This window comes from Lygodium microphyllum, chromosome 19 (genome assembly GCF_053477565.2).
Source record: "Lygodium microphyllum isolate KBCC chromosome 19, Lygodium_microphyllum_v1.1.10, whole genome shotgun sequence".
NCBI lineage: Eukaryota > Viridiplantae > Streptophyta > Polypodiopsida > Schizaeales > Lygodiaceae > Lygodium > Lygodium microphyllum.
In genome coordinates, this window is record NC_141153.1 from 4,851,928 (window position 1) to 4,966,087 (window position 114,160).

General features: G+C 39.9%; 1 protein-coding gene across 1 annotated transcript; it reads right to left on the reverse strand.

Annotated features, from left to right (window-relative positions):
• Positions 1-7,901: 7,901 nt before the first annotated feature.
• ATSTE24 (Peptidase family M48 family protein) lies at positions 7,902-71,057 on the reverse strand. Its single transcript, XM_087701002.1, has 14 exons — positions 70,823-71,057; positions 54,526-54,673; positions 54,120-54,204; positions 53,887-53,982; positions 53,690-53,755; positions 53,457-53,555; positions 44,597-44,710; positions 44,385-44,495; positions 38,866-38,928; positions 34,648-34,740; positions 34,453-34,566; positions 9,097-9,168; positions 8,825-8,890; positions 7,902-8,716 (listed from the first exon to the last, which is right to left on the reverse strand). The coding sequence occupies exons 1-14, from the start codon at positions 70,851-70,853 to the stop codon at positions 8,600-8,602; spliced, it is 1,275 nt and encodes a 424-aa protein (XP_087557128.1). The 5' UTR covers positions 70,854-71,057; the 3' UTR covers positions 7,902-8,599.
• Between the last annotated feature and the right edge of the window lie 43,103 nt (positions 71,058-114,160).

The following is a 114,160-nucleotide window of genomic DNA, read 5'->3' on the forward strand; positions in this document are numbered from 1 at the left end:
TGTCATGGCACGCTTTCAACATGATTCCAATCTCTTCTCCTGCAACACATCTTTGCCTTTCTTGTACAAAGCACCACCTAACAAGGTGTATGGGGATGATTTTAACAAAAGCTTCTTCTTCTCACGGCTGGAGATACCAAGGGGATATTGTTGGTGGGTTGCCAGGAGGTTGGGTATATCTGTGTACCAAGGAGTAATAGTTTCAATTAGAAACAAGGAAGCATCAGAAAGGTCTAGATCATCCTGCTCTTCTTCATCGCTTTGAGGTATTTGTGACAGATGATCAGCCAGGACATGGGAGCGACTAGGTTTGGTGACTGCTTCAAAGTTGAACTCCTGAAACAAAAGAAGCCATCATATCATTCTTCCCTTCACATTAGCCTTGTTCATCACGAAGGACAGGGCTTCATGGTCCAAGTAAAATTTGAAGTGAGTCAACAGCAAGTAGTGTCGAAACTTCTCCAAGGCAAACACCATTGCTAGGCACTCAAGCTCCATCATTGTGTAGTTTCATTCTCTATCTGTTACTATTCGGCTTGCATAATAGATAGGTTGATCTAACTTCGAGGAACCCTTTTTGCATAAGACTGCACCTAGGCCTTCGACTGATGCAACAGTGTGCACATGAAACTCCTTCATCCGATCAGGAGGTTGCAGGATGGGTGCTTCAATCAAACACTACTTCAAAGTATTGAATGCCTTGTCACAATCAGTGGTCCACGTGAACTCTACGTCTTTTCTTAGGAGTTCATAAAAAGAGGCTACCTTTGTCACAAAGTTTGCAATGAACCTTTTGTAATAGTCCACATGTTCAAGGAATCCCCTCAATTGTTTAAGGTTGGTTGGCACTGTTTAGGCAGCAATCTTCTCAATCTTTGCAAGATATGCTACTATCCCTTGTGTAGAGAATATATGGCCGAGAAGAACTCCTGATGAAACGCCAAAGATGCATTTGTCGGGGTTGAGAGAAATCCCATACCCTCCATGTCTATCAAAGCATTGGTCTAGGTGTCCCCAATGCTCATGGATTAGAGGCTATAAACATAGAAGTCATCTAGGTATACCTCAGTGAAGTTACGCAGATGGTTTTCGAATGCGGCCATCATCACTCGTTGAAAGGTAGCAGAGGCATTACACAGAGCCCAAATGGCATCACTCTGTAAGCATAGGTTCTCCATTCAATTGTGAAGGTCATTTTAGATTGATCTTTTTTTGCGATTTGGAGTTGATTGTATCCACTGAATCCATCCAAGAGAGAATAGAGCTCATGGCATACCATTGTGTCCAGCATTTGGTGGTCTGTGAGAGGGATAGGGAAATATTCCTTCTTGGTCTTGGAATTCAACTTTCGAAATTCCACACATATTTGCAGCTTTCCATTCTTCTTGGGTACTACCACAATGGGAAAAACCAATTCACTATTAGCCACTGGAGATAGATAAACTCAGCTTCTAAGAGCTTAAGTAATTCGACTTTCACTAGGGCAAAGTAATTTGGATTCATACAACTCTGTCTTTGCCTCACCAACTTAGCATCACGCTCTAGATCAATGTGATGTTGGCATACTGTGGGATCAATTCCTTTCATATCTTTGCACGATCATGCAAAAACATCGATGTTCTCCTTCAGTAGGTCATCTATTAGGACCAATAGTTCTTCCTCTAGAAGATTGATATCCACCTTCACCTGACATTCAGTACCTTCTCCATCCACGAATGCTAATTGCTTTTCTCCTTCCACTTCACATATGAATGTCCCACGGACTACCTCTGGGTATAGATCCAACTCCTTCAAGGGAGTGGTCTCCTCTTCTGACAATTCACTAGAACCAACTTCCTTTTTTAGTGGAGGCTTAGCTCGCTCTTTAGAAAGCTCTAAGGGTATCATTGTGGTTTCGGATTTGGTTTGGGGATGAGTTACTTCTTGGCTCAAAGTCTCATCTTTTGAGGATGCATCCAAAAATGTCACATGACATTAATCTTTTGAGTTCTATTTAAGCTATAGGGCTAGGGGTTGTTGACAAGGTGCATCGTCATCATCTTCTCGTGAGAGGGGTGGATTAGGGCCGCAAGAGCCACTACTAAAAGAAGGCTTATTCTACTTAATCATTTCTTATAAAGGTTTTGCTTATGACGTGACTTATTAATCAATCCAAAGGGTACCATAGTCATTCTATCGAACAATAATGGATCTTCTGCTTCTGAGGCTTTAGGAACTTCAGGAACTTCTTCCTCATCTTTGCCCTCTACGAGTAGGATAAACTCTTCTAGCTTGCTTTCATAGTCTTCTTCTGCATTATCATCTTCGTCCTCTTTAGATTCTGTTTCTACCTCTATGGGGGCTCTCTAAGAGAATAACAAACTCTCTATTATGTCCTCTGCTTCTTCTTCTGTCTCTGTCTCTAACTCTGTATCTATCTCTGTCTTTGTTTCTACTACAACCATGTAACAAGGAGAACATTACATCCATGCTTCTATCTCACTATCAAAGGCGACTTCAAAAGTTGATTCGGGTTCGGGCATGAGGTATTCACCCATTGAAAAAGACTTTGCTTCCTTCGGCAGTTGGCTTACAATGCCTACTGTCATGGACTGTACCTCTATTTTCTTGGGAAAGGTTTGTTTGATGACTTCTTTGTCTCCAGATGTACCATCTGTTACTTCATTGGAAGAGTTTGTTACAACTTCGATGGAAGCGGATCCATTTCCTTTTTGTGATCCATACAACTTTAACACCACTTTATTGAGTCCTCTGCCTAGGGTAAGCATTCCTTTGAACCAATCTGTCCTTACTCTTACTTCAAAAAGCCAAAGTCTTCCCACTAGCAGAGGGTATGAGGTCCTGTAGGAATTTGGTTTGACCACCATATATGTCAATCAATAATCTCTTTCTGCGAGGGTTGTCTTCGCGTATGGGAGAATGCCCAAAGGCTAGATTTTGCTCTCCTTGTTTGTCAATCAGATAAGCCACTGCGTAGGCTGCATTCATTGCAAGCCTAGATTCTTCATTGTCACATCCATCATTATGTTCACTAATGAGCCTCCATCAATCAATGCATCTGCTATAAAGCATCCTTCAATCCATACCCCAATCTTTGGGTTTTCAGGATCTAGAAAGGCGTTAGCTACATCCACATCCTTCACAGTCTCTAAAGCTTTGTTGGACTTGGTTGCTACAGAGGGAGCAATCCATAAGCCTTGTCTTCTTGTCAATATGCTTTTGAATTTCTTTCAACAACTAGGAGACAACATCAGCAAAACAGTCGGAATGTTAGATTGGGTTTAAAAGTGTCAAGGTCTTTGACCAAGTCATATCCTTTGATAGGATCCAAAGGCTTCTCCAATCGGCTAGGGAATGAGACAACATCCACTTTTATCTTCTCTTTTTCTTCCAGGAGCAGCAACATTTGCGCTTCTTCTCCTTGAGGAGGTACTTCAGCATCCTCTATCTCTTGAACCACTAGTCCTGTCTCTAGAATTGTCTCTCTAGCTCTCTATGGCTCTATAGTGCACTATACTACATTGTTCTATGCTGCACTATTATGTTTCTCCCTAAGAAGGTTGAGCTTCATAGTCTTAGAAGAGAGAATGTTCTCTTTTGGAACTGCGGATTCTCCTTTCTTTGCATGCATTATTGTGGCAACCTCCAATTCAACCAAATTAGAAGCAGGTTCTTGGGTCTTTTGTTGGGTATTAGGAGTAGCTTTCACAGGAGCTGGACTTGGACAGTCTTTTGCAATATGGCCTTCTCCTTTGCATCGACTACATAAGAGCTTATAGTCCATAGACCTTCTCAGGTTAGGACAATTTAGTGAGATATGATTGTTTTCTCCACATCTGTAACACTCCACCTCTAATCTATGGCCACCACCAAAATGTCGCCCTCTGTAAATTTCATAGGGAAACCCTCCTTGGGCCGAAATTAGGACCAAACTCCCTAGGCTTTGATCCGATATCCTGCATGGCCATCTTGGATTCCAACAAGTTGAACCTTGCTTCTTCAACTTTCTTTCTTCTTTCGTACATCTCCTTTAGAGAGTAAATATACTCTGTATGAAAAGAAGGCTCCAAGAATGGTTGGTTTTTGGGTACATTCAGTGGCTAAATGTCTCACTTGATGGCACTTTTCACACTATGTATTAGAATGCATCACATCTCTCCCACCTCCCACAGGAATGGATATGTTGGCGGTATTCACCTTCAGCGTTTGTAGTTATTCTATAATCACATCCATAAGCTCCTTTTTTATGCTTATGATTGAATTGGACAAGTAGTCCTTCAAATTTTCACTTCCTAGAGTACTTGCAGTAAGGTTTTGGAAAGCTTCTATGATCACTGCATATACTGGTTGGATTGATCTAGAGGATCCTCTATTCTGGTTTTGATTCAAAACTCCTGTTGAGACTGGGGATTGTTGATTCCAGTTGGTAGAATTTCACTATTGTTGAGTCGCAATTGGGGGAACTGTCTGAGGCCACTACTATTGTGGTTGAACCATCATTTGAGGCATTGTCATCTGCGGATAGGGAACTGTCTCGGGGACTGCATTTTGGTGGGTATACCATTCCTAGCATAAGAGGAGATAGGACCCCTCTTCTTGAGGTCATCAACAACCTTGCTTCAACTTCATCATGCAGTCTTGCATCTTTCACTCCAACTTGCAAATTGATTGGTCTTCTCAATTCCAAGAACTTGCGAACTTCTGGCTATAGGTCTCTAAGGAAAACTCCCTTCTAGATGCCTTCATCCAAACGATGGTTGGTCCATCTCTTCAGTATGGATTCCATTCGCGAGACATAGGCTTCTACTCGTTCACCAAAGGAGTGACTTAGGTTCATGAACTCCTCTCACATCCGCTCTTCAAGACCTTCACGCCTGAATTTAGTGAGGAAGGCTAACTTCATACCATCCCATGTGCCAAAAGTTTCTATTGCTTATCTCTCATACCACTGAAATGCCGCACCTTTGAAAGTAGCAAGGAATATTACCAACAAATGCTTAAGGGTTTTTGTATTGTTAGCCACGCATGCTACCATAAACTTTGCTACATGAAGATCAAGGTCTTTATTGGACTCTTCCTTAAAGATGGACAACAGGACTACATTCGTTGGTCTATCATTATTAATATTTTCAAGGCGAATCTGAGTAGAAAGGGGACCTTGAGTCACCATGAGGACTTCTGTAAAGAGTGCTGCTAGGGCATCAAAGGAGGATTCTGCTGCTAGCTCGTTCTCAGCTTTGATTTTTGCCTTCTCTTTTCTCACGTACCTCTAGACTTGTTCTAGTACTTGTCTCTTGATTGCATCATTCATCAGGCAGTTAGCTCCACCTAGTTGGCATCTACTCAACAAAACAAAATCAGAGGGGGCTTGAGTCTCTGGAGGACTCCCTTGCCAACATTTCTTCTACTTCCTGCCTTTCAATGTCTTTGAATTTAGCTTTTGAACCACTACATAGGGGAAGATATTATGTTCTGAAAGTATCAAAACTCATTCTTCTGAGCGTTGTTGTGGTGCCATCATCATAGCAATGCCACTTCTTATGGTCTCAATAGTGTATGTTGTAAAGAACACAATGTCTACTAGCTTCCAGTGGGTTCCTAATTGGACACCATGCGTCCCACATATCTTGTTGTTGAGCATCCACAAACAAATTCCAACAAATTCGAAAAAGACCTTAGATTATTACTTAAGTATTTGAGCTAGTCATCATAGCAAAAAGATACCACCAAACCATTGTTACCTCCAAACATAGATTCATCTTGGACTAATCATCTCAAAAATAAATAAACAAATTTATACATACGAAGAGAAAATCCATGGCTTCCAAGAAGGATAGGAGGCTAATAAAGCAACCTAAAAAGGCTGAGCCTTATCGAGAAAATAGAGTTTGGATTGCTACAAGGCAAGCCACCAATCCTAAATTGGCTCAATGTGTCAAATGTTGAGGTAAAGCCCAATAGCCACTAGCTACTAGCCGCGTGGGCACCCCTTGTATATGTACACATTTTACAATCATATACAAGTGAAAATAACAAAGAATAAGGATACCACTCATTTTGTACACACATAACTCTAGTATTCTTCTCTCTTAAACCCTCTTGTACTCCATAGCTTCTACCTCGCATCTCATCATTGCTTACCTCTCAATTGTTATATCAAAGCTACATTCAATGTTCATGGGAGCTTGTTCTTGGAGTAAGGAGCATGAGTGAAACTATCACAAAGATCGAAGATTTATCATTCTTCTTCTTTGTCATTGATGCTTGCAACCTGTACATTGATAAATGTATTATTCTCATTGGCCAATATCTAGATTTGAGTCAAGCAAGTGCTTAAGCCATTTAGGCTCAATTCGAAGCTATAGTAGCCCACTTTGGTAGTGATGTAGCGACCATTTGTTATGGTTGGGTCTAGAGCAAGATAGTTTGGGTTTGGATGCTTGGGAAGAGATCTTGATATGTAAATTTTAATGTATGCAACCACAAGGGTACTTAAGCATAGGGATAGCTTGTTTTTTGGAAACAAGGGGTCTACTTGGACCTAGCAAGGGGCTTGTTTTGCTTTTTTTGAAGGCGTCTACTTGTGTCTCGAATAGAGACATAGAAAGAGACTTGATGATTTGCCGAGCTAGTGATGTCTATGGGCTATGATACGAACACAAAGGCTCCAAGAAGTTATTTACGTTAAAATGACATGTCGTGATACATCTTCTTTAGTCAAGATGATCCCTAAATTTTTCCATTATCAAGAAGCTATGAAGCATCAATTTTATCATAGGAACCTTCAACCTCAAGGAGAGCATTAATCTCACTGAGAGCATTGACATCCATATTGACTCTTTAGGGCACCCATACATCTTGCTACTTCTTAATCCATTTTCTATTGGAAAGATGTATTGAATTCTTAGAGGCAAGACTTGGTCTAAAGACCCTATGGAGTAAGGCACCTTTGACATTCGCTTTCTAATAGTTCATTCAGCCTCACCAAGAAGCTTTTGAACTTTCTCTACCCTTTACTAGTGAGCCCTTGTTATCACATCAAACTTGTTTTTGTTTTGTCATGAAGGCACTACACTTCTTGTGACATGTCGACAGCTAAAAAGCTGTACTTTCAAAATAGCATTCCAGTTGACATCTAGTCATGTACTTAACAATCACACTTGCAATAATGTGGGCTTCTAAACATGATTTCCCGCATTGTGACAAGGTTTTTAACGGCTCACATTCCATTTCAAAGATTGTGAGAAGAATCTTAAGATATAATCTAAATATCAAAAAAATATGGAACCAAACTCGCCTTTGATATATTTACTAGCCTTCTCCTTAAAATCAGGTTTGTAGGCTTGACATTATGCCAACTCACTTTTGAATCAGATATCAATAGTAGTCATGTTCCACACCTACGATTGTCATATTTTCAATAGTGGGCTCTTCTCAAAGGAAAGCATTAAGACTCGTGAAATAGTACACTTAAATGACTTTCAAACTGATCGGCTGACTAAAGTGCCAAAGACAAGAAGCCATGCAAACTACCTGACCATGGTATGATTGCCCGTATACATGTAGACTACACAAACCTGACATCAGAGGGTGCCAGGGTGCCTAGAACTACTCTTGCTGAATGCTTTCTGCAAAAGCATAGTTGATTGTTGCTTGCCTTTCGGGTCAAAAACATGCCTCTATTTGGCACGTAAATCCGGATGTGGAAGTTGTAGGTTTCCTGATGAGCCACCTTGACCTTTCTTCTCCTTTATTGTTTTTTGTTGATTAAAAGAGATCTTTGAGTGCTTTATGTGCAAGGATCAAAGCAAAACCAGGGTTGTAGAAAGCAATAAAAGCCACAATGAGAACTGATGAAAGCTCCAATTATAATTTCACTAATTAACAACAAAGCCAATAGATTGCCTGGCCTTGCTAGTTTGTTAAAAGGATTAAATTTTCTAGACTAAAGCATCCCAGAAAGTTTGTGAATGTACCCAAATGACTTCAAATTTTGGCATCCTGCATAGAAAACGTTCTGCGACAAATTCATGGTTGAATTTATACCTTTTACTCGGTTGAATTTATGAAACCTCTATGCTTAGATTTTAATCGATGTCAGCACTATTTGATTTTGACAGTACATGTACCAAAATTACAACGTCATCTGCTTCAAATCTTCCCCAACAACTGTACAGCTAGAAAGACGAATGAAGCAGTATGTGTTGATTGTGGAGTGTCCTTTCTTGAAATGATGCTCCACCAAGCACATTATGCTCCTTTGCCCTCTTGAAGATGAGCTTTGATTCACAGACTCATTTAATTTCACAAAAAACTCAGCCATGACTTGGAATGGATGTCTAGCTGTTCTTTGTTGTGATCTGTCTGCAGCTAAGTTTATACTTCACTGTAACAAAAGGAAAACTAATACTGCCATGACCTCCAACCTCTGTTTGCTTTCTTTTCCTCTCTCAAGAAGGAACACAAGATGACCACTCACTCTTTTCTACTGCCACTCCCAAACACAGTAAAAAGGCTTGGATATGACACCAGCCAGCAATCTTTACTCTGATTCTGGACAAGAAACGTCAGTTGAGAACCTCACAAACTGCTGACAGGTTCAACTCTCTTTCTTCTCACCATCCTCCAATGCTGCTAAGCGCTCTACAAGAGGAGGGTGTGAGTAATGGTACGCAGAATACCATGGATCCGTATTCATTGCTGAAAGATTTTCCTCCTGTAAAGATCAGACAAGTTGAACCTTAAAATTAACTCCCGAGCCCTTCTTCTTGCATAATTATGAGGGCATGAAAAATATTATATTGTAATTAAGAGAGTGAAAGACCTGAAGCTTGATTAGCCCAGCACGGAGTAGAGCTGCATAGCCAAGCTTACTTGCAAAGGCATCTGCCTGCAGTAATCAAAATTCAAGGCCATGAGCAGAGAGCTCCATAGGAGCAGGCCAAGACTGTTTTGCTAGCAATTTTCAAGAATCCACTGTGGTTCATGCATTTCTAGCCCATATATACACTAATCACAAATACAGAACTGCACTGCTTAAATGATTGTAAATCAACTCAATCATTCTGCATACCCAATTTGTAGATTAGAGGTTACCTGAAATTCAAATGCTCGGCTAACTAGGTTTAGACCGAAGCTCACAAGATGATGAAGAGGCATTATGGTGTGCTGCAACAAGAAGGATGGTCAGTTACTAGATCTACGAAGAAGAGCACAAAAACCATACTAAGATGTCAGAAACTATGTTAACACTATTGATGCACATGCACTTTAAATCAGCTCAGAGAACCGCATTCAAATGCAACATCATCTTCACTCATGCAGCATTGCAAATTCTAACTGAAAAGGTCCTGGGTGTGTCCGCCTAGACTGTTCATATGTCACATGATGGTTCATCTGGTTGGTTCGAAACAGGAGGCCTCAAATTTGTAATTAACTTTAACAGAGTGCAAACATATGTCCTCTCAAATAACAGCTGACTGATTGCGTTAACAACGTCCAAAACAACATGCAGGAATAAACTCTCCAACTCCAAATGATTTTACTGCTCAGGTGCAAACCCAATAGTAAACAATCTAGATTCGCACAGCCCACTTGTTTATGCTATCGTCTAAGCATGCCTTGCACTAATTCCAGCAACTTCATAACTCTACAAGTAGCATATATATAGAAATTCAAACATCTTGTACTTTATACATTCAGCTCATACATTCCTTCCGACCTAATTAAAACTCGCCATAGCAAGACTGCTAACCATTTTCTGCCTATGACAAGTTTATACAGCATTAGGAGGCCAACAAAGAAAGGTCCAAAAGAGGTTCCAACCAGAGGCCAGTACTCCTCAACATCTGTTTTTTATGAGAAAAGACAATACATTCCAATCCCTTAGCCATGATATTTACTAAAGTAATACAACCCGTATACTTGACAAATCCATAAGCATAGAGAAGTTGGTCACTCAGGGACAGTCTACTTCATGCACTCAAAACTCCCACTAATCTCTTCCAACATTCTCTTCAAAGCATGATTATCTCTATCTAGATACTTGTAACTCGGAGGGTCAAGACTCTAGTATCTTGCTGCTCTGTAGCTTCATTGTATCTTGCAATCCATAAATACCAGCTAAAATTGAGCTCCCACTTGCAAGTGTGTCCTGCACTGAACTCCCTCGTCTGTCTGTAGCCACAAGTCACTTTCGTTGAGTGCCTTGGAAGACCAGCTGGAGATTTCCTCCATACCCCTTGGGCTTTCAAACAAATATTAATACAACACCTTTGAATCCCCTCTTATCACCTACACATCTAAGGATGCAAAGATTACTTTGCCTAAGCCACGTAAAAGAAAAAGTACTCTCTTCCTGAACTTGAAATCCCCCTGTGGCCTCCTCTGAAGGTATATCAGAAAAGACTTGCAAATGTGGTGTCCTCCTCCCAAAGGATACAGGTGCTGGACGTTCCCCTGTAGCCTCCTCCAAAAGTATATCAGAAAAGACTGGGAGTTGTGATATCTGTCCCATGTCATGTTGGTGTTTGGAGTTTCCTTAAACTTGCTCATCTGGAACATCTTTCTGCTTAATTTGTTTGTCCACAGAAAAAAGGAAAAGTCTGGAACCTGTCCTGAAAGGGGTCCCTTCACATCTGAACCCCAATCAAGTAAGAGTCTCCTCTATCAAACCCAGAAGTCCCCATCACATGTATGCATATTTAGTTGAATCTTGATCACTGTGCAACTTCCAATCAAAATGGATAACAGCCCTGATTCTTTGGCAAGGGCAGCATACATGCTCTGTGAAACCAGCCTCCTGACATAGATTTGTCATTCTTCAGCTGAAAAATAAAAGAACCCCTGACAGCTCTTGACCATCCCCAAGAAAAGGAAAATCTCCTCTGGAAACAAGTCTACTCAAGCCTATAATGGTATCGATGCCTGTTCTTCAATCCTCTGGAAAACCCTCATAAACACACTGCATAATCAACTACCAATATCTCTCTGAAATAGTTTTTGGTATGGAAATCCCTTTCAGGGCTGCTTAGTACAATAGATTTTTTCTCTCCTCTGAAAAATAGAGACAATATTTCTCTAAAGGGTCTTGTACTGATATTATTGTATCCAGATATATTGTTCTCATTTCCGATTCACCAGAAGGATTACAGTGCCACCAAGATGCTCTGCATGCCTTTTGTAGAAATAGACCTCGCAGTGAACCTTGCGAAGACCAAAACCATGTTCTCCAACACTTCAACAACATAGTTGACTATATCCATGTACCAATTCACATTTGGAGGAGACATAGTAGAGCACGTGAGGGAGTATGTTTGTCTAAGAATCACCTTCTCTGGCCCATGATTTTCATTGAGGGGGGCACTAGATGCCCATTTGGCATAAGACTATGCAGCACTAGGGACATTGAGTCAATGTGCTCGACACTCGAGAGTCAATGTGCTCATATACAGTTCTAGAAGTCTTGAACCAAACAACGGTCATTTGAACCCTAGTCACACCTATACTACTACATGGAGCAAAGATATGGGGATGCAACTTGTACCACACACACCTAAGCCCACTTACTGATCAAACTGGAATAGATAGAGATTATTATGATGGTTGGGATAGCATGGAGAGGCCATTAATAATGATGATAGCACATATGATTTGCAAGGTAAGCCCTCCACTCCACATCCCATCATCAAAGCAAAGTTTATGCATTGATAAAAGGCCATGTCACAATTGACTGAAATCACAGCACGGCACAATTGACTGAAAATGCAGCTATAGCTTATGTAGTGATGAAAGGCCATAGGCCATGTCATACGATTTAGGGGTAGCAAATATGCTTCACAAGACAATGCTGAAAATAAGGGCAGCGAGACCAAATTTTTGGGCAACAAGTTTAAATTCTCAAAAAAGGGTAAACAAGCTGAAAATCGATCTAAGTCATTATTTCAAAAAGGCAGAGAAGGCAAAAGGTCATTTGCTAGTGCTAAGAAATCTACTAAAAAGAAGGCATTGTATGATGCAAAGAAATGCTTTGTTTGTGAACAAGAGGGGCATATAGCACATGAATGCCCAAATCATAAGTCTAAAAACCATGCATATGACAATAAGGATAAAAAAGGCAAGAAACATAAGACTTCAAGCCATGATCTTGTTGGTGAGCAACAAAACACAAATGCTTCAGTGCTATTTTGTGCATGGGGCAAAGTGAGGGATCAGCATGCTTTAGTTTTCTTCAATGCAAGTGAACATGCAACTTCATTTCTCTAGAATTAGCCACCAAATTTCGAAAGCTCCGTAATCATTTGCAATCATATGTGGACAAGGACGATTTCCACATTACGCCATTGAAGGGCTATGATGTATTATTGGGTATTTCGTGGTGTCGTAGAGTGCATGCTATGATGTATATAATAGGAAAATCACTCTCACTTACAAAGGACACATGTTCTTATGTAAAGTTAAAAGGGAGAGTCAATTGCTCGTGTTTCTCCTTCAACAATTCCTTTGGTAATGAAAAATCATTTTTCTGCGTACTTGGTTTTTGCAAAAGAGGTTAGTAAAGATCATGCTAACTCTAATGTTTCAATGCTGAATAATGAGTGGACAAGATTCTAAACTGGATTCCAAGATTGTTTTTTAACTCCTTACCTAGAGAATTACTACTTGAAAAGTCAAAGAATCATTCTATTGACCTAGTGTCTAGTAGTATGCCTCCAAAATAAGCCACTCTATGGAGTGAATACTGCCCAAAAATAGAAAATAATGAGTCAAGTTAATAAGCTTTTGGAGATGGATTGATTCTACCCAGTTCATCACTTGCTCACCTATACTCTTTGTGCACAAAAAGGATTGTTCATAGTGAATGTGTATTAATTATCACACCTTAAACAAAAACACCATCAAAAATAGATTCCTTATACCAAGGATTGATGATATCCTTGAAAAATTAAAGAGGGAAGTGCAATCTTTAGCAAGACAGACCTTAAAATGGGTATCATCAAATACATGTAAAGCTAGAAGATGTGCAAAGACAACTTTTAGGACCACTTTTGGATTATATGAGTACTTGGTTATATCATTTGGGCTTACAAATGCAACTATGATATTTAATCGAATGATGGGTTGAATTTTTTGACCCTACAGGTCTTTCATTGGCACATTCTTTGATGGCATCATAGTCTACTCAAAGAATGAGGCAGAACATCAGTTGCCTTTGATTGCTTTGTTTGAGAAACTCAAAAAACACAAGCTAGTTATTAATGCAAACAACAGTGAATTCTTTATGTTAGAGCTTCACTTATTAGGGCATATTGTCTCAAAAGATGGTGTTAGAATGGAACCTTCAAAAGTGGGAGCCATATGCAACTAGCCTCATTTGAGAACCTTGCATGATGTACACAGCTTTTTGGGGCTGTGTTCATACCATAGAAGGTTCATATACCACTTTGCTGAATTTGCTTCAGCCCTTCATGCATTATGGAAGAAGGGAGTTCCATTCACATGGGCCGATAAGCAAATTGCAGCATTCACATGGGCTGATAAGCAAATTGCAGCATTCAATAAGCTGAAAGAAAAGCTTACTTCAGATCTAATGTTGATCTTGCTAGATCTCTGAAAAGCTTTCATCGTTTACTGTGATGCACATGGAAACAGCATTGGTGCAGCTCTAATGCAAGAAGGCCATGTTGTGACATATGAGAATAGAACAAGGTGCTAAGAAAAATTTGCAGATTTATGAGAAATAGTTGCTTGTTGTAATTCATGCTCTTTCTACATGGAAACATTGATGCTAGTGGTTGATTTTGTTGTACAAACAAATCATCAAACTCTACGATATTTTCTTACTCAGACTAAGTTGTCTAAGAACATATGGGATGAGCCAACTTTTTATCCATGTTTCAGTTTCATATAGTGCACATGGAGGGTAAAAAGAATGTTGCGGCCGGTGCATCATCTAGGAAACCATTGGATTCGGCAACGTTTGTAGCATGTCATTATGAATTAAATGAGATGAAGACAATATGCAGAGGAAGAGAACTTTGCAAGAGTTTATTATCTTTTATCAGATGGTTAGCACCACGAGCATTATGCTCCTAGACAGGGCTTTCTTATGATGCATGGACGATTTTGTGTTACAAAACAATTAAGAACCAAGGTTATGGTTGAAATTCATGCACCTCCATATACACGGCATCATGGCATCAATGCTACAGTGAAAGCAATTGAGACTTCCTTATATTGGCCAGCTTTGAGACATGATGTGGATCACTTTATATGCACATACATTGTATATCAAAAGATCTAGTTTCACTAACAAAAGGCATCAAGTTAATTACAAACCTTGACTATTCTTGATAGACCGTGGGACGACATAGCCACAGATTTTATTTATAATCTTCTTAGGACACCTGCAAGGAATGATGGTATATGGACCATTATTTGCAGGTTTAGCAAACAAGCTCATTTCATTCCAATAAGGAAAAAGATAACTAAAGATCACATAGTAAAACTGTTCACGTAGAACATCTTTAAATATCATGGTATGTCAAAGTCTATTGTGAGAGAATAATCCTTGCACGACCCCTCTCTTTTGGAGAGGCATTTTTGAGAATATGGATATGACCCTAAAGTTTTCGTCTTCTTTTCATCCATGGACGAATAGGCTATTTGAATAGCAAAATGATCCTGTCTTAGATCTTTTGAAATGCTATGTGTCTAAGCATCAAACCAAATGGGAACAGTTTTTGCCTCTTGTGGAATATACTTATAACAATACAGTGCACAATTCCAACGGTAAGGCACTGTTTGAGATTGTGGAAAGGGGGAAGAAAGTCCCACTCATTTTGCATACAAAGGATAAGATTTTTAAGACGATAAGTATGTTGAGAGTATGAATGAAGCTTATGCTAAAGTAAAGATAGTTCTCCAAAAGACTCAAGAAAAGCAAAAAAAAGCAATAGACCATCACCACAAAGCTTTGGTATTTGTAGAGGGTGATTGGTTCTTATTACACTTTGGAAATGCCAAGTCAAACAAAATGAAAGGTAAAGAGCACATTTTCCCTAAACTCGACCTGAACTATTATGGGCCTTTCCAAGTATTGCAAAGGATCAATGAGGTAGCTTACAAGTTGAAGCTATCTGACATAGTACGGGGGAGTTTCGGAAACGGGGAAATCAGAAACGGAAAAAACCGGAGTTTCAAAGTTTCGGTCAAATTTTAAAAACGGGGAAACGGCGTTTTGAATTATACACTAAAAAAGATACAATATTATGTGGATATGTAAATATATCAATGCCTACAACAATATGTACCCAAATTTGATACAAAACTTTGAGTCTTTATGTCATATGATTGAAATCATGACTCATTACACATTTCACGAGTCATGACTCACGACTCACGAGTGAAGATTGAGGAGTCAAGACTGAGGACTCAATGGTTGAAACTTAAGACAGCTTAACACAATCAAGACTCAATTTTCAAAACTTAAGGCAACAAAATAAATTAGAATTTATGACTCATGTGATATGAATAATCTATAATCTAAAGAGCAGTGAAGACTGACATCAAGAACAATGGAATAGGAATCAAGATGCATAATAAGTGGGATCAAGATACAACGATAATGACTATCTTATGTGAATAATCTGTCAAAACTCCAAAGTCCAGCGAGACTATAAGTATCAACATCAATGAACAACTGGCAACTCTAGTCTAAACTCTGCAATGCTAAACTAGCTCCTGTATATCACGAGTCATGACTCATGACTCATCCAGACTCTGAGGATCTATGCACCATCTCCTCGTCCGACTCCGAGGACCCTGATCGAGAAGTTGATGAAGCAGCCTCAACCTCATTCTCAAACTCTGGCTCTGACTCTGTCTGTGATGCATGACTACATGTGGCCCTCACTCTAACTCTCCTCTGTGCACGAGTCTCATCCACCAGTGTCGATAGCTCCTCATAGAGCATGGAGTAGATATCTCGCTCCTCCTGTGCTATGTGCGGAATGTCACGCACCTTCTCTATATCAATCTTGTCAACATTCATCTGTAAAGGTGAACGAGACAAAGATATATCATATGAGAGGAGATTCAATATGTTTCATGTTCGTACATATCAGAATTTACAATCCAACTTCCACGCAAATTAGTAATGTCAAGTGTCAAGGACTCAAGGTTAAAAAGTTAATTATACATAATACTAATCATTACCAATTTACCTGTGAAGGCTCAGGGGACAGAGCGGTCCTCTCAAGAAGCTAGAGATTGCAATGGCAAAACACTAAATGCTCTAGCTAGGCAGTTGTGAGCTTGTTTCTCTTTTTGGTGTGGAAGAGAGCCTATGTGCTCCAGTTCCTCTCAGCAAGCCCGCAACTATAATCTTGCGAGAGGACCCGAATGGCAATGGGTTTCTATTTAAATTTAAAAGATTGAGGTTAAGTAATTGCCAATTGCTAATATGCATGCCGCAAAATCAACATTTGAGTGGGGAATAGATTATAGAACTTGCTACCTAGGTTGCATAATACATTAGATAATCAAGATTCAAAATATAAAAGTCACCAGTCACATACCAAAGTAGAAGCACAATTGCTATATTTCTCCTACCAAGAGACAGGCTAAAGCTGTGTCTCTCGAAGCTTAGCTGTGGGTCGGCCAAAATAAAAAAAATGATTGCAGAATGTCAACAAATCATCCTCTACTATTCTAATCATATTTAAATTATCCCTTATGAGGTGTCTCATATACTCTATGAAGCCCTCTAACTCCTCGCTAGTATAATGCTCCTCGCTATGCCAAAGGGGATGCAAGATATGTGCGACAGCATGGATTAGTTTATGGAACCAATCCCATTGTGCATTTCACACTGCACGAATCTCATTAACCCTATAGATAAAATAAATTAAAAACTTAGAAGTAAGAATAATGATCAACCATCAAGAAGTTGTTAATACCAAATAATTATATGTGTAAAAGTTAATCAAAAACTTATTTGTCTTGGAGCAAAAAGCTGTTGCAAAGCAAGGCCTCGCCAATTTTATCCATATACTCATATAGAAACCCCAAAGTACTTCCCTCCATATTAGTGATGCGCAATACAATGTAAATAAAAGTGAGACTTTTCACCAATGCCTCTACCTCAATCCACCAACTCTCATTTAAAATATTGTGCCTAAAAACAAGAGGCTTTTAAGAGACTCTCTCACTCCATGTGAGCTATTTCTGCAATGCAACGATCCGTATCAAATTTGGATGGACCTGTATCAATCTCTCCAATACAATAAACATATAAGCAAATCTAGTGGTGGAGGGCTTGAATAGCTCAAGTGTGCTATTGGCTCGAAACATACTTGTGACGGATGGCCTCTTCTTCACAAATCTTACCATGCTTGTTGCCATCTTGAAAATGTCATTCACCCAAGATATTTCCCTTACATCTTCAATAAGCAAGTCAAGGCAATGGGATACACATGGAGTCCATACTCTGCTAGGAAACTCCTCCTCAAGCATACGTCCCATAGACACACAATTGCTTCCATTATCTGTCACTACTTGCACCACCTATTCCGTGGGACCTATGCTAGGAAACTCCTCCTCAAGCATACGTCCCATAGACACACAATTGCTTCCATTATTTGTCACCACCTACACCACATTTTGGACTTGTACGTCCATGATGACATGTCGCATGTGCTCCCAAATGAAAGCTCCTGTGATAGTAAAACCTGAAGCAGAGGCATTAATGGGCTTAATAAACATGGTGCCTTTACATGAAGACACCAAAACATTGTGAACACTCCTTCGACATATATCTAACTATCCATCGCATAATATTGTGCATCCATATTTTATCCATGTCTCCTTCAAGGACTCCAATTGAGTCTCTATGGATGCTTTCTCCTTTTAAAGCTCTCGTGTGCATAATGCATCTGCAGATGGGCCTTCCCACTCACACCCTATACGGCTTACTGTCATAATTGTCTTCTTCCATTGATGTGTAGTGGCCACATTAAAAGGGATAACACACCAAATAAATAAGCGTATGAGTTTCCTAGTTGCCTCTGCATTTGCTTACCTTTGAAGTCCTGCATGGACGCTTTTACCATCCAAGGAGCCCTTTTGCCCATCACCACTAGAAAATAGCAATGGGGTCCTTTTTGCACTTAGATCCAATACAAATATGAATGTACTTCTTTTTTATGGGCCACTAGCACCTCCAATTTGACTAGCGCCACTAGACCCACTAGCCTCTCTTTGCCCCACTTATCCTTCATTAGCCCAATGTGGTGTTGGATGAGAGGATTCATCCTCTTCTAGCTCAATACCCATATGCTTTTGACGCCAAAGATGGAGACTTACTATTGCTTCTGTCAATACATTGCGCAAGGACTGATGTCTTTGTTGGAAACGCATGTCAAGTGGTCTTTCACGTGCGTTACAGTCCCCCATTTCTCCAATTCACAATAGCTGCACCGCAACTTCTTTGATCCGCCGGAGCCCTCGTATCCCTAGATTGGAGTGACATGCCTCTAATATGGGTTTGGTGCCATGATATGATTAGCCTTTAAGACCTAGATAATGGATTAAAGGAGAAAGAGAAAAAGAAGAAGAAGGAGGAGAAGAAGAATGAAGAATGAAGAAAAAAGAAGAAGAAGAAAAGGAAGAAAAAGAAGAAGAAAAAATGAGAAAAAAGGAGAAGAAAAAGGAGAAGAAGAAAGAAGAAATAAGGAGGAGGAGGAGGAGAAGGAGAAGAAGAGAAAGAGGAGGAGGAAAAGAAAGAGGAGACGGGAGCTGGAGGTCCGAGAAGGAGGAGGCGAGACCTGCTGGAGTGTGCCACGCACGCGAGTCGGGAAGGAGAACACCTAGAATCGCAATCTGGCGCAGGATAACCAGCTCCGAAACGGACCGCAACAGCGTTTCGGGATACTAAGCTACATGATCATTTGTAGATTCATCATGCTTTTCATGTGAGTCCTGTAAGGCATTTCCATGGTGATGTGTCTGAGGATATCAATGATGAGATGTAGCTAGAGATTAAGAAAACTTGATAAGATCTTGGATCCTGAGTAGACATCGGCACATGAGAAAAACAAGGTCAAGGATAAAGCCTCCCATCACTATTTCATGAACTTTGAAAACTATGCATCACTTGAAGCAAAATGGATAGTGAAGCATAACTTGATAGAATTAACTCATGTGTTACAACTTTACCTTGATGCTTTTCCAACATTAGTTTGAGCTCAATCAAGCTCAACAAAGTGCAAAATTACAGCATTTGCACGATGCTTGAGAGGAGTAGTGTTGCTTCTATTTCCTTGATACAAATATGTTCACATATCTAGAGACTATTTGGAGATCTTTCAAATACCATACTAATACTTTTATGATATGTTAGGTTAGGGTCCAGCAAACCGCACACACATGCACTCACAGTAAAAAAGTGAACAACAAGAGAGAAGAGTCATGGAATGTCACGTCCATGTGCGAGTATGATTTGAAAGTATAATCCCTAAGGTACTAAGTGCCACACCCACTAATGGGTATCCACATAGGGAAAAAACCCTTCTCCAGCTAGAAGGTAAAAGCACCCATGGATACAGGAGCATTCATACGAGAACTTGGAAGAGATGCAATTAAGTGTAACAAACCCCCCTCAAGCGAATGATATGAATGTATACAAGGAATAGGCAAATCAATCTCCAAATGGTATCAAGCCTAGAGCGTTACGAAAGGCTTCAATCTTCTCTCTAGAGAGAGCTTTCATAAACACATTTGCCAAGTTGTCCTGTGTAGGGATATAAACCAAGTCAATCTCCCCCAAACGGAACCTCTCTTTGACATAATGATAATGCACCTCGATGTGCTTAGTCCAAGTATGAAAAATTTCATTCCTCACAACTGCCATGGCACTTTGACTATCAGTATATATAGGAGTGGGTGACTATAATCCCACATGAAGATCGACCAAAAGGTGTCTAAGCCATATACATTTCAATGTAGCTATAAATGCCGCCCTACACCTAGATGTGGGCACTATAGATTGCCTCTTGCTCAACCAAGAAATACAAGTATCACCAAGCATGAAACAATTACCAGTAGTGGACACTTGTATAAAAACAACCAGCCCAATCATTGTATATGAATACATCCAAGTAAAGAGAAGTACCTTTAGGATAAAAAAGATCCAATGTCTAAGTGCCTTTGAGATAACGAAAGACACATTTAACTGCTTGCCAATGTGTAGCACCAAGGCTGTGCAGAAAGCATGCCAATTGAGAGATCCCAAATTGAATATCCAACCGTGTATTACACAAATATATTGAACAACCAGAACAACCCACTAATAAAGAAAAGCATCAAATGAATCTCCTACATCCTCAAGTGTAAACCTATTTGTTTGTCTCAACTAGAATAGAGATAGGCTTGTAATCTTACATCTGAAAACGCTCAAGAAGCTGCCCAATGTACTTAATTGTTCAAAAATAATGCTCCCCTCAACTACAGTAAACTGTATGCCAAGATAGTAGTGCAAGCGGCCAAGATCTGTCACATCAAAAGCATGCTACAATTCAACTGATAAGACTGAAATATGTGCTTCATGAGGTTCAATCAACAACATGTAATCCACATAAAAAGAGAATCAAGAGACTATCCCCATCTTTGTGGACTTTAGTGTGCTTGCAATGTGTGAGTTACTCAAGCCAAGAGCAATCAAGTACGCATGTATCTTTTCATATCATGCCCTAGGTGCTTGCTTTAAACCATAGAGGGCCTTATGCAAGTAGTACACTTTGTTGCTTTTATGGCTCTTTCTGAACAAATCCAAGAGGTTGTATAACATAAACCTCCTCGTGAAGATTACCATTCAGAAAAGCAGTCTTCATATCCAACTAATACACATACCAGTCATAATGAGCAACCAAAGTGATGAAACCGCGAATGGTGCTCATATGTGAAGTGGAGGCAAGCATCTCCTCATAGTCAATCCCATGCTGTTAGACATATCCTAAGGCGTGCCTTGTAACGATCAATGCTACCATCATATCTACATTTTAATTTGTAAACCCACTTTGTGACCATAGCACACTTGTCAACAAGCAAATTACAGAACTCCCATGTGCCATTTTTATGAATAGAGTCTATTTTTTATTACATAGCTTCAATCCAATGTTCATTCTACAAAGCATCATGTAAAGAGAGAGGTTTCTCATTGCATGCAATAGCTACGAGTGTGTGCACAACCAAGTTACCCTGTGCATGGTGAGTAGTTGCTCTAGTTCTAGCGGGAAATGAAACAAGCTATTTGTTGTCTCGTAATGTATCTAACTACCATCTAGGGACTATTTTAACTTCTCGAATAGCAGCCCTCTCATTGGCCACTTCATCATCAGCAATGCCTTGATCAATGGCTGAAAATCAAGTTGTTGTTCAACATGTGTTTGCTACAGATTTTGCTGCTGTAAACCTTCAATAGATTGCTGAAATTGACCAAAATCGAGTGCATTTTGCTGAAACAATAGCAACAAATTGTCGAACATGTCCATAGACCCCACATTGGACCGATTTTTGCAATCCATGAAGGGCTCACCAGCATGTTTAGCGAATATCACATCTCTACTAACAAAAATCTTGTTCATGGAGGGCTGGTACAAGCGGTACCATTTAATTTTTGCACCGTAACCAATAAAAATGAATTTGACAGCCTTATCTTGCAATTTCTCTTCGTGCTTCTCGCACCAAAGCATATGCCAAACAACCAAAGATACAAATTTGTGACACCACTCATTTCCAGCCATTCCAAGTCTCGTAAGATGTACATTCAGCCACTGCTTTGGTAGGGCTGCCATTCAGTATATATGCTGCGCGCATTATAGCATCAAGCCAAAACTTTGGGGGCAGCTTATTATGTAACAACATACAACGTGTCATTTCCATCAAAGTGAGATTTTTTCTTCCAACCACACCGTTTTGTTGAGATGTCTAAGGCGTAGTACAGTAATATATAATGCCCCTTTCAATTAAAAACAAGTTGAACTCTCATAACATGAATTCTTCCCCTCAATCGATATGTAGTGTAATCATCTTGCATCCACTACCATTTTCACAAGGCCAAGCAGGCTTTTAAGCATGCAAACACTTGCGATTAATGCCTAAAAGCATATGCCCAACAATGACAAGTCATATCATCAATGACGGTAACAAACTACAAGTATCCTCCAACGGATTTGATACACATGGGTCCACAAACATCACATGCACAAGCTGTAATTTCTGATCAGCATGCATAGATCCACCTTTGGAAACCGAAGCACAATACATTTTAGCAAGTACGCAAGTTTCACATACATTGTGAGTACATGCTTTTAAAGAAGGGAGATCAAGCACCATATTTTTGCTTTTTAGGCGAAGCAAACTGCCATAATTAAGATGACTAAATCGAGCATGCCATAACTCCATGTCATCCAAAGTTGTCGCATCAACCTATAATACATCCTCAGATACTCTCCTCTCACATAAGTCAAGCTAATAGAGTCGATTGTACAATGTACCAATGACAATGAGGGCATCCCCATCACTACACTCATAGACACTATATCGATCCATGTGGAATTTAATCAAAAAACTAAAACATGCAATGTGCTGAAACTGAAAACACATTTTTCTTTATACCTGATACGTATAAGACCTTTTCAAGCACGATAGTTTCCCCATCTTTTGCAATAATGGAAATTTGACCAATAACTTGAATTGCATGTGAAGCATTATTTGGACACAGAACGGATCCCCGCCCTTTTGTACATTTGCATATTATACGCAAATGGACATTTTGTACTTGGAAGCCCCTCTTAAAATACAATGTGCTGCAATTTTTAGCCACTGAAAGACCATGTTCATATAAAGAAGGATGGTACAAACAGTGCATGATAAAAGCATAAGTCTGACCAACGTCCAAGCTTCCTAAATGTACGGTTGCATCCTTCATACTTGTTGAGATTTTAGTAACACTCATGCCCAATTATTTCCTCTTTTCACTTGCCATCCACTTTCTACATTCTTCAATAACATGCCCTCTTTTTCTTAACACCGTCATCCTTGGTGCTTGAGAAGTCCATGGAAAAAGGAGATTTGCCTTTACACACTGAGTTTGAGGGGTGCCATGACTTCCCTTTGCTTCAATGGCTAGCTACAAATGGTGGATTGTCCATACTAATATTACAACAATTCACCTTGATTGCTCTGCTTGCAATAGCAATGACACCAATGCATCAAATGTGTATATCTCGGCATCTCCTTTTCCAAGTAAGCAAAGTGTAGTAGTAAAACTCTAATAAGCATCAAGTAGATTAGTCAATACTATAAATACAAGAGAGGCATTGGAAATTATTTCATCAATATCTACAAGTTGCTCTATGATGTATTTGATACATGTAATGTATACATCCACAGAATCGCCCTCTATCATGTGCTACACCTCACGCTACTCACACAAATAGGCCACACAAGCCTCATTGCGCACCTAATACAACAAAGCAAGCTTATCCCAAGCATCCTTGGCCATTGTGCAAGACAAAATATGCGGGATAACCTGTCTCTTGCACGAGAGTGCAATCAAAGCATGATTGTCTAGGCATCAAGCCCATCTCATCTCAATCGATCTACAATGGGATATGCAGGAGTTGAAGTGGAAGATCCACTAGTGACAAAGGATGAGCTAGAAGAACCTATAGCATTTTGTGTAGCCATGCTTACATGCCTAACCTCTGAACCACATACATAACCCCAAAGCTGCTTGGCAACAAGAACCTGCTTTATCATGTATGCCCATATGGGATAATTAGTGCCGTCCAATTTGTCAATGTACCCAAACATATTGAGCAAATCATTTTGCCTTGCCTTTACATGCTGCAAGTTTCTGATTTTTGTAACCAACTACCATCCAAAGTGCAAATGCAGAGGCAACACAATTAAAACAAAGAAAATGTAAAAAGCTTACAATTTCTAGCAAAATTGATGATGGCGATGAAGAATTTGTAGCTAAAACAACTCCAATGTGCATGAATTTAATGTAAAAGATATAATTGGCCTAAATGTCAATGAATTAAGTAAAATTTTGCAAAAGCCCCAAATTTAATTGCTGGAATTTTGTGAAATATGAGCTTGAATGTGAAAAGCCCCAAATTTTTGGTGCGTAATCAAGCAATTTCTTAGCATCAAATGCAACATCCCCAAAATTTTGGTGAAATTTGGGGTTTTTAGACAAAACCCCCAAAATTTTTAAACAAATTAGGACGAAATTGATGCCTCCTGCAAAAAGCCCAAAATTTTGTGCCTAGATGGGAGCTGCACATGAACAATCATCAATGGAGATGAAGTAATTGATGATAAGGTGTGAAATTGACAAAAAATTATGTCGAGTAGTATCATTGATTAAAACAACACGTGCAAATTAAATCAGCCCTTGGCAGGGGATAGCATGACGAGAAACATGTATCGATGTGGAGATAAGAAAGCTTGCGTTACCACAAAGCTATCAAGTATGTCGGGGGCAATGTGAGTCGTATCGTATGGTGCACCGTTTGTCTGACAAGACTCTCAAGTAGCGTGATTGGGCAAGGGCTAGAGGGACTAGTTGGAATGAGCCACTCTTGGCATGGAGATTCCATATATAGCAAGGTATACTGTTGTTTTTTAACCAAATATCAAAAAAGCAAGTTATGACAACACTACAAGCTAAGATCTTGTCACGAGAACATGAAATTTTAAGATGCTTTAATATTTCTAATAACATTTCATTAAGTTACTAATCAAATGTGCAATGTTTTTTAGCACATATAATGCACATGGCAATTATTTCATGGTAACAAGCCAAGGACCTTGAGGGTGTTGAAGGCAAAAGTTGTGATAAGTTATGCCAGCTAGGCTTTGGTGGTCAATTGGTATCAGTTTTGACCTTATGACAATTGTTTGGCTAAGAAGTCTAAGGGGTCAATAAAGGTTAAGGATCACTCCATGTTATAAATGGCCTAGCCAATTTAATTATTAATGGGCACATTAATTTTGGGCAGGGCAAAAGGCTTAAAATAAAATTTTAGAAATATTTAATTCTGAGTATTTATTATGGCTGGATAATGCTGAAAAATGGGTTTAGAAAATTGACACAAATACCAATGCAAACTAAGAAAACGTTTTTGGGCCTGGTTTCAACCAATCAAATCAATTTACAGTCGAGGGGGGTGGGGGGGGGGAGAGAGAGAGAGAGAGAGAGAGAGTCTACAGCCAGGAGGTTTCAACCAATCAAATCAATTTACAGTCGAGGGGGGTGGGGGAGAGAGAGAGAGAGAGAGAGAGTCTACAGCCAGGAGGCTAGGAGCAACAAGTTACAGTAATTATGGGATCAAAAGCTACTAGCAACAGCAAATTAGAGGGCTCCAAGCGACATGCGATAGCATTAAATGTTGATTGGTGCAAGCTGCAAGCAAATTCTACAGGTTCTTCCTAGTCTGGGACCTTGGATATTTCAGTCATGACTTGGTGGCTAAGGCCTTCATATTCCTTTCAGCATGGAGCCATGGAGGTTGTGGTTTCTCTCCCGAGGTTGAGTTTCGGATACTACTAGTTCACCATGTCTATTGTTTTTCACTATAGGTCACCTTAAAGGTGGCATGTTGGGATCTCGGGGTGTATCTTTCCCCCCCCCCCCTCTCTCTCTCTCTCTCTCTCTCTCTCTCTCTCTCTCTCTCCGCCTTATGGCTCCCTTTTGGGCTTGAGAGGGGGTGTTGAGAAACCATTCATTAACTACATTTCTTTTTGTTAATTCATTCCAATTTTGCACTTACAAATTCAAAAAGAATTGGGCACCCACATTTTGAGGTGCCAATCAAGATTGCCTATGCCTATAAATAGGGCATTGACTCCCCTCATTCAAGGAGTTGTCAGCACCATTAGCTGGCCATCTCCATAGTTGCACTAGTACCATGTACAAAAGGGTTCATACTATATCATACTTTAGGTACCGTATGTTATGTATTAGTACCATAAGGTACCAACTTAATGGATACTTCTTTTCTTATTTGAACTACACTTTGGAATGAGCACCTTATACTAATGTGATTCTCCCATGGGATTAGGTTATTTCAGATTTAAATAATTTCTCTACCTTATTTTGTCAAAAAGAATTAGATTTGAAGTTGCTTTTAGGATAGAGTAATGTGCTTTTATCATACTGTGCCTTCAAAAATCTCAAGATATCACTTAGTACTGTATTTTATCGTACCATATCGTATCGTACTTTTGTACCTGATAACCATGGCGGTTGCCCATCTTGTCACACTACTCGTGATTACTGTCCATCGGTATCCACGTCATCCGCATCTATGTTTGCATCTTTCGATGCAACCCACTGTTGCCTTTGCTGTATGGATATGCCGCTCTACTCCTGAAGCTGCCATTTACCATATCAACATCTGCTGCCCAATCTCTTTCTAACATTCTTCCCAGCTTCAACAAGCAGTCTGTTGCCTCTCCATGCTGCATTTTTCAGCTGGGAGGCCCTCTAGTGCTGCAGTTTGCCCTGAGGCAAGCCACCTTCTTGATACTTTGACTCTAGAGCTCATGGTTGTTGGTCATCATCTTCTTCTCATTCCAATGGCATCCGAGGACTGCATTTTGCTCTCTGTATAGCTGTCCTTCCACCATTCAGCATTTACATTCAATACTCTACTTCTTGGAGAATTGCATTTGGCTAGCTTCACTGTGTAGATTCCCCACAGATGTTGTTGCCTGATCAGTCAGGATAGTGCAATCATCTTCGAGCTTTGGTCCATTGTATCAACATGATTCAATGTTCATCATTCTTCACTCTTCTTCTCACTTTTCTCTTAGTGTTTGTCATGCACTTCATGTTTCTCCGTGCAAACCCTATTGTCTCTTTAATATGGTATGAGTGCATACTATCCCATCACTTTTCTTTGAGGGTTTGTTGCGTATCACACAAGACAATAAGATAATCTAGGGCTTGTTTATTTGAGGGTTAGGCTTGGGATCGAGACCGCTACTGAGTATATAAGAGTTACATAGAGAGAAAATTTGCCCATCTCATATGCTTCTTTGACAACTTTGTCTGTGTTTGAAAGTACCTCAAAGTCTGATGGTCTGTCTGTATTGTAAAATCAACCCCCAACAAATAGTGTTTCCACATAGATAGTGCATGAATTAGAACTAAGAGTTCTTTCTCATATACCTGCAAATTCTTCTCTACACTGTGGAGAATTCGGTTCTCATTAGCATAACTCAACCATCTTGCATAAGAACAATCCCAATGCTATTACCACATGCATCACACTGAACCACAAACGACTTTCTAAGATCGAGCAATACAAGCACATAATCTAAAGTCATTTCATCCTTCAAATTTTCAAATGCTGAAATTTTCACTACTGTCCATCAAAACGGCACATTTTTCTTTTGCAAAGCATGCAATGGAGATGCAATTTCAACAAGCCCACGTATATACTTATTATAGTAAGAAGACAAACCCAAGAAGCTATGGATCTCATGAACATTTTTTAAATGTGGCCATGAGCGTATTGCCTCAACCTTTGCAAGGTCCATATGAATACCATCAGCTGAGATAATATGCTCCAAAAGTGGATTTCATGCAAAAAAAATTAACTTTTCTTGTCATTGATAACTAGCCTATGCTTTCACAACTCATTGAACACAATGTCCATATCCTTTCCATACTTTGCCTATTCTTTTAATAGATAATCATGTCATTAAAGAAAGTATCCACAAATCCTCTACGTGGTATGAAGATATAATCCATCATCTGATCGAAAGTGGCAAGAGCATTTGTAAGTGCAAAAGGTATGACAAGAAACTCATACAACTCAAAAGATGTCCTGAAAGTTGTCTTAGGTACAACCTACAGTCTAATGCGTATTTAATGATACCCACTTTTCAAATCTATATGGCTGAGTATAGTTGCTTTTTGCAATCTATCGATTAGATTATCGATCTGAGATATCGAAAACCGATTCTTTATCGTGATTTTAATGATACACACTTTTCAAATCTATATGGCTAAGTATGGTTGCTCTCTGCAATCTATCGATTAGATTATCGATCTGAGGGATCGAAAACCAATTATTTATCATGATCAATCCACTTACACCATAAATCATTCCTTTTTTTGCTCCAAAAGCACTTGAGAACAAAAAGTAGATGAGTTGGGTTGAATCAACTCTTTTTCTAACAGCTCATTCACTCGACTCGGAATCTCCTCTTACTGATCTGCAGTGACTTAGTAAGGTGGCTTATTAGGCAAGCCACTTCTAGGGATAAGATCTATGCCATGATCTTTAGGCCTTTCAGGTGGTAGCTGCCCTGGAAGTGATTGAGAGAAGCAATCAACATACATTTTCAGAAATGACATGTAATCCTTGTTTAACTTACATGTTTCCAACATTCTCACTATCATTCTTATTCTTAGTAAAAAACAAGTACGTTGAAAGATGATTTTTCATTACTTTAGAAATAGTAGCTACAAACACAACAAGGATAGATTCTCCTTTCAACTTTACATCAAGTATGAGTGCCTTTCCCTTATGCTGAATACCTCTTCGTTGTCCACATATCCTTGTATATGCAAGTGTAGCTTTCCAATGAGCAGTGTGACAAGCTCTGCATGACCCTTACACGCCATTCCAACTTCCCTTATAGGTCCCATCTCATTCTCTTTGATGCCTAAACAAGCTGCCATGTCTATAGAGATTAAGTTGACTCATGCACCATTATCAAAGAATATCAATGCATGATGATCCTTAATTTTGGCCTATGCTCTGCACAACTCAATAGCATTATCATTAGGTTGATCACTAACAACATTGGGCACCAATCCTGTTGATGTTTTGGGCTTCTTTTCCTTGGGATCTCCCTGATTTTCTGAATTTTCAGCCTGTTGCTTATTGGGATAGTTCTTGCAATATGGTCCTCTTGTTCACAAATAAAGCATGTATTTGGACCCATCAATTCCCTATATTGTGCCAATGTTTTTGAGCCTTTTCTTTTTTATTTTGATATTTTTAAAGCCTACTTTTCAGGTCTGCCTCTTTTCTCAGCCTTAAGCAACTTTTTATTCATTCTCTCTCCACTTTGTAGGAAGCCGAAATCCTTTCCATGAAGCAAAGCATCTGTTGTAGCAACAGTCTCTATGAGCTGAGACATACTAGAGATGGTGAATTTAATGAAAAAATCCCTGATTCCTTTAAGCAGCCCACAAGCATATTTTTTTACTTGCTCATGAAGGGATACAAGGCAATAAGAAGTGATGGGCAAGAATACATCCCAAAATTTTTATTGTATTGCTCCAAATTCTTGCATTCCTTAGCATTCTAGCTTATTCCAAGTTGTCATGATGTCCACCTCAAAGGTACTTGTCAACCAATTTTATGCAAACATTTGCTTGAATTATATCCATGTTGACAGTGCTTTGCCTTGCATGAGAAGTGTGAACCACCACTACAATGCATTTCCCTTTAAGAAAGTAACAACCTTTCGAATCTTTGACGATTCAGTGAAGTTTTCCCTTGAATAGGCTGTATCGATCAATTGAATGAAAGTTGAAGCTTTCAGCCTATCTTGTGCACCACTAAAGGACTCAAACTTCATTGCTTTTTCACTCTCATCATGGTCTTTTTTGCCCCTTTGGGTGTCAAGTTCTCATACATTGGGTGTTACAAAAAGGGTGCATTTTCTGAATTTACATCAAAACCAACACAAAACGGAGCATTTGCACGACCAACACTCATTTCTTGGGGCCCCATAAGCATTTGGGGGTGCAAATGCACTACCAAATATGTCACTTTGTGCCCTGAGCATCAAACCAATGCTGCCATACATAGGATTTTGCACATTTCCAGCCATACCTAGATACAATGGGCCTTGCATACCATGCATTGGCTATTGCATACCCTAGGGATTTGTGCGATATATTTCCGTATGTGATCATTGTTCAATCCTTGTACGAAAAATTGTGGTACCACCAAAGTATCATGGCTGCCCCATCAAAGTATGCATGCCTAATTGTTCAAAATCCATTGGATTGGCACTTTCATGTTGACCTTGCATTTGCATCCCTTGCCTCGCATGTACCAATTGTTTTGCTTCATTGGTCTCTTTGGGAGCTTCAAGTGAAGTATTGTGACATTGAATGGTTGTTTGCTAGCTTCCCGCCCTAGTTCCAACCTATCCTCAAACCATCCCAATCCCGTCTCATTATCAAAGTCCCCTCTAATTGTGACAAGGAATGGCAATTCTAGTTCTCGTCCTAGGTCCCGTTCCCGTTCCCGTTCCCGTTCCCAAAACCTGTCCAATGTCACTATGAAGCTAAGGCTTTGGCATTACCTTCGGTGCACCTTGTTGTCTTGGAGGTGTAGAAGATAACTTCTTCTTCTTACCCTCGCTGTCCTTTAGAGCATTAAAAAATTAAGTGAATTGAGGATCCTTTGCCCAATTCAGCAAAGAGATTTGTTGTTGTTCTTACCCGATTCTTGAATTGTTCATCAAATTCCTCTTCACTTTGCTAGTCGTCAGTCTCATTATGCCTTGAAGGCCCTAAATATTGCCTAACAAAAACATTTTCAGCTTGCCATCCATGGTCTGAGCCATGTCCAAGATTAGACATTGCATTTCCTTCATCGCCATGTGAGCGTCCGTATTGAGAGGCATCATCATTATTTGATTCCATCTCACTGTATGAAGACATCTTGCTGTAATTTCTTAGCTGAGCACAAAAATCAGTACTAGCACAGAACTTTGGCTTGCAATGAGGTGCCTCAGGCCCACCAAATCAAAGGATTGAGTGGTATCTCGGCAATGGAACCATGAAACCAGCCTTCTCCTCAGAGAGGATGGTAATCCCTGATCAAACACTTAATTACAGCAATTAATAAATTAACATAAATTAAAATGCACACTTTTCCTTCAAAATTCTTGGACAATGGACAACATCTTGGCCCCAAAATTGGCACCCCTTTCGGTATTTCTTTATCTTCAATTGCTAATGGATTGATTACAGACCAAGATTCCATAATGTTCTTGGCTAATCCAAAAGCCCCTTGTTGCTCCAACAATCAGCAAACAAATTGGGCAATTTGCCCTTTGATTTTCACCTAGGACTTGCTCCAATTGGACACCAACTCATCAAATGTTGTCCCAAATTTACAATGCATTGCTTGGAATCTAAAATCCTTAATAATTTCACAAAGTCCAAGTACTGATTTCAGTGTACAATGCCTTCTACTATTGGCACGGGTCCCAAGGTGGTTGCTAAATCCTAACTATTGTAGAAATCCCCTTGCTTTCCACCAAATCTGGCTGAGATCTGCTCCAAATAGCTGAGATCTCCTAAGAATGGGTTAGAATAGGTGAGAGAACATCGCATGGAGATATCAACCACCCCAAGAAGGTAAAGGGTGTATGAAGAACTGCACAATGAGCGCAAACCCTCCTTGAAGTTGGAAAAAATGGGATCCCCATAAGAAATAGAAGAAAGATGGTCCCCTTATAAATCCCCCTCTAAGAGGGAGAGAAAATCTAAAAACTCATGGATCACGGCCTCCAAAGTGTTTGATGATGAAGGAAATGCCACTAGCAATGCCAAGAAGGTATCTAGGACTCCAACGGAGCAAAAGCTAGGCAACTCCCAGAGGTGACCTCTCGAACCAGAGTAGAAGAGAGACTCGAGAGAGGAGATCACAAAGAAACTCCTCAACGCCTGCATTGGAGTTGATGTCCATGGGGCAATAAAAGGGCAGTGAGAAAATAAGGAGCTCCTGTGGAGCAACACGTGGGCAACAGCCTCTATCTCTCATTGGACCGGACTGCGGGGCCAAAGGAGTGAAAGGAGTCAAACAGCAACTCTCTCTCAGTGGAGCAAACTACAAAACCATGGGTCCTGAAAGCCATTGCACCAGAAAATCAATGGGGAAAACCTTCATAGTGCACTGCGGCAGTCTCCAGAGGGCTTATTGCCTTGTGGGGTCTTAGATCCTTCTTTTGCTCACAAGGTCTCTGTGCTCATCGTGTGCATCTTATTGCCTTTAGCATAATGCTAAATAAACCATGTTGATACAATAGAGCAAAGCTCGAAGATGACTGCATTGTCCTAGCTGATCAAGCGGCAATATCTGTAGGAAACCTGCACAATGAAGGGAGCAAAGCACAATCCTCCGAGTAGTAGGGTATCGACGGTAAATGCTGAGTGGTGAAGGACAGCTGTAGAGTAGTAGAACGCAGTCCTTGGATGCCATCAAACTGAGGAGAAGATAATGAGCAGCTACCAGGAGCTCTAGAATGAGAGAATCAATAGGGCGGCCTACCTCAGGAAAAAATGCAGCAATAGAAGGCCTCCCAGCTGCAAAACACAGCATGCAGAGGCAGCAAACTGCCGCTTGGAGCCAGGATGGATGTCGCAAAAGGGACCAAGCAGCAAAATGCAGGTATTGATGTGGTACATGGCAGCTCTAGGAGCAAGGCAGCCTGTTCAGATAGCAAACGCAACAATGGGCTGCACTAGAAGATGCAAACACAGATGTGGATGACGTGGATGCAAGTGGGCAGCAGTCCTGAGCAATGTGGCAGGCTGGGCAATAGCCAGCTGATGGTGGCAACAGCTCCAGGAATACTGGGCAACAGCCAGACAGCTCCAAACGGCAGCACTAGAACCATTCCCACAAGTAGCATACATTAGGCACCACATAGATGGAGAAGGAAGTGTCAATCTGATGAGAGAGGAGGACAAAAAGTGTCGGGGAGAATGAATGATAGTATGTGGAATGAGGAGAGTCGATGCCCTATTTATAGGCATAGGCAACCTCGAGTGGCACCCCAAAATGTGGGCACCCAACCCCTTTTGGGGTTATCAGTGCGAAACTCGAATCAATTAACAAAAAGAAACACAGTTAATGACCGGGTTTCTCAACTCTCAATGCCACATGAGATTCATAAAGTAGAGTTTGTTGTGCCCCCATGGAGGTAGAGGCTCTTTTTCAAATCATCACTTTTATACAGAGTGCAAAGCATGACACTTGACAAGTTACCATGGAGAGCACTAGTAAGTTCCCAACAAATGGCCCATAAGGGGTGTGAGAGCTCATGGTACTTCCAAGAGCAACTATTGCCAAATATGATATCGACATGACAAGCCTCCTTTCAGTATAACCCCAGCTCCCCTCTTGTACCTATGTCAGAGATAGGTACGAGGCATGGGTGGCACCCCCGATCCCTCTTCCCACAAAGGTACCGTACTATAGAGATCTTTTCATGAGCCTCACCAAGGATGGATTCATCATCAAACCCTTGTACATGGAGTGTTACATGCCACAGGCCAAGCTGAGTTGCCATAGGCCAGCTCAGAGTTTCATTACATCATCTCGTGATAGAGTCATGTAGAGCCTCACAAGCCCCCATGGAGGAGGAGGATATGCAAACTATGCCATAAGGAGCTAGAGACAAATGACCACTTCTTATGAAGATGTAGTGCATATGGCAAGATGCGAGAGAGATATCACACATTGTTCCAGGCACAACAAACCATACTGCAAGAGATCAAAGTCACACAAAGACCTAGCGCCTTTATCTGGAGGCGGCCCTACTCACACCAGAGAAGGTCACCCAGATTCAACAATAGCATGAGATGTACTTGGCCTTTGGCCTTCAGTAGATGTTAATCTCTCTCCCTCCCCTCTTTTTTTTTCGTAAATCTCCCTCCTCTCTCTCTCTCTCTCTCTCTCTCTCTCTCTCTATCTGTGCTCCCTCCTTCCCCCATGTTGCCTACCTCCCTCTAACATCTATTGCCGTTCAATTTACAATCCCATATTGACATAGAGCCATCATGTAGACTTTAAACAGAGTGAATCCTTAACCAACAGCTCTTGATGATGATGTTGGACGATAGCATAGGACTCAGTCACTACTCAAATACTACAACTTAACCCTGTCATAAAACTACTATGGCCACTTCAAAACCTTTTGATAACATATCCAGTGCACACTTAGGGTATTTGAAAACCTTCAAAGAAGGTTTTGCATGCATGTTAGAAACGTTCCACACATACCTTTCCAAGAAGGTTTTGTATATGTCCTTAATACTAATGCCCAACTACAAGAATTATGACTGTGCATGAAGGGGCTAGGATCAAGCATGTCAATTTGATGAATTAAAAATAAGGTTACACAGTACTACAAGAAGAACTTCATGCAACAATCCTTACAGACTTCATGACTACAATATGCTTACAGCAACAGATTCATCTTATAAGTGCAAGTCAGTTTTAAGGTCAATAGAACTCTTATCTTGCACACTGACACCCTGTCCCCTTTGGGTGAGGGAAAAAAATAATGTACGTTCTGGTATTTCATTAGATTCTGAAGTTAAGTAACCCATACCTGAAAAAGAATAAGACCAATAAGAACTGGTTGAGTAGAGAAGCCAAAACTTTCAAACAACTCTCTTGAGTTCCGCACTAAAGTGTATCCACCGAACTGTAGCAGTGTCAATATCTACAAGATGAAGAATACAAATCAAAACATCTCAAAAGATAGGTCTGTCTGAATTTAACCTCCTTAAACACTGGTTGATACCTGCATAGCAATGAAGGAGTACATGGTGTGATTCAGCTTCCAGTGTCCCAACTCATGTGCAATAACTGCTACAACCTCATCTTCATTCTTACACTACAGAGGTAATAAAGTAAAATTACTTGGATGAGGATGACTGAGTAGATGAACAGAAAATTCGAACTCTTCTAAAACCAGTTGCTTCACTGCATCTCTAAAAAGAACTATCAGGAGTTTGCTTTAATCTTCTGTTTGACTACATGGTTTATATGACACATTAACTATCACCAATAAAGAAGTGCTAGCATGAATGGAGTATGACATACATAAAGCACAACCTGCCTAGAAGAAATCCTAGTTTCAAATTGTATCATACTTGTATCCTTTTGCGAGAGTAAACTGGTAAAGACGTCTGAAGTTTATGAATGCAAATATCTTTTAGAGCCCATTTGTATACAGATACCTCAAAACTATCAAATTTCTGTTTCATAGGGAAATCATCCAGGTATTTCTCTCCAAGTTCTAGCCAGGAGATTAGGATTGTCTTAGTCTCCCAGAGTATTCACATAGAGCAAGCTCTTCTCCTTGATTGCCTTCTGCTACACAGGTGTGTTGCTAAATCTTATTTGAACCTGAGCGGCAGAAGCTGGCTATAGCTCTTTTTAAATAGAAATCTCAACTGACACTCCTACACCACCAAAGGGAATTGATGCTATTGGACGAGATAAAAGTTGATAAGTTCATAAGTCTCAGATCTCTCTGCCCTTCTTCTCCTCTGTAAGCCTTCAGCCTTCAAAAAAACACAAAAAAATGGTAGCTTCTTTGGAGAGGAAACATCTTGTTAATTCTTTGTTAACTTGAATCTGAGATACAAGTGACACAGTCTCCCTTGAGTATTGGCTTAATTATAGAAGGCTTGGTATTGGTAGTAAAGTAGGAGTTTTGACATGATAATCCAAAACAAGCTGCAAATCCGTGTCCCAACACTAAAAAGTCTGCTTTAAAATGTATGCTTGAATATCTTTCTCAAAAGACGGAGCATATGCCTACAATTACAATGATTGCACATCAATAACATCCACACAATCCATAAACAACTGAAAACTAAACCGAAAATAGAGACCAAGTGTCCCAAAGGGCCTGCATAGACAGCAGACTAAATGCAACCAACCAGTGAATGACTCTCTTGCAAATTTCATTTACCAAAGTAGATCGCAGAGCGAATAAGCTCCAAGCATGGTGTTACATAGTCCCTTCAGCATAATTATACTACAAGATCCCTCACTAAACAACCACTGTGTATGCCTGGTGAATTGAAGGAGAATGCAGAATTTAAACCAAGTGTTGTACTTGGGCTCTTCAAGCCACCTGATGCACCAGAAGAAAGCTATATACCTAGCCATTGCAAACAAGACTTGGTTGACTGCTAGAGCTTCCCATGCCAATGAGAGGCGATCAACACATCAACTTCTGCCAAATAGAATAAGCACTGATGTGAACTATTGGGACGCTAAGACATCAAGCCCTGCCCGGAACTTGAGGTATCTAATTGTCTGCCCTCTACTCAGTCATCTAAAAACCAAGCAATTCCCTGATCTATACAAAAAAACCAACCAACTTGCACCATTTGATTTTTACTCCTAATGCGCATAACAGCTGAATGCTAACCATGTCTAACATCACAAAGAACTTCGTTTCTATTGGGCAAATGGTTGAGTAGGGATTGCAAGTAAAGCTCAATCATAATGGTTGCTTTGTAGAAGATTTCAGGAACGGATGTAAACTGGTTGCAAAAGGCAAGCGTGTGGGAAGGATGTTTACCTTAGATGTAAATGTACCCGAGTTGAAGGCTGCTATGTTTGTACAAGGTGTAGGAGTTGTGGCTGATATTGACATTTTGTATAAGTATATTGGCGATGTAAATATGCAGCGGTTGAAAAATATGTAGTCACATGAAATTGTGATAGGCTTGTCTAAGTTTAAAGTGGTTGACATGCAAAAAGTGTGTGAAGCATGCTAATTTGAAAAACAGGCAAGGCATGCATTTTCTCATGATACACCTTAACAAATCTTTCCCGAAAACAAGTGTAGAATGCAGATTTCAACATACACATTTTCCTCACTCGCCTGGCACATGTCCAAATAAACACATTGAACCTTTTAAGGCACCAATCCAAAAAAAATTGGGCATCCTTTTTGACGACAAGATATATGCAACACCTCAACAAAACATTGACCATCCTGAATCTAGGAATTTTTCCACCATACTGACATGCTTTCCTTTCATCCACTTTTGCAAAAAGTAAACCATTTAAATCTGCTATCAAAGTAGGTCTAGTTTCAAATTTAAGATTCTTGGGGTCCTCCCATAGGCTGTGTTATACATCTTTGATACTCAAAACAAGGAGAGATTCCATAGGACCTACAATCTCATCTTCCATGAATCCTTTCTCACCATGCCCCTCTCCCTATGTCATGTTGCTAGCCCCTCTATGTCATGACCAATGCAAAGGAATGTCTCATCAACATACTCTGAGTTCAACTTTGTCTCTGTAGTCACTAGCAGCCCAAGGCCCCTTAGCCCATTGCTGTCAAGCAAAGAAAGTAGGATATCGCATCTATGAAGATCAAAAGAGGGTATGGGACCAAGGCACAACCCTACCCAAGTGATCTCTCTAGGCAAAAGTCAATTTCCTTCAGTCCGCCTATGATCACCCTATGGCTGGCTGACCTGTAAAGTGCTAGGGGAAAAGAAAGCCTAACAAAGGCACGATGCCCTCCAAGGAGTCCCAATCAATCTTGTTGTATGCTTTCTCAAGTCCAAAAGTAATACCACTATCCTTGATCGTTGAGGCTAGGCCCACCCTATGGCTTGGATGACAATAAATGCGGTTCTGAGTAAAGCATGTCTATGCATCATGGATAAGGTCTAGAAGGAGGAGGTACAAACTGTTGCTTGTCATTAGCCTCAAATGAGAAAGATTAGCTGCCACTAGCTCTCACGCACGCACATGCTCTCTCTCTCTCTCTCTCTCTCTCTCTCTCTCTCTCTCTCTCTTTAGAGAGGATACATATTAAGCCAACCAAAAGGCTCATAGGAATCTGCCCCACAAACATTTCCTGAAAGGCCATAAATAGGGGGTGCTTCACCTATTAGAGAAGCTTAAGAAGACAGCATTGGAAGGCCATTCTTGCCTAGACACAGAAAGTCTTGTAAACACATGAAAATAACAAAAACAAAAGATAAAAAAGAATAGGAATCGTGTTTATTGAAGCCCTCACAGGGACTGTGCTTTGCCAAGCTCTGAGTCAAGTCTTTTATTTTGTCAGATGGTCTGAATAGCAAACTCTTCGGAAGCACTCCTGTCAGAGTAAGTTGTCACCTGGCACATATCACATCTCATCATTTCACTTCACTGACATCTATTATCATCTCTGGTTTCACACAAGGTACATGTGAGTAATCATCATGCATCCCACATAGAAAGTCTTTGTATGACCATCATATGTCACACCATACCGCATGACATTTCATGTATCACATCACTCTGTATCACTACGCAGCTAGGTTAGGGCTTCCTTGGAATGTTTGATGTATATTGCATACCCTAATCCATACACAATAAATCATGATACCTACATAGAATCCATAGAATCCTAGAGTTCTCAAATCATCCTTTTAAATACATCATCAATACAGGACATTGCAACATATACACTTCAGAATATTTAACAATTAAGGTGTCTGAAAGCTCCTTAAAGCAACCACAACTTTACCAAAATACTAGAAACTTAATCATGCACCAATTTTAGCCAATGAACCGTCTTTCAGTTATTCTGACAATTTAATCATGCAAGTCCTGTCAGACCAGTTCTGACACGCTTCATAACATTCTTGACATGCAAGGACACAAAGCCTATGGCAAATATAGGACAAATAATATCATGACAAAACCAGCATTAAAGATACTCGAACAGCACAAAGAATTCACAACAATTCATGGGTGAGGATCCACATCCAATGATAAGGTGAAGACATATAGACCATTTTGGCACAAAAGGGTGATTTTTGTTTAAGAAACAGATAGACATTGTCTATAGTTAGCCTCCAAATACTAAAACTACAACTTCAATAAACTTACTATGTCCCCTCAACATATAAAACTCAATGCAAAGTATACAGCATTACGATAAACATCAACCACACACTATTCGGAGAAAGCCGGTATGAACTACCACTACCTGTTGAATAAGGGTATCATAGATCACAATGCGCTTGCTGTTGAAAAAACCATACATGTAAGCCTGAAAGCATGACACACAGGTTCATAAGCTCTAGCAGAAAATCTCTAGCAACAAACAGGAGATTGAGAGTCTCACTCAAACTATTAGTATGTGCTAATTAAGCTGTTTACATTTTCTACTTTGCAAGCCGAAATTCAAACAAGTTCTAACACTGATTCTTGAAGAATGAGATACAAAGCACCAAACGGAAATCAGTTATATAACTACCATTCCATAATCGCACACTTTCCATGAACAAATGTAATTTGCATCTTCGTTAACAAGAAGACAAAAGGAGAGAGAAAATGAATTAGGACATGGAACTTGAGCATCCATGGGGATAAATCCCAACTAGTATCCACTCCTTAAGAACATGGAATTATGATACCAGAAATGTAACCAGACACCCTACCTGCTTAGAAGAGTTCCGTACAATCATTGTACATCCCTTTCTCCATCCCATGGCCTCAGCAGCCCATTTATTTCTTCTATATTTATACTTATATTTATTCCTCTATATATTCATATTTGTATTTCTCAAGTTTCCATTTCATAATTTCACACCAAGGCTGAACACCATTTCACAAGTTCAAAACGTGTTCTATTTCTCAATTCTTGGAACACCTAGAACTATGCTCCTATAAACGAGTCACCAAATTGGATTCCTTTCCCAATGTAGTCTCAACCTCGTGATATGACATACCATTTATTGAGAGAATGTTTGAAACCAGCCTTCCCTCTCGGCAAGGGTGGTAAATAACCTAATTTAACCCTAACTACAGCAAGCATAAAATTCAAGTAAACTGAAAATGCAAATGTTACAACTTAATCTTGGAATTGGACACCTGATTGGCTCGAAATTGGTGCCCGTTTCGATACTTTAACTTGTATTGCTAAAGGTTTAAGTACACTAAGATCAAACTTGATCTCCTTCAATCTTCAATACATCTTACTGTCCACAACAACCAGCAAGCCTTCAAACCAATTTGCCCCTTGGTTTGCTTAGGGATTGACCTTCAATCGGCTCATTGGATAAAAAATTCTACCCCAAACTTAATATTGTGTGCTAGCTTCCTAAAATTCTCTAAAATCCCCATATTTCAGTTGCTAAATTTCAAGTGCTAGGCCCCCATTTCTAAGCACTCTTCCCAAGATAGTAAACCCTAATTTCTGATGTAAATTAAGGTTAGCAACAGAAATTCTTCAATTGCACCCTCTCAAGACTGGATTTGGTTTAGATCTCTTGAGGGAAGTTGTGAATTGGTTGAGATAATGGAGAAGAAGCTAGAGAGAAATCTCAAAGCTTCATCCTCAAAATTGGCTGAAATTCAATGCTCGTTGGATGACAAATTCTGCCCCAAACTTAACATTGGCTCGCTAGCCTCTTGACATTCCCCAAATTTCAGCTACTAAATTTCAAGTACTAGGCCCCATTTCTGAGCATTGCTCCTAGGGAGGTTGGTAAACCTGAATTTCTACTGTAAATTAGCGTTAGCAGCAGAAATTCTTCAATTACACCCTCTTGGGACTACAATCAGCTGAGATCTCTTGACGGAAGCTATGAATTGTTAAGAGAGGGAAAAGAAGCTAGAGAAAGACAAATTTCAAAGTTTCATCGCCAAAATTGGCTGAAGTTGAATGCTACCCTGCTGTGAATGGCTGATTGACTGCAACCCCCCAACAATAGGTGCCCCACATGTAGTAACCTGACCTTGTGGGTCCCAAAATTGTAGCTACCTACTTGTAGACAGGCTACAAGGGCTGTCACCTGCCCCCAATGGCTTCTTGATGAGTTAGGGGCAGCTCTTTGATAGCCTCCAATGGCCGGTTCAATCACCAATGGCTGAAAAATTACAACAGCTGTCCCTCTTCTTCTCCCAACCTCCAGCATGCAGGAATGAGGATCCAACAACCTCTAGTAGTCTTTCCCTCAATTGCATGAGCAAGTTTTGCCAAGTGGCAACCTTCTAAATTGAATTTCCAGCATTATCCAACCTATTGAATTAATTTTTAAAATATAAATTCTGAAATTAATTTAATAATTATTTCTATGCCCAAAAAAACAATCTAACCAACCAACAATTAAATTGGCCAAATTATCATCCAAGAATTCTTGAGCATTTATTAGCCTTTGAACAAGCATTGATTAATTAATTAATACCCATTTCCTAGTGTCACCACACTAACATCATTCTTCTAAGCTAAAATCTGACACCAAGTACCACCTAGTACCTAACAAACATATAATTTGTTACAAATTTTGCCTTTAACACCCATTGACATCTCCGAGTCCTTGGCCCATCATTCATCTCACATTTGCAGATTTGATTAACACTTAAGCAAATGCTAAGCAAAGTATCAAAATTTCACGTCCTTATGACAATGTTACACCACAATAGAAATAGAACTCGCATGCTTATTAATTAATTTGCATAATCAATTATTTGTCAAATTTGTCTCCTTTGTATTAAAAGACATCTAGGAAAGTGCATTAGAAGCTAGCTATTTATGAGTGGTCACAGGTAGTGGTGGACCCATGCAATAAAGATAGTACACGCTTCCATTTATATGACCTAATTGGGCGCTTGTGCTCGAAACTCAAGCCATGGTTGTCTCCGTACATGGTGTGGACTAACTACACAATACCCTATTATACATATTGATACAATTTCCTATGAAAAAAAATGCCTTTTTGCCACACTCGCCCTTTAAGCATCTCTCTCTCTCTCTCTCTCTCTCTCTCTCTCTACATACATACATACATACATACATACATATATATATATATATATATATATATATATATATATATATATATATATATAGCATTTCTCTCTCTCTCACCTACACTTCTCTTATTTCTATGATCATTCACATCTATGTACTTGTAAGTTGTAGCACATGTTGCACATACGGCATATGCCACGGAAGTTTTGGCATATTACCCTCAAGTATATACTCCAATAGCATTGCTATTTAGACCTTAAACATCTATTCTATTACCCTTAGTCTAAAATAATAAAACTTTTTTTTTTAATTCGTACTAATATTATACTATGCCTTACAGATCTTAAGGTACCATTTAGTCCTGTATAGTATCACATCTTTCATACCTAACAACTACGACTTGAGCATATCAAGGTCAAACATGCATAGAAAGAATTAATACCTTAAGTGTAGGCAAGTCTGCTAAAATAAAAAATTACAATCAGCAAGATGCATAATCATAAAAAGTTTCTACAATATGACATGTGGGCTAAAACTTTAAAATGCACATATCTTTGCATAGAAAACTCATGTAAGGATTCTAGCACTATTTTTTCAATGTACGCGAAAAAAACTTTCATATGATACCAACACTTTTTTTTTTTTGGGGGGGGGGGGGGGGGCGGGTGGGGGAGGGGGGGGGGGGGGAATGGATGACATTTTAAAATTAATAACTTTGAGTTTTTAACAATATTTACTAAATTTGGATGTTTCTGTTCTTGACAACCCTGAGCCCAAAACAAAAGGCCATAAAGAAGAGACAAGTGCCACACAAGCTTCCAAGTGTCCCACCACTTGTCACACTTCATAAGATGTAGCTAAACAGTTAGTCTTATACTACTCCACTTTTCCTTTTTATATCATCTCTCTTTCTCCTATAAAAAGAGCTCATTTCCTCTCATTCTACATCAATTTCCTTGCTGTAAACGCATATACAGCACTTGCAGATAGCTCGAAAGTTGAACCCAACCATCTTTACCATCATCTTCCACCTCTTTACAATATATATCAATTTCCCTATTCTCTTACTGCTAGTTTACACAACAATAGACTTGTAAATTCACTATAACACCTCTTTTTAAAGCTCTTCTACTTCTAGATCAAGAAGGAAGCCGCCATATTGATGTATTGTTGATCCAAGTCTTTCGGTCTACTCATACCTCTACTTGTCCCTAAAGAGACCTTTGGAATAGGTCTCTATGGATTTCATTACTTGTTTACCTACTACGTCCTCTAATAATAATAATATTTGGACTAAGGTCGATAAATGTTGTAAATAATCTTACTTTGTTCAATGAAAAAACACCCTCACTACACCTCAACCTACAAAATTATTCATTAAGACTATCTTTTACTATCATGAATTTTCCTAAAATCATCATTTCAAAGCATGACAATAGATGCAAACTCTCAATTTGTAAAGAAATTAGTTGTGTTTACTCCACAGTACATATATGCATGTGATGCAAGTGTACATGTACATCCTTTGCATGATCTTGTGAGAGTAAGGTAAAACTCTCCTCACGCTCAAGTTCACGGTAAATTGAGCTCATCCCAAAGAAACTTAGATTGAGTAGAAATACATTTCATTGGGAGGTTCTTTTATGTGTCCATGGCTCTAATTTTCTAAAAACTTTCATATTCAGCTTCAAGTATTCATTCTTTCTATTTTCTGAAGCTTTTAAGTCTCAAAAATAAGCAATATTGTACTTGCAAGTATAATGTGTTGTTCAAGCATTTACCAGGAACAAAGCCCTACAATTTGGTTGGTTAAAGTCACATTTTTCTTGATCTCTTCAACTGTCATAGAAATGGCCCCTCGCTGTTAGTCAATTATCATCCTCCTTGTGTGCCCTTTGGCATGAGGAAATAGTTTAAAAACATTTTCCTTTGGAAAAAAAAAGTTCTCCAACTGGGATCAACATTAACGTTTCAACAAACTTCATGTAAGGAGCATTAAGCTTGCAAAAAATGCAAGGTATTGTACCGAGATGCAGCCAGGCATTCAGGCTTTTAGCCCTTACAACCTTCAACAGTTCAGACTTTGATAGTACAACCGATCACACTTTTCAGAGATGTGCACACAACAACTCTATATAAACATAGAAAGAAATGGCCAATACGAGAAAGAGCTGTTTTGACTGCATGTTGCCCAAGGAATTGTACTGAGATGCAGCCAGGCATTCAGGCTTTTAGCCCTTACAACCTTCAACAGTTCCGACTTTGATAGTACAACCCATCACACTTTTCAGAGATGTGCGTACATGCACTAGCACACAACAACTCTATATAAACATAGAAAGAAATGGGCCAATACGAGAAAGAGCTGTTTTGACTGCATGTTGCCATAAAGGTCATCAGTCCAGTATAAATGGTTGATACTATGATTGATGAATGATCTCTTCAAAACCTGGCTAGTTTAAGGATTAGGCGGTACAGTAATGACCAGCTTGAAACTGGCTAGTTAGTATGCTGAGAGTTTCTTTGGAGTAAGAGTATAACCCCTCTGACTATGTTCGAAAGCTTTGTAGTAACAGTCAGGCAAACATTCACTTCTACAGATTGGCAGGTCCATATATCATATGATCAACCAATGATCTTTAAGCTTTAAGAAAGCAACTTGTTTTTCTCATTACAAATAACTTGCAAGAGAAACAAAATTTTTGTTTAAAAATGTCCAAACTGGAAAAAGGGTAAAGCTAAAAGCTTACATTGCTATGGCTCGACCTCGTTGATCCATCAATCACAAAGAGCTTTTTCAGTGGAAATTTAAGGGATAAAGCCAGCTTTTCAATCTTTTCCCTCAGCTCTCCATCAGGTAGCTGGAAAACATCAGAAAAACTTTCTCACAACCTTTGAAGGATGTTTAATTCAGCTTAACCCTTCAATAAGACTCCTAGTGCTGATGAAAAGGAAAACTCACAGGAGTAAACTTGTTGAATAGTGGCGCGATGAAAACAGGGTAAATTGCCATCAACATAAGAGAAAGTAGTAGTATGAATGCCCAAAGATAAATTGCCAAATAGGGACCAGTTCTCTGCCAATGGTAGCATATCAGATTGAAATCATGGTACCATGTCATATGCATGTTATTCATCTACTTTGCCTAGACCTTCAACTTTCTTCAACATGCACACCTTTACCAATGTAAAAAGAGCTTCAACATTGGGAAAAAGCACTTTTAGCAGCAAATAAGACTGTTGATACAGCTTACATCAAACACTTCAACATTTAAACCATTTGCCCCCCTAACCTTGTTAAACAAAAAGAGAGAAGAACATGCACAAAACAAATACATTGAAAAGGATAAACAGCACACATGACTCCTTAAGTCCATTTCCACTCATGCACGCAACACAAACAAAACATTTCTATCATCAGGCCAAAAAAGCGTTATGGTAATGTACATTTCTACTAAGAATAATCATCATATTACACAATGCTACTGAGAATGATCACAAAACAAGCCTTACTCTTTGGAGTCATCTATATCTACAAGGCAAATCCAATTACGTAGTAAATGTTGTAATCATGATTTGAAAGAAACCTAAGGACAACAAATGTTATCACCAAATCTGACATTGCTTCGTGCTGTCCAAACAGTCCACATAAACCCAAATTCATTACAAGCAGAGATGTGTGCATGTATCACATGGCACCTTCAGAATCTACTAACAAGCAGATCTTCTGTATTAAACTTTTCATGGCCCGGATGGCTGACCAATCACTGAAAAAAGTGCATAATAATAAAATCCCATTCAGGATCAAAAATAGAAGCTTGAACAAATATTCTGATGTCCTCAAATACTCTGAACACATATTCTGATGTCCTCGAGGTGAAATCCATTTTAGGTCATACTTTGTTGTATGTAGTCTCTCTTTGCAAGGATGGCAAGATAATGAGCATACTTTCCATAGCAAATATCCTCAGTGATAAACAATCAAGATCCAAGACAATGGTATACTGAGATTTTTCTCAAAATTCCTTCAGGCTTGATGACAATTCATGAGGGTAACAATGGGAGTTGAGAGCTCGACCATTAGTGCATCTACTACATCCTCTATATGCCGTTCTATGAAATGATTCCTTAGAGACTCTTCTCCAAGTCTTTTTGGCTTGATAATAGACAAATCAAAAAGAGTGGTGATAAAGTCCTTTTTAAGGAAGGCCCAAGGAAGCAACTCTCTCTCTCTCTCTCTCTCTCTCTCTCTCTCTCTCTCTCTCTCTCTCGTGAAGGGCAACTGTATTAATTACCAAAACACAAATTCAGAAATACAACATGGCTACAAGAACATACAGTCTATATTACCCACACAAGAACCAAAGAAAGTGTAATGTGCCAAGAAAGGAAATCTTATGGAGGAAGAATATCTACTAGCTCAGTAATGTCAAGCTGCCAATGACAAAGGCCTCTCAAATGCGCAATATAGCTCTATTCTCTAGAAGCGAAATAAAAAATGAATGCATTCTGCATAGTCCATATGTGTCAACAGCTCCAGAAGTGCAAAAAGTGAAAGAGAACTTTCATATGTGGCTGCACAAGATCTAAGGACTTGGCCTGTCCAAAAACCCAATACTTTGGAAACATCAACACACTTACCACTTGTGGCCAAATAGCACACACTAAAAATAAAACTTTTCTCGCCACTAGACAAGAAAGAATTTGTATAAGGAAATTGAAATGGTGTCCCATAAATAAGGATTAGCCTTTGGGGACGTGAAAGATTCAACAAACTAATCTAAAAGACGTGGCAATAGCACTTGTTTGCAGGAGAGAAACAAACACATTGATCAGCCCTAGTTGTGCTGTTTTATTCAACTTTGGTCTCTCTTGCTATCTGCATTCTCACAAAACAAGCTTTGAAACGGCCAGCAATTCAAATCTTCCTGAGTTTGCTTGCTCACGATCAAGAGGGGGATACCAAGTAGATTTGGCAAACAACAATCTCCAAGAATGCAACAAATGACTCAACAGCCCAGAAGATTTAAGATGAATAGGCTGTTCAGCATTAATCACATGCCACCATGATGCAGAAGCCCTGGTGTTTCCATGCTTAATACATTGGTCTTCAAGGAAAAACCTCGCAATATTGCCATCCCTCACAGAAAGCCTAAAATAGAGCCCAACAAAGAGCAATCATATGTGTCTCCAGATGCAAAACAGCCACCCCTCCCATTCTTTTCAAAGCTCGGACATGATTCCAAGAGATCCAAGAAATGCCCAACCGCATAGAATCCTTCTTCCAAAGCCCAACAAAGAGCAATCATATGTGTCTCCAGATGCAAAACAGCCAACCCTCCCATTCTTTACAAAGTTCAGACATGATTCCAAGAGATCCAAGAAATGCCCAACCGCATAGAATCCTTCTTCCAAAGCAAGAAGCAAAGCGACCGAATGATTTTCTCACATACAAGACTTTGACCAAGGAAGCAATGGTAAATAATATGAAATCATCGGTACCATAAAAGTCTGAGAAACTTTCAAACATACACAGAAGGGCTAGGCTTGCATTTCTAGTATACAATCTTATCTATAATGCATGTGGAAATCTAGTCAAGCAACTACTTACCCAATACATTTACCCCCCAAGAATAGCCCAAATGCTTGGAAACCATGCCTTTTGGAGACACCTCACCTTGCCAACCCAAGGCCTAGAGATCACTTTCTATGCAGCTAATAAGAGCTCGATTTGGAGGCATTACTGCAAAGTCCTAAAGCAAGGGCAACCAAGTCCCATATTTCCATTGCTCTCCAGATGTTAACATGATCAACCTTCAAAACATAAAAATGTCATCAGCCAAAGCTTGGCAACCAGCTGTTTCATCGTCGGAGAGAGACCAAGCACCTCCCCATTAGCTGCAGAGTACGACAACATCATTAAAATGGGATGAGTGGCCAGAGCAAAGAACAAAGGACTCAAAGGACAACCTTTCCTAATAGATTGACGAAGAGGAAAGGTTCGACCCCACCATTAAGCAAAACTATGGAAGAAGAGTCCAAATTAATAGTATAAATTAGAGCAAACATTTGAGGACCAAATCCCATCCATTGCATTAGTTGGGCCAAGAAGGACCATTCCAGAAGGTCAAAAGCTTTTTCAAGATCCAATCGAACCATCACCAATTCTTGATCTGTATGATATGCATAGTCTATCTCCATTTTAATTCAAGATATTATGGAGAATATTCCTTCCTATGATTAATCCATATTGTGCCGGATGCACAATATCAAGAAGGTACTCATGCAATTTATTAGCCAAGACTTTCATAAAGATCTTCTACACACTGCCCATCAAAGAATTCAGTCTCCAATGCTTGAAAGCACAAGGGACCCAAGAGGTAATGAGACACCCCTACAGCGCATCCTTGTACAATACTCAAGGCCCTACGCCACTTAGTTTCACCCAAGCTACATCCTAGTCATGGATAGGTACTTAAGGTATCAATTTCATGATACCCTCCTTCCAAGAGACTTGCATCTTTCCTGTCATCCAAAGTTGCTAATATAGAACAGTCAAAGGCATGGCCAATTGAGTTGCATATGTCTCAAAGAACTCATTTGTGAGACCATCCCATTCAGGACTCTTTAGGCAAGTGCAACAAAACTTCCATCACCTCATCTTGTGATATGTTTGCATCTAATTGTCTATCTTTATCTAGCACAAATTAATCTTTAACTAATTTACAAAACAAAGAACGCGGTATCAAACTTGTATCTGAAAAAGATAGCTACAATTCAAGTAAATTCATAAAATAATATTTGCACATATGCACAAAAGCTTGAGGATCTATAACCATTTTACCTATAGAATTACTTAGCTTGACCACATTTCCCTGGCAAGGAAGCATATAAACCACGACATAAATTTATGGGATTGGCAATTATTATCTTGCAATCCCTTTGATAACACAGCAATTTTAGCCTAGGGCTAAGATCGCAATTTAAAGTATCTATGAGTAGTGATAGTCTCACAAAAAGCAGGAGGTGGTCTCACAAAGAGTCCAAATAGAATGCGCCAAAGCTAGGAGCTTCTCTACAACTTGCAATCTCTATCTCCAAAGTGTAGCATGATGTAGTCCATAATGCCTAGCTACCTTTGCAAATCCACTGTGAATTGATTCGATAACTATCTCACATAGCCATCTTGTAGAGTATCATTCCTACGAGATGTGCCTTTGAAAGGGCAGACTACATGTATAGAAGCCGCTTCTGTACCTGTGTAACACCGAGTAAAAATGACTAAATAGTATCCTTGGAGTCAAACTTCATCTGCTCAAGCTATCCATAGAGGATCATTGCACGCATGGTGGAAGGTGCTTCGTACTACATCTGAAGCTTTGACAATACTTCAGGAGATGTGCTACAAGAGGTAACTGCCGACAAAACTTATTTAGAAATACATCGAAGAAGAGAAAAATAGGCACGCGCATCATCCAAATCCCATGGAACCACACTTCCTTATGGTTGTACTCATCAAAATGTTCGAGAAGTAAAAAAGGACACTGAGGACAGGGAATAGCTCCACAAACAACATACCAAATCCACCTCTGCATAAACCAGGCTTTCATCACAGCACTTCATGTAAGATAGTTAAGTGCATGTAACTTATCATCTGTAGAAGTGCATGAAGGAGCCATCTGGAGAGGATAGGAAGAGAAGATAGAGACTAGAGGTATACGACAGGGAATACAGCCAACCAAACAAATACCACACAAAATAAAGTTCACACGCAGCATTCACAGGCTGATCACAAAAGTACAATGATGTCAGTACCAAAAACTGCAAGAAAACAGTTAGAAGATGTCGCCCAACAATACAAAAGTGTCAAATGCTGAAAACACAAAAAATCTGGGTAAAAAACAGCAGACGACAGCAATACAAGAGCCACCAAATGCAACAAAAGGGTCACAGCCTGAAAATGCAAGTCCTATTGAGGCTGATGTCAGCTGACACTGCATTAAATGCAGCAAACGGAAAGCAAACAAGTCATCTCCTGATCAACAAATATGAAGGCCTGAAATCAGCAGAAAAAGTAGCAGCAGGAACCTAGATCCTGCAATCTGATACCATGTCAAAAGTGGTGCAACAATGGAAGTATAGACAAGTGCCGAAATTAACTGCTGAACACAAGACAAAAGAGAAAGAAAACAAAAGAACACTACAAAAGAAGAGAACTCAAAGATGTGCTCGGGAAATGGAATCCATATACCAAACACAAGATAGTCGCATACAACAATGAGTCACTAGTTGTGAAGGCACTAGCACCAGCTCCTCTCTCCAACAAGAAGTGCACCTACTAAATAATGATGATGACTGAACAAGAGGAGGAGCCCCACAATAAATAGGCACAAAATAGGCCATAGATAGTAGCTAGGCTGGCCAACAAGCATAAAATGCCACATAAATCACTACAATAATGCCTAAAATGATGATAATGTGCCCAGCCCTAATAGGCATACACAAACTCGCACATGAGTTGACAATCTTGCTAACACAAGATACTTAAGCACCTCAAACACCAAAGGGAAGTGATCAAAAAGCACCTATCTTTGTAAAACCTAAATTTCAAAAACCTCTAACAAAAAAGAATCATCATACATGGCATATATGCAGTCCAAACAACTCCAGGTTTCTAAGTGCTACATTGAATGAAAGATATAGCCATGGTCAAGTGGAGATAACCAAGACCATAGATCCTATTTCAACACCACAATGCGAAAGCATTCCAATCCTCGCATTCAAACCCATCCATCAAGCCATGTCTAAGTAGACTGAGATGGATCCACACACATATTGAAGTCCCCCATGATAAGACTAGGCCCTCCAAGAGAAAGGCATGATCAAAACTGCCACCATAATTCAAGACGGCTAGAGACGTTATTGGAAGCATACATACCAACCAGCAATAGTACTTCTCCATCACATGTAATCTCAAGGATAAGTAATCTATCCGATACATCTCTCATAATTAATTAACATAGGTTCAAGCTTCTCATGGATAATTAGCAACACACCAAAGTGAGTTTCTGTAGGAACACAAGCATAAAAGAGCTTGAAACCATGACAGTGCAAGATTCTTCCCGCTTCTTTGTAACTTTTATGCTTCGTAGCACACAAAACATGTGAACCATTAGAATGCGAAATTCGCCACATAGCATTCTCTTTGCCACACGAGCAAATACTACGGACATTTCATGTAGCCAACTTTATGAAGAACGGTAAACAAATCAAGTTTGAGGCTAAAATTACCTCCCTTTGGCCTTAGTTGCCAAGATTTTGAAAAACATCCTCATCCAAAAGGCAGATAAGATAGAAAAGCGTTCTTCCCATCACCATGCATATTGGACATCAAGGGCTGATGCAAGACTATGATGTGGATATCTTTGATCCCACGAGTAATCACTTTACCGCATTTATCAAAAACAAAACGTTTAAGAGGATAAAATGATGACCCCCTCCGTGACCTAAAATTATAGGCCATCTTAGAACCCCCCCACGGTGCTATGCCAATAACCTAAGGACAATATTTATCCTTACAAAGTACACAAGGCATTTGGAGCAACAACCAAGAATCCACCTTGTAAGACATCATCAAGCTTTTTTCCCTTCTTGGAATGCACCGCACTAGTCTTCAGTGTCTCGACTTCTTTCAAGCACACATATAGAGGCCAACCCTAAGACTTCTAGTACATAAACCTATCATGAATGAAGACATCCAATCAAGCAAGATATCTCAAGTGTCCAATAATCCCTCCACAGGAAACAATTCCACCCTACCAAACCAAAGCATGTAGGTTTCATTGTACAACTGATGAGAGTGCACTCTTGAACATTCAAAAACGATATACGAAGGCAAATAACAAAGGCCTAAAGGGGGCTATTCCTAACCAAGGGATTGAGTGTGAGTATTCTCTTTAGTTAGATCCCCATTGAACACCATGTGAGCCACTCCTTCAAAGCTAATTATATCAATGAGGAAAATCGTTCCAAGCCCAAAACCTGTGGAAGATATTATTTAGTAGAAAAGACCAACTAATATGATCAAAAGCTTTTTCAAAATCAAGTTGAATCATAATAGCCTCCACACTAGATGCTTTTGCATGATCAATTCCCGATTGGACATTGAAGACATTGAGCATAATGTTTCATCCCTTAACAAAACAAGGTTGCCTTGGGTGCATCATTTGTGAAAAGATTTCTAAAGCCTGTTAGCGATTATCCTAGAAATGATTTTATACAACAATTCCATGAAAGCAATGAACATGAGGGAATGGAGCCTCGGGTAACAATTGAAGCACTGTAATCTTCTAATCACATGGGATCTGGTCCATTCTCCAAACTAGCTGCCAAAGGTGAGCGGGTAGATCATTGACCTCATCAATGTAAGTTAAGAGCAATTCATTTGGCAAATCATCCCATCTGGGGCTTTTCTTGTATGGAAGATGAGACAAGACCACCTCCACCTCAACAATTTCAGCATCCATAAAAGCTGCCCATTCCAACTTAACTTGGTCCCTTGCCATGTCCACCACATAATTGCATAGCAGTAATTACAGCATTTATAAGACTTTCTAGTGTGCCCAACAAAGTTTTATAGTAATCCAAGCACATGTGAATGATGGATTGAGGCTTATCGACCATAGCCCCTTGAGGATCCTACAGCTGGGCCATGTTTTATCATGCATATTTATGAAGGAGACCAGCCAAAAAATCATGAGGGCATTTATAAGGCTTTCTAGTGAGCCCAACAAAGTTTTATAGTATTCCAAGCACATGTGAATGATGGACTAAGACTTATCAACCAAAGACCCTTGAGGATCCTATGGCCGGACGATGTTTTCTCATGCATATTTATGAAGGAGACAAGCCATGAGTCTAGTAGTTATAGTCACACATGCATGTAATCTAGCCAATAATTTACATTATTCATATTGCTTATCCTAAAGGGCTCAAATGCTGCCTTTGAACCACTCAATACAAGCGCCCAAGTCATCAGAAGTTTCCCAAGCTTATTGTGCAAGATCATTGACTGTAAGCACATTCAACTCTTTGTAACCTTGTCAAACTTTGATATAGATCCACAAGTTTTAAGCAGTTGTTTCCTTTTATGCCTCATAGATCACTTAAGCTTTCCTGGTGTGAACTCTAAAGTGCTCACTTGTATCTAGCACTCCAGGAGGTGAATTGTGTAACCTTTGTTGCAAACCCTGTTGTGTCTTGGTTACTTCAAAATCGATCAATCCAGTTGAGGGTGTAAAGCAAAAGGCAGTAACTGATAACCGAAGAGTTGTAGAACTCTTGAAGTGATTTCTGTTTGCAAAATTTAACCAGTCGTATACTACCAGCAGCTACAGAATGCCTCAAAACCTTGAAAACAACTCTTCAAGTGTGTGCCTGCACACACACACACGATTCATAAGCCAACCTTGTGCTTATGGTTTCTCTAGAAAATGTCCATGCCTGCAAAATCACATACTTACCTCAAATTTTCCCTCAATTTTTGTAAAACCCAGCTTACCTCATTTTATACTCTCTCTCTCTCTCGCACACTCGCGCACACAGAATGAGCAATTTAAAGCTTTAGTTATTCAGACAATGGTTGGCACACTATGCCTCTCATGCTTGATGCATACATATTCGACAGACAATTGAACCAGAAGAGGTTGCCATATAACTCAAGGAAATTCTGGCAGACACTAATACTAGCAACAAACTCAAATAACATAAAGCTGTACAAGTACAATTAGAATTATGGAAGTGAACTCAAATAGCATTACGTACCTGAACAATTAATATTATTGCAGCTACAACAGGTGGACCAAGCAGAACCATGAGGCCCAACCCAATGATCATATCTTTGCAGAAGAGCCATATTGTTTGCTATCACAAGTTGATAAGAACAAACATTAGACAGAGTGACAATATGCATGTACAGTTAGTTGCATCCTCAAGTAGCACAAACGAAAAATAAACAAAATGTTTGTCAGAGATAGTAAACTAAATTCATGTTCTACCTTGTTAAACCCATGGCGCGCCTCTATGATGAAGGTAGAATACAAAGAGAATGGAAGCTCTGTCACCTATCCAGGTTTCACATGGCTTTTAAACGAGAGAAATAACTTGCGTAGCACTAATCCTTGCTTTTACATCCATAAGACCATCAAAAGGGAAAAAAAAAAAGAAGAACCAAAAAATCTAAAGAAGATGTTACCTGTGACCAAATTGTTGTGGCACCCAAAAAGGCAAGGGTATGATAAATTTCATTGCTCGGGTCAAATCCAAGTCTTTGCACAAATGCACCGGATCTCTGTAAGAGCCAAAGCATTACCATGCAAGCTTTGACAAAATGGTGTCTCTAGTGCACACACATGCATGCACACTGCACACCCACACATGCACTACACACAAATAAGACAGGCCAATACAACACTAATTTGCAATTACCTCCCAAAGCCAGGGCAATGCACCGACCAGTAAAATAGTTGAGTCCTCAAAGATGGTGACAGCCGCATGAATAAAATGAAAATAGCTGACACAATAGTGCAAACATGAAAATCAAATAACTAAAGATACATAAGCAAAAAACAAAATGTCAATACAATAGACACAGACAGTCTTTACAGCATCGCAAACAAGAAAACTACAACTGAACCTAATTCTGGAACTATTTGAACTAGAGAAAATCGATCATTTTCCATTCTCAGAGGATAACTTGAACTGCAGTCAAGAAAGGTCTAATCTAAGTATATTTCAGCTTCCACAGCATAGAATCTAGAATCACATTTTTCTTGCATGATTATGAAGGATAATGAAGGGGAAACATGTTAAGTTAAACCACGACTGCATTTACCTTTTATCTAAGCTGTATGCACGGGCTTTCTCAAATTTCTCTTGGCTAACAACCCCCACCAGTGGAGCAGGAAGGGTGGGACGTTTTAATGCAAAGTGTTGCCGCAAATCCAGGTATGTCTCAAATAGATACATGAACACCATAAAACCTGTAACCAAAGATTGTGTGTCTATCAGTCACCAAGTAGGAGTAAAAAGCATCCCAAATCAAACTTGTTTTGGCACTTATCATGCATCAACAAGCTCTCCGTCCTTCATGTAATACAGAGTAAATGGACCAAGAACAGCTTAGAATGGTTTCTTGACTTGACTTCAATTTGAAAGCGTAATGGTCTACTTTCATAAGCCCAGTCTTATTCTGATCCTAATTTATTTCAATGGCACTCTAAACAACAGTAAGCAGCAGTTACTAACTCTTCATGAAATCGTGTCAACAAACCCTTCCTTTGAGTTTGAACAAGGTAGTTATCATATTGACCACAAACAAGACAAAGACAACCCCACCCTTTGCAAGAACATAAAGTTTTGGTTATTAATAGAGGAAAGACTTGGAGTCCTGGAGAGACACATACACATATATTAAAACTAACTCCACACAGAACGTAAAACTAAAAAGCTGAAACTACTGGAGCACAAACAAAGCCAACTAGTCATGGGATTTTCATGGGGTAATATCACTTGACTACACAGATTATCTATCTACATACCCTCAAACAAAGGTCCAATATAATCCACACTGCAATATTTGATTGACTGCACAGCCCAGGTATCATAACTTTCCACTAGAATTTCGTTCCATATCCAACTGTATTCTCAAGAATCTCCTTACAGAATGGTGAAGAACTTCCAAGACAGTCTTTCGTTGCTGCAGTCATTCAGGTGGATGGACCCACTATTAGGCATCCAAATCCTTTGCTAGAGACCCCCTGCTCTAGTATCTCATATCGTAGACCAAAGGATGATTTCCAGGATCTCCTTTGGCTACCCACACCTAAGCATATGTTGCTGTCACATAAATTGATGTGATAATTGGTTAATGTCACGTTGTCAAAAGTGGATGCAGTGATGGAAACATAAACATGTGCTGAAATAAACTGCTGAACACAAGACAAAAGAGAAAGGAAAGAAGGAACACTGAAGAACACAATACAGATGAGAACTCATATGTATGCTCGAGAAATGGAATCCATATATCCAACACAAGACAGTCGCATACAACGAGTCATTGGCTGTGTGGGCACCAGCACCTACTCCTCTCTACAACGAAAGATCCACAAGTGTGACAATGACTGACTAACTGACTGACTAAGGAGAAAGAGCCTCAATAAATAGGACAAAAATATGTCCTCAATATGATCAGGTTCGCCAGCGATAAATGCTATAAATATGACCAAAATGAAGACCGTAAAGAATGCCTAAAATAATCTAAATAATGCCCAACCCTAAAGCATGCATAGACTCACACATGAGCTGACATATCTGCTAACACCCTCTCAGATCATGGGTGAGCTGATACAATACAATGGTACAATGATAAGGAATCATAAACCATTTAATATAGAGTCACCAAGTAGAACCATAGATACCCAAGCAAAAGGTGTGCAAGCCACCACCAAGGTGCCTCCAAGAAAACCTGATGTCGATGTCGATGTCGATCGTACTAGCACTTGGAAAGAGAGAAGATCACACCATATCTCTGTGTTTGTCCCAATGTCTCTCAGTAGCATGCATGAACATCTTGTCAATAATGCCTCTAGAACATATGTGACCATGGATTCCCCACCTTCTGCCAAACCATCAAAGTGTCCCCTCATGTGAATTCATGACTAGGAACCAATCCCGTTCTCTGTCAAACAGCTCATCATGAACCTGGATATCAATACCTAGCTCCAAGATTTGAATCTGCCAAACTTCAATTGATGCATCAAGGAAGTCCCCCTCTAGATCCTATGCATTTGTATAGATGTATAGATGAGATGCGGCTGCCCCATCTCTCCACCCTCTCACACTCTCTCTCTAGCACCGGAGAGTCGTGAGGAATGCCATTACCACCACCACTAGTAAGAAACACAAGAAGGGGCCATCAATCCCTTCCCGCGATCTGAAGAAGTTTATCCTTTCCACACATTGGCCCTCTCTTTGGCAGAGGATTGAAGTCTAAGTCTGAGGCAGATGATGACTCGTCGGAGAAGTCCGCATCCCACTTCTTCTTCTTCTCCTTTTGCTTCCTATAAGCCACTAGCTCTTTGCAATCCTTCTATAAATGACCTTTCTTCCCATAGTAGTAACACTAGGTCCTCTTCTTCAAACCCCTCTCTAAAGCTGCAAAAGCCTCACCGGAACCTCCATAAGATGATGAAAGCCGCCCCTATAACCACAAAGACGCCTCATGCTCAAGTAGCATCAAGATCATGAGTGTAAAACTAACACGAGTAGATGATGTTTGCACCCTCAAAGCATTCGCCACTCCATCAAACACCAAGAGTTTGGAGAGGACGAGTCCAATAAGATGATCCTCTAAAAGTACATACTGCATTTGCCGAAGCTCGTCTAGGATCTGGGTCACACGAAGTAGAAAAGACTGGACAGTATCTTTGGCCTCAAATGTAATTTGTTGGAGCTATCTGTAAAGAGTGACTGCCCTCATGGGGGAAGGTGCCACGTACAGCAGCTGTAGCTTTGTCCATACCACGTACAGCAGCTGCAGCTTCGTCCATACTTTTGAAAATATCTTACAGGAGGTAACCACCAGTCTTTTAGAAATATACTAAAGCAAGGCCAAGTAGGCACATGCATCATTCGAATCCCATGTAAGCACCGCTTCCCCATGGTTGTCTTCATCAAAATCATCCGATGTCAAAGTAGGATGCTGAGGATGAGGAATAGCTCCACATACGACATACCATAACCACTTCTGCACAAACCAAGCTTTCATCACAGTAGTCCATGTGAGATAGTCAAGTCCATGTAACTTATCATCAGTGGATGTGGCCGGAGAAGCCATCTATAGAGGATAAGAAGATAAGCAGAGAAAAGAAGGTATTTGGAGAGGGGACACAGCCAAACCACAAGCACAGATTGCAAAAAATGAGAGTTCACATGCAGTGTTTACCCAAATCTAGCCAAAACAAAAAGAAACCTGCTGCAAAAAGCCAAAAAACAGCCGAAAACTACTTGAAATAGCAAAAACGGCCTGCTGATGCATTCGCCCAGCCAGGAAGAGATGCAAAAACACCAAAACGTAGGCTGGATCAGAAACACATGCAACAGAGGTGCTACCGCAGCTGATGTCAACAAACACGGCATTAATTGCAGGAAAACATGTCGCCTTGTTCAGAACAGCAATTGCTTGATCACAATGGTCAAAACAATCATGAAATCAGTAAAGAAAACACAACAAGAGCACAGAACCTGAAATTTGATACCATGTTAGAAGTGGATGCAGTGATGGAAGCATAAACATGTGCTGAAATAAACTGCTCAACACAAGACAAAAGAGAAAGGAAAAAAGGAACATTGAAGAACACAATACAAATGAGCTCAGATGTATGCTCAGAAAATGGAATCCATATATCCAACACGAGACAGTCGCATACAACAATGAGACACTGGCTGTGTGGACACTAGCACCTGCTCCTCTCTCTAGCAAAAGATCCACAAGTGTGATGGTAAGTGATTGACTGACTGGGAGAAAAAGCTTGAATAAATAGGACAAAAATATGTCCTCAATATGATCTGGTCCGCCAACAATAAATGCTAAATATGACCAAAACCAAATAAAGACCATAAAAATGCCTAAAATAATCTAAATAATGCCCAGTCCTAAAGCATGCATAGACTCACATATGAGCTGACATATTTGCTAACACACATTACAAGGAAACATCATTAGGAGTTGTGATTGTGTGTGTACTCTAGAAATATACGCATATAGGGTTCAAAGGGGCACAACTAATAGCAAACATAAGTAATCTGCGTGACCACAAGCTAGGGCCAACTACTGTACAAGTCACAAGCCAATCAATGCATATGAACTTGCGACAGACCCAAGTGGGGGGGAGATGTGATAGACATGCACAACTTGCTAGGGATGAAGGTAATTAAGCAGAAAAGAGGACCGTGCCAACAGCTTATCCACTCTCCTCTTCACTTTGCTTTTTTAGTTCACCCTAACTACAGATCAAACCAGCAACCAAGAAACCTTTGTCTACCATTGGTATCAGAGTAGACTCTAAAACGAGGAGGGATTAAGAAAAAGTACTTTGTTTTTGCCCACAACCACTTCAAACAGCAAAACAACAGCAGAAAAAAGAAGCAACAGCAGAAAAGGACAGATCGACAGCAATAAATGCTACCGCTGGGTCAAACCAAGCCATGTGGACCCCTTCTGGACTCATCACATCTGCTTCCTGCATCAAAAGCAAATGCAACAACCACCTGCAATAGCAACCGCAACAGCCTAAACTGCGGCAAACAGCTTTGACACTGGTCTGAAACAGTCACGTGGTACATCAGGGAGTTAAGTTGACTACAACAGGAGTGAAATTGACTGCTCGAACAGCATGCATGACTGAAGATTCCTTGTTGTAAGTGCATTAAGTGCAGAGATTTGACAAATGCAATCTGCAACAACAGTAAAACAACAAGCTGGAGCAAATTTGGAGCATGGAAATACACCAATGCGGTTCAATATCATTCACAAAACAGCAGCAGCAAGCTGATTTGTTACTGGATCAATATCAAATCAGAGTTTGGGCAACTGTTTCGAGCCAAATTGAGAAAAGGTGTTGGGTATTCACAGAGTAACAAATTACAAGAGGAAGTGTTAACTTGTGCATTTGTTTGGCCAATGAGTTCAGTTTTCTTTATTTTTCCAATACCAATTTTTAATGTTGGGGACGAAGAAAGAAAAAATTGAATAACAAAGTATTGAGGGATTAGCCTATGACCGATCGACAACATGACTTAGAAGAGACCAAGGATAATTGGGAGAATTGCGTCACTACCTAGGAGTAATATGAATTATTGACATATCAACTATACAACATAGAAATGCAATGATAGAGTGTTCATGCAAACACCAGACACAATGAAATCACAATTGACCACATTAATGGAATTAGTTCAAAACAATAAGGGTAAAGAAAAAGAAATTCAAGACAAATTCCACCCCATCAACACAAACACCCCTACTACATCAAAGGATATTGGCAATGAGAGTTTGAGCCTTTAGTTATTCCTCTGACGCTTAAAGTAAGGAACAGCCATTGAGGATAAGGGATAACCCTATATTTAAAGATAAGAAACCTCAACAATTGAAGTGGGAGAAAATACATAGAAACTAAGATGCAATAATTACATCTTGCAGAGTATCATAGACCTATTCCTACAGCAACCCCAAATCAAGAGGAGCCAAAGTTAGTGAATGAATCAAACATAGGTGAATTGATCAACCTTACACTCTATATTATTTTCTAATAATGTATAATTTGCAATGCAATGTTCTTTAAGAGAGCTCTCTCTCTCTCTCTCTCTCTCTCTCTCTCTCTCTCTCTAATTTTTTATGGCTAAAGTGTTTTTGTTTATGCTTAAGTAAACTATCCTTTGAAAATATTCATTTTATTAGTTTTTTTGTTTATGTATTTATAATTTACGCTTAAGTAGCCTATCCTTTGACAATATTCATTTAAATATTATTTTATTTATGTATCTATAACATGTAGCGTGATCCTTGGTATTACCAATTTATTGTTCTCTCTCTCATTGCACCTCAAAGAAAGCTCTTGCATCTAAACTTTGTCAATACTTTTATTCCTTTTTTTTCTTATTGTATTTATATCGTATTTGTTCTTAAAGAGCTCTCTCTCTCTCTCTCTCTCTCTCTCTCTCTCTCTCTCTCTCAACCAATTTAATTATTGGCTAGTGGAATTAATTTTCTAAGCACTATAATAATTATTAAATTAATATTTAAAAATTATTTTAAAATCCAGATAATGTTAGCAAATGTTATTAGAAGGCTGCGACTTGGCAAAACTTGTCTATGCAAGTGGAAAACCTTTTTAGGGGCTGTCGAAGTCTATTCCAACCATTGTAAAAAAGAAGGACACTATTAGCGAGCAAAGAGAGATTGCTAATGTGATTTGCAACCACCAGGGATCAATCCTACTGCATGTGACAGCATTTTGGAGCCCTCCAAGAGCAAGTGACAATAGCCCAAGGTCCTAGTGCAAATGTGAGTATCATAGTAGCCAAGAGTTTCGAAAACGGCAAGGCAGAAAACGAATTTCATATAAGTTTCCTACAATATTAATTTTTAGAAAACATCTAGAAAACGTTTCTTATCTACATAGTAAAAAATATGGGCTATAGAATACGTATACATGAAATATTCAAAGAAATAATCCTACCTATCCATTATCTATATGACTAATGATCAAATTATACACTATTAAGTATGAAAACAATATTAAACCTTCAAGAGAATAGGTGTTATTGACCGTTGTAAATCGCATTTCAATTTATAACTATTAACATCTTTATTAATAATTGTTAGTATAATATTTTAAAGAAAACACTAAATACCATTTTATGGCAAGCATAAAAGTGACAAACATGAATAAAATCGTAGATGTAACAAAGTGTTCAACAAGTCCAAAGCCTCATGAACCTTGTCAAATATTCAATACAAAAATGGATTATGGAAACTGCTAAAAGTCAATCCTAAGTGCTAGAGAATGTATGATGAGTCATGACTCATCCTGAATATCCTCCTCATTGTCCTCAATCTCCTTATCATCCTCCTCATCACTCTTGTTGCTAGAGTTGAAGCTCTCAAGTAGATCCTCATCAACTACAACAACACTTCTGCCAACTACATGACAAGTATAAGCTATTGTATCTTATAGCTTGAAGAGACATTGTAAGCTCCTTATAAGTTTGTAGAGTGAAAATTATCCACAAACTCCTTGGAAGTAATGTAACCTATCACGATTCATAAGTCCCAAGGTTTTAGATAGAGACATGATTACAAGGAGAAAAATGCCACTTTCAGATGCTTTCACAAGGAAAAAATATGCTTTCATGATAGGATATACTTTTGTGGGTCAAAATGTCACTCCAGCCACCCACTGACTTGTTTTTAATGTATAAGAAACGCCTCAAAAAGATAAGAAACATTTCTTACCTGTTTCATACATTTCCTACCTTAGGAAACACGTTTCCATACAACTATGGACAACATATAGGAGCCAATAGTCTTTCTAGTGATCCTAAGCTATAGATGACAGCTTCGATGGCTGTTTGAGTAGGGCAGCAGTAGCTTTTCAAAGCTTCTCGCAATGAAACTCTGAAATTTCTCTCTCTACAATATTGTCTTTCATCCCCCAACCATCTCTCAAGTTATCTTAGCATTTTAACACAGTTCGAACCATTAGAGGAAGAGATTTCAGTCAATTAGGGTTTGTTGACAGTCACCTTGGGATGCATGCTCAGAATTGAGGCCTAAAACTCAAATTCTAGTAATCGAAATTCAAGAATTTCAAGGAGATTCAAAAGGCAAACCAACCACTATCAGATTTGGGGCTGAACTTGTCTTTCAAAGAGCAAAGCGAATGTCAATTCCTAAGAAAACCAAGGGGCCAATTGGTTTGGAAGTTTGCTGGTCACTTTTAACGGCAAGAGCCACTTGAATTAGCAAAGGAGATTAGAGGATCTCAGTTGTACTCCTTCCATTTGCAATATAAGATAAAGAAATATTACAAGGGGCGGTAAAGTGTGCATTTTTATTTTACATGAATTTTATGATTGTTGTAATTAGTGTTTTATCAGATTAGTTACCACCCTATCCCAGGAGGAAGGCTAGTTTCAAGGTTCCATCGCCAAAATACCGTCAATTCTGTCAAATTGGTGGGCCGAGGTACCTAATTAAATATCAAAAGCTTTACTCTAGTGCTGAAATTGTATTCAGCTTAGCATTACAACAAGAATGTCTTCAAATAGTGAGATGGGATCAAGCAGGGATGATGCCTCTCAATATGAAATTTCACAAAGTGTTGGGAAAAATGCAATGCCTAATCTTGAATAAAGCACATGGCATGGAGAACAAGCTGATGATGTTGGTTTAGACCAAAATATGGGTCCTTCTAGGCCTTTAAAAGTTGATAATGAGCAGGAGGAAGAGAGATTTGATGACCAATGTAAAGATCAACTGAGAAGAACAGCTGAAATGTTTATGCAATTAGCAAATGATCCTCAGTTCATGCACTTTTTGAACCCCCTTAAAGGAGGAGGGTAGCAAAGGCAAGAAGAGGAAATCATCTTCACGAGCTTCAAGTAAGCAAGATGTACCGAAGCAAGAGCCAATACAATAGCATGATGTTTCAAATGTAGATAGTGAGCATAAGCAAATGATGCTAATGGGCAATTGATGCATATGCAAGGCCAACTTGAAAGTGCCAATCCAATCTTTTTTTAACAGCAAGGTATGCATGCAATTATGGGACAGTCGGATCACTTTGCTCATGACACTAGTTTTCATGCTATCATCGGTCAAGAACCGTATACAAGGATGTATGATACAACTCCTTATCATATGCAACAACCAATGCATAGTGCGCAAGGCCCAATGTATTCGAGTACAACTAGCAATACACATAACTCCATGTACAACAATATTGACATGGTGTTGGGGCACAAAGTGGCAAGTTTAGCAATGCATATATGCAACCCATTATGTTTGGGACTCATGGTATTAATGTTGGTCATGCAAATGCTCCATATAGTATTGGCCATGCGAAAAAATGCAACTAGTAATGCATGCAATGTATGGGAAAATGTATCATGATATGGCTAATATTATGCAATTCCCATGCACTCTCACATTGCAATGGTCCAAAGCATGTAAACAAGAATGTTTCCTAATGCATCTAGTGCTCCTAGCATGTCATGTACACATGAGGGGCTAGTCAACTGGATGCAATGTTGCATATTAGTTAAGTTGGAATTGCAACAATGTGAAAGTATAAAGCATCACAATGCTGCAAAGAAAGAAAGGCCTACAATCTAGTCGAGATTTCGAGGCAAGTAAAGTTTGAGGTAAAGTTTTCATATGCTTCTTGGTAAAGCTTCAACATTGTTTCACCAATAGATGCAAAGTGGAAGGAAGAGGTTGACTTGGCAAACCATCCTCAATTGTTGCAACTTTTACCAAGATGCATTTCACTTAGAGCCGATGAAACTAGCCTTCCTTCTTGGAATGGGTGGTGATAACCTAATTTAAGAGTCAATTACAGCAGTAAATAAATGCACATAAAATGAAATACACACTTTACCATGACATTCTTGGACAGTGGACTCCCTGTTGGCCCCAAAAATGATGCCCCTTGCGGTATTTCTTTAGCTTTCATTCAATTGGAAGGAGTACAACTTGAGATTCTTCAATCTCCTCCTACTAACCAATTGCTCTTGCTGTCATAAATGACCAGCAAGCCTTTTGGGTCATTTGCCCTTTGATTCACCCAAGACTTCTTCTCCAATTTGACCCTTGGCTGGCCAAATGCTGCCCCAAATCAAGTCGGGATGGGCTGGCTCTTGAAATCCCTTGATAATCTTCAATTATCTGCTGCTGATTTCAGTCCCTTGAGCCTTCAATCTCTAGCACGGATCCCAAGGTGGCTGCTAAACCCTAAATTCTGCTGTAAATTAAGGTTTACTGCAGAAATTACAGATCAGCCCACCAAAAATGGCTGAGATCTCCTCCGAATGGCTAAGAATTGCTGAGAATGGCTGAGCATAGGCTGAAGGAGATGAGAGAATGCTATAGAGAGAGAAAATTCTCAGATTTGTCGTGAAGAACTGATCAAAATCAGCTGCTGCCCTGCTGTACCAACCCCAAACAGATGCACCAACAACAATAGGAGCATCAGAGACTGTGATCTTCAAGAGAAAGTGCATCAGCAGCAATTGCCACCTTCCCAAGGTCAAGAATATGCAATCTCCATCACCAAAATGGTCTCCAATGGCTAGAAAATGGCCCCAAAAGCTGGCAGCAACAGTCCAACACCTCTTTCCAACAGCTCAAAAATGAAAAAACGAGATTTCCCTCTCCCTTCAGCCCTATTTAGCATTTCCCCCACTTGCATAGGAAAGTTTTGCCAAGTGACAGCTTTCTTAATCCATTTTCAGCAATTTCCAGTCATTTAATTAATTTTTAGAATTAATTAATTCTGAAAATTAATTCAGCCCTTAATCCATGCCCAGAAAATTGACCTTGCCATCCAAAAATTAATTGGCTAGGCCATTTGCAACCCAAAGTGGTCCCATGCATTAATTGACCCTTGGACAAGCATTAATCCAATAATTAATACCTAGTCCCTAGTGTCACCACTGACACTTAATGGCCAATTAATGGTCCTAGGGGCAAACTGACACCAAAATTCACCTAGAATCTAATAAGTGTGACTTACAACTTTTGCCTTTGACACCCATCTTTTTCACAAGGTCCTTCAGTCTTCAACTGTGAAAAAGTAGCTTGCACCTCACATGTGCAACACATGTGCATCTTTTAATTGCACATTTGATTAATCCTTTAATCAAATGTCAATTAAACATAAGCAAAGCATCAAATTTTCACGTCCTCATGACAACGGACTTTAGCTCAGGCTCATCAATGAAACCAACCTTTCTTCTTGGAGAGGGTAGTAATTCCTTGCTTAAGCACTTAATTACAACAATCAGCAAATATACATAAATTAAAATGCACAATTTGCCTTAATAATCTTGGACATTGAACACCCTATTGGCCCCAAAACTAGCGCCCCTTTCAACATTTCTTTACCTTAATTACTAATGGAATGAGTACAAGCTAAGATTCACAATCTCCTTTGCCGTTCCAAAAAACTTCTTTGCTATAGCAACAATCAACGATCAATTTGGGTCCATTGCCCCTTGATTTTTCATCTAGGACTTGTACAAATTGAGTCACCAACTGACCAAATGCAGCCCTAAATTACAATGAATGGACTAGTATTTGAATTCCCTGACATTACACAAATTTCAGGTGCTGAATTCAATGTACAATGCCTTTACCAATTGGCACAGGTCTTAAGGTGGCTGTCAAACCCTAATTTTTGCAAAAATTCAGGGTTTACAGTAAACATCTCTCTGTTATCCACCAAATTTGGCTAAGATCTAGTCAAAATGGTTGAGAAATGTTGAGATCTAAGAACGGGTTGAAGAAGGTAAGAGGAAGCCAAGATGAAAGAGAAATCTGATTCTTCGCAAGAAAACCCTAAATTTTGCATGTTGTCTACTCCATCCTGCATTTAATGCAATCACCTACTGCCAAGCACCTCCAAAACGTTGACACCTAATGAGCAATGCCATTGCCAGTCCCTAGAAGGTAACTCCCTAATATTCCTTGCTTGTTGAGGCCCCCAGATGACTGTCTTCTACAGCAATTTGTTGTTCTCTGATCACAAAATGGACCAACAGCTCTCTCTCTCTCTTCCAAGCTATAAAACTAACTAAATGGCTAAGATTCAACCCCCAAAACGTTTTCTCAATTTGCATGAGCATTTTTGCCAAGTGGCAGCCTTCTAAACCCATTTTTCAATATTATCTAGTCATTCATTTAATTTTCATAATTAAAAAATCTTGAAAATTAGTTCCAACCCTTCTAATCCTACCCAAATTTAAATGTGCCTATCCATAATTAAATTGGCATCCATAATTAAATTGGCTAGGCCAATTGCAACCTAGAGTGGTCTCCAATCTCTATTGACCCTTAGATTAGCATTAATTAATTAATTAATGCTAGTCCCTAATGTCATTACTAACACTTATTGGCCAAATAACTATCCTAGGGTCAAAACTAACGCCACCTGATCCCCAAAGCTCAGCTAATATAACTTATCACGATTTTATCTTGGCTTATTACCATGAAATAAGTGCCATGCGTATCATATGTGCAAACAACCTTACGCATTTGATTAATAACTTAATCAAATGTTGTCGACAAAATTAAAGCATCTCAAAATTTCACATCCTTGTGACACTCAGTCAAGTTCAGCAGAGCAAGGGTCCGAAGCATTGCCGAATGCTCAAGGGGAAGGTAGCACTTCCACTCCGCCAGTTGTGGACATCTCTCATATGTAGTGAATCTCGAATATATTCAACATGCATCCAAGGTACTGTACCAATAGTATATCTGCTATGAGGCCACTACTCAGTGTACTAGTCATAATGAGATATATGCACATGAGTATGAGTTTCACTCAAGCACTGAAACTATACTTTTGCATCAGTTCATGATCGGTAGGACATGAATTTTTACTTCAGCTTTGAGATCAAATTCTAATAACTTTCAGCTCAATTTTTGATTGGTTTAAAAACCGTTTATGGTAACTTTAGGGATTAGTTTTGCATTAGTTACTACTCAATTTTTTCAATTAGTTTGGAATCACATTTGAATCAATTTGTAATCAGTCCTTGGATCAGCAAGTGATTACTTAATGATTACATTATGCTCAATTTTCAATGGTTTACAACTAATTCCATGGACAATAACATGTTAGTAAATACCATTGACAGTTTCAGCTATGGTTTATGCAAAGTTTATGCTCTACTATGATTGTTAAATAAAAACAATTGAGAAACGGAAGTTATGGATGCATCCAAGGGGTTTCTAGCAACAATTCTCGACTAATTTTCAGTTTTGAGTTATGTAAATGCTAGCTATAAATTTTCAACAAGTTTGGGACATATGGCATGGTTGGATAGCAATGGAGCAAATGTTGTAACTGCGATGCCTTATGGAAATTCTAATGCAATAAGCTTTTCCTTCGGCACAGTACAATACAATTGAGGACAACTGCAAAGATTTCAAGGGGATGGACTGTCACAAGAACATGAAATTTTGTTATTTTGCTCAGCATTTGATTAAAAGTTAATAAAATCTATTAATATAACTATTTCATACTGTGGGACCCAAGACTTTAAGACATTAATTATTGCCAAAGACAAAAGTTATAATAAGTCATGCATAACAAGTACTAAGTGGTACCGGTGTCTGATTTGGACCTAGATCAATTTATTGGCCACTAACTTTAATGGTGACATTAGAGACTAAGCATTAATTAATTAATTAATTAATATCAATCTAAGGATTAATAAATGCTTAGCGATACTTGAAAAACTAATTGGCCCAACCAATTTAATTATTAACTGGTGGAATCAATCTTTTGAGCACTAGAATAATTATTAAATTAATTTTTAAAATTAATATTTTAAAATTAATTTAATAAGCTGAATAATACTGAAAAATGGGATCAAAAGACTGCCACTTAACAAAACTTGCCCGTGCAAGTGAAAAAAAAATCTTTAGATACTGATGGAAGTCTGTTCCAGCCAATGTGAGAAAGAAGGAAGCTATTAGAGAGCAAGGAGAGACTGTAAATGTGATTTGCAACCACCAAGGATCAGTCCTACAACATGTAATCGCAATTTGGATTCCTCAAGGAGCAAGTGGCAGCACCCCAAGGTTCTTTTGGTGCAATATCAATGTACAATAAGGGGCAACAATCTTTTAGATAGTCATAAGCTGTAGGTAACAACTTCCATGGCTATTTGAGCAAGACAGCAGTAGCTTTTCAGTGTCTCTGCAATGAAACTCTGAAATTTCTCTCTCTACAACATTGTCTCTCATCCCCCAACCATTTCTCAAGTTATCTCAATATTTTCCACCAATTTGAGCCATCATAGAAATAGATGTCAATCAATCTCTATTGTAAACCCTAATTTACAACAACAGAAATTATGGTTTCACAACGAGGCCAGCCAACATATCAAATTTGGAACTAAACTTGTTTTTAAAGGAGCAAGCCCAACCATTTCTCAAGTTATCTCAATATTTTCTAGCAATTTGAGCCATCATAGAAATAGATGTCAATCAATCTCTATTGTAAACCCTAATTTACAACAACAGAAATTAGGGTTTGACAATAAATGTAAGAGGCCAACCAACATATCAAATTTGGAACTAAACTTGTTTTTAAAGGAGCAAGATAAAGATCAATACCAAAGCAAACCAAGGGGCAAATTGATTTAGAGGCCTACTAGTCATTTTTAACAGCAAGAGATATCTGAATTAGCATAGAAAATCTAAGGATCTCAGTTGTACTTCTTCCATTTGTAATATAAGATAAAGTGGTAACGTGTGTATTTTCAATTTACGTGATGGCAACAATCTAAGCAACACCAATATCTATAGACAAAACATCTCCACAACAATAAGAATTAAAAATTGAATATTATCTCTAGCTCTTAAAGCAAATCACAAACCCAAGGATACATAACTTTACATGTCACCGTCTTAATCACAACTAAGATCCAATGCCATGTTGCGATCACTTCTCTACATGAATCCATCTATCAAACTCATATCCCCATCTCTATTGAGAGCACTAGTCATACTTGTGATAATTTTTCTTACACTTGAAAAAAAAATGTTATTGTCCTATATCCACTAACTCACCCTCCCCCACTATTTTTGGACTTGCCCTCTACTTTGGCTTTTGCAAGTACAGATTGGTTAAGATATTCAATCTTTCTATGCTTCTCCTGATTTTCAAATATAATAGTCAACTCCATTGTTTGCTTCAAATAATCCGAAACACATACCTCTATGTCAATTAAGATAGTGGCATGAAAGCTATTTACAAACTTGAAAACTACATTGTAAAAAGAAAGAGAGAAAGGACACATGAGTAGGAATTTGGTGAAGCCAGTGAAATAAGTATGCACACCTTAATCTTGCTTCTAATAAGAAAATTCCTACTTGTCTATCAAAGTAAAATTTTCAAGAAAGCTAGGCCCAAGTGCTCGCTGCATGAGTGTTTGAGTTACAATTCCCACCAAAAAGTCACTCCATCAAGAAGACTTTGTTGTGCATAAAGAATCTTGAATCCCTCTATTTGCCATATGGCACTGCCATCCAATTGTAGAAAAGCTTTCCATCTTGCTTGCCATTGAACATTGTGGAAGTTTCTTTATGGTAAGGCCATAGATGTTAAGACAGTACTCTCTCTCCTCAAAGACTTATACAAAAAATCCATGTCATGCCAAATAGAAATCCCTCTCTAGATAAACAACAAACATTGAAACTGCAACATGCGTGACATAAAGAAGCAACAATACTCAGATGCATTTATTAAATAATTCAAACCATCAAAACAATGGAATATGAAGCATCTATAGGTTAATGCAGAAACCACTCTCAAGGCTACCATATAGCTATTCACATCAATGATGAGTCAAAGTACCCCTACATATATTTCCATCTTAGCATGTCTTATTTCTATTACAATAATCCTTGTAGATACAAACCACCCAAACCTTTCACACTGTGATTACTACCAAAAGATTTTTAAATAGATATTAAATAATGATATGATCATGTAATCTTAACAGCCTATCTGAGGGTGCGCATTGAATGGTCCCAAAACCTTGCCCAAAGCTTGTGAACACAATACTTTTCCAAATGACACTGCACTAAAATGATGTGATTGTATAATGATGCATAATCCAGACAGCATGTGCATTAAATGTATCCTCTATATAATCAGCATCTTTGAAGGCTTCCGCACAAGTGCTGAACGTATTATCTATGGGCATATCATTTGTTCCACCAAATGATACATTCTATCCTTGGACCCTGGCTGGCACGGAAGCAGCAGTAAATTTGTGCAGCTGTTACTATCCAATCAGCCTTCTAATCTGTATTCTGTCATGTTGTTCTTTGGTGCAGTCAAAGCAGCCATATTACTAATGGTTGATACAGTAGCCTGTTCGCATCTAGAACCTTGGCAATGATTTACAGCTCTGTGATGCTTTTGCTATGTCGTCTCAAAATAACTCTTAGTCAGGGCCATGAACTGCACGTCAATAATAATCATTTTGCTCCGAAGCGATCAACAGCTGCAAACTCGGCATATTCTTGCTATTGGTAAAGGCGGACGCTGAAATTAGACTTGGATAATCACATTTGTTCCTATTAAGTTGGAGATTAGAACGCCCTGACATGAAATTAGTCGTTCAAATCGGGACCAAAAATGCCAAGCACGATGAGTTCTGGAAAGAGGTTCAGAACTAGTCATAGGAGTGAGGAAAAAACATGAAAAGTTGCTGAAACTGTCTGGATAGGACAACATCAAATATCTTCTCCGCACAAATTCAAAGAAGTAATAGACATGATTGAACCATAATGCAAACGCACAGACAGACGCAGGAAGAGAGGCGCATACCTACTACAGCTTCAAGATACGGAAACGCCATGACGTTGCCCGGAAGATCCTCCTACTCTGTGCTACTAAGGGAGAGACAGGGAGAAGAGAGAGAACAACAAGACGACGACGACGACGACGGGCAGTGGGGGAAGAGAGCGCACTACGATTCTGAGTTCTTCTCTGAAATGGTCAATTGTATTCGACCATTTTGTTGGTGCCTTCATCAACACAAAATGTTCCACAACCAAAGTAGTAGCCTATTGTTAATGCTAATGAATACATCTAACATAAAAAACCCTACGTGTAAAAGACTAGAGATTGTTTTTTTAATAATGAGTAAATATCTATTCTATCTTACTAGGCGCGGCACCCCTAGATGCTCCTAGCATTTCACACCAATATTTTTCTAGTGTTTCTCATCGAGGTTTGAAAGCAAGTTTCATGTGGTAAGAGGAGGGTTCATGGGAGGTTGATATGAAAAATAGAATTCGAACGTCAGAAGTTTTGATAACTCAGACTAATACAATGTTGAATATACGAAAATGCAATATATAGGGATGGGGGATTCACTAATGTATATGGAGCAAAAGACCAATAATCAAGCCTAAAATATATATTCAACAAAACCTTATGACTATTTTTTTAAGTTTCTCAAAGACAAATACATTTAATGGTGATTTCTATTCACATTCAACCTATCTTAGCATGCATATTGAGCCAATAACATCACATGAATTTGACAACCCACTAATTATATTGAGAATTTCTTCATTGTCATCATCATCATCATCATCTCCTCCTCCTCCTCCTCCTCCTCCTCCTCCTCCTCCTCCTCCTCCTCCTCCTCCTCTCTCTCTCTCTCTCTCTCTCTCTCTCTCTCTCTCTCTCTCTCTCTCTCTCTCTCTCTCTCATGATTAATAATTAATTACATGTACATAATTATATATGTATAATATATATGTTAATTGAAATGTAATTATATATTTTTAATAATTAATTTGTGTATTAATTATTAATTATTAATATCCCATCAATTATATGATATTATGGATAATTTAGTATATATATTATAATCATCATTAATATAAATAATACTTAAAATAAGTATATTTCATAATTATTTATTAAAAACTATTAATTAATATTGTAGACTATAATTTTATATTAATGTATATCCCTAATACATATACACATTAGTCTATTTATTAATTATTATATACATATACCTTATATATTTTTATTAATAATTAATTAATATATTATTATTATTAGAAATGTGTATTAATTATTATATATATGTTAATAATTATAATACATATATTATAGTTATAATTGATTTAATCAATAACTTAATGGTAATTATACATAATAATTAAGTGTTAATACGTAGCATAAATATCAATTATACACATGTATTGATTATAGGTTAAGTATAATTTATATAATAACAATTAACAATTAATTATTAATACATAATCAAAGTGTGTGGATGTGCGTATATGTGTATGAATAATATAGATATACACTTTTTAATTTTTGCATATTTTTATTTTTCCTATGCTTTGTGTTTGTGTATGTGTGCATGTGTGTGTGTGTGTGTGTGTGTGTGTGTTTGTGTGTGTGTGTGTGTGTGTGTGTGTGTGTGTGTACATACATGTGTGTCTATTTGTGTGGTCTTCTAAATATGTGTCCTTTCTCTCCCTCTCATCATTTTTATTTTCTCTCCTTTTTTTTAATTCCTATTGTATCTCATCTTACTTCACCTCATATGTATGTATATGTACATGTATGTGTATCCATGTTAATATGTGTTGCATGTATATGTATATGTATATATTTGTGTGTGGATGTCCGTGTTTACATGTGTGCCCATATTTTTAAGCACGTATTTTATAAGTGTATGTCCTCTCTCTCTCTCTCTCTCTCTCTCTCTCTCTCTCTCTCTCTCTCTCTCTCTCTCTCTCTCTCTCTCTCTCTCTCTCTCTCTCTCTCTCTCTCTCTCTCTCTCTCTCTCTCTCTCTCTCTCTCTCTCTCTCTCTCTCATACTCATATATAGATTTACATGTATATGAGCATGTCTACATATATGCATACATGTGTGTATGTATGCATATGTGTGTGAATATATTTGCACATATGTGTGCATATATTATTCGTGTCTTTTTATAGTCTTTGTGCATTTGTGTGTGGTTTTAGAGTATGTGATATGACATATTGTCAAATCTCTCCTAAAAGTAATAGTAATTTGTTTAAAATGGCTTTTTGTTGTATAATGGTATTAATAGCAGTATTTTGACTATTTTCAACAGTTTTAGATGAGTTGCAAAGGCAATAATTGTAGTCCAGTCCCCCCATGTGGATGTGATCTTATGGAAAGAATCCTTTTGAACATTTATGGCTTCAATTCATTTGAGATTTGGATAGACTTACGAAAATAAATTCTATAGACTTTAGTAGTATAGATGTGAAATACACTATTTGGTTCATTTTCGAAGAGAGAGGGATTGAAGTTACTTGGGGGGGAGAGAGGAGAGCAATGCTCCCGACATGCTTGTGCATATCTTATATTGAATTATAGAACTTGACACACACTAAAGTAAAGACAAATGTAGAGTTAGAGAGTGAAATATAATATTTGGTTCATTGTTGATGAGGGGATTGAATGTGTGTGTGTGTGTGTGTGTGTGTGTGTGTGTGTGTGTGTGTGTGTGTGTGTGTGTGTGTGTGTGTGCGCGCGCACGTGCGCGCATGCGTGCGTGCGTGTGTGCTTGCGTGTGCAGTACTTCGACATGGTTGTGCATATCTAATATCAAATTATATAACTAGATGCATACTAAAGACAAATGTAGAGTTAGAGAGTGTGTATAGGAGGGAGGGTATAAATGATGAGCAATATCAAGGAGATATCCATATTGATACAAGATATTGTACATTATTCATTGCAAATTTCTAATGAATTATTCATAGCAAGTTTCATTGAATGAGAGAGAGAGAGAGAGAGAGAGAGAGAGAGAGAGAGAGAGAGAGAGAGAAAGAAAGAAAGAAAGAAAGTTATATTAACGTCTTCTAAAGACCAAAACTGGCCTATGAGACAAACTGTGATACAACTGATGAGGTCCAGCTATCCAAAATAAAAGTGTTGAATGAAAAGCTAAAAACTGGAAACTGAAAATACGGTGCTGTGAGTGTGATAAGTGTCGTGTATGTGTATGTGCGTATGTAGCTCTGGTACTCCAGATAATGGCTACAAAGGGGGAACAAATGTCGACTGTGATAGGGGAACAACTGTCGGCTGTGATAAAGTGGTGCGATGTGTATATGTAACAAATGCAGGGAGATATACTATCCTGGGATGTAGTAGCAGTCGTCGAAGTCGCTAATAGCAGGTGATCCCTCCTGGATGCAGGATGTGGTACATCGGCGGTGGAGAAAGAGCAAACTGGAGATCTGAGATCCAATGTGTCGAGTGTCGTCGGATCTCAGTCTATTGTCGATGTAGATCAAGAATCCTCCGGATCTCCTGTCGGTGTGGCTGTGGGGTTCGAAACCCACGGATCCTCGTGCGGCGTCGGGTACGCTGGTCCTTAGCCTGCTGTAGTGTGAGCCCGGAGGTCTGGCTGGAGGCTGGTACAGTAGCTCTCACTCTGTCTGTCTGAAAGAACTGTGTAATAGTCATTTGGGTGGGCCCCTCTCTGACTGGGACCCGCTGTGTGCTCTGCTCTCTGATGTGCCATGCTTCTCCCAGAAAACGGCCAAATGATCTCTGATCCATATCAGTCATACATCCCTCAAGTGAGCTGCTCAATGTGTATCTAGATCTCAACTCTGAGTATGCCGGGCATCTGAGAACAAAATGCTCCTCACTCTCCACCTCTGATTTGCAAAGGGGGCATATCCTCTCCTCCCGTGGGATGCCACTGGCTCTGCCACTCTCAATCATAAGCTGATGTGATGATACCCTGAGCTGTCCAATAAGAACTCTCAATCGATGTGGCATATAGATCTGCATATATCTCGGAATCTCTATGAATCCCTACTCTGATATGCTCAAGAACTGTGTATAATAATGTGCCATCTTCGATGGCAGTGGCTGTGTAGGGCTGACCCATGTCCTCTGTATATAAATATGCCATATCTCCTGTCTGATGACTCTGTTCCTCTCAGAGAGAGAGAGGGTGTAAGTGGGAGCCTGAGTATGATATAGAAGAGGTGGGAGTCTATCAATGTCCAGCCCATGTCTGTCAAACCAAGCTCTAGTCTGTGCATACCATGATGTGGTATCCCCCGCTTGAGCCATCTCCTGAGATGCCATATATGCTATGTATGCAATGCGATCTCTGTCCATATCCTGAAATCTGTGTAGGAAGCAGACTGTCTGAAATAATGCCTCGACTAGCATGGGCGGTGTGGCAAGCTCTGCTCATACAATGTCATGTGGGACTGAGGCCTTGCTGCGAATCAATCTAGATATCATGATCACCTGAGGTCTCTCCATCAATGTCCATACATAATCGGCAAGGCCTGGCCCCCATATAGCTGCTCCATACATCAGTGCTGGAGTGACTAGAGTATCAAAGAGCCACCCCTTGGTGCGGGGCTCCTGGAAATGTGCCTGATGACACTGTCGCTCCATAAGAGCCAATGCTGAGTATCCTCTAGTGAGGCGGTCACGAGCTGCCTGTGTCATCGAGAAAGAGAGAGAGAGAGAGAGAGAGAGAGAGAGAGAGAGAGAGAGAGAGAGAGAGAGAGAGAGAGAGAGAGAAACACAGAGGGAGGGAGAGCAGTACTTTGACATGCTTATACATATCTAATATCGAAGTATATAACTTGATGGATACTAAAGACAAATGCAGAGTTAGAGAGTGTGCATAGGAGGGAGGGGGGAGGGTGTAAATGATGAGCAATATCAAGGGGATATCCATATTGATACAAGCTATTGTACATTATTCATCGCAAATTTCTAATTATTTATTCGTAACAAGTTTCATTGTCAACATTGGGAACCACTGAGCATAATCTAGCCACCGAGGAGCCAAGAAGACATGTTTAGGGCACCACATATGCACGTTGACCACCATAGCATGTTTCTTTAGGCAAACATTTGACAAAACCTCACCATCCTCCTTGCATCATGTTTCGATGAACCAAGTACCACTATCCTCATTAAGAATTTAGGTTCCAACATTTCATGCCAAGGGTTTTGATTAATGGTGCCATTAAAGTAATTGTGTTTGTGAAATATTGTGTTAATTGGTTACAATTTGGTATAGTTGTGGTTGATAGTGTCACCTAACTAGATTAGATGTGTGTCTATTTGCAAATGGACTTACACAAGTTACAATAAAGTTATGTTTAGAGATAGTATTTGATTGCTCTACAACAAAAGTTATTTTATCATAAAATAATTCCACTCAAAACACATCGATAAGGTACCAAGCTTTAAGCTTTATCCATGGATAAGGGCCTGTAAAAACTAATTTAGATTTGTGTCTATTTGCAAATGGACTTCTACAAGTTATAATAAAGTTACCTTTAGAATAATATTTGAATACTCCACATAGAAGTTATTTTCTCATAACACTTTTCCACTCAAAACACATTAAGGCACCAAGCTTTATACATGGATGATAGTTTGTAAACACTAATTTGCAACATCATGGGAAATAAAGTTGCAAATACATAGGGAAACATTAGAAGGAAATGTTTGAGAGCAGGGGAGAGAGGGAAGGAGAGAGAAAGTGTGCACATGTGCATCTATGTGCATGCGTGTTTGAAGCTTCTTTTCTATGGCATTATATGCACGTGCATGTGTGAGCATTACAACTTCAAATAGTAATGCATGCTCAATAGGTAATGATGATCTTAAGCTTAACTAAGATGAACATCTACATATGCATAAGTATATGGATGCATATAAAATTGTTCTATTCTTATCGAGGCTTCTAATTGAATTGTTTATTAAAACTTAATTTTTTAGTATACACAAGTTTTGGACCATGTTACCCCCTCCCACTAAATAAATCAAAAAATAAAACTAGCCCCAATTATTTTATAAACCTAAGGTTTCCATGCTTTGAAAAACATATTTTTTGTCCAACACCTATATATAAATGGATAGCAAGTGTATATGTGCACTATCCTTTGCAAGTGCATCTACATCTTTGTGCACATATAGGTCTATCAATAAAGAACTAAATCATAACTCAACTTGCTAAATCTTTATAAGACCTTTTGACTCCACATTGAAGTTATTTTCTCATAAAACCCTTCCACTTTAAACACATTGATAAGGCACCAAACTTTTGGAGGGGTGATAGAAACACGTCCAGGGGCGTAGTAGAGATTGACTACCATGGACGAGGGTATACACTAAATGAGAACATCATGGGCAAGCAAATTGCAAAAGCATAAGGAAATATTAGGAAGGAATATTCTGTAAGAGGAAGAGAAGGAAGAAGAGAAGAAAGGGTGATGTGTGTGTGTGTGTGTGTGTGTGTGGCTTATCCCATTTTAGGTTTTGCCAATAAATGGAAGAATCAATGCCATTAAAATACTAAGGAAAAACTAGGTTTGTAGCTTCACTTTTTTGCACAAAGCGTAATTGACAATGAAGGATAATAGAGTGAGAATAGCACATATATTGACAATAAAGGACACATTGTCCTCAGCACATGTAGCATGCCCTTGAGTTTCTTCATGATAGCACAATTGCTTCCTTTATTCTCAACAAAATGCAGAGCAAGTGAGGCATAGCCTCACAAGCTTTGTATTGACACCAACACACCAAGAGTGGTTAGCAACCCCAACACCAATTAGGCCAGCTAGTTTTAATAATAATGTAAGTACATCATCATGATAGATAGCCAAGGATAGATCTATCCTTATGCTTAAGCCTTACTTTGGGCCTTCACAAAAAGTTTATGCACAATGTTAAGAATAAATTCCAATTGGACAAAAGATCTACTAGTAGCTTCAAGAAACTAGTCAATCTCCCTAAAACTACCTCTCACATAGTTTTATGAAATTGTCCAATCTCTTGAACTACCTTCTAGTGGTCATATGGCTTGAATTGAACCTAAAAACGGTATTGGTCATCCAGGAAATTCTAGTTCTAATAATGCTCTATATCCTTCAAACTTTGGCACTAACGTGGAACACAAATCAACTTGCATTGGTTCATGGAAGGTGGTAGCAACTTCCATGACCTCAACAACCAATACTCTACCACCTCTTCCCTCTAGAATGAGTTGTTATAGGGTCCTAAGAATTCTAGTTTGTGTACTAGTCTAGCATTTATCTTTAGATAAGCTACCTAACTAATTGGGTCCATCCATCCATAGGGCACACCCTCCATGGGAACATCCCCATGCACTCTTGATGAATTCTTTAGTTTTATAATAATATCATTCAATCAAGGAATATAAGCATATAAAAGTAACTTCCTCGATTGGCCTATGACACTTGGTCCCTCAAACATAAGTTTAAGTAGCATGTACACAAAAATAATTAAAAACTCTAATAAAGTTCTATGAAAATGACTTATATAGGTTGTACAACTTGTTTGCTCTAGGATAGATATCCAATCACCAAATACACAACCCTTCTCATGTTCACATTCTAGTCCTCTTCAAACTAACACCCACTATTTAGATTTGGGCCTTCTAATGTCTTGAGACATTGGATCCCTATGGGTATCCCCTAGTTCTTAGGCTACCAAAGGAGCAAACCGAGGAGGAATGTGGACTTGATCCATTGAGTGCAAGTGTGGGAGAGAGAAAGAGGGAGAGAGGAATCGCACAAGAAGCTTCTGATGGATACTAAGTTACCTTTATTCTTCATTGTCTTCACTAATGTATGACTGAACAATGTGTTCTAGTACAAGGGGTACCTATCAAACCTCTCTGAGAAGTGATACTTCACCCAAATGTGCTTTGTCTTTGCATGAATGGTAGGATTCTATGCCAATTGGATGGAATTCTACCTATCATGATGCAAAATGGACACCTTCTTAAAGTTGTACATGGCTGTAATTCAGAGAACCATGAGAGTGCACCTCATGTGGATGTGAAGAGAAAACCTATTAGACTTCCTAGAGTCCACATTCATTGCAAAAATTTGCATCTACATACCTAAACACATATGCATCCTTCCTTTGAATGAAAATACACATAGCTCTATTGCCATTCAAGTATCTCATGATACTCTTTACTACTTCTCGATGCTATTTGCTAGGGTTTCCTATAAACTTGCTAACCATTCCCACTATATAAACAATGATGGGATGTGTAGCATCCATAACATATACATTTATCTACCAACAACGGATGCATGAGATACCTTTATCATGTAAGCCTTCTACTTGTCAAATTTAGGATTGTCCTCTTGTCTAAGTTTCAAATATGGAAGCAATGGATCACTAATAGCCTCCCCCCTCTCCATATTGAAATGCTCAAGTACCTTCCTAATGTACTTATTTTGAGACAAATAAAGCATCATCTTGTCTTTGTCTTGCTTAATCTGCATGTCAAGAATATGACACACATTCCCTAAGTCCTTCATGTCAAAGGTTTCATGTAACTTGTTCTTCAATTCATCCACATCCATGAGTGAGATCCCAACAATGAGCATGCCTTCTACATAAAGTGCAAACATCATAAGGCTACTATCCATAGCCTTCCATGTGTATAAATAGTAATTGGTCTCACTCCTAATGTATCCTTAAAACCTCATGAAGGCATGAAACTTATCATACCACTAACTATAAACTTTTTTTAAATCATATAGGCCCTTGTGGAGCTTGCATACCATTTATTCCCTATCTTCAACAACAGACCCTTTTGGTTGCTACATGTAGATATCCTTATGCAAATCCACATGTAAGAAAGTTGTATTGATATCGATCTATATAAGCTCTATATCCTCCTTGGTAACCAATGCAAGCACTATATGAAGGGTGGTTATCTTGACTACTAGGGAGAATATTTCATCAAACTCTACACCATTCTCCTTCATAAACCTCTTAGCTACCAATCTTGCCTTATATTTCAGCAAGGCATCAAATGGAGATATTTTTAGCATACAAACCCATTTTCACATTAAGGGATGCTTGCCCTTAGGAAAAGAAAGCAAGTCCCAAGTAGCATTGTTGACCAAAGAGTCAATTTCTAACTGGTGTTGCTCATGTGGTGGTTGTTTATCCTCCTAGAGTACTACCTTGCATATCTCAATGGACTTGATGGATCATGTATGCATCCAATGCTCATTAAAGATAACATCATGGCTACACACTATCTTCTTAGCTCTAGGATTCCAAAAATAGTACCCATGTCACTCCATATCTATGAAATACGCACTTCTTAGACTTAGGAACAAGTTTATTATGCTTGTCCTTAGAGGTATGCATGTAACCCTCATAGCCAAATACCCACAAGTGATCATATGTGGGTTTCTTGCCAAACCACACCTCTTCTAGAATCTTGCCATACAATGGCTTGCTAAGTGACCGATTAATCAAATGAACAATTGCCTTAATAGCTTTAACCCAAAAACCATAAGTGAGACCTGCAACTAAATCAAACACAACATTTGTAAAGTCTACAGATGAGATTATCATATGCTCAAATAAAAGCAATCTTCTAGCAAATGAGAAGAAGTAAAAGCCCATTTTGTGAAGCTTTCTTGGAGCCTAATTTTCAACTCATGAAGAGCACCAATAAACTTGAAAACATCTCAATTTCTTGATTACCCTAAATCTTAGCTCAACAAATAATTAGGAACATGATCCAACCCTATCATCAAGACTTGAAATTTTTATTTGCTTATAATTGAGCTAGAAGGATAAGCAAAGTATTCGTATGTCTTCATCAATGATTCAAAGAAGCCCTTGTAAACAAACATGAATTCTAATTATCATTTGGAAAGTATGCATACAAAATTATGCCCATTAGGTGAAGAGAGCCCTCTTATAAAACCTAGTTGAATCTTATAATAACAATGCAATAGTAGATTTTTGACCAAAGCAAAAAGGAGGGATCAATCTTGATTTCTATGTAGTCAAGATCAATCAAATCTTTTGAGTTGTATACTATCAATGAGTTGTATACAATCAATGAGTTGTATACAATCAATTCCTACATGGTCAAGCTTATAAAAAGTCTTAGATGTCAATTCCTACATGGTCAAGCTTTTAGAAGTCTTGAATTTTAACAAGGAAGATTGATTGTTTGATTCATAACTTAGTGATAGCCCAACAAAAGTAAGGTTAAAAGCGGTATGCTCTAATCAACCACCTCATTTATATTCAATGAAATTCCTTCTTATAATCAAGGTGCCATATGCAGAGTGGCCATTTACATCACACATGTTGACATTAAAAAGAATAAAGAATAATTAAGAATCTACCCATGTGGCAAGGAAAGCCATGTAAAAGTCTACATTGGAGATAGCTAGCGAGATCATTTGGGGAGCCTATTGCAATGTGCATTGAGTGTTGGTGTTGTTTTGTTTAGAAAAACTCTTGAATTAACAAAAAAAAAAAGAGGCTTAAGATTGAAGATAGCTCACAAGTTGTATCTCCTCTACTAGCAAGGCATATTTGAAGGAATATGGAGGAAAGTTGTGAAAGTAAGGCTAACAAGATTACACCTAATGCAAATAAAGTCTATGCAAATGTGCATAGGTTTAACTTAGGCAATTCTTGTGTTCTTCATTGGGAAACCTATTAAGCTAATGAAAGCTACAATGTGGTTTAACACAATACTTAGAGGTGAAGGAACAATTGATAGAATCTATTATGGAGGGGTTTGTTTGAGGTGGTCTTTCACAAGAAAGAGGCATCACAAAAAGTATTGGTTTGAGGAATATACTTGACCTAGTTTATGCAACATATGGTAGTTAATTGAGTTGGATTGTGATAGCCTCAAAAAAGATTCACCAATATGTGTTGAGAGATACTAGACCTATCAACATACATCTAAAATAGGCTCCCATGCATTGCAAAGGATATTGTAAACCTTTGTACATACCACCCCTTATTACCCTATTAAAAAATTGTGTTTACTACGAGACACTAGAGAAGCTAAGTCAAAATCAGTGGTGGTTGGCATACTCTATGTAGATGAACTTAACTTCAAGGTGTCCCAAAGTAAAATTGAAGAGATGTGCTATAATACAATTTGAGGATTTTGATGAAGAAAATGTAGATGAAAGATAATATAATATAAGATTGGCAACAATCAATGGTTGTTCATAAGCATACATCAACATAAATGGGCTAGATCCTATAATTGAATCCTTAGCATTGTTCTAATAAAACTCAAATATATGGAAAATAATGCTCCCATTTAGATTTTCTATAGGATATACATGATGAAGCATCTCCTCCATGATCTAATTTGTCATATTTGTCTATTTGGCAATCTTAGGATGTTCCTATATGGAAAATCAAGTTTTTAAATTCTAGAAGACTGGTTGCCAGAATTGATCAATGCACTTAGAACCATGGTCCTTGACCATTTCTTCAAGCATAGTACTATAAAGTTTAGAGAGATGATTGACAAAGAGATTAACCAACTTATGGCTTTAAATGATCACCTTTGTTAATTGATTGATCATGCCCCAAATTAAATCATGACCTTGATTCATAGAGGATAACCCTATTACAAAATCCATGGAGATACCAATCCACTTTTTATTGGGAATTTGTCAAAAATGTAACATAATGGATCATGAATTGGTAATGTGTGTCCACGTGTCATTAGGTATGTAATATACTTACATACTTAATTACAAAAGTTCTTGAGGGCTTCTCTTATGTGCAAATCAAACTACAATGATGCTCAAGGCTTTGATTCATGAATTTCCCTACCCCTACCTTGCTCTTGTCTTATCACTATAATCAAAATTAATTATAAAGTTTGATACTAGCCACTTAAACCTATACTAACTGAAGATCACCAATGTCCAATGCATAGGTGGATTTAAATTTTCATCATCTCCTTACATTGAAGTATGTGTAAACAACCATCTCAAAACTAGGAAACAAAAAGCTAAACCCTAAATGCATGTGGACATGTACTTGTGAGGGACGATTAAAAAATAAAAGGAAATTGATTGAATCATATTGAGGGTGATGGACTGTAAAATCCTAGCACCATGGGAGAGAAGATTAAGTCACCCTATAAAAAAGGATTCCCAACAAGAATAGGGATGAAGAATTGAATATGGGTTTGAAAGGGTCACTATCCCCCTTGATTGCTATAAATGAAGTACCATGGAAGGTGCCACATAGGTTAGTTGGCCTTCCATAGTGATGAAGTCCTCCCCTCCTCCCACACCTTCTATAGCTCCTAGTAAGGGATGTTGCAACCCACCCCAAAGGAAATTTCCTCCCAACTTATCCCCAACCTAGCTTGTCCTCCTCTTGGATTTTAGTACACTCCTCAACATTGGAGCCAAATGGGCCTACATGGAACCAATGTTGCACTCAAGACTAGAACTTCTATTCATGATCTTCATACTCCTTCTTCTTATATGCAATGCCATGAGGGCGTATTTTGAATGTGTTTGTGTATATTTCATTTGTTTGAGTAATACATGTGAACCGGAGGTGCATTGTCCACTAGCACCTGAACATCAACCCTTGCTATCTACCATCTATGCAGGCCAAGGTCTAGTTTCTAGCATGTGTACCATGGGAGATCATAAATGTCAAGAGATAAAGATATGAATGAAAGAATCAATAGGAGGAGCATGTCAACAACCTAGAGAAGCAACTAGAAGGCATGGATACCATCTTAAAGTCTTGTAAATTATGCAAATCCAATGTGAGGCATTGGTCTACCATAGGCAAACCATGAAGGTGATATGGCATTCTAATTATCAAGATGATTAGACAAGAGGGAGGTAAGTTTTGGTGAGTCTACTATATCCAAAGTTGAGCTTGTAGTTACTTCTTTCATTCTTGGGATGGAGTGGATGAAGCATAGTGATTTGGAGCTTGAGTATGAGCTCGCTAGATGAGAGGAGGTCAACCCCAAGCTAAAATCTCTTAGGGGGAGTAGAGATATGAGTTGATCTATGTAGCACAGTGGGTTGACTTAGAGTGGGAATTTCAGTCTCCACTCTTTTGTCATGAGGTACCATAGGGCTCTCAACTAGCTATTCACTAAATGTCCGTGCTTCCTACTCATTATGGCTGAAGCATCACTTGTAATTGCCACTATTTGCACACTTGGTACACTAGTAGTTGCACTATGTGTCAAAATAATAGGTGGCATTGCATGTTGGAAAGTAACTTGCCTTGTTTCCATTTCCTTGAGAGGCTTCTTATTGAAGATATCATAACTACGAACAATCTTTCTACTTCTAGATTCCAAAAGTGATAACATGTATTGCCACTCAAACAATAGCCTAAAAAGATACACTTAATGGATTTTGGTTCTAGCTTATTGCACTTTTCCTTTAGCACATGCACTTAAGCTTCACAATCAAATACTCTTAAGTGATCATAAGAGGGCTTCTTGCATGACCATTCCTCTTTAGGAATGCCACCATCCAAAATTGTATTAAGTGACCTGTTTATCAAATGTAGAACGATTGCCATAGCCGCAACCCAAAATCCTTAAGTAAGACTAGCAGTAGATAGCATACTCAACCTTTCATTTATTTTCATATTCATAAGCTCTACAATACCATTTTGGATAAGATTACTAGGCGTAGTGAGTTCTCTTTTTCTCCCATTTGCTTTACATAAATTTTGAACTCATGAGAGATATATTTTCTACCATTATCAAATTTGAGACAAAACTTCTTGCAAAATTGATTTTTTGTAAGTGCTAGACATTTATGAAAGGTAAAGCCTCATCTTTCCTATTCATAGTGACAGCCCACACTTTTCTAGTTGCATCATCAATGAATGTGATAAAATAGAAGGTCCCTTCACCCCCCATAGACTTTGTAGGCATAGGTCAATATATATCACTATGCATTTAGTCAAGCGGCTCACTCCTTTGTTTATTTAAGTTTTTCTTATAGACTAAACGTGCATGCTTTTTGTACATATAATGCTCACAAATAGAAAGATCAGAAAAATCAAGAGAAGGCAAGTAACCAAAATGAGATAGCATTTCCATTCCTTTTCTAGACATATATCCTAACAAGCAATGCCACAAAGATACACCTAGTTGCTTGGTTTTATTGCAATTACATGATTTTTTAAAGAAGCTACAGGAAGGGGATATAGAGTCCCACATTTCACTCCTTTAACAACAACATATGATCCCTTGTGGACTTTTCATGTTTGAATCCTAAAAGTAGTAGAGCATCCTAAGTCATCCAGTTGATTAGTAGATATCAAGCACATGGCATACACTCCAAAGAGTAAAGGCAGATGCATTTTGAAAAGCAAATTGCACATTGCATGCACCAACTATATCACATACATAGTCATTACTAAGATGGATTGATCCATGCTTGCTACTATAGAACAACTCCTTACAAGGGGTCACAAGAAAGATGCACCATAATTAAGTATCCAATCTTGAGCTATTTTTCTATTCCTACAACTAACATATGTGCAAGAAGAGTAGACATAAATAACACCTTAGTGGCCTCATTATGCATAGTCACTACATTGATTTCTTCAATCTTTGCCTTTATCTTATTTCCTATTGACAACCTTATCCTCCTTATCCTTTTGCTCTTGCTTCCATTTGTAACAATCTTCCTTAGTATGAGTTGCTTTACCACAATAGAAGCATTCAATGTCTTTCTTATATTGAATTTGTTGTGTGACTATTCATAGTCCTAGTCCTTGCCTTTGCACTATTTTTTGCCACTTTTTTCCCGAGTTGCCAGCACCTGACCATTTGCCTTATTCCATGGATTTCTTGTGTATCTCTTTTGGTAGTAAACCATCCATAACATCATTAAACTTCAACTCACCATCTGGGGGGGCTGAATTACTAATTTGTTATTCTAAATGTGTCCCATGATGTGGGCAAGGAGCATAACAAAAGATTGACTTGACCTTATATTTGAACTTCAACTTTTGAGCATGTCTTTGACTGAATATGATGTTGAATTCATTAAAGGGAGAGGCGATAGTAAAGCCCTTCTTCGTCTACAACTCAAACAACTTTTTGATACACCCTATTAGAGACAATTTCTTTCTCATAAGTATCACAAAGCTTATTCCATAGGTCATATATAGTGGTCTTAGTCACAACTGTAAAATACACAGATTCTGCCCAATAGTGGATTTGGTTGAGCTTTGAACAATCATCTTTAAACATGTCTATTGGTTTTTCATCTATACCTCTTATGGGCCTTAATTGCTTCTTCTAAATAAGGAATTCTTGGATCTGATCCTTCCACAAATTGAAGTTGGCACCATCAAACTTCTTGATGTTGTATAGTTGCCCTATCCATTCCAAATGATGAAGCCATTTATGCAAAAGAGGAACCAACTGTCAAGTGATATCAATAAAAAAAACAGTAAACTGCACCACAAAACTGATACACATTTTGCAACACCTGCTCAATATAATCAGAATTAAGAAAAGCTAAAGAATGAACCATTGCTCATCAATAATCCATATATCAGTATCCAGATATTCTAAAAACGATTGCATATAATTAAAACATAGTACTACAACATCAATGCTTTCTCTCAGATTTAGCAACATAACATCATCCAAACGTTCAAAAGCACATAAAAAAATTGATCTCCTTGAAACCATTGCAATACATCAAGGAATAGTGTACTTCCTCATTCATGAGCAAATATGCATGAAAATTTTGACAATATACGTAGCTCAAGAATTGTTACAGCATATACATCAAAGTCTCTAATCTAGTAACACTTGTTATATATAGTAGTAGCCAATAGTAACCTCCAAAATTGCGAGATTTGTAATTTGTAATCTATGTCAAAGTACTTGTAGCTCGAAACTACTTGTTTCTAGCAATCTGTCAGACTACTTACCAGTGCCCCATAACTTGTATACAATGTCTTTATATTGGACATTACAATCCTTGATCTATTTTCTGGTTTCTAAACAACATGTACAGAATTGTAGAAAAGGATGAAATAGCTTGTGTAGCACCTATAGGTAAAAAAGAGAGCCAAAATAACACCACATAAAAAATAGAGTAGATTGAGCCCTGACAAGCAGTCCTAGAGAAATTTTTGATCTCTTTGCACATGTTGAATCTCATCTAGAGTAGAGACTTTGAATATTTTTGTTTTAGCAGTGTTGGCTAGAGATTCCCTTCCACTCTAATACTAATTTTGTTGGAGCTACATAAGGAGAATGGAGATTCCACGTGTGCGCGCACGCGCATGCACACACACACACACACACGCACGCACGCACGCACGCACGCACGCGCGCGTGCGCGCACGCACGCACGCACGCACGCACGCACGCACGCACACACACACACACACACACACACACACACACACACACACACACACACACACACACACACACACACACACACAGAGGATGTTTGTGGTGTTTCCAATAGCTCTCTTGTGAGCAACACCTTATTGTCTCATCACTCAAAGAATAAATAATGAGCATGTACATATATAGTTAGGGCTAGTGAGTGAAATGGGCAGCCAACTACATTGACCTTTACCCCCAGCAAGGATTCTTTGGTGTTGTTGAAGCACTCTTTGGCCTTGTGTTGCATCAAGGACTTCTTGGTGTAGCACCATCTTTGGCCTTGTGTTTCATCAAGGAGACAATGTAAATGGGGTACGCATCTTTGGCCTTGTGTTGCATCAAGGAGACAATGTAAATGGGGTATGAAATGCTTCAACTTAATTCATTGAATTAGGAAAAATCAAGGCACCAATGTCATTGATTTTTTACTTGTAGGTAGAGAGTTTCCTATTTCTTTCTTTATTTCATGCTTGAATTGTGCCTTGATGATGGAACTAGAAAAGATTCTCCTTTCTACTTTCATTATCATCATGATTGCATGAATAATCTTGATTATAGAGCCTTGAAAACCTAATCACTATGATTGGATAGAGTTTTTCCACTAGGATTTATTCCTACACCTTGATCTTGGCCTCCAAGACTATATAGGCCGTGCATACATCATCATAATAATTTTTGTTATTATTGCAACTATGCTTGGCTATTATCAAGACTTGAAGCACCATAATTACATGAGCTCTCCACCTTCATTAAGGGCAATGTCACAATACAATGAAAAAAAGGTATTGTCACCATTAGGATTACATGCCTCAATCACCATGACAAATAGACTAACTAGAATCCTCTTACATAACCTAGATTGTTTACACCCTTGATTTCATGGCTCAAGGCCTTAATCACCTCCACCAAACCACCTTGAGAACATAATATTGATCAACACCACCATGACTAACTAGGCTTCATCACCATGGCTACCTAGCAATACCATTATGGAGCTAGTAGGCACATTAGTTTGAGTGCATGGGTAGGTTCACCATAAAGCGATAGCATCATCATCTATAGGATATACTCTCAATACTATGCTTGACTTGGTTGAGTCCAACACCACAATTGGAAGTGATACCTACTGAGAACACCTCAAAGAATATGTTGATTATATTAAGTTGTTTCCTCAATGGACCAAACCCATTCTTGACCATAGAAGTATCAAAGGTCCTTTGTCCCACATTAACACCCAAACTCGTAGCTAACATCATGAGTGCATGGGCTCATAACTAGTATTTATCTCAAGGGGCCACTTTACCTAGGATTTTTACAAGCCTAGAAGGAAGACAGGAAGAATGACCTTCAAAAACACGAGAAAAGTATTTTAGCACTTGACGAAAGTTTCAACCCATTGATTTCTCCAAGACGTTGCTAGATAGACCTCACTCTTAATGTGTTGAAGAAGCCAATCTATACCTAAGTTACCTTGATATCCTCCAATTCTTACTATAAGTATAAGAGTCTTCAAATAGTCCTCACAACATCAATTTGATAAATTGTACTATCATAGTAGGTCTACAAAAGAGGGATCCATCAATCCTAAGTTTGAATATTAGAAGCCTCTATAATTTGAGTGAAATCCTTATGAAAGAGGGTTGAGGGACACCACAATTAACTATCTAATCCATGCTTTGTGTGTGATATTTCCCAATATCTTAATGAGTTAGGGAGTCAAAAGTGGCACTCAAGTTCCTTTAAGGTCCCTTTGCTTGAGGTAATACTAGTGTCTTGTGTATTATTGGATTGGGATTGGCATCCCACCTTTTGGAACCCTTAAGTCAATTTAGACCTTGTGAATATATCACAATGGCCCTTATAAAGACATTGGAGGAGGCTCAATTTCCTATTGAGTAGAAAGGATACTCTAGACTATGCAATAGTACTATCCAATAATTATTTTGGACCTTGAAGACTCTTAGTGGCACTAGACACTTGACTAAGACTCTTGGACCAAAGGGACCAACAAAGACTAACTCTTGCAAGTTGGAAAGAGTTGCAACCTTCTATCGTCTCTGGATCACAAGAAGAAAGAATACATGCAAGTGGCTTAAGATAAAGAGCTAGAAAAAGAATGTGACCTTGCAAGAAGGGCTAAAAGGCCTATGAAGCCACTTAGGGCTAAGAGGCACCATTTGTAACAAGTATCTTTGTCTGGAGACCATTTCTTTGATTGATCCCCCAACTCTTTAGCAATTCGAGGATTGGGGGAGCTTAGGAATCTAGATATATATTTTGATTTAATTGTAACCATTGATTTAAGTAAAATCAATTGGAGTCCATCAAGATTGGTGGGCTAACATGGAGGATAGAAATTCTTAGTCAATTTGTGGTTATAAAAGGCATGGACTATGATGTCTTGTTAGGATGGATTGGAAAAGAAACAAAATACTAATAGAGGATTGGGGAAATGGGCTTGTGTTCTCTGGAAATTGCACAAAAGCACTCTGTTTGGAAATGGAGATCTAGAAGATCTCTAAGGTCAACCTACATGCCATCTTTGCAATGCTAAACAAACACTCACAATGCTTTGCTAACCATAGGAGAATTAAAAAATGCAAATCCTACCTCGAAGAATGAGAGACATTGAATACATATACTTGCAAACATTAATCTAAATTTTCCAAAATTGGATGAATTTAGGTATAGAAGTAAGAGAATGAGTGTCAAAGAGGAGAAGGTGATTGCAAATCAAGAAGAAGTTGACATCAAACCCTTCATGCCACTATGCATGATGCTATGTTCTTCACAAAAAATCTAGTATCAAGAATGCCTTACAACATTTCTTAGAGGTGGTAAAAGTTGATTTGAACTCACAAATTCTTGAGGGGAAGATTAGAGCAAAGCCCATTAGCAAACTCAAAACCTTTGAAAGAGCTTCTATTAACCCCGATGTGAGATGAATTTTTTTTTCAAAATATGGAATAATATAGAAAACGGTAGCTTGGCAAACAAATAAGAGAGGAAAGGCCAAAAATGCAAAAGGTCAAGTCGAAGGTAAAGGCGCATTTTAAAATGTAAAGGCATCACCAAAATTTTGTAAAAGATCACGAGGCTCCCTCTTGTGCAAATTGTAAAATCTAGATGAGCATAGGTGAAGGGGTAAGGCAACTAGAAGGGAATAGGGAAAGAGAATCTCGGCAAGATATCTGGTCATGTAGAAAAGAGGATGGGTGCCCAAGGGATTTAGGGCTTGTATATAAACTTAAAAAGTGAATAAGAAGCTCATTCTTTGTCTATGGCTAAAGTGGCTTCTTCTTATTCTCTTCTCTTCTCCCCTTCTTGCTTGTGTGTGCTTGTGTTGAGAGAGGGAGTGTGACGGTGAGGCATCAGGGGGGGGGGGGGGCGGGGGGAGAAGCTCTCCATCTTCTCCTCTCTCCTTCTCTTCTCTTCTATTTTGTTCTCTTTGTCTCATACATGGCTATGGAGGATGGAGCTTGAGGGAGGAGGCTTAAGGTTGCTTAAGCTTGTATCTACGATTGTGGAGCTACCGGAGTGCTTGAGGGAGGAGGCCACTCATTTGGGCATCGAGGTAAGCTCACTACACTCGTAGGATCGGAAGCACGTTGACTAGGTGGGAAATAGTCATTGGAGCTCACTTGAAATGCTTGAACAATCGGTGGTTTGTGGGTCTTGGCCGTCAAGCGTGAGCTCCCACAACATTTTGGTTCCATTGCTAGGACTAACGGATTCAAGCTTGGGCACTTGCATGCTTCAAATCGAGCATCGAAGTAAGGTTTCATCCCCAAACCGGTGGTTGATATAGGTAGGAGATTTCGGAGTTTAATATTCAAAGCAAGTAAGTATTTTCGATTTTGATGATTCGGCAAATAGGGTAAATCATTTTAGTACTTGAGTTTTGATTTTTGTTGCATTTAGAGTAGGATAGGATTGAGAGATCGAAGCGAATCGCTTTAGGGTTGTTGCTGTAAATAGGCCCAAAATAGGGCAAAGATAGGGAAAAAACGAGGTTGAAATCCAAACAAGGCATGAGTACAAACGGGGCATCACTCGGGCATTGGAATGAAGGATTAAGACCCAAGGAAGGGGGGTTGAAGACAGAGAGAGAGAGAGAGTAGAGAGAGAGAGAGAGAGAGAGAGAGAGAGAGAGAGAGAGATACCTAGGGCTTACGTTGGATTGATTGACTTGTGTGGGAGTTTTCTGGCCATTCCAGGTATATACGAACTTGGCCCCTTGCCCATTCTTGCTTTCTGGAGGTGTACATGACCTTAGTGCATTAAATCGACACCACGAATTGAAATCTTGCCATCATGGTTGTTGCACCATCGGAGTTGGACCAGGTTGTCAAAGTCTGATTCCCAGAATCAGACTCGGGCATTTGATTCTGGATCATTAGATGATTCTTGATAATAGTCATTGCCCAATGAATACATACCTTCCATGCATTGATCAATAAAGGAGCTGATGTTAATATCTTAACTCACAAATTTTGGGCTCAAATCGACTGACCACAACTACAGCCCACAAGCGCCAAACTCAACCCTTTTGGGGACCAAGCATACAAACTTTTGGGAAAGTGCATAATCACAGCCTCTATTGAGTCAAGAGAGCATACCCATAATCTTTTATATATTGTTGAAGACAAAAGATGCCAGTAAGGAATCACTGCTAAGACGCACCTTTTAAAAATAGGCCCATTGCAATGTCAACTATGAGTCACAACGCATTCACCTTGCCATTGGCAATGTATGCATTGTGATAGCTTTTAGTAAGGCCAGTGCAGCTCCATCAAAGCTTGTGAAGCCACCAATACAGGAATCCACCACCAAGTCTGAGGGGGGTTGTGACTTGTAACAACTCACCAAGGCTCAACGTTAGCAAACCGTGGAGACGAGCCCAAAGCCCATGAACCCAAGTTCAAATGGGTACCTAAGCATGAAGGACTGCCACCAAGAAGCCCATGAATATATTATTGCCAAGGCCTATCAACATAGACACATCCTCGATAGGAAAGAAGAGTTGTAGGCAAAGGAAGAAGAAAAGCAAAGCAAAGGTCGAGCTTAAAATTGAGGGTGCCATGATACTACTCGTAAGGAAGAAAGTCGTGGAGGTAGAGGTAGAAACATCCACTCCAAAGACTGTGGAAAAAGAGAGTGCTAAGGTCAGGGAGTACCCCAATCCGAAGTGCCAACTCAAAGCCATAGATAAAGTCAAGGAGTGGGTGAGAGAATCCCAAGAACACTTCAAGGATGCTAAGCCTATCTTGGAGGATGAAATCAATGATCTCTCTAGTGTGAGCGCACTGGTTCTACCTACGCCACCAAAGTCGAGAGATGCCACTGCACCTCAAGCAGTGTTGAATAGATGGAGCTTGAATGCCACAAGCCAACAAGCTAGCCAAGGCCATTGCCCAAGGAGTACAGAATCAAGAGACAAGCAAGCAACTAGCAATCTTCTTACGATGCTAGTAACCACCCCAGTAACTTTGAGCTTAGGAGACCTACTTGGGCAGCATTCGACACTGTGGCAAGAGTTGAAACAGTGGGTGGAAGGATTGCTTCAACAAGGGGCAGCTAACTTGCATGACTATGACTCAATGATGTAGATATCGAGCTTGACGGTGCACTCAGTGCTCCCCAGGACTTTACATGCCAACACTTTCTGGGAAGGTATGGAGATGCATGCAGTCTTGCCAATCCTAGCACTAGGAGACACAACAAAGAAAGGAATCGTAGACATGGGGGCAGAAGGCTCTGCTTAGCCACATGGTGCTCCAGGCCTAGGGTGACCCACCTATTGAGAATGCTAGGTTTAATGTCATATTGGCCAATGGGATGAAGGTCAAACTATTCGGAGTGTTGAAAAATTGGCCATTGAAGATCACAAGAGTCCAATCCTTAGTAGACTTCATCGTCATGAAGGGAATCCACTATGATATCTTGCTAGGCCAACCCTGGATGCAGAATGCACAAGTCATAGAAGACTAGGGCAATGGTTTGATCTTCTTAGGCAATTGAACGGAAGCACTAAGAGTAGAAATGGACACCTAGAGGACTATGCAAATCGACCTCGACACCATCTCAGCTCTGCTGAAGGGTAATACTCAGGTTAGAAAATCTTACGGGCTGGCTAACAAAGTATATCCCTTCTCTTGAGGACGACGCAATTAGATGCACCTACTAGCCATGATCGATTTGCCATTCTCGAAGAATGAGGAATATGAACAAGCTGCTAACGCAATTGATGAGCCCAAGGATAAACCCTCAATGCCACTATGCATGATGGCCAAAAGCCCTATTGAATAGCATATCCCTATCACATTCCATATCTCGAATGACAAGTGAGAGCTCCACAAAATCTTAGAGCACTTGATGGATGAGCTAGCTAGCAACCTAGCCATTAACCTCAAACCCCTCAAGGATATTTTAGATGAACCCAAGTGGAGGTGGACCAAGGTGTACGATTTGAACTTGATGTATCAAAGTAAAAGAAGTTAATTTGGCTAAGGAAGGGGAGATATCCGAACCTGTCTTTGTCATCGACGACTTGAGCAAGCAGGAAGAAGCAAGTCTCATTGCTCTCCTACGAGAGTATATAGACGTCTTCGCTTGGTCACTTGATGAGTTGAAAGGAGTGGATCTAAGTATAGTGACTCATAACATTTCCATGACACTTGATGCAATGCCACTCCAGTAGCAACTATATCCGATGAATCCCAAGCATGCTCATGCGGTCAAGGAGGAGATAGAAAAACTCTTAAGAGCTGGATTCATCTATGAAATTGAGCACATAGACTAGGTCTCACTCATTGTAATTGTTCTCAAGAATGCAAAAATCAAAGTGTGTGTTAATTATAAGAAAGTCAATGCTGCAACGAAGAGAGACAACTATCCATTGTTGTACATTGAGCATGTGCTCGAGAGAGTGGCTAGCAAGGAAGCCTATAGTTTTTTGGACGGTTTCTTGGGTTACAATCAGGTGCAAATGCATCCTAATGATAGGCATAAGACCACATTCACTACCGAGTGGGCTATTTTTGCCTACATAGTCATGCCCTTTGGGTTGACAAATGCACATGCCACATTTCAACGGCTCATGTGTACCATCTTTAAGGACATGCTTTGGCGGGAGTTAGAGGTGTTTGTTGATGATCTATGTATTCACTCAAGTTGAAAAGAACACCTAGGCCAACTCCATGCAGTCTTTGAATGATGCAGACTGTACCATCTCACACTAAATCCCCTTAAAAGTGCTAGTTCTCGGTGAAGCATGGATGCATCCTAGGGCACGTGGTGTCCAAGAATGGCATTGCCACTGACTTCTCGAAAGTTAGGGTTATTGTCGACCTTCCACCACCAACCAATTACAAGGGAGTTCAGTGCTTTCTAGGACATACAGGATACTATTGACAATTTGTGTTGAACTATGCATTAATCACTAGACTACTCTACAAACTTTTGATAATATTCGAATAGATCGAGGAATGCCAACGTGGATATGAAGAGTTGAAAAAGGCTTTGACAACTGCGCGAATACTACGAGTCCTAGATTGGGACCATAACCTTCCACGTCCACATTGATGCCTCGAGGTTTGAAATGGGGGTAGTTCTATTTTTTGAATTTTTATTTTTTCATCTCGCATCGAGGTCAACATTACTGCCCTCCTATTCAATCGCCAATCCCATGGCACTTATGGTTCTTTGTTGATGAGGGCTCGGCGATTCAAAGGGTGGTTGTTTGAGTTGATGATGGGGCCTTGTGGGGATTGTTCATGGGAGAAAAGCTTGTCAATCGATTGCAATGGTGGAGGCTGAGGGTATGTCGAGTGGATGGTGGAGCCTCCACCATTGCAATCGATTGACAAGCTTTTCTCCATGAACAATCCCCACAAGGCCCCATCATCAACTCAAACAACCACCCTTTGAATCGCCGAGCCCTACATCAACAAAGAACCATAAGTGCCATGGGATTGGCGATTGAATAGGAGGGCAGTAATGTTGACCTCGATGCGAGATGAAAAAATAAAAATTCAAAAAATAGAACTACCCCCATTTCAAACCTCGAGGCATCAATGTGGACGTGGAAGGTTATGGTCCCAATCTAGGACTCGTAGTATTCGCGCAGTTGTCAAAGCCTTTTTCAACTCTTCATATCCACGTTGGCATTCCTCGATCTATTCGAATATTATCAAAAGTTTGTAGAGTAGTATGGGACGGAGCTGGCCGATCAAAAACACTGAATGTATCTAACTTGATGACCCCTAGGTGTAGTGACTGTGATAGTTATGAGTTTCTTGTTTTTTCTTGTGATTTTCTTCTCTGTTCTCTTGTTCTTGTCCTTTCCTTTCTCTCTTTTCTCTTTCTTTTGCCGTCTTTCTTTTTCTTTTTTCTCTCTTTTTTCCATTTTCTTTTTTTAAAATAAATTGTAACAAGGAGCTCATCTTTGTTGTCATGGTCATGAGAGGGAGAAGTGGGGGTTTAAGGGACTTACTAAGAAAGATTTTCCCTGCATATAGCCTTTTAGGCTCATTTGAATATTGAGGGGAGTTGTGGACAAAAACGAGTGGTTGTAGCTAGTGAAGTGATTGTCACTCATATCCTCTAAGAGGGTTGCGCAAAAAGATGGTAAGAGGGCGGCGTGCATCATTGGCCTAGCCATTGCACAACTATCTATGCCGCATTGAGATAAAAAAATAGTGGTGGGAGGTGGTATTCTTGTGGAGTAGGGTCTTGCCTTAATAATACTCTAAGGAGCTTAAGGTAATTACTCCTCCATGGCATTTTGGAATCTTTTCATCTGTCCTTGCAGCTCTTCTTATTGCAGGATTAGGAGCTTGTACTTCTTTTCAAGTCCCACTAGCTCCTGATTCTCATCTTCAAGCCTCTTTCACTAGCTTTCCTCTTGCTCCTCCTTAGCCCTAAGCTCCACCTTTAGCTCACTTACTTCTCTTTGATAACCAACCACTTGGCGGGTTCTCTCAAGTTGAAGGGCCGCTAGTGTGTCTTTCTCCACTTCTAGCTCAATGACAGCTATATTCTTTTCCTCCCTTGCTCTCTCCAGATGTGAAAGGAGTTCTTTGACATAATCATTGGAATTCATAGGCGGCGGCAGTGCTATAGGGGTAGTCGTTGTGGATGCTTCTATCTTCTGTCTCTTGGGATCTCGTCTTGACTCTGCATCCACAGAGCTATCGGCCTCTTTCTTCCAGTCATTGGGATTCCTCCACGTGCATCTTGAGCAATCTCTTTATTGACCAAAATGTGCACCCAGGCCATAAGGTTATTGGCATCTTCTGTAGTTGATGTGCCTTGGGTGGGTGTAGAGATTGGGGTGGTAGGCACTATGACATGTGGAATAGGGGCAATCAAACCCTTGCCTTGCCTTTTGTTATCGGGGGTGGCATAATTTCTAGCACTCTAGAACTTGTCCCTAGTCCTTCTTCTCTATTTGCAAGCTCATGGCAGCCAACTTATGGGGCCTCGGACCGCTTATTGTTTCAAGTGTTCCAAGCCGAGCACTAATGGCTACCTCTCACATAACCGACGCGCCATCCATATCTACGGGTGTAGTGAGCTTACCTTGATGCCGTTCGAGTTACCTCCTCTCCCGCACACTCCGGTAGCTCCACGATCCAAGTGCAAGCTTCAAGCAAGCTCCATCCTCAAGCTCCAAGCTCCAAGCTCCATTGCCGCGAGCAAGACAAGAGAAGAGAAGAGAAGAGAAGAAGAGAGGAGAAGATGGAGAGCTTCTCCTCCTCGGTCCCTCACCCTCACACACTCACTCCCTCACACTCTCACACTCCCTCTCTCAAGCACAAGCTCAAGCAAGCAAGAAGAAGAAGAAGAAGAAGAAGAAGAAGAAGAGGAGAGCTACTTTTGGCCACACACAAGAATGAGCTTCTCATTCACTTTTCAACTTTATATACAAAACCCTAAATCCCTTTTGGGCGGTCATCCCCTTTTCCCCTTTTTTACATGGCCAGCCATAGCCTAGGCCCTTTTTCCCATTGTCTTTCTATCTTCCTAGCTTCCTGTCCACCGCCCATCTTCATTTACAAATTGCACGGGTGAGAGCCCGGCGCTCTTTTACAAGATTTCAGGGTGCGCCTTTTTATTTTAAAATGCGCCTTCCCCTTTTGCCTTTGCCTTGGACTTTTAAGGTTGCCCTTGCGCTTTTGGCATTTTCTCATTTTCTTTCTTCAGTGGGGCTACCTTTTTCCGCCTTTGCCCTGCATCTTTTCCGTTTCCTTTTGCTTTCTTCATGTTGGGGTTAACATTACCCCCCTCCTAGACGAGTGCTAGTCCCGTGGCACTCATCGTCGTAGGTAGCAGGCTATAGCATGCACCGAAGACGTGGGTGACAAGGATGCCTGTGGTTTCCGTGGAGGAGTGTTGGTGGTGGTGTGGCAGAAGGTCCTGGGGCCTGTTGGTGGCCAAGGTGGCTGGTGGAAGGTTGTTGGAGTTGGTGGTAGGGCTATGCTGTGTTGGGGATTGCATTGATGGCCAGCACAAGTGTTGGTTTGTCGGGGATTCTGCACATGACGATTCTTTGCGGGCTTGTCGGATGGTAAGGGACAAGCCTTCAAAATTGAGTGTTGATGAAGAGCGAACAACACCTTATACCTGCAATTGGAAAACCTCACATGTGGTCTCTCCTTAAGGGGTAGTGCTAGGCTTCTCATCGTGCACAAGACATATTTTGATGAGTTTGGGAGACAGGTCGAACTCTAAGCCAGCCTAGAGTATTGTCCTGCACTTGAGGACCCAAACTGTGGATATACTTTGGTGCAGATATTATGTGAGTGCTCGTGCATACTTAGATATTACATAGTTAGAAGACCGTGGGCTAGTTTCTCATAACAATGCGTGGGTGAAGCAAAGTTGTCCATGCAGAGAAGGAATACACGTGAAGGTATATGAGACATCTTTTTCATTGTGACTACACGATGTAGCATAATTGAATACAAGGACACCACACTTTTAGTAGCTGGAAACTATTGGACTCGCTTGATGAGTTCGGTGTGCTTTTCATGGCCAATCGTGCGGTGCTTATCACCACTGATTGTAAAGGTACTAAGGCAGCGTGCAAAAGAAAATTGTGCAAGTGGGTCAGGGTGATAGGTCTAACACTAGGCAAGACAAGCTCCCCAGGTATGTCCTGCCCTTGATGTGCCCTGAACAATTGTGGGTGATTGTAAGGGGCTAGGGAACTAGGGACGAATTCGGTCGACCAAGGTCACCAAACGTACCTAATTTGAGGACCCCTAGGTGCTGTGCTGTGATCGTGGGTGCTTCTTATTGTTCCATTCATTTCATTTCTTTTTTTTTTTTTTGATTTGCTTGAGTACAACCATTACAATATGTTGAGGTTATCAGCCTTTCAATGGGTTGGAAAATGTCAAGCTTCGAAGGCTCAGAAAATGGATAGTACAATGATGAGTGTGCCCTAGCCTCGTTGTTAGAGAAGCAGTTGGCGACAGGGGGAGATACACTTGAGATATTGCAACTCTCCTTGCGGCACATGCGATGTGGGTACAATTGAGGTAACGACTGCCGTGAGCCAACTACAGAGCTTGACCCAGAAAGGGGGTGTGGCCCAGGAATGTGTTTTGGGCCATGCAGTGTGGGCAGTTCGCAAGGGTGCTTTCGGCAGCATGGCTTTGCCACGGCTCGTTGTGGGGTTGTTGGTGTTGCGGTGATTGGGCATTGAACATTCTCGCACAAGGACCTGTATTATCCTGCATCCACTTGTCGCTTCATGAGAGTACATGCATTGTGTATGCCGCAACTATAATAAACCAGTGAAATGCAAGGAGATATCACTTATCGGAATTCTATGGTGCTGACTTAGATATTTATCACCTGCGCTTGATTAGCTTTTTCTTTTGCTAAAGACGTGAAATATATTAAACGCAGATATGAAAAGTTCGTACAATTCGGAAACATGTCAACACTTAACAAGTCGGGAACACTTAACCATTTAAAAACAAAAAGTTATGGCCAGTTATCATTTGATAAGCCCTTTATGCATCATGGGCTACTCGATTTGTATGAGGCGGGGCGAGTCTGGGTGGCCGGGTGATTGGGGCTCTGTTGGTGTGGGGCTCCCGTGGGGGTGAGCAGGGAATATGTCGGCCGAGACATGAATGGTGCAATCCCGGCCTGCTACCGTCTCCAGAATGTCTTTAAATAATTCATTAAATTCTTCTCTTTCCCGAGCTGCCCTTTCTGCCTTTGAGCATCTGGGGCCCGAGCGGGAGCTGGGAGTTCGTACCACTAGTGCTGCCACCTGTTGCGCGTTTTGAGTCCCGACTTTCTTGACTCGAGGATTCTTCGGCCTTCGCCCTGGGCAATGTCGCTTAGGGCCTCGCTTCTTGGCATACCTCTTGATGGTGGGCACATAGCGCTCCGGTGGAGGGGCGCGTGCCACATGCTCCCGCCTTCTGCGAAGAGCGTCTTTGCATGCTAGATCTCCATGATTCTCCATGCGTTCTGCCGCAAAAGGAAACCTGCAAGGCGCAATCCAAGGGTTTAGACCTTGATACAGGATACAACTGTTTGCATGGAAGGGATTTCAGTGTGGTTTATGAAGCGCATATGACAAGAAGGGGAGGGGTGAGGCATGCAGTGTTTCGTGGTAAAGGGATGGCCCCCATGATGATGTTTGGTTTGCCTCCAGCCATTAGCCGATATTGGCTTATGCTAAGTTGTGTGGACTGGTTATCATGGAGTGGGATAGGGCACATCCTCGGAAGGGTAGACCAAAACGGGAAGAAGGTGTATAGAAAGGGACTGCACCCTGTCTACAACATCAGTGTTGTCGGTCAAGGCCTCCTATGGCGGTAATGTGGGTTGCATGCCCTTCACTTGGAGGTGGGAATGGTCACACAGCTTTTAAATGTGTGATGAGAAGAGGACTTGAGGAGCTTAGCCTGTCAGACCCAACTCTTCTGCCTGCGCTTGACTATCATTGCTTGTGTGTGTTAATATTGTTTATACAAGGTGACACAAGAATCAGTGTTTATTTATATACATATTTATGAATCCACGTCACTTCACAAGGATAAGAACCAAGTGTAGAACTCGGGGTTGTACCGGAGCGTGGCACACGCATCTTGTATTCGTGTCAGCTAACTTAACACTGATAGATATTTTGCCACGTCGAGTAGCATGGAACCTTGACCGAGTCTACTGGCAATATGTAACTCCTCCTCAGTGAGAACCTTATCAATCAAAGGGCCCTGTAGCCTAGTCCCAGCTAAGTTCGTACCCCGAATGTCAGTGAGCACTCGAAGGGAAGTTGGTGCCACATAGGTTGGGTCTCTTTGAGACCGCCATTTGGGCAACCGCTCTTCTGAGACCGTCATGGACTGAGCCCCTAGTTCGGCCATTACAATGCGGCTTTCGCACCAACGCTGCTCAAATTGACTCTGGCCTGCTGACAGTCGCTTTAGTAGCTCTATGTCTACAAGATTCGGTCGGCAGAGCACTTCATTGAACGTGACGGTTAAGCGTAGTTCGTCAGCCTCCTCATCAGGGATGAGTCGCATATGTTCATGCAGGAGCCTGTCGTAGTGCCCGTTAAGATGTTCTTGTTCTTCCCATGATAGAGGAAAGGTTAAGTAATCTCCAAGCTGCTCCTTGGGGATTGTGCCCATGTCTGCAAGGACGTAGACACGCGCGACCACTTTGAGCTTAGCCTCCAACTCAGTTAAGCATTCTGCGACACTTATATATTCAACGAGGGCTTGCTCGGTTGCTATCTCATGCAAAGTTCTAAGAGTTTCCTTAGGCTTTAGCATGGCTGGGGGCTCAGGCCTAGATGAGCAAGATTGGTCAACGCTAGGATTTCTTATGCTCTTGGGGTTCTCACATTTCTCTTGAGGTTTTGCTGCTATTTTGTCATGGTTCTTCTCGGATGTGACTGATATAGATTTGTCATCCTGTTGTGGCGACGTTGTATCCACTCTTGATTGGTCGATGTGAGTTCTATTGTCGGTGGATTGAGTGTTGAAAGCAACTATTGATGGCAACGGATGCTTTGATTTTTCAGAGCACACGGATGTGACTGAGGTTTCACCGCTAGTAGGAGAGACATCAATGGGTTCATTGGTGGATAGACTTGATGCTTTATTCCCCAGCTCTCCCTCGCTCTTGGTCTCAATGCTCTTGGGGTCCACAACCACCTACTGCTGTTGTTTTCGATGTTTTTTCCTCTTTTTCTTGGTCAATGAAGGTGCCTCTCTCGACTCCGGACCCTGGACTAGGTCAATCGTTGATGTGCTTGGTTGGGCCTCAGCATTCTCTTTCTCTAGTGTGTCCTTACGGGACATGGCCGTGGCCTGCTGAATAGCCTCTCCAGGTTGTGAGAGCACAACTACCTCCCTTTTCGGAGAGTCTAGCCCTTCAGCCAACTCCCTTGTGTTTAACTCCTCCAGCCCAGGCTTCAGGCACTTTGAAAGTGCTGGAGTTGTCGAGGGATTTGGTTGCGACACCTCCTCCATAGGTAAACTACTAAGGACACGTTCCACAAGGGGCATTGTCATAGCCAAGGGCTGTGACTGCTGTGATCCCTGATTGGAAGTAGTAGCAGCTAGTTTAGTGGGCTGGCTACCCTTGGTGGATTGCGGTGTTAAGTCCTTAGGTCGATTGGAAGTGATCATGTATTTTGTTACCCTTTGAGCATTCATCTGTGTGGATCAAGCATGAGTTGATCTGGTCACATTGGGTTGCTCATGCATATCCTTGGGTCGAGAGCTACAGATGGCGTCATGTCCCACCTCTTGGACATTTGGAAGCTTAGATGGAGATAGAGATTGGAATTGAGCAGTTTCCCTTGATAGCCGTTGTTGTGCTTCCTGTGTCCGTTTGGAAAAAGAGGATGTAGGAGATCTAGGACTCTTAGGTGGACTTGGCACTGAATGAATGATTTGCTCGAGGCTATTAGATGATTGTGCCATTTGCTTTGTTGAGTGATCATCCTTGCCTTGAGCAATGTTGTGCCTATGATGCTTGTTCTCCCCTTGGGAAAGCAAAGGCTTTTTGGGCACTGATGATTTTTGTGCATGCTCAATGGCTACAGATGACATCTATCTATTTAGCATGCTAGGCTGAGGCTCTTTCCTTCGAACAATAATGTCTGGTTTCCTGCCTCGAGACCTAGATTTTCTCTTAGATTTCCTCCTGTGCTTCATTGCTTTTGATGCACTCTGGCCTTCAGCTGATAGAGGCGGTTTAGCAGAGGATTTTGGTACCCAAATCCATTGGTTACCTGCGTACTACCCTTGAGCACGTAGCAACGCTTTGGATATCCATCGCGGCATTGTGCTGACCCTCCATCGATGCCTGCGTCTATAAGGCTTGGGCTTCTTTTGGGGTCTTCTACGATATTTGTAAGTCCAGAGCCCGTCCTTGGCATTGTCTCTTGACCTTCTTTTTTCAGGCGTGGCCTCATTCACTGGTTCTCGTTGTTCGACCTGTGCTTGTATTAGTTTTTCCAACAAGTCCTTGCTCTCGTTAGTAGGCTTGACTATTTCTTCAGCACCTTCCTTGCCTTTCCCTTGAGGTTTGATGAGGTCACCCTTGCTAAAGGTTGTGACTATCCTCACACCCGGTAGTGTCAAGTGTATCCTCTGTGCCACATAGTCAACCTCACACTTGGTCGCCCTTTTGAAGGGTCTTCCTAGGAGGATTTCCTTTCCACCATTCTCGCTATTGGGAGGAACATAGAACAGGAGTGGCAAGCTTTCTGTTTCAATTGTTATAAGTTTTCTGCACTTCCCTAGAAGTGCTTGTGGGTGTTCCCCGTAAGGATTAAGAGTTGCATCAGTCGGTGTGAGCTCTGGTTGGCCTAGTAGGGTCCATGATTCATAGGTCAAGATATTAAAATCTACTCCTTCATCAATTAGAGCATCAATAGTATGCTCTCTTTTCGCGGTGAGTTTGACCCTAAGATAAGCAGGTGGTACTATGTCTCCATCTTTCGGGTCTTGGCCTGTAAATTTAAGCCTTCTGACAGATGCCCTTGAGTTCTCGACTGCACGACCAGATGTGGATTCTCCACTGCTGTCTTGGATCGTCAGTGCAGTGCTATTCAAGGTACATCTCTCGTCAAGAGTGTCATGTCTAGTCATCTTCGCATTTGTAGCTTGCTGAAGTTGCATTTTGCTCTTACTAGACACGGTTTGAACACAATGTCTTTGTGTTCTCGTGGTGTGGCCTTTTTGCCCTTGATGGCTAGATTGGCCCATTGATGTTCTAGCGTCTCTGTTTCTCTCTGTTCGGGTATGGGCTTTTGGTTGCTCTATTGCAAGTGAGACTCCATGCTGGTGTAGAGCCATTACTTCACTAGGGTCCAATTTGGAAGACCTGTCACGGCGCGCGTTTTCTCTCCAACCTACTCGGGGGAGGTGCGGAGGGGGCAGAGCCCCCTCTGCGGGGGTCCGGGGGGGGGGGGGGGACAGTCCTCCCCGGTCCACAGGGCCGTTACGGTAAAATCCATACACAATTTGGAGGACCGTTTATAGCCAAATTTTGAACTACTTGCTCTAAGTTTCAGCCTAGTGATGGATCTGTGATGTGCCTTTAGCTCTATGTGGTCCTAGGTCAACTTTGGGGTTTAGATGCGTCAGAATTCGTGTTCAAGATACCTGTCCGATTTTGACAGTTTTTGGTCCGATTCTAAGATGTCCGATTTTCAGGAGTCCGATTATCAGAATCGGACGTCCGATTTTGGGTTGGTCCGATCGGGCTAGTGGTCCGATTTTAGTCACGTCCAATTCTGGGAGTCGGATTAAAAAGTGGTCTGATTTTCAAAGTGGTCTGATTCTGGGAATCGGATCAGATAGGGTGGTCCGATTATGGATTGGTCCGAGTGTCCGGGTGTCCGAGTGTCCGAGTCATACAGGTTGGTCCGAGCGTCCGATTCTCAAAATCGGACGGGTTGATCTGAGTGGTCTGAGTGTCCGAGTCGGATGGGTTGGTCCGAATCAGAGTGGTCCGAGTGCCACGTGGCACGTTCGATCGGGCTAGTCCGATTCTAGGAATCGGACCAGACCGGTCCGACTCACTTTCAGTCGGGCGGTCCGATTCTGGAAATCGGACGGTCCGACTCCAGAACTCGGGTGGTCCGATTCCTAGAATCGGACCACTGCGAGTTGGTCTGACTGCGTCGGCGGCAGGCGCGATTTTCGCGCGTTTGACCCCTCCTCACTGTCTGCTGCACACAATCACCACAGACTTTCTAGATCTGATTAGGGCACTTGTTGGAAAATACCAGACTCACCTGGAGCAGCACGAATCACCGGCGCCTAGAGATCGGGGCAGTGCTTCCTCATCCTGTGAACCAGAAGTTCTCTCTCTCTCTCTCTCTCTCACACACACACAAGGCAAACCAAGGAACTGAGGTCTGTCCTGGCCTCCCAGGCCTCTTAAGGTCCTTTCCCAGCACTGCAGAACCTTACAGCTAGTTTCCTGTCCCTATCTCACCTAGAAACTTGAATGTGGTCCCCTGTTTCCCTGTTTTAGCCTGTTATACAGCAACAGAAAACCCTACTGTTTGCTTGTTTTTTCTTCTTTTTCTTTGTTTTTTCCTACCCTAAATGCATCCAAATCACAAAATAAATACCTATACTACTCCATTCCACAACATAAATCTCAGAAAGCAAAAAACCTACTTGCCAAGGAGATCGAATACCCTCTTCAACCCCCTCGCTTCCTACCTATCTACCTCAAGCATCGGTTCGGGAAAAACCCTACTCCAATGCTCGATTCGAAGTGCGGAAGCACTCAAGGCTTGAATCCGTTGGTCCCGGCAATGGAACCAAAATGTGGGAGCTTTTGCTCAACTGCCAAGACCCTCGGACCGCTTATTGTTTCAAGCGTTTCAAGCCGAGCACTAATGGCTACCTCTCACATAACCGACGCGCCATCCATATCTATGGGTGTAGTGAGCTTACCTTGATGCCGTTCGAGTTACCTCCTCTCTCACGCACTCCTGTAGCTCCATGATCCAAGTGCAAGCTTCAAGCAAGCTCCATCCTCAAGCTCCAAGCTCCAAGCTCCATTGCCGTGAGCAAGACAAGAGAAGAGAAGAGAAGAGAAGAAGAGAGGAGAAGATGGAGAAATCACACACTCACTCCCTCACACTCTCACACTCCCTCTCTCAAGCACAAGCTCAAGCAAGCAAGAAGAAGAAGAAGAAGAAGAAGAGGAGAGCTACTTTTGGCCACACACAAGAATGATCTTCTCATTCACTTTTCAACTTTATATACAAAACCCTAAATCCCTTTTAGGCGGTCATTCCCTTTTCCCCTTTTTTACATGGCCGGCCATAGCCTAGGCCCTTTTTCCCATTGTTCTTCTATCTTCCTAGCTTCCTGTCCACCGCTTGTCTTCATTTACAAATTGCACGGGTGAGAGCCCGGCGCTCTTTTACAAGATTTCAGGGTGCGCCTTTTTATTTTAAAATGCGCCTTTCCCCTTTTGCCTTTGCCTTGGACTTTTAAGGTTGCCCTTGCACTTTTGGCATTTTCTCCTTTTCTTTCTTCAGTCGGGCTACCTTTTTCCGCCTTTGCCCTGCGTCTTTTCCATTTCCTTTTGCTTTCTTCGTGTTGGGGTTAACACAACTCCTCCTCTCTGGAGGGTGACTCCACTGACATGCGGATGGCCCTAGCTATGTCCTCTTTTTCTCTCCTTCTAAGCTCCTTAGCCTCTTCATTTTCCTTTCTCTTTCTCTCTTCTTCTGCCTTCTTGGATTTCCTTTGGGCCTTGAGGTAGTCAACTTTTTCTTTCTTCCTTCTCTCTTCTTCCACCTTCCTTTGAGGGCTTTTCTTCTTGGACTTTTTGGCCCCTCTGTGGCTAGACCATGTTTCCTATTCTCCTTATTCGTCACTCATATTCATGGTTCTCTCAATGGAATGCTCTTGCTATTGGTGGGGAGGTGACATGTTTGGTGTCTCATCAACTTCTTCATCGCCTTACTCTTTCCCCAATACCTCCCTAGTGATGGTAGTCAAGACCCCACTAAATCCAATGGTCGAGGCCTTTGATGACAACTTCTTTCTTGCCTTGGAGCCCGGGGACTCTCCACCTGCAACTCTTCCACTTGTAGCTAGTGCCTTTACCATGGACTTGATTGTCTTTAGCACGAAGCCGTTCAAGTTCACTTCATCTAAAGACTTTGCTGCAATGCTTTTCAGTATCGGCACATTGATCTTGCTCATCAATGCGTTGTACCTTTGGCTGGAAAACAAGGCATGCACCATCTTGGCTTGCAATTAGACTTCTGGGTCGAGGATATTAGCTAAGCTAATTCCATCATTAGTGTGGACCAACACTTTGTCCGTTCCCAGCATGTTGTACACGTCCCTTTTTGGCCGTCTTTCAACTTTGTTGGATAGGCCTAACACTCTCTTCACCAACTCCAAGGTTAGCTCAATTTCTATTTGGTGGGTCTCCTTGCCACACAGTCAAGGTGCCATGATTCTTACTGAAAGTATGGAGGAACTCCTCACAGTTTTCATAGTCCACGGCTTGCCCAACTTTCTTCAAGTACTTTCGTAAATTGAATTGATTCACAATTTGATTTATGGCCTGCTCTTCCATGACCGCGTGTTCCAAATTCAGGACGTGCCTGAACTTGAATTGGTTGTAGGCCCTAGGCTCCATTGAGAGGCCATACTTTTCTTACTCTTCCTCTAAGAATGGCAATTTGCTGGTTTTCTCCTATCCTGCCATTATAGGTGCCTATCATGAAGCCATGGCTCACCATTAGTGTTCTTCATATTAATTTTTGTTGAAAGACATGTAGGAAATGGAAAAAATGCTTATGGAAATTGAAATGCTTAAATACAAAAAGGGAAATTTTCTTTACAGTCCATGCATTCCTCAAAACATTTATGACACTTTTTCTCAATCATAAGTTGATTTTTATCCACTCTTTTCTACTTCTGGACATTGATTGAGGTTTAGGGTTTGTTTTTATGTTCCACATGTTATCCCCTCCTCCCTTGGAAAGGAGAAGTTCGGGTTGTACTCCATGTAAGCATACTGGTCTACGTCAATGGGTCAGATACTTATGTGGGTGAGGTAAGTGAGGACATCCATTAGAAAGTCAATGAAGTCTATTTGGTTGGCAATGTGTAACTCCTCCTCTGTCAACATGCGATTTAAATAGGGATGGGTCATGATGTGCTCTTCAAGGGGTCGGTTGCAAATGCTGGTCAATACCTTATAGGAAGTTGGAGCTACATAAGTTGGGTTGTACTCAGAGGTTTTGATAGCATGTCTCTACTTAGCCTTGGTCATGATTTGGCAGCCCTCTAGCTCCCATTGAATTCAGAGAGCATACCATTTTCAGAGGAAAGAGGAGTCATTGGCAGCAAGTTGTTTCAACTCTTCAATCTCCTAGTTTGTGGTAGAGACCATGCTCTTGTCATATCACGTGATGAGTCATTGTTTGTGAGCTTGCTCGCAGAAAATCTTGGTGGCAATCAGCTCCTTAGCTGGCTAGGGAGCCTTAACGAATACGAATTTTGATTCTTCCGAAGAGCAAGGCAGTGTACATACCTCAATGGCCAAAGGCTCTTCTAAAAGGCCTAAGTCTAGGTGCTCATAGCTTTTAGCAAGTGTAGTAAATGTAGCATCCAAGTGTCGAAGGCAAGTAACCAAGTCATCCCATGTATTTTGAGCAAAGTTTGAGACCAAGGTAAGAATTGATTGTTGCTCATAAGAGGGTTTTAGGCCTAGGGAGGTTGAGGCTTGATTGTGCTAGATAGGTTATCAATTGAGGTTGGTGATTTTGGTTGCTTTTGAGGGAGCGGTACAACCACTTGCGCATTAGGCATGGGTTACAATGTGCTAGGTTGAGGTGGTTTAGAGGCATCAAGCTACAATTTTGGTCGATAGACTTGTTGAGGCTCTACAGGCGTAGGGGTTTGGGATTTATGGGATTCACAACTCAAGTTGTTTGGGATTATGGTTTTTGATCTATTATGCAGGCTTGTGTGGCCAAGGTCGAGGATTGCACTTGAGTAGTGTGCTTGTTGGTAGTCTTGGTTTTGGGCACCCATATCCAGATATTGCCCTCATAATACCCTTGCACTTGCAATAAGGTCTTGGGGACCTAGCACAACTTGATCATTTGTCGATGCCTATAGTTTCTTCTATGCCTCCGAGGTTTCGAGGGTGAATTCCTAGCCTTGCAAGGTCATGTTTGGTTACTTCTTGGTGGTGGTCCTTGATGCTTAGGTACCCATTTGAACTTGGGTTCATGGGCTTTGGCTTTCATCTCCGTGGTTTGCTAATGTTGAGGCTTGGTGAGTTGTGATAAGTCACGACCCCCCTCCTTAGACTTGGTGGTGGATTTCTCTATTGCTGGCTTCGTAGGCTTTGATGGAGCCCCGCTGCCCTTGCTAAAAGGTATCACCATGTGTACATTGCCAACGGAAAGGTGAATCTGCTGTGACTCATAATTGACATTGCAATGGGCCTGATTTTTAAAGATACATCTTAGCAGTGATTCCTTACTAGCATCTTTTGTGTTCAACAACACAAAATATTATGGGTATCCTCTTTGACTCAATAGAGACTGCCACTATGTACTTTTCCAAAAGTATGTATGATTGGCCCCCAAAAGAACTGAGTTTAGCGCTCGTGGGCTGTAGTTGTGGTCAGCCTATTTGAGCCCAAAAATTGTGAGTTAAGATATTAACATCAGCTCCTTCATCGATCAATGCATGGAAGATATGTGTTCATTACGCGATGACTGTTATGCAAAGGTAAGTAAGTTCCACTACCTTTTCATCCTCGTCTTTAATTTTTGTAATCATGGAAACTCAGACTTTCACAGGGGACTCTAGCATGGGAGGCTCGTGTAGTGGATGTGTGGGAGGATAGTACTTCTTTATGCATGTACCATTGAAGAAGCCTATGCCCTCTCCATCAAGGGTCTCGAGATTCACTTTGCAGGTTTGGCTAATGGTGCAAACTCAAAAAGGCCCTAATCCCTTAAACTTCGTTTTTTGCTTGTGCCTTTCATTAAGTATAACAGCACAAGGTCGCCCTGATTGAAGTCTTGCTACTCGACATGCTTTTCAAACCAGCTCTTATGTCAGGCCTTTTCACAAATCAATTTATGTGTAGCTAGAAGTTGAGTCTCTGATAGGCATTCTGTCCATGCCTTCTTCCCATCCCATCGCTCTTGAATGGCTACTCTCGGGCTAGGGACAAAGAATTTCACTGGTAAAATGGCTTCAATTCTATAGGCCAACCTAAAGGGAGTTTATTCTATAGTCGTTTTATAGGCTATTCGATAGACCCATAAGGCTACCATCAGCTTGTTGTCCTAGTCACTACGTGAAACAGAGACTTTCTTGGTTAAGACGTTTACTAATATCTTGTTTGTAGATTTTTCCTAGTCGTTCGCTTGAGGGTAGTAAGGCGAGGATTTCCAATGTACTATCAAAAAGGTAGATAAGAGGTGAGCAATCACTTCATTGATGAAATGTGTGCCTTGATCACTAACGAGTTCAATGGGGCAGCCGAATCACGAGATCACCTACTCCCAAAGGAACTTAACTATGTTTCTAGCATCCTTCATTCTAGTGACTCGTACTTCTACCCACTTTGTGAGGTAGTCAATGGCAATTGTGATGTACTTGGAATGCAAATTTTGTGCTGCGGGACTAATCGGCCCAATGAAGTCGATTCTCCATTTTTTGAAAGGTTGCCTTGCAATGGTTGGGGTTAACTCCATCTTGTCCTTGCGAACAGATACCCTTATCCATTGGCATTCATCATAGTGCTTTACAAGTCGTGTTGTGTCTCGAAAAAGTGTAGGCCACCATAATTGAGATTGCAACACCTTGCAGGCTGTTATGTTTGTCTCCACTTAAGTGTCCGCCATCGATTCCTTTGTGTGCTTCTAAAAGTAGGTCATGCATTTCATGCTCGCAGATACATCTACATAGCAAGCCATCCTGCCCTAGCCTATAGAGCTGACCTACTATCAATTGATAAGGTTGTATCTTGAGGATAAGTTGCCTAAGTCGGGCTTTGTCGATGGGACTTTCGGGTAGTCCATGTTCAAGTACTTGGACTACTTCATCTACCCAATATGGCGTCAAGTCGGCTCTAAACAAATCTTTCTTGCTAGATAGGTTAAAGAGATGCGCATTTGGCAAATCGTCGGCGATACCCTATCTAGAGGTTTCTCCTGTGGGTATGCAAGATATGTGGTTAGCCATGTAATGTTGTTTCCCTTTGCGCACAACCACAAAGAAGTCGAATTCTAATAGTAGAAGTAACCATCGAGCAATGTGTCCAGTAGCACAAGGTTTATTAACAAGATAGAGCAAGGCTTGATAGTCAACAAGGAAGGTAAAAGGCATTGCCAACAGATAATGCCGAAATTTCTTTATAGCAAATACCATGGCTAAACCTTCTCTCTTCATCATGGAATAGTTCATTTTGGTAGGCAGCCTGACAAATGAATAAGAGAGGAAATGCCAAAAGCGCTAAAGGTCAAGTTGAAGGTAAATGGCATTTTAAGATATAAAGCATCACCAGAATTTTGTAAAAGAGTGCTAGGCTCCCTCTTGTGCAAATTGTAAAATCTAGACGAGCATAAGTGAAGGGATAAGGCAACTAGAAGGGAATAGGGAAAGAGGACCTTAGCAAGATGCCCGGTCATGCAAAAAAGGGGATGGGTGCCCAATGGATTTAGGGCTTCTATATAAACTCAAAAAGTGAATGAGAAGCTCATTCTTTCTATGTGGCTAAAGTGGCTTGTTTTGGAAAAGACAATAGGCATCATAATTTTTGGTCATGCTCCAAACTACTCTGTCTCTACAGAATTAGACACTTCCTAGCATTCTCCTCTTATGCTTTGGCAGTACAAATAAATATCAAATCCATAGGTGGCAATAAGAGGAGAAAAGTTTCACATTACAGAGGAAAGATCCATGAGGAGGAAGAGGATATAAAGGCTATTGGAATCTAGCTCTATGTATCTTTGGCTATTTAGAGCTTGCAAACATTTGTTGTATTCTTTCTCTCTTTTTTTAAAAACTGAATAGAAAGTAATATCCATTTCTCCCCATGCTTCCTTTATTACTTGAATAAGATTTATATAATTGAATATATGTACTTTGGATATTTGAATGATGTTTGTTGTTGCCTGAGCACTTTTAAAATACGTCAAGGTGTCTCCAAACCTCTATTTGTAGGAATGTAACTCGGGGTGTGCTAGCCACATTTGTCATAAGCTCACATATCTCTCTCTAGCACTCCCATACCACATTTACTTTTTTTTCATCATGATTTTCTAGAAATTGTTTAGCTTTTGCACCTCCCATAAAGACATATGCTAAGATATCTCTTATTTTGCTTGAAACCATTAGATCTTTTCTCAAGTGAGCTTGTCTCTCATGAAACCCTATTCTTTAAAGTAATGTCTTACATTTATTAATCCGCTTGTTCAATAATGATATTGGCTTAATTGAATATGCATAGTCAAGGTGCAATTTGAGAACCTTGTCAAATATTCTAATATATGCATGCAAAGTACAAATATGAACATTCTTAAGAGAGAAGATTGAAAGAATAGGATCCCATAAGTCCCTTTTGATTATTTTTTTCTCAAATGTAGAGATTCTCTAGTTAGGACTCTTCTTATTGATCACAGATTACTCGTCTTTAGACCCTACACTTTCCATGCAATAAATACAATGGTGTTTTACATTAGCCCCATTGTATATTCCAAGCATACATTCGATAATCTTCAACTCATCACTCATATGCTATTCTACATTGAAACCACCTACCCCATCAACTATCAATGTTTCTGCTCCAATTCGAGAGTTAATACTATCAGGAATACTCGTATGAGAGAATAAGCATTTCAAGGTTTGATGGCTTTCAACTAGTACTTGAGCTACATCAATCCATTAGATCTCCATCTCTGACAAAATCTTAGGATGTTGTATGTGTTCCCTACCACCATTATTGTATTCTCGTCTCTTGTTTATGATACAAATGTTGACTCTTTTAATCTTTTGTCATGTTTGAATTTGCACTTCATCCAGCTTCAGCACAAACTTTAAAATATTGCAACTTCTTGTACAATAAATTTATACATATGGACCATTGCAATTTGCAATCTTTTAAGATTAACCCAAATATCTTCAAATATGTTGTATTTAAAGATAGATTTTATTTTTTGCTTTTCATAGGGCATAAATCCTTTAATATGAATATACTCCTTAAAAACATGCGAAATCCTATGATTCATATCTGTCTTAGGAATTGAAACTGTAAAAGGTCAAGGCAAACCAAACACACTTATCCTATGATAACTAAGGTTTTGGAACCACAATTTGGAAAGAGCACAATAATCTCTATAGCTGATGCGTACCGTATCACATGTCTCTACTACTACATCTGGTTTTATAGTCCCTTTTAAGTCTTTCACTAACTCTTTGAAAGTTCGACCTATCAAATCTATATTATTTGGTGATTGAAGAATCCTCAAAATGTCATTTTTCTTCATAATTTCTTTTAAAATCTTGACTCTCTCCTTGTTCTCTTAGATATTAACACTTGATATGCTAGAGGTATATCTTTTTGCAAGATTTATTCTCTTTTTGGAAACTAGTTACACAAGTTGGTTATATTTTTAGTCGTTTTTTTCTCTCTCTAAATGCTATCGAAGTTTCCTTTAAGCGTAGTAATTTTCTTGCAAGGACTTGATATTTTCAAGAACATCAATCTTATTCATTAGTTCAGAAATAGTTTTAAGTGCACTTATTAATGCTTCCCTCATTTCAAACATCTATCATGTATACAAAAGCAAAAGAAGGCTTGCATCCTTCAAAGAAAGCACAAGATCTAGAAGAATGCAATCCCCTCCTCACAATATCCATCCTCTAACTCCTAAGCTATGTTGGTGCTTCAATTATAAGGCTTGTGACTCCTTTAATGTTCACTTTCTTATATCTATATGCATTCACCCACCAAGTGGAATGTGTCCATATGCAAATAGGATATATTGATGCTCTTGTCATTAGAAGAGGGGTGTTGAAATCTTGAGTGATCGGTTTGTAATTAGATATATGTATATATCAACCTTGCCCTTGCTTACATGAGGAAATCATTGGCCATACTCATGTTATTAGAGTAGCTACACACTTATATATAGTGAATATGTTAATGGATCACGTGACTAGTGTGCAATGGTCTCCAAACATCCCAAACATTGTTTGTATACTAGCTCATTATGTTTTTCAAGACGTACCTTTGCATAAACCTATGTTGTGCTTTTTTGTGGTGCACTTTGTTCTTCATCGTTGTTCCTTATGTGGATTTGAAGAGGTTCTTAGAGGTCTTTTTATCACTTCATATGCATGAAATCAAAACATCCAAGTATGATCACTTCACATGAGAGGATGTAGAGAGGTTGTGCTTGATACTTGTAAAACCAACCACATTGATTAGAGGACGAATACAAGTAAACCTATGTTGCAAGTGCCAAGGGAGAAACTTGGTTGTTGGTCCTTTCTCCATATCCAATTGTATACATTGTTCATGTTTGCAAGTTCCCATAGTTTGCTGCCTTGATGATAGTACCACGTACCTCGTCTACCACACTTTTGAAAGATAGTGGCAATAATGCATGAGATGCACATTAGCTATAAAATGAGAGCCACAAGCTAAGGGAGTATTCCGATTAGTCAAAAGGTACATTGGGAGTGCAATAATTATCAACACTTTAAACAACCATGTGAAGATCCAAGTTACTTTTGGAGGAACCGTTAAGATCTAGTATAATTATGGTCTCTAGGATAATCCGGGTATTAGGTTTTATCATGACATACTCAAGCCAGTGGAATAGAATATGGAA

What these genes read in the sequence shown, in the direction of transcription:
- ATSTE24 (XM_087701002.1), bottom strand. Translation starts at nt 70,853, where the DNA reads ATGGCGTTTCCGTATCTTGAAGCTGTAGTAG. An exon ending in CGAGGTCGAGCCATAGCAAT is followed by an intron (nt 38,929 to 44,384) that starts GTAAGCTTTTAG and finishes TCATGCTTTCAG; the next exon opens with GCTTACATGTATGGTTTTTT. An exon ending in ATGATACCCTTATTCAACAG is followed by an intron (nt 34,741 to 38,865) that starts GTAGTGGTAGTT and finishes TTACCTCTGTAG; the next exon opens with TGTAAGAATGAAGATGAGGT.